Consider the following 144,179-nt stretch of genomic DNA (forward strand, 5'->3'; position numbering starts at 1 on the left):
GTGGGCCCTTGGAGAGGAGCTTTTTTCAACAAAATCACGTAACACTTAATAATAGAGACTGTCCACTTGAAGGAGAAGGTCAAGTAAGGAGTTCTTATTTTGGCAGCTCTCTTTTAGCTGAAGGTTACTTTGTTACATTGGTTCAGAGCCCGTTTTTTAGTTTTCGATGTCGTGATTTTAGTAGGTTGGTGTCTTTTGAAGAGTTGAAGGATATACCATAAGCTTTATTTTGATATACATTTTAAGCGATCTATTCTCCTAGCAGTGCAGTGTGAAAATCATTTTTTCTATAATTGCTCAAATCGGGTAGCTGTCTTCAGCAAAGTTGTAGATAATGATAAATGAAAGTTTTTCTGTTCAGACACCAACTTTGTACGAATGTTTGTTCACGAGTTACAGAGCATTTTGTATAAAATACCCCTTAAATCAGTTTTTTTAGTATAACTTTTTCTGAAATGATTTTAGCGAAAATGTTTATTCTAGAAAAGTTATCAGCAATCAAAAGTTCCTGGTTTTTCTCGAAGACACTAACTTTCTATCTCTTCTTCTTTTGAAGTTAATTAAGATTTTTGTTAAAAAACAGTCATTTTTTGTCTTAAAATATAATGGAAAGCGGCAAAAAGCGGCAAACCAAACAACTTCCATCTGAAAGACAATCTTTTAGCGATTACGCATAAATTCATTTTGTTCCGTCGTGTTCCAATGCTACTTAGAAACTATTTTATATGGGTAGATTTAAATCATTCATATAGAAAGTTTAGAAAAACCATTGGTTAGGTTCAATCATTTTCAGCTTTAATCAAAAATGATGTTTCAAACGAGCGTTTGTCTAATAATTTATTTTTATCAATCTTATTCGGGTTAATAATAGTACAAAACATAATTCATATTTGGGAAATCAACATAAAAAAATGAAATCATCCAATTGTTCGAGGTACCATAAATTCAATCATACCTGAAATTTTGAAAAGTGAAAAGTATTTGTTCGGGATTCGAATCAAAACGGTATCAAGTAAGAAAGCGTTTCATCGAGTCAATAGAAAATTTATTACGCTTTGGAGTTTCCATAGAAAATGTAGGATAATAGATTATCCAAATAAAAACGGTTCTGTCAATGATTGGTTGCCGTGATTTTGTTGCTAGGGACCTCAGACTATTTTGCTGCATTCCGAACTTATACAAAGTTTTCGCATTGTTTTTATGTTTTATTTCACATCAATAAACGTCATGTTGAACAACCCGCAGACCAGATTTATTTTATTTGGCCTATTTTTTCATTGTTGCCATCTGTATAAATTCATAATCTTAGATTATCAGACGGGTCAACAAAAGTGCTAGCTGCTATCACGGATTCATCCATTTCGAAATTCTAATGAAACATAGATTCATCCTTATCAAAACAGGTCTGGCAGCTTACCGAGTGCTTCATCGACTCCATTTCTCCACGCGATGCTATGCAAATGTGATTAACGAAGTTTCTCCCTTTAATTAACTTCTCAAACGCATCCAAAGCAATCGGTTAGCCTAGGCTGATTCTCTCTCGCGCAAGCACCGACCCGATCAGTCGATCTTTTTCCATGCCTTCGATCGGACGTGTGTCAAGTTTAACGGGTAGCTTAGTGCGGTTTTCGCTCAGTCGATGCGCAAACAACAAACAAGTGTCTCCAGCCGATGGATAAGTTTTTGTGACTCGCTTCGATCGTGCGGTTTCGTGTATGAGCGCAATATAATCACGACTACTTATAATTTACCGGGCTTACAAACTGGAAAGACGAGCAGCTCTATTAGCGAGCGTATATCCAGTTGGTGTGGTCATCCAGTCGTTTCCAGTGGTTTATACCTACTAATGGCAGAGTGAATTGTGAATACAGCAGCAACACATCGTCACAGTGATTAGTGCTTCGGTATTGGTGCTAAACAAAGTGCGCAGATCGAGGATCGAAATATGTAAAATGAATATTTGAAATAAATATTACGTAGTCAGGTGCCAGAATCGAAATGTAAAACGATACCTACCGTCTGACATATTAAGTGTTTTTCATCAAAGTGAAATTCTAGTCAATTAGAAAATCCGTCCAATCCTACGAAAGGATTATAAGTAAGAATCTTGTGAAAGGGTGGATAATAATAGTAAATAATCATGGCCCAAGGAGCTTCGTGCAGTATTTGGCTGTCATACGGACTGGTGCTTGTACTGCTGATTTTATGCACCATCACTGTTATGATAACGGTAAGTAAACGTGACTTTAAAATTTGAACCACCAAGTAAATTATCAATCTGGCATCCCCATTATACTTTGGTGCATAAAATACAATACAAACTTTAAAACATGATCATTCTTCAATGTTTCATACACGTAGGTTCTTGTTAGTTGCAATAAGTGATTACAGTCACAGTACAGGTTACCGAATCGGTTATACCACGCCAAAACAAAATTCAAAACGCCAACACGTGATCAAGAAACTTGTCTTGCTTTGGAAGGGGTATTTCCAGGAATTTCCAAACACTTGCCGTCCGGTAGATGCAGTGAGCAGCTGTGAGCGTGCTTCGTGGACATATTCATATTTAGCACATCAAGGTTGTATCACAATGTGTGCCGGATTTGTTTTGAATTGAAACGCAGAGCTATTCCAATTCGATTACTGAGTTATAAAACTGATAGAAAAATGCATCAAGCTTCTTTTGAACCCGGACTGAATCAGATTGGTCTGTAGCGTGACATTTTGATAAACATATAATGTTTGGAATGTTTTGAACCAGATTATATCGTTTCCTGGATGATGGCATGATTGAATCGAAGTTTTTCGAAATTGGTTGGCTCAAGGAATAATTGGTGACTCACAATTTGGAACATTAATGATTAATGCAGCTTGTTGAGCAACATCAAATAAAATGTGTGTTAGTGTAAGGATGCGAGTAACATGTTGTTACTTCATCGATCCTCTCTACTGTAAATTAATATGATAAAATGCAAATCTGTTGCTTTTCAAAGATGCGAACTTGCGTCCTGACTCCTGATGTGGAAATATGCTAACAAACTTTCATCGTGATTCTTGTATTCACAGAAAAGAGGTTCGGTAAAGAGAAATCTAGTATTTTATTTACGTATGGGTATTAACGTGGACATATAAATATCTCATCCACATTCAAAGCCGGTGGCAGAGACTTGGAGCGTCCGAAAAGTATGTTACTATTGTAATTTTGTGTATTAAATTCTCATCGGTACCGTGATTTATGAATTTTGGAACCGAATCGAAGTTTCTTTCAAGACACATTACGCATCATAAGGATGATAGACATTGAGTGTTCTAGAGTTCGTAGATGTCCGATGATGACTGTAATCTATTTTAATTTTTTTTTTCTGAAAGGTTCGATTTTAATGATATATTTACAGTTTTTTTAAGTGTAACCAACATGATTGATAACGTCATTTTTCAGAAATCTACTGATAGAATTAGGAAGTTATGTTAGCTTCAGTATGAATTCATTCAATCATTTTTGAAAACAAAGAGCAAAACGATTTTTGACGTCAGGACCTATCGTTGTGTTAAGTGGTAATGGTAAAATATCGCACAAAACTCACCGTCGTTAACAACGACGTCCGCACCGGTATTATCTTGAGCGACTGAAGCAAAGCAGCCAGATGTCGCCAGAGCATACACCCAGCATATCGAACAAACGTTGCCGGAAGAGAATTCGCTTGCCAAAACCTGTCTCAAGGACTGCAGGAGTACAATAAAAGCAGCCATCAACGTAGCAGGCGAGAAAATTGTTGGGTATGCTGAACAGAGTCGATGGAATGACTAGTTCGACGAGGAGAGTGAAATGTTTGTGGAGGAGAAGAACGCAGCTCTGGTAGTAATGCTGCAGCAAGGTATTCGACAGAACGTGGGACGTTATAGACAGAAGCGGAAGCAGCAGACCCTCTGTTCCAGGAGAAAAAGCGCCGTCTAGAACTGCAACCAAGAAACGTAAAAGTTCTATCAGAAACTCTACGTATCCTGCAGAGGCTTCGTGTCGCGAGCCGAAATGCGAGGGATAAAGATGGGAACATTTTGTCGGACGGACGCGAGGTGATCGAAAGGTGGAAGCAGCTCTACGGCGAACACTTGAATGGTGTTGAGAGGACAGGATCTGCGCCACAATGTTACGCCAGTTAACTCGATCCATGGCTGCTTATCTCCAGTTTCTCGATCACCCCACACTTCCAAGATCCTGCTCCACTTAGTTAAACCACCTAGCTCGTTGCGCTCCTCTTCGTCTTGTACCGGCCGGATTCGAGATGAATACCATTTTTGCGGAATTGTTATCCGGGATTCTACCCCATTACCCCGAATCCCATTACCCCGAATGCCATTAACCCGAACGCCATTACCCCGATTTCCAAAACCCCGAATGACATTACCGCGAATTCCAATATCATGGGGAAATGTCATCAATATCATCATGTGAAGATAATTGTAAATTCGGGGAAAAAGCATTCGGGGTGATGGAATTCGGGGTAATGGTACATTGGGGGTAATGGAATTCGGGGTGGTGGCATTCTGGGAAATGGCATTCGGGGTAATGGGGTAGAATCGTTATCCGGCATTCTCACAATGTGTCCTGCCCATCGTACCGTAATTTCGGGTGAAATTGATCATTTTTCACTTGGTATGCTTTCTAAAATTTTATCAATACCATACAATGAAATGCAGGAAAACAAGTACGATGGTGAACCTCATTGGCTCATGCACCGAAATTTTCTAACAAATGTGATATTAGTGCCAAAAATCAGATCTAAAGTTAAAAATCGTGGAATCCCATTTCGGAGTGAAATTGATCACTTGTCAAGGTGTTTATTGTTAGTTTTGAAATTAACATTACATACTTAATTTGGGCCTTCTGAATTCAAATATGCTTGACAATATTTATGAAAATAATCAATAATTAAATTTCAAGAATACTGCAAAAACGCCTAAACGTAGGCAATTTCCAAAGGATTTCTCTACTTTGTAGCAGAAAATCAAATTTGTCAACAAAACGAGCAAATGGATAACCTGCTTCGCTCATGTCCACAGTTGATCAGCAGAAGTTTTCTCGTTTCATTTTGTATAGGGAAAGGCATCTAACTTAAAATTTAGCGTGTATGAAAACTTTGATCGAAAAAATATTTGGTAGGCGTGATAGCCATCCTCTTTGCGTACAACCGGTAGCAAATATTTTTCCGAAAATAGTTTCCAAATTTGAGAAATAATTCGTTAGATGCTTTTCGCCATACAAATATTTTTCGCGTTACCTGTTAGCGATTTTTCGTGCATAGACACTAGCGCATGTGCGTTACTATATGGCGAGTAGCGAATCAGGGCATGCATGTAACCCATTGTTTAGAGTTTTGAGAGTAAAATCTGTTTTGGAGATATATTTTTAGCATCCTCACAAACTTTCAAGTTTACACCATGTTCAACTTGTTAAGAACTAGAAGTTTATGGATGGCTATCAATTTCACACCAAACTTGATTCTGGAATTTTACATAATTTTCATAAAAATGAACATTCCCTGGCACAAAAAATTTCACTATACAAAAATATACATAATTTATGACAAACACCGGTAATTTACTATAGGTTGCAATGAATTTGGTGCACTATTAGTAAGAAATAAAATCGCGTGACACGGTGATCAATTTCACCCTACTGATCAATTACACCCGAATTTACGGTACCCTTCCAGCTTTGGCGACTTTCTAGTTACTGGGTTCACCGTAGAGTGACGCAAGCTCGTGGTTCATTCTTCTCCTCCATACGCCTATCTCACATACTCCGCCAAAGATCGTTCTAAGCACACGTCGTTCAAAAACTCCTAGCGCTATCAGGTCCTATTCGAGCATTGTCCACGTCTCATTCCCGTAGAGGACTACCGATCTTATCAGCATCTTGTACATGATACACTTAGTACGGAAGTAAAGTTTACCAGACCGCAAGGTCTTGTGGAGTCCGAAGTAAGCACGACTTCCGGCAATGAAACATCTTCGAATTTCTCTGCTGCAGTTGTTATCCGACGTTATCAAAGATCCGAGGTAGACAAATTCGTCCACCACCTCGAACTCATCCCCGTCGATCATCACGCGTCTACTAATGCGAGCTCTATCGCGCTCGGTTCCTTCAGCCAGCGGATATTTCGTTTTCGACGTTTTTACCTTGAATCCAGCCCGATCTGCTTTACGTTTCAGCCTGGTATACTGTTTAGAAAACTGGAACGTTCTTCCGACAATGCCCACGTCGTCAGCAAAACAGATGAACTGGCTCGATTTATTGAAGATCGTGCCCCGCATGTTGAAGCCCGCCCGTTTCATAACACCTTGTAGCGCAATATTGAACAGGAGGCAGGAAAGACCATCGCCTTGACGAAGTCATTTGCGTGTTTCAAACGGGTCCGATAACGCACCCAATATCTTCACACAGCACTGTACACTAGCCATTGTTAACTTGATCAGTTCAGTCAGTTTCCCGGGAAAACCATTCTCGTCCATAATGTTCCATAGCTCTTCGCTGTCAATGGTATCATAGGCCGTTTTGAAATCGAGGAATAGGTGATGCGTAGGGACTTGATATTCGCGACACTTTTGGAGGATTTGCCGCAACATAAAGATTTGGTCTGTCGCCGATCGCTCGTTCACAAAACCGGCTTGATAACTTCCCACAAATCTGCTTGCCAGTGGCGATAGACGGCGGAAGATGATCTTGGAAAGCACTTTATAGGCTGTGTTAATAATGGTGATCGCTCGTTAGTTCCCACATTCTAACTTGTCACCCTTCTTGTATATTGGGTATATTAATCCTGTTCTGTATTGCAGATCCTGGCTATCAATCGGTGCAAACAAGTGGACAACCTGTCCGGGTCCATTTTAATAAGTTCCGCTTTAATACCATCCTTTCCAGCCGGTTTGTTGTTCTTGAGCTGTTTGATAGCATCCTTAACATCATCTTTTGTGGGAGTTGGCACGGCCCCTTCATCCGCCGTACTGATGAAGCCATTCTTCCTGCTGCCTTGGTCTTCCTTCTCTGCGCCATTTAGGTGTTAATTGTAGTGCTTCCACCTTTCAATCACCTGAGAGGAGAGGTACGAAGGTTCAAAACAGCGGGAAAAATTACTACGTTGGAATGTTGGACAATAGCAACCAACCAGCTCCCACTTTGAGGTAAGTTAAGTATGCCGTTCAACAGCTCAAGAATAACAAGGCACCTGGGAAGGATGGTATCAGAGGGGAGCTTATTAAGATGGGCCTGAAGAAACCCCGGAAGCAAGGGATTATATGCCCTATGTTCAAGAATTGCGACAAGCTATTTCTCAGTGAGAATTACAGTCTCAGTGAGGACGTAATACCAAGAAGAAGAGGATATGAACTGGCATAACCAGACAAAAATGCAAATCAATAATATGCCTAACATACTAGTTCTTTCAAGAAAAGCATAGTTTCTTGAGATTTTAAGAAGAATTTCATTCAAACAGACTCCAATAGACAAAATATGTTTGTTTCGAACACCCTTCTTTTCGATGATACCATTTTTCATTCCATGATTAAAACAAGCGAGTATAAACTCCAATTATGGTTCACCGAGCGTGTTGTTATGTACTCAGGGAATTCCCCTATTTCCGGTTTCACTGGAATGAACCTTCTCTTAAGTGAAAATTACACACACAACGTATCAACGTATGAAACCTGCAGGTTCATTCATTTCAGGTTCTCGCAGTTGCACATATACAGGTAATCATTAAAATTGGAATCAATTACATGAATCACGGTGCTATAAACAAAAGTGCCAATATGTTCAGTGTTTGATTCATTCCATATTACAGCTTTTACTTGTATGAAGACAAATGTCAGAACATGACAGTTTTCAAGAACTAAAAATGTTTCTATACTTACTAGTATATCAGGTACATAGTGTCTATAGATTCTCGTTTTACTCTCGATGGCATCATAACATCACTGCACTGTGTTTTAATTCCTCGTTTTCATGCGCTTTTTGAATAGCGCCCTAGCCGTTGATTTTAGCGATATAGTTTGTTCGGAGAAGTTTCTTGGTATATTAAGGCGCAACTTTTGACGAAAAAAATTTTGTGATCAATCCACCTAGCAGTGAGATAGAAAAACAATTTTTTCAAAACATTTAGATAGACATATGGTGTCTTCGGCAAAGTTGTAGAATTGGCAATTTGAAACAACTTTGTCGAAGACACAATTTTTCTATCTCTTATACTTTTTGAGATATATGCCGTTGTATGTGAATGACCCCTAAAAATCATATTTTTTATCATAACTTTTTTCCAAGATTTTTAACATTTTTTGTGTTTTCTACAAAGTTGTTTGTCATAGAAAAACCCGTGTTTTTGCTGAACATATCATCACCCTATCTTTTGAAGTAACAAAGTTATTCATGAATTACTCTTTTTTCAAGGGGTAGTTTAGGCCTCTATAACTGGCTTCGGCGCAAAATGGCGCAGACAACTCTTACAAATCATGAAAGTACCTTATCTCCCCTTTTGGCAGTTGATAAAAACTTTTGTCTATAAGCGTCTTTGCATGGGTTTTTACTATCAAACAAATAAGCCTTATTAAAACGAATTCGACTGATAATTCTTTTACTTTAAGAGATAGAGAGGTGCAATGTTCAGCAAAAACACGCGTTTTAAGATGTTTAACAACTTTGTAGAAGACATGAAAAATGTTAAAAATCTTGTAAAAGAGTTACGAATTTTTTAACTTATAGTACACAAATTTGTATGAAAATTTTTTTTTAAAATCATTTTCGATTATAACTTTTTACTGAAATTTTTAACATTTTTCATGTCTTCTACAAAGTTGTTAAACATCTTGAAACGCGTGTTTTTGCTGAACATTGCACCTCTCTATCTCTTAAAGTAAAAGAATTATCAGTCGAATTAGTTTTAATAAGGCTTATTTGTTTGATAGTAAAAACCCATGCAAAGACGCTTATAGACAAAAGTTTTTATCAACTGCCGAAAGGGAAGATATGGTACTTTCATGATTTGTAAGAGTTGTCTGCGCCATTTTGCGCCGAAGCCAGTTATAGAGGCCTAAACTACCCCTTGAAAAAAGAGTAATTCATGAATAACTTTGTTACTTCAAAAGATAGGGTGATGATATGTTCAGCAAAAACACGGGTTTTTCTATGACAACTTTGTAGAAAACACAAAAAATGTTAAAAATCTTGGAAAAAAGTTATGATAAAAAATATGATTTTTAGGGGTCATTCACATACAACGGCATATATCTCAAAAAGTATAAGAGATAGAAAAATTGTGTCTTCGACAAAGTTGTTTCAAATTGCCAATTCTACAACTTTGCCGAAGACACCATATGTCTATCTAAATGTTTTGAAAAAATAGTTTTTCTATCTCACTGCTAGGTGGATTGATCACAAAATTTTTTTCGTCAAAAGTTGCGCCTTAATATACCAAGAAACTTCTCCGAACAAACTATATCGCTAAAATCAACGGTTAGGGCGCTATTCAAAAAGCGCATGAAAACGAGGAATTAAAACACAGTGCACTGCAAGCTATAGAGCACCGAGACGAAATAAACTGATTGCCGGCTCGAGTGACGGCACGGCATCATAACATTGGTGCAAAAGTGTGAGTCTTACTGCTGGTCAGTGGGGGCCTGTTCATGAATAATTCAATGGTTGTGGCTTTGCTTACTAACTGATAGCAAGCTCACGGATGTTCTGAAGTCAGGCAAGTTCGTTTTGCTTACGTTTTCGGCTGGGAATCAGACCGATCAGTGGAAAACCAACGTTTGCGGAAAATTTCCCCGCTGGAAGCATTGCATTTCCCACGGGATTATGGACGATCATTGGAACCATTATGTAGTCAATCATAGTTGAAAGCTGGGGTTGGTGGGTATGGGCGTAGCCAGAGGAAGGGCTGGCGTTACGGGCCAAATGGAACAGAGTCACTTCCACAATTATTGAATGAGTGGTTCCTTTGCCAATTGACCAAATTTGCATGTTTATATCGTGTGGCAGGTACGAAGATACTCTATGCCCAGGGATGTCGAGAAAATTTCTTTTACGAAAAGATCCTCGACCGGTAGACCCACATTCATCAGCTTGGTCTTGCTGAATAACTGTGCGTTCAAAGCTACGGCTGTTATGGCGGTTCACTACAAAAAGTTTTTTTGTTTGAATTTTTTATATGCGTTCAGATTTATTTGAAATTGCGTATTGATAAATTTATGGGAGTCCAACCAATTATCAGGTTTCTGCCAAAGATCATTCAAAGAATTCATTAAAAATTAGCCACACATCTTGCAAAGAACGTGTTGGAAATTATAATTCAAATCAAAAATCCGCAAAGAATCTTATGAGCAGAAATTTTTCTTATAAATCCAGTCAATATGGCTGGATGATGGATTTGTCAAGTAAGCTCTCAAGAGTTTCCTTCAGATATTCTTCTTACCTTGAAATATTCCAGATGAGTTTTGCATTTGCTTCGAAAGTTCTTAAGGATTCCTCCTGCTCCTTGAAAGGATTTTTATATAAAAAAAATCCAGAAGATCTCGCCGATTTATGATTTTTTCCAGAGAGCTCAAATGAACTATCTAAATGATTTAAAACCAATCTAGGAAATCCAGGCACGAATGAATCATGGATCTTTCCAGTAAGTTCCATCAAATGACATCGAAGAATTCTCTTAAACATTCGTCTAGAAATTTTTTATAGGCAATCCTTTTATATTTTTTAGGGAATTTTTCAAGCATTCCCCATTGAACTTGCTCAGAAATTACCGTCCTATGTTCCTATCCTATGGCCTATGTTTTTGTTTGGGTTATAACATTTAAGAAAAGCGTGATATAATCGAAATGATAAGCCTTTCTTTGTAGAGTGAATAAAGTCTGCAGCTGCAAAGCAAAACTATGCTAAATGTGTCTGGGTTCGACTCTCGGTCGGTCCAAGATCTTTTCGTAACGGAAATTACCTCGAATTCCCTGGGCATCGATTGCCATCTCATCTGTCACACGATATAAGAATAACTGTGGAAGTGCTGAATACTAGGCTGAGAAGCAGGCTCTGTCCCAGTTAGGACGTAATGCTACAAAAAGAAGAACACCCGACTATTTCAACAGAGGTTTTTACTCTAAAATCTAAAATCTATTAAATATGAAAAAATGGGGCTTCGTTAGCCGAGTTGTTAGAGTCCGCGGCTACAAAGTAAAACCATGATGAATGTGTCTGGGTTCGATTTCCGGTCAGTCAAGGATCTTTTCCTAAAGAAAATTTCCTTGACTTCCCAGGGCATAGAGTATTATCGTACCTGCCACGCGAGATTTCATTTCATTTATTTAGTTAACATCAAAAAAGGTAATACTGAATCAATAATTTTAAGCCGCCACAATACTCGGTTCGTGACCGCATCTCTCCATCCTCGGTTTTGCCCCACACTCGCCAAATCGATGCGCACTTGATCCGCCCACCTAGCTCACTGCGCTCCACGTCTTCTTGTACCATCTGGATTCATCACCACGAACACCATCTTTGCAGGGTTGCTGTCCAGCATTCTTGCAGCATGCCCTGCCCATCGTATCCTTCCAGCTTTGGCCACCTTCTGGATACTGGGTTCGCCGTAGAGTTGGGCGAGCTTGCGGTTCATCCTTCACTACCACACAACGTTTTCCTACAGCCCACCGAAGATCGTCCTAAACACCCGACGTTCGAAGGCTCCAAGTGCTTACAAGTCCTCCTCGAGCATCGTCCACGTTTCATACACGTAGAGGACAACCGGCTATATGAGCGTTTTGTACATGGTACATTTAGTGCGGGTGTGAATATTTTTTGGCCGTAGCTCCTTGTGGAGGCCATAGTACGCCCAACTTCCACTGATGATGTGCCTCCGTATTTCACGGCTAACGTTATTGTCAGCCGTCAGCAAGGATCCAAGGTAGACGAACTCGTCGACCACCTCGAACGTATCCCCGTCTATCGTAACACTGCTACCTAGGCGAGCCCTGTCGCGCTCGGCCCCACCAGCTAGCATGTACTTGGTTTTGGTCATATTCACCACCAGTCCAACTTTTGCTGCCTCGCGTTTCAGGCAGGTGTACCTGCCTGAAACCATTTCAAATATTCGGCCGACAATGTCCATATCATCCGCGAAGCAAACAAATTGACTGGGTCTCGTAAAAATCGCACCCCGGCTGTTAAACCTGGCTTTCTGCATTACAGCTTTTTGCGCAATATTGTACAACAGGCACGAGAGTCCATCTTTTTGACGTACACAGATAAAAATATAGTAAAAGTAAACAAAATTCATCTATTTTTACAGCATCACGATAAATTTTCAATTAAAGATGCTTGAATGTTACATCGTCGTTTAAATTTAAAGTGTATTTGATTGAAAAATAAGCGATTTGTCGATGACATTTCAGTTTATTTTGATGCTTCAAATATGTGCATGAAAATAAAATGAAATTTATAACATATTTTCAGCTGTGTAGTTCCCGGCGGGATACAAACGAACTAGAAAGTTCGCCTGAAACCTTCACACAATTTTGCACACCTTTTATCGTCGCTCTTATCAGTCTCGTGAGCTTCCTGGGAAAACTGTTCTCGTCCATGATTTTCCATAGCTCTACGTGGTCGATACTATCGTATGCCGTTTTGAAATCGATGAAAAAGTGATGCGTTGGGACCGGTATTGACGACATTTTTGGAGGATTTGCCGTTTCAGAAAAATCTGGTGCATTGTCGATCGGCCGTGAACAAAGCCGGCTTGATAGCTTCCCACGAACTCGTTTACTACAGGTGACAGATGACGGAAGATGATTTGAGATAATACTTTGTAGGCCGCATTTAGAATGGTGAGCGCTCGGAAGTTCTCACAATCTAACTTGTCGCCTTTCTTGTAGATGAGGCATATTACCCCTTTCTTCCACTCCTCGGTTAGCTTTCTGTTTCCCAGATCGTGCTTATCAGCCAGTACAGACAAATGACTAGTCTCTCCGGGCTTATCTTTATGAGTTCAGCTCCGATACCATCCTTACTAGCAGCTTTATTGTTCTTAAGCTGGTGAATGACATCCTTAACCACCCTTAAAGTGGGGGCTGATTGGTTTCCATCGCCCTCCGTTGTCCCGTTCTTCATTGCCTGTGATCTCAGTGCCTTTCAGGTCGAAGTGCTGCTTCCACCTTTCGATCACCTCACGCTCGTCCGTCAAAAAGCTCCCATCCTTATTCCTGCACATCTCGGATCGCGGCACGAAGCTGTTGCGGGATGCGTTGTTTCTTGAGACCGGCATGGCTGTTCCATCTCCTCGCACTCCGTCTCCTCTCCCGAAAGATACGGGTATGCTGTTGCAGTTTCCATCTTTAACGATCCACGTTCTACCGGGTTCCTTTTTGCAGCCAGACCGCCGCGCTGCAATCTTCTCCTCCAGAATCTGGCTATAATCCTCGTGAAGCCAATCGTTCCATCGACTCCCACGGTCCCACGTAGCCGACGTTGTTCTCAGCTGCATCGTTGATGGCTGCTCTGACTGTTCTCCAGCAGTCCTCAAGAGTGGCTTCTTCTAGCTCACCCTCTTCCGGTAATGCAACCTAAAGGTGCTGCGCTTATGCAGTTGCGACATCCGGTTGCTTAAGTTGCACTAGGTCATACCGATGTGGCCGTCGATACCGTACGTTATTAACGACGGAGAGTTTTGTCGATACGCTCTGACGTCGATAATGTAGGAGAAGTGCCGTCTATCAATCAGAACATGGTCGATTCTGTCTGCTGTGGAGATCTCCAGGTATATCCAGGTGTATATTCTTGGAGACGAATCTATCAGAGAAATCTATCAGTCGTAAGCCGTTTTCATTTGCCAGCCGGTGGGCGCTGGGCTATCCAATAGTCAGTCTGAACTCCTCCTCCTGGCCGACCTGACCGTTTAGATCTCCTATGATGATTTTGACGTCGTGGCTTGGGCAGCTGTCGTACTCGCATTCGATCTGCGTGTAGAAAGTGTCTTTATCATCATCAGTGCTTCCGGAGTGAGGGCTGTGCACGTTTATTATGCTTAAGTTGAAGAACCGGCTCTTCTTGCACATTCTCTCATTGATCGGCCACCACCCTACACGCGCCTCTGCAGCGGAATTTGGGGCAAGTGTGCCACCTTAAGCAAATTGATCTCTAACTTTGCCCAAAGCTTATAAAATCCACTTATTTAGCCTCATGATGTTAGTTTCACATCTTTTCATAACCACTGTATCATTCAAATAGAAAATAACTTCAAAAAGTATTAGTTTTGGAGCTTCTCAAATACCATCCAAAATAACCTATTTTTCGACACTATGGGGCAAGTGTGCCACCCATATAGGGCAAGACGGCCACCGAATGAACATCGCATGTAATTCTACTTGTAATAAAATTTTCTTTATTTCCTAATAATATTACTTACAAAGCATACACCAATCGATAATTTAAAAAATAATTTAAGTTTACCGTAACAAGGGGATGATTTATAACAAGGTTCAAAACATGCCTAGCTCTCTATTACTCCATTCGAATAACTTAAATGGTTGTTTTTGTCTCCATTCAATAGAATATATGTATTACCCTTATATTAAAGTGAACATGTATAAAACTACACTAGATCAGCACTATATAACCGTAAAATATTGATGTAGATATGTAAAACGGTACTTAATAAGCCGAAATACAAGTTATTTTTGAATATTTAGAGAAAAAAATCACTTTAGGGGCAAAAATGTCAGTTATTCCCCCCACTATACTTCAGAAACCACTACTGGTGCCTCATTTTGGTTTATTATTATGATTTTAATGATGATGATTACATTTTTATAAATTTCACTCCAACAATTTTCGTTTACCAAATAGGTGGCACACTTGCCCCAATAAGTATGGATTTCAACCAAACTGGATTTCGTATGTAGAACTGAATCCTCTTTTCGTTCAAATGCCACAATAACTTACACATTTGAATAGTTTCACGATCTACAGTACATAAAAAAAATCTGTTAATAATTTACCTTTTACCATGCTATTTAGAAACAACGAAATCTTATAAAAATCCACTCAAATTTTATTGTCTTTGCAAAAGTCGATGTAAATACGTGAAAAATAAAGCAACTTTCATCATATTTTGATAATTGTATTGTGAACTATAAGGGAACATATTGCTAAGCTCAAATAGAAAATATATATTGTAGTTTTTATAAAAAGCAGGGGTGGCACACTTGCCCCTATGGCACACTTGCCCCAAAGTCCGCCATATCACCCATCACTAAAAAAATCAGTTTCCAGCTCGTGTGTGTTGCCGCATCTCTGGTAGATGGTATGGTTATCTCTAAACGTTCGCACTATTGATCCTTTCCAGCACACTTCTCACAACGCTACGATGTCGAATCCAAGGTTCTTCATCACATTGGCGAGTATGCGTGTGCTCCCGATGAAGTTGAGAGATTTACAGTTCCATGTACCGAGCTTCCAATCGCTAGTCCGTTTTCGTCTCTGTGGTCTTCGTCAATTGTCCTGCTTCGTATTCTCTCGTTGATTATTCGTTGCTTGATGAGCCTTAAAAATGGCTGGCTTGCAGGGCCTGGCATCAACCACCTAGATTTCTGGAGGACTATGCCCCTTAACGGGCCATAGGGCACAGTTTAGCCTATAGTCCTTCTCTAGCACTCGGAAGATGATCAGCCGCCCCTGACATGGGGAACAGACGCTGTTGTGAGCCACTCCTAACATGGAGTACATACGCTCAAGATTTGCAGAAGCAAACCCCACCATCCACTATGGGCCACATATTAAAATTTCGCGCAAAAGTCCAAAAACCATTTTTCAATCGAATTAATTATTGAGATGATTTTCTCATTATTGAGAGCATGTGTGATTGTAAACCAAAATTCTTATTTGATTTATTACATTATTTCTTTGCACATTATGGAGGTTAATATTGTTTAAACTGAAAAACTAAAATTTCAACCTATCATAAAAAAATTTGGATTGAGGGAAAAAATGACGAGAAAATATTTTGTATATACATTTTTGGAAAGCAAATTAGGTGCATTTTACATGTCTGACATAAGAATAAAGTTAATTTTAAATATTACCATTGATTTTACAATGTACCAGTAATATTTACTATATTTTTACTAGTTCGCCTTGAAAGTTAAGGTATTCCACCGTATTCGGCTAGCAACCAATTTCAGGTGGAAGCCTAGACTCTACTTTTTCATGGGCTACCAATTTTTTTTTTTGCATATACTTGCGGATGGCCGAGATACATCGGTTCAAGTACATGCGATAATTTAGTCGATTTTGACCCCTATATTTTCAATTACGCTGCTGTTCATACAATCAACCAATTAAATAAGTTTGATTGGTATAAAAACATCCAAAGCAGTCATAATCCACTACTTTTGAGCAGGATTCCGTTCATGAGCTAGGTGACATTCAGAAATCTATGTGAAAAAGGTTAAAAGTTCAAAAAAAAAAAACAAGTTTTCTTTGAGGGCATATTTTTTATGGTATGGTAATAGATCTGTTTCAGGCTTCCAACATCACGACTTATGCTTGGTTTTTGAACAACCTCAACTTAAAGATACCATACTTTTGAAGTAATATGAAACGGCTGAAATTGTTATATGTCTATGTTTTTTATACACATCATAATGGCTTCAATCTAATATAGACATTTAGTATTTTTATTAAAATGAATTATACAAACCATGTTGGTTATTTTCAACCAGAATTAAATCATTGGTATAACATTCTACAAAAGTTATAAAAATCAAGTAGAAACATTGAAAACCTGCCCGTTTTCAAATTTGATGGTTCACTAAGAGTGGATTTATACTCTTTACTAAATTGTAAAAATATTAAACAACCTACTACCTTCTTATACTACCTTTGAATATCAGAAAAATACAGCATAAGAGATAAAAAAAGTAAAAAGACACCATCAAATGGCCAGGTCAAAGGCTATCCACGAAGAAACCTGAAACAAACTTTGGATCCTTCTAGATTGCTGCCATAAATATAGGCAACTTAAGCGTCGGGACAATGTTAGTAGTTTAATCATATGAACTATTGAATTTTCATAAACGAGTCATCTAATTTCGTTGAAAGCAAATGAAGATTAGGAATTCTGCTTGATTTATTTCAATTTAAAATCAAAAATATATATAACTACAAATATGTAATTCATAATAACTTGTTCCATTTGAGACAATACCCATACTGCCCATTAAAGCCTAACTGTCCCATATGGATTTTAGAACCAACACCATCATTCGTCACAACATTCATGTTTTAATATATACTTTACCGTGCATATAAAAAAATCACACTTTGTTTGAAAATTTTGTGGAAAAACATGAAGCTAGTGCAGTCCCATAATGAAAATTAGAGGCATAACAGTCTCTATATGAACTATCAAACCGACTAACTACTGCAACATTTCAATTGTGTTCATGTTTATATATTTTGCTGATCAATAGAAGCAAAAAGATTTATCTGTGTGGTGATGCTAAAAGAATATAGCATGCAGAAATGTATTAGAAAATTATAAACATTTGTATGAGAAGACAAACTTGAAACTTTGAGTACTGTTTTCTCAATGGGGTAATTATGCTTTTATGGGCAGTATATGACTCTCAGATGATTTTATGGCTATGCCATAGTTTCTGTACAGTGGAAACGATGGGATATAAAATTTTAATGTGCAAATGATGAGCTAAATATAAATGTACCGTAAAATGGGGTGTTAAGGACACGTGGGGTTTTATGGGATTGAACTTCTCAATCAAGTTCGACAAATCACAGAAACGTTGAAAGTCGATATATAAGTCATCTGAAATGCTCGATTTGTTCGGCGGATTGTGAACTGCATTATGTAATAGGAGCTGTCTATTAATATGAAGTCTTGTGGTTTCTAGAAACTGAAAACGTTTCAAAACACTTTTGTTCGAATTTTATGAGCAAAATACATTCATCTACAAAACCATGGAATATATTTCGAAAAAAATTGCGAGTAACGTAGAAGATAAGTAAATTTAATTTAGATCATAGTACAGACAAAAACTTCTTAAAATTATAGCTGGGTTTCGATTTTTAAAAACTTTTATGAAAAAAGTATCGTTTTGAAAATAAGTGGGGTGTTAAGGGATTATCTATTATAACTTTTCTATGTAACTAAACTTATTCGATTTATGCCGTAATATATTTCAATATAATTTTGGGATGTTCCGTGAAGTTAACCTGCAATGTAAATGTCGAGGAGTAGCATACCTCATTATTAACAGATAGGAGAATTATTTTGGTCTGCACAGTTAACCCCCTTAGAGGCCCAGATAGCCGTAGCGGTTAACGCGCAATAATTCAGCAAGACCAAGCTGAGGGTCGTGGGTTCGAATCCCACCGGTCGAGGATCTTTTCGTAAAGGAAATTTTCTCGACTTCCTAGGGCATAGAGTATCTTTGTACCTGCCACACGATATACACATGCAAAAATGGTTATTGGCACAGTAAGCTCTCAGTTAATAACTGTGGAAGTGCTCATAAGAACACTAAGCTGAGAAGCAAGCTTTGTCCCAGTGGGGACGTAATGCCAGAAAGGAATAAAGTTAACCCCCTTGAGTGCGTAGTGAAATAATAAGGTTCTCAGATAACTTCGGTTTTATAAGGCACGAATGCTCCCTAGGGTATTTGTAAATTGTATTCACTAGGTTTCGAGCCATCATAAGTGTTGTATCGTGTAACTGTTAGTTTGTAATAAATTACTGTAAATATGTCTAGGTATTAATTATTGGTATACTTTAAATAAAGTGTTAATTGTTGACTACTGGGCGGAGTTTTAAATGAACCATTAAGGTGAAGATGAATCGAAGCCAAACCTCAAATTTTCGAGAGCACGGATCTGGAAAACCAAACATCCGTTTAAGCTGAAAACTTTATCGATTGGTCACTAGCTGGTGGTGACCAATCGATTAAGTTTTCTGCTGAAATGGGTGTCCGGATCTCCAGATTCGTGCTATTGAAAATTTCAAGTTTGGCTTCGATTCATCTTCACCTTAACGGAAGGAATAGAACTAGATGAGCTCATAGAACACAAGAATCTCGATGTTGGAAGTGACCCCCCTATTTCATACAGTCCACTAAACTTGGTTTGAGCCACATCCCAACAGTAAAGTTGAGGGATCTATATCGTAAGTCATTGAATATCACCAAAAATGACTTATCTCGAAATTTGGTAAAATTGGTAGGAAAATGTAGATAAGAACTGATTTATGTGAATATGGGGTTTTCATAATAACATTTTCAAAACTTGTTCCATCACATTGTTTAAAAATTTGGAAATAGGAATGATTATCTTATTTGAGATGGTTTTGAAGCTATTGATTCTTTTAAGCACTACCTAGGTCCTAGATAACTTATTGAAATATAAGATTATTTTCGAGGTATTTTTGGAAAACTTTTTAGGCTTCGTGCGCATGTGTTAAGTGTTGTTGAGTACTTTGTGATATAGTGTGTGCGATTTCCGCTATATTGAAAATTTTCGTTAGGATTTTTTCCGATATGATCGTGGGTGTTACATGCAAGTCCGTTTTTCGGTGTGGTGCTTTATTTAAAAGGCAAATTGGACACTTGCCCTATTCAAACTAAAAACTTGCTGAAATTGTCCTTCTTTTGACAAAGTTGCTCTGCACTGTTTTAGGCTACGAATACTACATATAAGTATTGTGCGATGCACTGATTGCTTGCTTGAAAATAGAATCAGCAGTTAAAATAAAACGGTTAACGTTTTAGGAGTTCCAACTTGAATTGTATTGAAGTAATATCATTTTTAAATTGTACAAGACCTTTAGAGTTGAAGGGACACATAAACAATATTTACCAATATATTTTATTTTGCTGTTGGCAAAATATAATTTTATTTACAAAGCTCAAATTCCTTAACACCCCATTTTGCATTTTCATCAAAAATCACACATTTTTATGACTATTTTACAAATCTGCTATAGGATCGTCTTCATTGTAATTGGCTTTTGATATACACGCCAGGAGAATGATAGGACTGTATTTTGTTCAATTATTGGCATACTAGTAGTTGTTCGAAATTTAATTAGAATTTTTTTTTTGATCCCTTAACACCCCATTTTATGGTACCGTGAAAAACCAGTAAATATAATAAATGAACAGTTGTCAATGCATTTCGAGCAACTATGACTTCATGAACACAGTTTTCAGGCTTTCAGAAACTTTATAATGTACATTCGAAATACTTTCAATTGTATGAATCATGTTTTTGAAAATGTACAATGTATTTTGTAATATGAAACATGAGAGAATTTGAAGTAAGAATGCCTTAATCAATATATATTTTCAAATAATCATAATCCTTACAAATATTCTCAATTCAATTCAAAATGGATCTTCGTCGTCCCAAACCCGATTTTTTTCATGTTTTCTTAAATTTGTATCACGTTCAGGTTGATTTTTGTTCATTTCAAAGCTGTTTGGAATTTTGTCGCGAAATTTTGATTTTTGGCCCATAGTGCCTTCTCTGTCAGCATACGACCAAAGTTCCCACTGGTTACACGATCTTCCTTAAGGTTGCTCGTATCCCGGCAAGTACCGAGAGGAGGTAGGGATAGGTGTTGCTGGGCAGGAAGCTAAGGACCACCCATAGGAGGTCTATTATTTTTCCTTCAGTTACGCAAGGTACCAATGGTACGCCATGCCCAGCATTTACCAGATTAGGTGTGTAAGTCAAAATTGCAAGGAAAAAAATATTTTTCTTATTTTTTTAATCAATTGTGAAAGGCCTGTCCAACTTTTTTGGCTCTTTTTTAAAAATAAATGGCTGGTGCGCTCGCAATAATGGTCCAATCTGAGAATTATGTTTGTTAAAAGAAAGCTTGGTATTATATCTGATAAATCCATGAACAAAAATTCGACTTTAGTGCAAACTCTTAGCAAGTCATGCAGCTCAGTGAAACCATTTATGTGACTTGTGGGCCGAACTTATCACTAGCAAAGATTTTGATACAAATATTATTACAGGTAAAAAAAATGCGATCGAAATATTATTGAGAACGCACTAACCATGTATCTCGAAAAAGGGACAAAAAGCTAAGGCAGGCCTGAAATAGGACTAGCAAACTAATATAGCTCTATCGTGTTAATGTAGTCTACTAAACATGATATTTTTCATGCAGATTTGCCTCGTAAAAAGGTTTGTAATCCACTATGGCTATAATTAGCGCTATTGCCAAAACCAGTGCTTCCACTATCATTCATTCAATTATTGTTTGCCTATTTATTTAATCATTACCAGACATTTCAAATTGAGAAAATTTGTTAAATAATGCTCCCATGGTTGTTCGCTTGCCTCCGATGGAAGTCCTGGCCACGTTCTTGTTGTTGATAAAGCTCTTAATTATACAATTAAAAAAATATTAGTTCCTGTCAACTGTGAAAATACTTTTTTTCGTAATGTGCACACTATCTTTAAATATGTGTTCATTTCTTAACCTCCCATTCATAGTCTTAGTTCGAAGATGTATTAAAAATGAAGAAATGAACTGTAAATTTCTAAACTGGCATGTTAATGTCCAAAAATGTCATCTAAATTGAAAAATATCGTTTGAAAATGTTCTCTCCCTATTAAGAAGCAGAATTGCACGTAGACATGAAGCAGAAAAAAATCCCTCAGCTAGCCGCTGGCGGAAACCGGAAATAAACCTGTTCTATGCAAAACAGAACAATCAGGTCATTATCATCTTTCTTTTGTTTGCAATGTTGTTCAATTATTTTACCCCGGGAGGAGAGAACGGTGAATCCCATCGGAGTAGTTGTGTCGCTTCTGACTTATACTAATCCTCCACGCAGGTGCCACTTCATTGTTCTATTTTGTGATCTTGATAGCCGGCCCCATCATTCAAAGCTAGTTAGAACGAGCACGTACCTAGCCAAATCTCTGATTCGTATGCGTAGCTACATTTCCCAGTTTGACGTGATTGACACCGTAATTGCTTGCCCGATCGGGAAACAATTTGCCCAATTTTAATAGCGTAACTTGGATTTCTATGAATTGCGTTATAAATAATTTGAATGAAAATTGCTGCAAGCTATTTACGGATTGTCACCACCTGTTAAATCATTTTTGGTAATTCAACCGCTTTCAATGAAAAAAAGATAATCTTCATAAAACATATTTTGCACAAAAAGGCTTGGAATTTTGTAACTGTCTTAATAGACTTTCAGTATTCATTATCTTGTAAAAAAATTAAAACTATGAATTTGGTCAAGAATGATTAGGCATACATCTAAAACGTCATGTTTCCAATATTGATTAGACGTCAGTTTTCATGATCAACAGATAATCATTCGGAGTTTTTAAAGTTTTTTCTTCGTTATGATTGAGAAAACGAGCAAAATATAAGCAAACAATCGTTTCATTTGCAAAAAAAGGCTGTTTTTTTATTTTCTTGATTTGTTGAATAAAACCGAGAATACTGCTTTTTCAGTTTTGGCAATTGCTCAAATTTTACTTGGGCCTTATAAAAATATCTAAATTTGAACACCAGGCGAATGCTCGAACGGGTTTTCTCTAATAAAGTCAGCAGTATCAGCTATCAGCTTCCATTGCTCATCGCGTACGGAAAGTTTCACTGGCACAAGGTGTAGTAGCTATCCTGCAGTTGCAATATGGCATACTCACATATGGGACCCGTAAATTTATTTCCACCTCAACGTGTGCCATTATACTTGCCGCTATTGCCGACTTCCAGCAGACTAGTCTAGCAAAAAACACCGCGATGCATTGTAGTATGTTCCTACAGTAGCAATATTTGCATGCAGTTCCGTGGACTCTTGGAAGAGAAATGCAACGAAAAAGATCGTAAATCTCATCTTCGCCTGCTTCTCTGGTTCCGTTTGCCAAGCGAGATAGAGGGAAAGAGGTGCATGTTTTAATGATCATTAATATGGATCCTGAATGTCGTCATCGGATACGAATGGCTTGTTAGAGCACTTTTGCAGCCTGGCCTAGCAATAAAAGGATGAGGTGGAGCGTCTGCAGTAATATTAAATTATCAGCTAACAGGTGAAAGAAAAAAGTGTATTCCTATAAGTCTTGTAATTCAAACTTGATATGCCTATAAAATTATGGATCTTATAGGAACTTAGGACGTATGGTATAATAGGGTAGATGTACCGGTATTCGCCACACCTCATTATTTACTGTTCTACGACACATATACACTCCCGTGCAAAAGTTTGGGTTCACCCCCCCAAAAAAATACAAAAGTGTTCTGTCCATAGCTCTGTGATTACACGTCCAATTGAAACTCTTTAAGCCGCATTCGAAAGGCAAAGAGTTATTCTTACTTCGTATGTATTTTTCCAAAATCATTTTTTAAATTTTGTCTACTAAATTTTTAATTAAAGTTGTGACATTTTTCAAAAAACACCTTAAAAATCATATCTAATTTTCTCAGCATTGGGTCGACCAAAATTTCAAATCAAAGTGTCATTAGAATCGTAATCTTATATTCCTTGAAGAGACCCCACGAAATTTTGGTGGACAAATCTGGAAAGTATTCAAAATCAATGAAACAGTCAGTCAAGTCATCGTGCAAAAGTTTGGGTTCACCTCTCAGTATGATGCAAATCGTGCAAAAGTTTGGGTTCACCTGATCCGCACGCACATAATTTTTGTCAATATCTCGGCCATTTTTCAACTGATTTTAATAGTATAAAGCTTTTTTGAGCGCAAATAATGGCGCGTACATGATTGGTCTGAGATTTCACAGATTTAAGTAAGTTCAAGTGAACCCAAACTTTTGCACGATACACCATACTGAGGGGTGAACCCAAACTTTTGCACGATGACTTGACTGACTGTTTTATTGATTTTGAATACTTTTCAGATTTTTCCGCCAAGATTTCATGAGTGCTCTTCAAAGTATATAAGATTACGATTCTAATGACACCTTATTTTAAAATTTTGGTCGATCCAATGCTGAGGAAATTAGATATGATTTTTCAGTGTGTTTTTTTGAAAAATGTCACAACTTTAAGTACAAATTTAGTATACAAAGTTCACAGAATGTTTTTGGAAAAATACATACAAAGTAAGAATAACTCTTTGCCTTTCGAATGCGGCTTAGAGAGTTTCAATTCAACACATTAAAAAACATTTCTACATCAACCTCAAAAATCAGAAAAAAAACATTTTCTTATTGATGTTCATCTTTGAGTTTTTGAAATAGATGCGTCTACCCAAAGTAATTAAGCAAATAATGCTTGACGAAATAAATAAAAGGCAGTTTTTCTAAAGTCAAAATTTATTTTACCTAAATAATTACGAAAAACCCTATTCCTGGACCCGTTTGCCTGTAACTCAAAATTCAAAGCGATGACATATAGTTTTTTCGACATGAAATTAATTGTGAAAGTCAATGATATGTAGTTTTTTCGGCATAAATCTATATGTAGAAGTCAAGTGAACATGTTTGAGCAGACATAGAAATTTTAGATTACACTCAAATTTTGCTATTACTTGAAATATCACGAAACCCCTTTCTTGGATCAGTTTACCTATAACTCAAAATTCAATACGATGACATATAGTTTTTCTGACATAAACTCCTTTTCTTTCACTTTCCAGCCCACAGAATCCTCATCGGCCATCCCGCTGATACGACAAAGAACGGATGCCAATACTACCAACGGTAATGAATCGTCTCTTTCTGATGCTGATGTGCAGAAGCGCATACAGGAAGTTTTTAACCGTAAGGGATACTCAAATCCAGATCCTAGTCCAAATGATTCCCTCGAAGCACAGCCTGAAGAAGTAGCAGTGAGAATTGTAGGTAGAACCATCGCCAATTGCCAATCTTCATTTTCACAGCTACTCCCTATCGGACGTCATTGTGACGTCACGAGTCAAGGATGGTAATGTTACAAAAGAGCATGTTTTCTCTAGGATAGTGCTGCACCGACAAGGCGACGTAAACGTCCACTTTGGAAGCTTGATGAAAAATTTGATCCAAGAAAATCGTACGTCATCAAACACCCCAACGGAACCATCACCTACGTACCGCCCAAGGATATAGATCTCAGTGGCACCGTTGACACGGGAACTACGGCCGCACCCGCAAACAGCAATGCCAACGAGCTCATTGACAAAATGAGCGAAGCAAGTACGAGCGATAGGGACAAGTTGCGAAGTAGGCGTGCTTTGAACAAAACCAACAATTGCCACTTATACATTGTTAGATCTGTTCAATGAATTTTATTTGCTGTAATATACATATAAATACACTAAAATTCTAATTCATGATAAGTAGCTACTAAAACTTGCATATATTTTGTCAATATTGAATAACCATTGAACAGATTTAATAATTACTAAAGTACAGTAGAGTAATAATTTTTATCAAACTTACTAAAAAAACACTATCCAACACTAATGCAAATTTTAACATTATAATGCATGAAAGCCACTGTTTGGCCACTACTCAATGTGTCAGTATATGGGGCACTACCTCTTCACTCAAAAAGAAGATTATGAAATATGGGGGAAATATCCAAGTTGGAATAAACACTTTCAACACATTGATCAAAAAGTCAAAAGTTCAGAAACAGAATTTAATAAACTTGTTCTTACTTACTTATTTGGCTTTACATCAATTATCTTGATAAAGCCTCGCCAACAATATTTCTCGAAGTCAATCCACCTAGCTCGCTGCGCCCCACGCCTTCTTGTTCCGACCGGATTCGTGGCGAACACCATCTTTACAGGGTTGTTGTCCGGCATTCTTGCAACATGCCCTGCCCAGCGTATCCTTCCAGCTTTAGCTACCTTCACGATACTGGGTTCGCCGTAGAGTTGAGCGAGCTCGTGGTTCATCCTTCGCCGCCACACGCCGTTCTCCTGCACGCCGCCGAAGATCGTCCTTAGCACTCGGCGTTCGAAAACCCCAAGAGCTTGCAAGTCCTCCTCGAGCATAGTCCACGCCTCATGCCCATAGAGGACTACCGGTCTTATGAGCGTTTTGTACATCGTGCATTTGGTGCGGGGGTGAATCTTTCTTGACCGCAGTTTCTTCTGGAGACCATAGTAGGCACGACTTCCGCTGATGATGCGCCTTCGTATTTCCCGACTAACATTGTTGTCAGCCGTCAACAAGAATCCGAGGTAGAAGAACTCGTCCACCACCTCGAACGTATCCCCGTCTATCATAACACTGCTTCCTAGGCGGGCCCTGTCGCGCTCAGTTCCGTCAACCAGCATGTACTTTGTTTTCGACGCATTCACCATTAGCCCGACTCTTGTTGCTTCGTGTTTCAGGCGGGTGAACAGGTCTGCCACCGTTTCAAATTTTCTCCCAATAATATCCATGTCGTCCGCGAAGCAAACAAATTGTCCGGATCTCGTGAAAATCGTGCCTCGACTGTTAAGTCCGGCTCTCCGCATGACACCTTCAAGCGCAATATTGAACAACAGGCACGAAAGTCCGTCGCCCTGTCGTAGTCCCCGCCGAGACTCAAACGAACTGGACTGTTCGCCCTAGATCTTCACGCAGTTTTGCACACCGTCCATCGTTGCTCTGATCAATCTTGTGAGCTTCCCGGGAAAGCTGTTCTCGTCTATGATTTTCCATAGCTCTATGCGGTCGATACTATCGTATGCCGCCTTGAAATCGATGAACAAATGGTGCGTAGGGACCTGGTACTCACGGCATTTCTGGAGGATTTGCCGCACGGAAAAGATCTGGTCCGTTGTCGAGCGGCCGTCGATGAAACCTGCTTGATAACTTCCCACGAACTCGTTTGCTATAGGTGATAGACGACGGAAGAGAATCTGGGATAGCACTTTATAGGCGGCGTTTAGGATGGTGATTGCACGATAATTTTCACACTCCAGTTTGTCGCCCTTTTTGTAGATAGGGCATATAACGCCTTGCTTCCACTCCTCCGGTAGCTGTTCCGTTTCCCAGATTCTGACTATCAGCCGATGCAGACAAGCGACCAACCTGTCCGGGCCCATCTTGATGAGTTCGGCTCCGATACCATCCTTGCCAGCGGCTTTGTTGTTCTTGAGCTGTTGAATGGCATCCTTAACTTCCCCCATCGTGGGAGCTGGTTGATTTCCGCTGTCCGCTGTGCTGACGTAGCCATCGCCTTTGCTGTCCTGACCTTCTGTGCCTGTGTTCTCTGCGCCATTCAGGTGTGCATCGTAGTGCTGCTTCCACCTTTCGATCACCTCGCGTCCGTCCGTCAAGATGCTCCCATCCTTATCCCGGCACATCTCAGCTCGCGGCACGAAGCCTTTGCGGGATGTGTTGAGCTTCTGATAGAACTTCCGCATTTCTTGAGAACGGTACAGCAACTCCATCTCTTGGCCTTCCACCTCTTCCAGGCGGCGCTTTTTGTCCCGGAATAGGCGGGTTTGCTGTTTCCGCTTCAGTCTGTATCGTTCCACGTTTTGCCGCGTACCATGCTGCAGCATTGCAGCCCGTGCTGCATTCTTCTCCTCTAAAACCTCCTGGCACTCCTCGTCGAACCATTTGTTTCTTGAGCTCCGTTCCACATATCCGACAACGCTTTCGGCAGCGTCGTTAATGGCTGCTTTGACTGTCCTCCAGCTGTCCTCAAGAGGGGCCCTATCGAGCTCGCCGTCATCCGGCAACGCTGCCTCAAGATGCTGCGCGTACGCATTGGCGACATCCGGTTGTTTCAGCCGCTCGAGATTGTACCGGGGCGGGCGTCGGTACCGTACATTGTTGATGACGGATAGTTTTGGGCGCAGGTTCACCATCACCAGGTAGTGGTCGGAGTCAATGTTGGCGCCACGATAGGTTCTGACGTCGGTTATGTCGGAGAAGTGCCGTCCATCGATCAAAACGTGGTCGATTTGCGATTCTGTCTGCTGAGGTGATCTTCAGGTGACCGATACGGGAGGCTGTGCTGGAAATAGGTGCTACGAATGGCCATGTTCTTGGAGGCGGCAAAATCTATCAGTCGTAGGCCGTTCTCGTTCGTCAGCCGGTGGGCGCTGAACTTTCCAATCGTCGGTATGAACTCCTCCTCCTGGCCAACCTGAGCGTTCAAATCTCCTATGATGATCTTGACGTCGTGGCTTGGGCAGCGGTCGTACTCGCGTTCGAGCTGCGCGTAAAATGCGTCCTTGTCATCATCAGTGCTTCCGGAGTGTAGGCTATGCAAGTTGATTATGCTGAAGTTAAAGAATCGGCCTTTGATTCTTAACTTGCACATTCGTTCATTGATCGGCCACCACCCGATCACGCGCCTTTGCATATCACCCATCACTATGAAAGCTGTTCCCAGCTCGCGTGTGTTGCCGCAGCTCTGGTAGATGGTATGATTACCTCTAAACGTTCGCACCAATGCTCCTGTCCAGCACACCTCCTGCAGCGCTACGATGTCGAAACCGCGGGTCTTCAGTACATCGGAGAGTATGCGAGTACTTCCAATGAAGTTGAGAGATTTGCAGTTCCACGTACCGAGTTTCCAATCGCTAGTCCATTTTTGTCGCTGTGGGCTTTGCCGATTGTTCCGGTCCGTATTCTCTCGTTGACGTTCCTGTGCTGATGTGTTTTTACGGTTGGCTTGCAGGGCCTGACACCAACCCCCTAGATTTCCGGAGGACCATTCCCCCTAGATGTTCGGAGGGCCATAGTGCGCAGTTTAGCTTAGAGTCGTTCTCTGGCACTCGGACGATGATCAGCCGCCCCTGAACATGGGGAACAGACGCTGTTCAGGGTGTCTACTACCTGGAAAAACCTGGAAAACCTGGAATTATCAGGGAATTTTATTCAACCTGGAAAAAAACCTGGAATTCTCAGGGAAATTCGATCACAATCAGGGAAATTATTTGAAGGCAGTAATTCATTTGCCGATTGTTCCGGTCCGTATTCTCTCGTTGACGTTCCTGTGCTGATGTGTTTTTACGGTTGGCTTGCAGGGCCTGACACCAACCCCCTAGATTTCCGGAGGACCATTCCCCCTAGATGTTCGGAGGGCCATAGTGCGCAGTTTAGCTTAGAGTCGTTCTCTGGCACTCGGACGATGATCAGCCGCCCCTGAACATGGGGAACAGACGCTGTTCAGGGTGTCTACTACCTGGAAAAACCTGGAAAACCTGGAATTATCAGGGAATTTTATTCAACCTGGAAAAAAACCTGGAATTCTCAGGGAAATTCGATCACAATCAGGGAAATTATTTGAAGGCAGTAATTCATCGTACAATATTTTCACGACAAAGGATTTTTGCGTCAAAACGCAGAGCAACCATTATTTGCTAGAAAATTCGATTGAATTGAAACAAATTTGGCTGCGCCGCTATCAAAACGCTATTTGACGATCATTTCGAGTTTGAAATTTTGTCAACTTACCAAAACATGATTGACGTTTTCAATATTTTTACATGTAATTAGTAAAGGATTAACTTATCTAGGGCCGGTGGCAGGTTTCTTTTTAGTTAATTGGTCTTTATTTCAATTCAAGTCTCTGAAAAGTTACTATTTTTTATTAAAGGTCACTAAAATCTCTATTTTCACCAAAATACCCTCTGAAGTCTTTTTTTATCTTATCTTGCTTGCAGATGCAGATAATTAATATGCTGAATTTCTTCTTATATTTCTTAAGTACAGTTTCAGGAATTATCCTAGTGGTTTTTCCAGGGACTTCATTTAAAATACTATCAAGAACTACTACAGGGTTCTTTCCAGAAATTTCTCTACCAACTCTCAACTCTTATCCAGAGTTTGCCTTAGGAAATCCTTGAACACTTCAACGTTATTACCTCTTGTAATTTTCTCAGGAATTACTTTGAACAATTTTCCAAAGACTATCCCAGGACTTTCTCCAGTTATTTTTTTCACTAACTTTTCAATCGAGTTCTTCAGTCGTTACTATAAGAGATCTTCAAAGATTTCTACGGAATTTGCCAAGAAAACCCGCAAAGGTAAATTCCAGAGATTTTGTTACATTTAGTTCTAGGTTTTGTTTTCAAGAAAACCTACTTTAAATTTCTACGCCATTTCATCTACGGATATTCCATGTTTCATGATTGAGTTTTCCTAGATTTTATTCAAGAAATTTTTCCAGCATTGCAACGAAGGATTACTAGAGTTCATGAATATTCATTTTAGGTTCCACACCAGTTAACGCTACTGCATTTTTTTTCAAGAAATCCTCCGATCATTCATACTTTTTTATGGATTTCGTCCTATGTTTTTCGAGGAGTTCCTTTACAAAATCCGGCGGAATATTATCCAGAGATTCATTTAATTTTTTTTTTTCAATTATCTTAGCAAAAATCTAAAGAATCTTGTGAATTTTCCTCAAGAAGAACTCACTTCTCGAAATCCTTGTTCATCAAGGGTGACTTAAGAACATACGCAAATTTATACAGAAGTTACCCTAAGATTTGCTTACAATTATTTGATAACTTCCCAAAGACATATTAGGAGCAATCTCTGGAATAATTCCACTAAATTTCTCTAATGGTTAAAATCTCAAAGAAATTTGTAGAAAATCCTGAGAAATCCTTGGAAACATCTGGTTGAATATTCCAACATGTTTTAAACAGGAGTCCTGGAGGATGTTCTAGAAAAGCCGGTGGTCCTCCATTTTCTTGAAAATGTATCAGAAATATTATATTAACGACATATCTGTTGGAATCCCTGATGAATTGTTTGCGGTATTTTTTGGAAAAATCCAAGTTTTATTTTGAGCTATTCAAAACATTTTTTTTAGAAATTCATTGAGAAAATTATTAGAGAGATTTCATGGAAAATAATCACTAAATGAACTTTTAAAGAAAAAAAATCGCTCATATAAAGTTATATATCCATTCTCTGATAAATGTCTGGTCGTATCAAACTCTTTTCTCCTGGTTACTGTTAGGTCTCGTTTTTTTTTTTATTACCGTTTGGTCTCTTTTCGAACTCTTTTTGATTCCTGCTTACTTTTTTCAAGAGAGACAGTTAGTCGCTACAAAAACTGCTTCATGCACAATTTTCAAAATTATTGGAAGATATTTGATTTCATTACTAAAAAATTCAAGAAGACGCATATTGATGCCCTTAACAGTTCCGGTCAGTTCACGATGATGAACAGAGTTTTTATATGCAATAAAAGATTATTGGCAAATAAAATTCATTTAAATAAAACTTGAACTTTGGTACTTGTTTTTAATTATGAATCGTGGTTACGTTTAACCATCCGAGTGGAAGTTTAACAACTACCGAAAAGCTAAACATTACATATACTTTGCAATTGGATTAAATGGACAAATTGATGTGAAGTTTTGCGAAAAAGTTACACGTCTTCTCAGTGAGAATCGAACTCACGACTCCCTGATCTCTAGTTAGAGCGCGTTACCCCTACGCCATGAGAGCACTCATGGACGCAGAAGTTGTGTGCTATTTCATTACCTAAAAAATAATGCGCTCTCGGGCTAGGCATTGGATATATATAGAAAGCATTGTGTTTGGATGGGCATTTAACTCATCCGAAAGAGGTGCACTTTGCGAAAAAGGACCACGTGATTATTGAGCTGAAATCGAATTCAGGTTAACTTCTGCATCTATGAGTCCTCTCATGGCGTAGCGGTAACGCGCCCTTACTAGAGATCAGGGAGTCGTGAGTTCGATTCTCACTGAGAAGACGTGTAACTTTTTCGCAAAACTTCACATCAATTTGTCCATTTAATCCAATTGCAAAGTATATGTAATGTTTAGCTTTTCGGTAGTTGTTAAACTTTGGTATTATTAGCACCTTCATTAGGGTGGTTCAAAAAATCGTTTTTGCTCCACACCGCTTATTCGATTCTAGAATAAATTCTGAGTGTTCTCCCAAAATTTGAGCTCATTTGGATCAAAATTGAGACTGCACAAGCCCTTCAAAGTTTGTATGGCATTTACTATGGGAAAAGCAAGCAATTCATTCAATCGGTTATAGTGTTTGTCCACGTGTTCTCAAAGGTTAGAGCAACGCTGATTGTGTTAGATACATTTGTCAGCTACAACTTTGCCGAAGACCGTTTTCTTATCGGTTGTCTCAGTAATTAGTTATTGATTTTTGTATGAGTTGAAAATCTTTTGCTATAATTAAAGAGCTGCTCTGAAGGCATCACTGGATATATGCAGTAAAACATAGTAGCCATGAATAATTGTGTGTGCTATGTTTCGCGCCAGATGCAGCAATGTTACCTGTTTTGAAGATAAATGAGCACTGCTCAAGAATTTTCGATTGGATATACCTAAATCAATAACTAATTTCTGAGACGTCCGATTGCGATGCGGTCTTCGGCAAAGTTGTAGCTGATAAATGTATCTAACAGTTTCAGCATTGCTCTAACTATTAAGAGCGCGTAGGCAAACACTATGGCCGGTTGAATGAATTGCTTGCTTTTCCAATAGTAATTCCCATACAAACTTTTGAAGGGCTTGTGCAATCTCAGTTTTCATCCAAATAAGCTCAAATTTTGGGAGGACACTCAGAATTTGATCTTGAATCGAATGAGCGGTGTGGAGCACTCTAACCTTCATATTGGAATATTGAATGTTTGAATAGATTAAGCACGCGTTAAAAATGTCTAGAAGTGTATAAATTGCTATTAAATCAAAAACACTTTAAAAGTTGTCATTATTTTGTTTTAGACATATAAAATTAGTGTATTACTTGAACCTAGAGTGCTAGAAATATTTTGTGAAATCTGGAAAAACCTGGAAATATCAGGGAATTTCATTTCGGTTAACGAGTAGACACCCTGCTGTTGTTAGCCGCTCCTAACGTGGAGTACTGACGCTCCAGGTTTGCAAAAGCAAACCCCCCCCTTCCCTGTCAGCATACGACCAAAGTTCCCACCGGGGGTTGGTTACCCCGGCCAGTACCACGAGGATGTAGGGATAGGAGTTGCTGGGCAAGAGGCTAAGGACCGCACAAAGGGGTTCTTTTTGATTCCTGCAGGTACGCGAGGTACCAATGGTACGCCATGCCCAACCATTTACCGCGCCAAACTTGTTCTTGATATGATAATATTGGACATATTAAAAACAAGCATCTTTTTCATAAAGATTCAAACTTTTCAGCACCTTTGGCAAACAAGTAAGATTTTTTTGCGATGTTTAAGTGTATTTTCCCAGTTTTCTCATCGATGTTCACTCCCCTACACTAAATCAGTAGCTGCAAGATTTGAATACATTTGAAATTCGGCTCATTATCTTCTTCTTCTTGAAATCACGTCTCAATGAGAACAGAGCCTGTTAATATGCTTAATGTTCTAAGATTGCTTCCACTCTAAAAACTCTCTTTGAGAATGTTACCATATTCGCATTTATTCATCGTGTTATTTATTCATTTATCGATTCATTATGCCAAGGGATGTCGGCGATATTTCCATTACTAAAAGATTCTGGATCGATGTACACTACCCATCATAAATATGGAATCACATACTGCAACACTCAAACAGAATATTGCAGCACCTTGAAAAGTTTAGCATAACCTAAAATGAATATTATTTTGGGATTGCAAAGAGAAATGTCAATTGGGATTTCGGGAATATCTTTTAATATGCGGCTTTTAGTCAATAATATTATGATTTTAGTTGAGAAAACTTTTTCACTAGGTTTTGGGTGTTTCTAAACTTAAAATTGCTGCAATACTCAGTATTGCAAAGATTTCATACTTCTGATGGGTAGTTTAGATGACGTCGATAAGAGGCGAAATCATCAGATGCTGCTTCTTTAGAAACGCCATATTCTTCATGAACCTCGAGGAAAAGTTATCGAAGTTCATTTGCTGACACTGGTAATGCTTCAGACGCCAAGTTGATTCTGATGCTGGTTGATGTCATTCCATCGTAGCAAAATGTTGACTACTTACCATGCATATATGCCAAGCAGAGACGAACGGTGTACATAATGTTTGGACCACGCAACCGCGCCCTCAGAAAACGCTGATCACCAGTAACAGCTGATTGTTGTGTTAAGGTGACGATGGGTGGTCTCAATAAGTTTGCTTCCATACAAAACATGTGGTTCAAAACCAACGACTTTTCACTTTAGAGTGTAGTGCTAAATACAATAGAGCTTATCCAGAGTTTTGATTGGTGAATTGAATTGAGGCCGCAGTTAAATCCATTCAATCGAAAGTGCTGATTTTTTACTATGTAGAGAGCATGATTGCTCGTTTTCGCTCTTCCTACAGTACACACTTAGAAAAATCAGCATTTACTCCATATATACCCGACATTAAAGCAAGTAAAATGAAGATAATTTTTAGTTACAAATGACTTAATTTTCCGTCACATTGAACTTAATATTTCATATTCACATGGAATTTACTGATTAACACGAAATTTACGTCACGTGTAATATTAGTTTTGAATGTAGCACTTTTCACCACCCTAAGGAAACCTTTTCTAATACCGTAATCCAGGGTAACATTGATCAGCGGGGTAACATTGATTCGAATGTCCCTCCTAGTAAGAAGTTCGAATCATCATTTGTCGACAGAATATTCTCAATGCATTCATTGTACTTCTCTTTTATATATTCATGAGCTATAAAAAATTAAACTTTTTGTAAAATTGAGTTATGTTTATAATTTTTCCAACTTTTTGAAGCAATGATTTCCATAATTATGGATGACAATGCCTATCATTCATGTCTCACATGAGTTTTGCAAATGATGTAAGTATGGAAAACATGTTTATTACTAATAATAGCATCGCCAAAAACGATTCCGTTGTCATAATTTTCAAAAGTATTTTTTGTTCAACAACATTTTTGAATTAATATTTTCATTTATTTAGTTAACATCTAAACAGTTAACATTGAATCAACAATTTCACGCCACAAAACTCGGTTCGTGGCTGCATCTCTCCATCCTCGGTTCTGCTCCACGCTCGCCAAATCGATACGCACTTGATCCGCCCACCTAGCTCGCTGCGCTCCACGCCTTCTTGTACCAACCGGATCCGAAGCGAACACCATCTGTTGCTGTCCGGCATTCTTGTCTGTTGTCACCGAGAAAAGCCAATATATAATATCAAATAGAAGTTCACGGTGATCAATTCAACCAATATTCTTGCTACATGCCCTGCCCATCGTATACTTCCAGCTTTGGCCACCATCTGGATTAGACTGGCCCTTAAACAAAAAAGTTTAAAAACTCGAAGGGGCACCCCCTAGATATGTGCCTTAGGGTAAGAAAAATGCTCTCTTAAAATTTCAACTCATTTGGTTGCTCCCCCAGTTGGCGCATTCAATTAGAAGTTTGTATGGAATATACGTTTCAAATATATTGAAAATTGACCCTATGTCACTGTTTCGTTCCGTATACTAGTTGTTCGCGTTCAATTGAGCCTAGAATGACAAATTCACTAGTTGATACCCTAATGAACATAGTTGCAGAAGGTTGTATCTGGATTTAAGCTCATTTTCATTAGCCTTTCAGTTGATGAAAGTAAGGCTAAAATCAGCACTCCCGTACAATAACTTATATGCATGTACCTTGTACCGCAGCTCGCCCAACGTCATAGGTGGCTATGATGCGCTTAGTGGCTACCACCCAGCAATGTTGCAGAAATACTAAGCAGTATTGCAAATCTACTTCAGATAGCTAAAACACCTTCTACAATATAGTTTACTATGGTATCAAGTAGTGTTTTTGACATTCTGAGTTCAATTGAACGCGATCATCAATTTTCCTGACCCGAACAGGAGATGATGTTCTATTTTCCATATTTTTGAGCTGAAATTCCCATATTAATCTCAATTCAATAGCGCCAGCTCATGGAACGACCAAATGAGCCGAAATTTTCATTAAGTTTTCCTCTAACCCTAAGGAATAATCCTGGGAGGTGCCCCGTGGAATTATACAACTTTATTTTTCTCCCATACTGAGCTGGGCCAGTCTAATCTGGATACTGGGTTCGCCGTAGAGTTGGGCGAACTCGTGGTTCATACTTCGCTGCCACACACCGTTTTCCAGCCCACCGCCAAAGATCGTCCTAAGTGCTTGCAAGTCCTCCTCGAGCATCGTCCACGTTTCATGCCCGTATAGGACTACCGGTCTTATGAGCGTTTTGTAGATGGTACATTTGGTGCGGGACCGCAGCTTCTTGTGGAGGCCATAGTTGGGCCGACTTCCACTGATGATGCGCTTCCGTATTTCACGGCTAACGTTATTGTCAGCCGTCAGCAAGGATCCAAGGTAGACGAACTCGTCGACCACCTCGAACGTATCCCCGTCCTACGTAACACTGCTACCTAGGCGAGCCCTGTCACGCTCGGCCCCACCAACTAGCATGTACTTTGTCTTGGACGCATTCACCACCAGTCCAACCTTTGCTGCCTCGCGTTTCAGGCGGGTGTACAGGTCTGCCACCTTTTCAAATGTTCGACCGACAATGTCCATATCGGCCGCGAAGCAAACAAATTGTCCGGATCTCGTAAAAATTGTACATCGGCTGTTGAGCCCGGCTCTCCGCATAACACCTTCAAACGCAATATTGAACAACAGGCACGAAAATCCATCACCACGTAAGTAGTCCGCGGCGGGATCCAAACGAACTGGAATGTTCGCCTGAAACTTTCACACAATTTTACACACCTTCCATCGTCGCTCTTATCAGTCTCGTGAGCTTTCCGGGGAAGTTTTTTTTGTCCATGATTTTCCATAGCTCTACGCGGTCGATACTATCGTATGCCACCTTGAAATCGATGAAAAGGTAATGCGTTGGGACCTGGTATTCACGACATTTTTTGAGGATTTGCCGTACAGTAAAGATCTGGTCCGTTGTCGATCGGCCTATGAAGCCGGCTTCCCACGAACTCGCTTATTATAGGTGACAGACGACGGAAGACGATCTGGGATAATATTGTGTAGGCCGCATTAAGAATGGTGATCGTTCGAAAGTTCTCACAATCTAACTTGTCGCCTTTCTTGTAGATGGGGCATATTACCCCTTCCTTCCACTCTTCCGGTAGCTGTTCTGTTTCTCAGATTATGCCTATCAGCCGGTACAGACAAATGGCCAGCCTCTTCGAGCCCATCTCTATGAGTTCAGCTCCGATACCATCCTTACCAGCAGCTTTACTATTCTTGAGCTGGTGAATGGCATCCTTAACCTCCCTCAGAGTGGGGGCTGGTTGCTTTCCATCGCCCGCAGTACCGACGAAGGCATTTCCTCCGTTGTCCCGACCTTCATTGCCTGTGCTCTCAGCGCCATACAGATGTTCGTCGAAGTGCTGCTTCCACTTTTCGATCACCTCACGTTCGTCCGTCAAAATGCTCCCATCCTTATCCCTGCACGTCTCGGCTCGCGGCACGAAGCCGTTGCGGGATGCGTTGAGCTTCTGATAGAACTTGCGTGTTCCATCTCCTCGCACTCCGTCTCCTCCAGGCGGCGTTTTTTTCTCCCGAAAGAGGCGAGTCTACTGTTGCCGTTTCCGTCTATAACGCTCCACGTTCTGCCGGGTCCCTTGCTGCAGCATGACCGCCCGCGCTGCGTTCTTCTCCTCCAAAATCTGCCTACATTCCTCGTCGAACCAATCGTTCCGTCGACTCCGTCCCACGTAACCGACGTTGCTCTCAGCTGCATCGTTGATGGCTGCTTTCACTGTTCTCCAGCAGTCCTCAAAAGGGGCTTCATTCAGCTCACCCTCTCCGATAATGCAGCCTCGAGGTGCTGCGCGTATGCAGCTGCGACATCCGGTTGCTTAAGCCGCTCTAGGTCATACCGGGGCGGTCGTCGGTACCGTGCGTTTTTAACGACGGATAATTTTGGGCGCAATTTGACCATCACCAGGTAGTAGTCGAAGTCGATGTTAGCGCCACGATAGGTCCTAACGTCGGTTATGTCGGAGAAGTGCCGTCCATCAATCAGAACGTGGCCGATTTGTGATTCTGTCTGCTGTGGTGATCTCCAGGTGTATCGGTATGGAAGTTGGTGCAACGGATGGTCATATTTTTGAGGCGGCGAAATCAATTAGTCGTAGGCCGTTTTCGTTCGTCAGCCGGTGGGCGCTGAACTTTCCAATCGTCGGTCTGAACTCCTCCTCGTGGCTATCTTGAGCGTTTAGATCTCCTATGATGGTTTTCACGTCATGGCCAATGGTACGCCATGCCCAGCCATTTACCAACCAACGAATTAATATGAAGAATGCAAAATTTTCTTAAGGAATTGCATTACTGTAGGCATATACAGCGATTCAAGGGGTTTTGATTTTTTAAATAACATAAAAAGTAAATGACTTGTAAAAGTTTGGCCTTCATATAAGGTTTCAGGAGCCATGACATTAGTTAGTAATATCATTTTCAATAATACCGATCCAGAGTTGCAATCCATCCACAGTACTGTCAAAAATATCGTTCTGATAAGTTGCCGTTTTATTAACTTAATGTAAGGCCCAACATAACCTTTCAGTGATATCCACATTCTGTCGCCATCAGTGCACTGGTGATGGAATAACCAGCATGATGTTGATGGTATACGGGATGATCTGAGTTGTATCGCAGTCGGCCAGTCGAAATCAGCAAATTTTAAGCCTTGATGGTGACAGCGAGCAACTCTGTACCGATCATGTTACCCCATATAAGCTAAATAAAAATTCTCCCAAAACATGTTTCTAAACATAAATAAATCTTTCATAAAACAAAATATAGTATATAGTCATGAGCGATGGGTGCCAGTACTGGTTTAAAAAATATAAAATTTGCAACATTTGGATTTTCAAAAGATTTTTTTATAAATACCCAAAAAACTGATTAATGTTACCCCGGATTACAGCAATGAGTTACAGAAAAGGTGGCGCAGTTCCGTATAATAGTGTGTGTGACAACTGTATAAAGTTGAAAATGACATCTAACACCAATACATCGCTGATCTTACCTACGTCACTATTTGTGTTTACAATTTAAAATCTCTTGACGCGAAAGCAAAAAGTGCGCGAGCTCGGAAGATTTTCCACTTTTTTTCGTATAGTTTTAACAATTTCTGGTCAATTTTGATAGAATTCCGCAGTGTACAGGCAGTGTGTGCAAGATAACGATACAGGAATCGAAGAACAGTGATATTTGCATAAGTTTTCACACTTTCCCCCAATAACCTAGCAAGCGATCGAAATGGGTGACATTTTGTGGGCTCATCAAAGATCCGGGTACAATTTTGTGTTCAATGCTTCGATCCGAAAGTCGTTGACAGGTGCAGATCGAAATAGTCTGGTCCGAGGCGGTAAGATTTCTTCGTGCAGTACTAAGAAACGTAATGCCAATTACAGCTTTTCCCACCATTCGTACTCCGGAATCGTCATGCGTTGAGAGTAGAGGTCGTTCCCAACGTTATCAACGGGCGGAAGGAACTTGTGGCTAACCTTTTGCAAAATCACTGTTCACTGGAGGCGGAGAAATCGAAAAACGGTAATAGTTGAAAATGGATCTTCTTGCGATGTTTCACCGTTCCAAAAGGAATAGAACATACGTGATTCCGACTCAAACATGGATGTTTTGTTAGAGGCGATTGAGCTGACCAATCCCTCTACCGCTACGAAGTTCAGATGTTGATAGCCCGAACGATTCCGATTGGTCAGAGTTCGTCAGTCATGATTGGCTCAATTCTACTCATTTCATGTTAGAGGATGTGGTAAGATTGATAATGCTGAGAACACTACGAACGCTGATCAAACGCAAGCAAGATATAAAATCCAGCCAATGACAACCAAGTATGTACCTTATTGCTTCTGAGCATTGTTTCACCACAGTGTTATTTAATAACCTGTTAATCTATTCATTTGCTCAGAAACAACAAGCTACACACTTGGTTACTAATAGTTTTTTACGGCGTCATCAAAAAGTATGCATTAGTTATTTATACAGATGGAATACCCTATTTCGTTCTAGGCAAACTTCAATTAAACATATGATTATTTTGAATATTTTTATGTCTATTGTGTTGAAATAGTTCAACGATAAATACAATAATCAAAAATCATCTAGTTCGAATTAAATTTCATGGTATGCACCACATTTTTTTATGTTACATTCAATTTGTTTCAAATATCCCATATCTACTCGTGCTTGCAACCAAATAGTGACGTCACCACTTTTTTGGTTACCAATACATATGCAAATCATGGTCTTCTTCACCTGTACTGTAGCTCATTGGGATTACAGTACCTAATCAAAATGCTTTTGAATCATTTATAGGTAACTAAACCTCATAGAGTCGATATTGAAGGGACCATGTTTTGAATACTCCCGGGATCCCATCTCCAATCTATCAAGGGGTTCCACCTGGAATCCTTCCAGGGATTCCAACTGGATTTATCTCAGGTCCATCTAGAATCCTCCCAATGCACACTGGGCAAGGATCAGAATTCAGTCAGACAAAACGCGCTCTAGCGCTTTAGAAATGCATTTTTTCGGATTAGTGTCAAGACTTATTTTGGGATTGTTTGTTCTCTAATTTGATGATAAAAGTTAGTGGGGAATTTCGTCGCATAGGTGGCGCTGCGGTACAAACTTTTTTTTTCGCGTCTTCAGCAAAGTTCTAGAACGTGTAGAAATACGACAAATTTTCGAAGACACCAAAGTTCTAGGACTTAAAATAACAAAGTTATTGTAAAAAAATGTGTAAATCAGTTGAATTTCACACTTTTATACTGTTAACGTCAAAATAGAAAAATGTTTCATTTTAAACACCATGAGTCACTTGAATTCGATACCATGCATGTACTGTACGAAAAAAAATCTTGTTTTTATTTATTAATTTTAATTTTTGAACAATTTATTGTAAAAATATAATAATTTTCAACGTAACTCAGAAAGTTGCAAGTTTTGTAAAAACTTACCAATCTTCCGGAATACGCCATAGTTTCATCTATGACATGTCAAAATTTGCTTGATGAATGTTTTGATACATTGCTGTATGCGTTTGAAATGCACATATCAAATGCAGGAACACCATATGCGGTAAGATTTTCAACAAGGAAGGCGAAGTCAAAATTTGATTTTCTTTGCTAGGCAGGCGGTGATGTGCATCATGGTTGCTAAGCATCCTTTGGTTACTTCGTGTTACCGCATTTGAAGCTCAGTTTTGCACGTCAAACGCAAACAGCAATATTTCAGATATTTAAATTCCAAATAACCATCTTTTTCCTATAAATCGAATAGACTAGACAAATAGAATATTTATATATGAAAAAAGGTGGTTATTTTGAATTCAAATATCTCAAATGTATCAACATACACATCCGACAAACTTTGGCGTTTGGTAGATGAAATATGGCTTATTTAGGAACATTGATAAGTTTTTGCAAAAACTTGCAATTTTTTGACTGAAGTTATATTAAACATTAGAATATTTTTACAATGAATTTTTAAAAAATTAAAATATTTTAATAAAAACAAGATCTTTTTGCATACAGTACATGCGTGTTATTAAATTTTAGCGATGCAAGGTGTAACGAGTATGAATAACGTAAAATTTAAGGGATTTACACATTTTTTACCATAACTTCGTTATTTGAAGTCCTAGAACTTTGGTGTCTTTGACAACCTGTCGTATTTTTACACGTTCTTAAACTTTGCCGAAGACGCGAGAGCTCTAGGACACGAAAAAAGAAGTTTGCATAGCAGCGCCACATATGCGACGAAATTTCCAACTAACTTTTATCATCAAATTAAATTACATTAATTCAAGATAAGGGAACTTACATATTCTCGGCAGCTTAAGCCGATGCCGTGCTTCTTTTGTAATTTTCTCGGACATCAGCAGATAAATTCCGTGTTTGTCTATTTACATTTATGCGTTACTCAATCCTCTATCGATTCACACCGACAGACTTGTCAAAATGCTTTTGGAATCGTTTTGACAACGCTGCGAACATCCCTTGTCAGTGTGACTATTGTCGGCAGCCTCATTCTCTTCGGCAACTTTCCCATAACAACTGCTGGTGAATCTCTTTGGCAGCTCCAAACTAGTCGCATTTTGAGGCGTGCTCATTTAAATTGATGGCATCTCCGGCGATATCGTTTGTTTAGTCTCGGAAATCTCGCCAGCGGGAAGCGGGCAGAACAAAGAATCATCTGAATGTTTCCACTGATGTGTTTTGATAAAAAAAATACTGTGTATTTGGCGTTTGAAATTTGGTTGCCGATAATAGTGGAATGGTGCCGAAGCCGTAAGTCTCCCTAAGTCTCCTTTGACACCAACCCGAAAAACGAACTCTTAGAGCGCTAGAGGTTTTTTCTGGCTAAATTCTGTTCCTGGTTCAGTGTGAAATGATTCCACCTGGAATCCTCCCAGGGATTCCACCCGTAGTCCTTCCAGGGATTCCACCCGGAGTCCTTCCAGGGATACCACCTGAAATCCTTCAAGGGATTCTATTTGGAATCCTCCCAGTGATTCTACCTGGAATCCTCCCAGGGATTTCACCTGGAATATTCCCAAGAATTCCACCTGTAATACTCTCAGGGAATCAACCTCCAAGTGATTCCACTTGGAATGCAACCCGGAATCATCCCAGGGATTCCATCTGCCAGGGACTCTATTTTGAATCCTGACAGGGATTATTTCAGAAATCCTCCTGTTTGAAATCTGTCCAGGGAAATCATGGAACAGATTGGAATCGTTCTAAAAATTCCACCTGGAATTTCACCCAGGGATTCTATTTGGAATCTTTCCAGAAAATCCATCTGGTATCCCCCAAGAAATTACATCAAGAAACCTTCCATAGATTCCATCTGAAATTCTTCCATGGATCCATCTGGAACCTTCCTAGAGATTCCACCTGGAATCTTCTAGGGATTTCTTCTGTAATCCTCCTAGTGATTCCAACTTATCTTTTTCTTAAGAAATGCCATCTGGAATCTTCTTTCATCCGTATCATCCTGAGAATTTTATCTGAAACTCTTTGAGTATCTATCTGGTACCCTCCCAGGGATTATATCTGGCATCTTCTCATAATTTCATTCTAGAATTCTTCAGAAAGAGCGTAAACCCTCCCAGAATTTCTGACTGGAATCATCCCAGGGACATAATCTGCAGTCCTCCCTGAATTTGCAACTTAAATTCTCCCAGGAATGCCATCTGGAAGCCTCCCATGGTTTCATCTGAAATCATTCCAGATATTTCATTTATAATCCTGTCATGGATTCTGTCAAAAATCCTTTCATTCTCAAAAATGAAATCGTAAATGTAAACCACTTAAATTTTAGAGAGATCCTGCAAATTCAAATTAAATTTATTGTAGTAGGTTTTACATATTAACACCGACAAACAGTATGCTCTTCTATTACTCGGGGATCATTTGGTTTTAAGATATAATAAGTATATTTAGCTTAATGCTGACTCACTTCACTCCAAGACAATTGCAGCAACCATCCCTTTTTTCTTCAACCATAGGCTCCCGTTTTGTTTTCCCGAGTGATTTAGAGCCGCGAATTGACAGGACCGAGTGCACACCGGATTATCCCGTTTGTACCAACGTTATCGATTATCCACACGACCTGATAAACGATATCGTGGGGCGACAGAAGGAACGTTTTGCCGAAGTGTTTGGGAATGATATCGTGCTGAATGATGGCGATAAACTCGTGCAGCGGTTCGACGTAGACGAAAACGGAAATTCCTTTGAGTTCATATGCGAAAGCCGAGAAAGGCTGATACATCCGAGGAGTGGGTTCAACACAGATAACAGAACAATCATGATTATCAACACTAAGGAGTACATGCAGGGTGTTCGAATAGAAACATGCAGGTAAGATGGTTGCAATTTAAATCAAATGGAAAATTTATTTGAACGTATTTGTGTTTCTAGCTCTCAAGGACAGCCATGCGTAAAACTGAATCCCCTGTTCGGAAAAACGGAATGTCGGCAACTTTACCACTACCGAACGCTACTAGCGATCGATCCCCAAACCAACCAACCTTACAAGGAAAAATTCAAGCTACCTTCGTGTTGCAAATGTGTGATAATTACCCTCGATGGGTCTTCATATCGCAAGAAGAGAGATACGAAGGAAGGATTGTGATAGTCAGATAGTCGAGAAAGGAGTAAAATATGGTGAACCTGATACAATGATTCACTCAGGAAGTGATTGGAAATCATAGAACTAGTTTTGCTTTGACGAGAATCGTTTTTGCATAATCATAATTTATAAACCCGCAAGCCATTAAATGTCGATGTTAGCTTTTGTTGAATTACATATAATTTGTATTAAATAGTTGAAGTTTTGCTTTTTATTTGTAAGAATGAGAAAAAAACGAAGATTTTCACCATATGTATACTGAAGGTTCTTTGATTTAAGGTGTTAAAAACAAAAAAAAAACACAAAGAAGTATTTCCTTACGTTCAAAAAATCGAAGGTAATGTAAGTGCAAATGCAAACCCGAAGTCAATCTTTGCTTTATTATCGAGTATTATCATTATCATTATCAGTCTCTTATACATCTAACTTGCCTGAGTTACCTCAGAGATGTCAAAAATCTTTGCTTGCGGTTGACACAGGCCTCTCCGCTAAGGGACGAAGCCTACGTGTCATTTATTTATTTATTTTCTTTATTTTTTCTTTGTTATGAGAGATTACTCCTAATGCTTCTGCTACAATCATATTCCCACAGAAACTAAAAGCTCTTTATTTGAAACCTTCAAGTAGACATGTTTTTACGATGAGAGGGGTTCCAATAAATTGGTCAGATGGAGTCATGTATCTAGGGCTTTAGTTAGATAGAAAAATAACTTTCAAAAATCACATTGAGTGCATAATGTAAAATGTCTTTATCCCCTTATCAATAGAAAATCAAAACTTTGTCTTAAGAACAAGTTTTTGATCCTCAAACAAATTTTTAAGCCAGCCATGTTGTATGCTGTACCAATATGGACAAGCTGTTGTTATACTAGGAATCAAGATCAGCAGATGATTCATGATCATATTTTGAAAATAATTCTGAGGCTTCCTCCCTTTTTTATAGAATTTTTGCACCTCTAGCAAAGCTTGAAACTTTCACCAACCCCGGCTATCTGGGGTTTAGGACCTGTGGTTCTCACTCAACGGTCTAAAGTAGGTACTTCAGAGTGCCAAATCAAGATGATTCGTTCTCGGGACGCCGAGAAGATTTACGGTTTGCGCTGTGTGAGTGCGAAAAGATATCCGTGTTCAATTGAGGATGGATTACCAACTGGTGAGCTCGTTTCATGCTTATAATGACAGATTTTTTCATGCCAACGTTAATTTAATGCATTATTCAAACAAACTGTGTATGGTTCGTCACTACAAGTGTCGGCATTATTCCTGTTTCATATTATTTAAAATATATACATATATTTTTCTCCTTTCGACAATACTTAAAACATCTTTTGAATGGTTCGACATAATGGATGTTGACATATATTTTGAATCTTGTACCGTGATGAATCAATACCCGGACGCTTAAATCGATACACATGTTCAAACTATTATGTAAGTATGTTTTGTTGGAATATTCTTGAAATATATTTGTACAACACATTCTTACACACCAATTCTTCATAAAAATTATGAAATATCCGGTATTAACTATAATTTTAACAAGAAAATTATTAAAATATTGATGCTTACCTTGTCTTTAAATCCGGACTCCGGACTCAAAACGTGTTTTCAAATCCGGACACTGTTGGATCGATATCCGGACATCTGTGTTTAAACTTAATATATTTGTATATTGCTTATATGATTCTCAAACTTAATGAAATATCACTCCTTCACATAATCGATGAAAATGTTTTCCTTATAATGTTGCACGTAAGTAATATTAATGTTTTGGTTACCAGAAGTGGAGCGCATGCAGCTTGAACTGAAGTACATGCGGCTTGAGTGTCAATCACTAACGATTTACACGGTTTATCTCACATTTGATCGTATTCTGTTCTCTCACACTTCTTTTCATATATATGTTTTACAATTCTTCTCAAATTTTCTCATAAAAATCACTTTTACTAGTAAAAACCAGGCTTTTTAAATGATGTCCGGATTTAAAACCACTGACTCGTAATCCCGGACATCTCTCGACACACCGTAAAATACATATTTGCACCATAATCTTCAACAATTGTGTTACCAAACATTAAAAAAAGCTTTTTATACACAATTGTATTTAAAAGACTGCATAAAAAAGTCTCACACACGTTTACTAGAACAAATCGTTGTTCGTGCTTTGGCGTGCGCGTCAATAGATTTTTGAACTTGAATTTACACGAACCGCGACGAAATGATATTCAACAGAAACTACTTTTCTGTTATTATTATCAATTATTTGGCTGTGGTAACTAGATTCAAAATGAAAGTACAATGATCTATAATGATAAAAGTAAGGAATTGGAATGAAATCCAAACATATTAGCATTTAAATCTAGCTTAAATTATTGAATATTACCATAGTGTCCGGGTATTGGAACCGTCCGGATTTTGATTCACCACGGTACCAAAAACTTCTCGAGACAAAATGCAAAGCTAGCTCCAGTCCACTTTTTGGATTGCATTTAGGTCCCATAACAACTGTGCAAAATTTAAGCTCGATCGGAGAAACTATTTTTTAGCGCCAGCCGTTCAAAGTTTTTAGATTATTGCAGGTTGATTGAAATGATGGTGTGGTTGCGCATAGAGTTACGTTAGTTGGATGGGACTTACCCCCGAAGGAGAAGTCTTCAGGGAGCCTACCGATCGTCTAATTCTAGGTATTCTCTGACGTGGATGGAGTTGGGTTCAGGTTGTAGAGTCGTCACGTGCGAGAGTAGAGTCTGGCTTCCTCAAGGAATTAAATTGGGACATTCGGTGTCCTGTACCAGCTAACAAGTCTGCAGCCACATTTCCTTGAATACCGCTATGCCTAGGAACCCTGGTAAAGGCGACTGTCTCTGGAGCATGGGCTTCGTATACCCTGTATCCACGAGTGGGACGGCCTTCTGACTGAAAGGCTGATAGAACGCTTGCGGAATCGGTGAGGATGAGGATTGGAGCACTCGCTGGTTCGGCAGAGAAAACCGAACACTAAGTTGGAAGGCTTTGACAGAATGTCAGATCGGCATCGGAGATGCCGATACCTACTCCAAGCTGGGCTCTATTTCCCCGTCTGTGTAACGGTGTATGTGTTCCGCGTATTTAGTCCGCAGAAGTTCCAGTACAGCAGTTTTAAGCACCGTAGAGTCATCACCACTACGGAAAGTCTTTTTCGTCTGCTCGTCTATGTTTGGAGAGGGAAGCTGCCAACTGCTCGCTCCATGCCAGTGTACTCTAGCCATATGGGGAAGACTGGAATTGGCAACCTCACGGAGGATACGATCTGCTTGATCAAAGAGAGCGACCCTATCGTTTCCAGCTGTTTTTGAAGCGTAAGTAACCGCTCTGTGGCAGATGGCTGCGTCGACGGGGGATGATGGAAGTAAACAGGAGATAGTGCGGACGTACCCGTTGAAAATCGGTGAGAGGATTTCTAGGAGATTTTGTTGACTCAGTAGCTTGTGCTAACCTAAAGCGCGTGAATCGATTATTGGATTTATGTGGCTTGGATATCGTTCTAATTACGATCAGACGGGAACGACAGTTTGTTTTGACAGCATTGAAATGCTCCTTAAATAGCAGGTTACGGTTAATCATAATTCCTAAAGTCCTGACAGTTTTCCTGTTTGGAATGGAAGAAGCCCATTTGTGTACTGCCGTTACTACTGCTTGCGCTTTGACTCTAGTGCGCCTAGGAGTATGACCAATGGCTACCAGCAAGATGTCGCCAGCATATACAAAAATGTAAATGTCTGGCGGCAAGTTTTCAAACACTCTGTTCATCGCTACCAGGAACAGCGTAACCGCGATGACCGAAACTTGTAGGACCCCTCGGCGAAGGCGCTAGAGCTGTGGTTCCCTATTGCAACCCAAAACGATCGATGTAGAAGAAAGTTTTTAAGAAAGCCGATCAGGTTCCCGGAGAAACCCCATTCCGTCAGTTGTGTTTAGTACCAAAGGCGTCCATGTTCTACTGAACGCCTTGGAAATGTCCAGCGAAACGAGGTCTGCATGCTGTCTTTTTGTCCGCGCATGATGAAATAGGTCTCCAAGGGAGGCGAAGTAAGAGGCAGTGCCGTATCCCGGCCTGAAGGCACCTTAGACAGGCAACACGTTAGAGATATGGGACGATGTGTTCCGAGAGGCCACGTTGGTTTTGAGAATAGAGATGACGAAACTTTTTTTTCCTTTCGTCCGGGATTGAGCGCTGGTGCCACATACTATTGATTAGCTCTAACAGTTTTTCTTTACCTTCGAGTGGGAGGTTTTTATGAGGGGGTAGCTAATGCCGTCAGGCCAATCATTCATTACTCCCAGGTGCTTAAACACGCGCTTCGATGCAATTACAGACCTTCCAACGTTGACCTCCATCTGCCGAACCGCCTTGCAGTTGCTGACTAGCATTAACTCTGCAGTTTGACTCCGCTCATCCAGCCCTCGATTGCGTCAAATGTTCCCATCACTGACACTTCTTCCAGTGTCTCGCCCATCACCAAAAATGACACATCATCCGCAAAACCAAAAGTCTTCACCTTTCTGAGAAGCCGCAATGTCAATATTCCGTCGTACATCCCATGCCAAAGAGGTAGACCTAGAATGGAACCTTGAGGAACGCCCTCTGTCACTTGCATTGACTTCTGTCCTTGATTTGTTTCGTACACCAGGATCAGCTCTTCAGGATCTTGCACAGATAGTCGGGACCCTGCATTCTGTGCAGCGCTGCAGCGATGGCATCTCGTCTGGCGCTGTTGAATGCGTTTTTCACATCTATCGTGACCACGACGTTTCTATTTCGACACCTATTCAACCCACTCGAGTACTGCTTGAATTGCGTCTACTGTCGATAAGCCTTTGCGGAATCCAAACAGTGTTTGCCTCTTAATGATGTTTCTTTCCAGGAGTTTGCCGAGTGGATCTCCCAGTGGCTTTCCTAGCTTTGGCAGCAGTACCAGCTTCTGGATCTTCCATATTCCTGGAAAGCTACCTTCGTCAAAGCACTTCTGCAACACTTTCCTGAACATGCCCGGATATGCCAGGATGGCAGCTTTCAGCGCTACGTTCGATATTCAATCTGGACCAGGGGCTTTCTTCGACTCTAGGCGCTTCGCCGCTTGTACAAGCTTGTCGTTAGACACTTCCCGTTCCTCAGTGATTGTTACTACGTCTTCACCGTACACCTTTGTTGGCAGGACGTTGGATCGTGCGTCGGGAAGAGACCCTCCAAAATCAACTTCAGCTTGTCTGGGCACATCTCAGCTGGTATCGAAGGGCCTTTGATCTTTACCATAACGACTCGATACGCATTACCCCACGGATTGGTGTCTGCATCTCGGCACAGCTCTTTGTAGCAATAAGACTTAGCTTGATCTCCCGTTTCAGTGCAGTCCTAGCTTCTCAAAAAACCATCCTTCGCTCCTTTCTCTCCATTTTCGTCCCTGCTCTCTGAGCCCGTCTCGTAGCATCTAGTTGGCTATCTATAAGAATTCAATTGAAACATGCTACAAACCTTAATGTATTTCCCGAAGACATTTCTGGAAAAGTTTCGCTGAGCTGTCTAGACTTAGTTCCGCATGCAAGAGGTACTGTTCTGCAAGGGGTCTTCTTAAGCATGGTGGTTACGTCCGTGGTTAAAAAGCAAAACCATGCTAAAGGTGCCTGGGCTCGCTTCTAGGTCGGTTCAGGATCTTTGCATAATGGAAATTTCCTTGATTTCCCCTCATCAAGGGTATCATCGTACTTGCTACACGGCATATCAATGCAAAATGGCAACTTCGGCAAAGAATCTCTCAGATAATAGCTCTAATAGTGCTCATTGAATACAAAGCTGAGAAGCAGGCTCTGTCCCAGTAGGGGCGTTGTATCATGAAGAAGAAAAATGTACTGTTCCAAACACATGCAAAATTTACCACATGTTTTCTTATTACCTACAAAGATCTTAATCAAACACTATTTTTCATTATAAACAGCAAATAGGAGTTATTTCAAAGGTAAGAATTGTCATTATTAACTTTTCATGCAGAATGCTTTTAATATAAATTAATTAATCAGTTTGTGAAGGAAGTAGTGTGATTAACTTGAAACTTGACGATTTTAACTCGATTGTACGGGTAAAAGTAGTTTGGGATTTGAGTCAAAATGGTATAGGGGAAAAAGGCGAAAACGTGCGGATATGATATGATTCAGGTGAAGATGAATCGAAGCCAAACTTCAAATTTCCAAGAGCACGGATCTGGAGAACCAAACATCCGTTTAAGCACAAAACTCAATCGATTGGTCTCCTCCAGCGACTGACCAATCGATTCAGTTTTCAGCTTAAACGGATGATTGGTTCTCCAGATCCGTGCCCTTGAAAATTTGAAGTTGGGCTTCGATTTATCTTCACCTTAAGGTGAGCCACGCTAATATTCATTCATACACATATGCATACACATATACGTCGAAAGACAAAACGTCAAATTGAATAAGGTTGAAGGCAAAAATATCGAAAATGCAAAGTTAGAAGAGAATCGAAGACAAAACTTCGACACATAACATACCGAATTTCAAGACGTTGCCAAAAATTGATAGTCTTTCAGGAGTATGAATCCTTAACTACATGTTATACATATAAAATTTGCCACATACTCAGTCACGAAAGCAGCTTTCAATGTTTTGTTCCTTCGTCGTTCGACATTTCTCGCGTTCAGTATCATACAGGCGTATCTGCATTGATCGATTTCTCTTCGTCGATTTTCTCTTTGGACTAGTACAGGAAATTCAATTGATTTTGTTAACATTTTTCGATGTAACATGACGAAGGGCGATGAGTACTTTCTACTGACATGAAAAAAGCGATCAAAAGCAGTCGCCCGGCCGAGCAATTAACTAAAGAGAAAATCGATGAAGAGAAATCGATCATTGCAGTTACGCCCTTATGATACTGAACGCGAGATTTTATCCCCTAAACCGCTTAACTGGCTAACCACCCCATATTATGAACCTTTGAAATGCATGATAATTTCCTTGCTGTGTAAATAAATACCGTATTTCTATTAAAATAAGATAAACTGGCTGTCGGGAATCATTGGATCAACGATCAGCTTAGGGTGACCAAAGCGTAACTGACCAGTATGGAACTCAGAGATTTCGATCAAATTTTCCGACTAATCACTTAGGGATTGGCAATTGAAGTACAAACGTGTCTCAGGGTGATGTAGTAAATAAACATTTCCTAAGCTGAAATCCATAAAGCAAGGCGCAGCCCAAAGTTAACTATCAAGGCACCCCAGCTCAAGACTTTGCTTGCAACTCTATTCAAAATGCAAGCAAGATAATGAACTGGTGCGCCTCGAAAGTCAAGTTTAGTGGGAAGCGTCAACCAGGTATGATAAATTGTTGAGCCTCTTATTTTCTAATCCATGGCTTTACAGCACCAAAGATTGACCGGATTGAGAGCACCTTAGAGTATCCCATTGGTAGCAACGTGAAAAACTATCCATACGAACTCATAGACCGATTAGTGGCCCAGCAAGGTTATGCCAATCTGTTCGACAGCTATCCTGAGGATGAAGAGGTGGATGACTTCACATTCCACAATAGAATGAGTTTCTCTGATGACGATTTTGAGGACATATGTGAAAGTCAAAAGCCGGATAAATATCCACAACATGGATTAACTATGGACAACAAGAATGTAACAATTGTCAACACCAAGAACTTCACACAGCGTGTAGAAATGGAAGTGTGCAGGCAAGTTTGGTTTCCTTTGTTCATTTATTTTTAATCATCACATCCATCTCGCATATCTAGAAGTTCTGTGTAAGGAAACAGAATCATTTATTTGTCAGTTTACGAAAAAATATTTTCTTCTTCCAATGCCGGAATGATACTGTTCTGAATTTTAACGAATTTATAAGTTATTTTCGTTGTTTACAAAAACTTTGCTCAATTCATCATTTTCGCATATACGGTAGTTTTATTTTTGTTCGCAACGTTGGAGACCAACTATGAAATCTAACTCAACTGATTACTTACTTTCAGGAAACAGGGTACACCCTGTGTGATGTGCGACAACCAATTCAAGAAAACAGAATGTCGGCAGATCTTCCTCGAGCTTACTTTACACGCCTTCGATAAATCGAAAAACCAAATTTACAAGGAAAAGGTCATGATTCCTGCGAGTTGCAAATGTATGGTGGTCCGATTCAAGGGATTCTAAAAATCTATTTCGAAGATGGCGAACGGGACCGTAATTGGGCATCATCGATATGAACAGACTTTGCGAAGGATTATTGACTAGAACAAAACACCAGTTGAAAAATAGCACTTCTTAGCTAGAACATTATACGTCTTTGTACTAAAATTACAATAAGTAAATAGAAGTAAATACTCTAAGGATTTCAATAAAAACTTTCCGCTCAAACAACCAAATTGGAAGAATAGTTGAGGTATTAGTCAAAACATTTGCTGTTATAGTATGTATGCCTAAAAGTTCCACTCAAACATAAACTTCACGATATTCAGATGATCCAATCAGAGCAACCACTTAAAAAAAAATGACAGTAATGTGTATGACCATCCAGCGTAAATTTAATTTTCAAAATAGTTCTATAAACTGTCTGTTAAACTAAGCAAACATATCGAAAATCCCGACTAAAAGATATTACTTGTGAGATAACAAAGGTCAGCAAAATAAACGTATATAACATGCAGATGTAATACGAAGAATAAGCAATAAACTTAAAGTCACTACAAACTGAATGTGATAAAAATAACAATAATATCGTTTTTTATAAATAACACAGCGTAACAAAAAATAATTTTTTGCGTGTCTCAAGGATCAAATTATGTGTCTCGACTAGATTTGAGGTTTCTGAATCTGATGCCGTTTTCAGAAATGTTCCAGCACGTCACAATTTTTAGCTACAGGTCGCCAAAGTTGTATAAAACACTGAATTTATTGATGTTTACATGAAATTTAGAGTATGATTTATCAATTTTTTTGTGATCTAATCCACCCAGCATGAAAAATTGGACTACAACTTTCATTTAAGTCATAATTTGGGGGACATTTCAGGATAGAATTTGGTTTGAATCGATTTTTTTAACATGCTCTCAGTTTTCATACAAAAATATTTGTTTCTCTCATATAGTAAAATACAATACTTTTCTAAACCATCAAAAATAGCCTTTGTGCATAGAAACTATTACAAATTTTGTTCATAAGTATTGTTATATTCATTAAGTTTGAATTCTGTGGCAAATAAAGCAATTAAAGTGCCATACAAGATGGCAAACTTGCATGCAAGTTGGCTGAAATAGTCAAATTTTGCAATTTCTACAGCCAATATCTCAAAAACTAGACGTGCTATGATGTTTCTGAAAACGGCAATGGATTCAGCAACCCTTAATTATGTAAATAGCGGTATTTTGGTGCTTGAGACAAAAACGTGTTCCGCAGTGTAATTTGTGTTATAGGGTGTCCCAGAATGTATGGGCACGACTTTGATAACGAATATCACAATATTTTTCCATACAAATATTTTTTTTTTTTTTGTATTTTTCCTTATGGTATTTCATATGATGTTTGTGAAAATTTAATTTGATAAAATAACCTTTCAGATTGAAATTTTTGACATGGGAAAATCTATTCTTATCTAGCCAGCACAAACCCTACTTTTGAGTTTTGTTGGAACTTAACTAATAATAAATGTTTTTATCGAAATCCTTCGATGTGGTGAGTCCAAGTACATTGTATCAGAGACGATCCACAAGATTTTTGTTTATTCTGCTTTGCTAGAAAGCACTTAAAAAATAATGAAATTCTAAAATATCGCTAATTTTTCTCTCCACATAAGACAAATTCACAAAATCATATGTATTCAGGTATTTTTAATATAAAAAAAATCATTTCATATCTACTTATGCTGAATATCTATACTTTTAGATAGGCAACACAAATTTTAGATTTTAACGTGTTTCAACGGATATACAAGGACTTGGTTTGACCCTTTTAAAAATCGTCCAAAGCTGAAATCGGATTTTAAGGTTTCTATTCAAATTTCATATGCTTAAGTTTATGATTTCCAATAAAATAGGCTATACTCTGATCATTTGTCGTATCAGCAATGATGAATATATTTTTCATATTCTAATTGTACGTACTTTACGTCCAAGCTCAATTTTTTTACAGCAAAGTCGCCCAGATATAACGCGATTTGTGCAGATCTGATAAGAGGAGGTTCCAGAAATGTTACACCATTTACAAACAGGCAGTGGAAAAATTACTCAAAATTCCAAATCTACTCTTAATAAGTGCGAGAACAATATGTGTGAAAATCAGATTTTTATTTGCACTAGTTTCGAAAAAGCAGTATGGCAAAGTCGTGCCCATACTTTTTGGGACACCCTATAGTGGCTATGAGTTAATCTACTACAATAGTTATGGTGAATACGAGAAATTTACTCAGAAGGAGGCTAATTATTTTGTTCTCGTATTCACCATAACTATTGCAGTAGATTAAGATCTTTATACTTACAAATTTGGAAATTTCTTCCAATGCTGCCAAAACTAAACTTTTAATGTGTCCGCATGAACCAAAACCTTCAGTTGAACAAGTTTTCATGATGAGCGGGATTCCAGTGGATTGTCCAGACGATGATTTGTATCTGAAACACATTCTATACCTTCTTCTTCTTCTTATTGGCATATATTAACTGATTATTAACTGAGAGTTTTGTATGCCAAAGTAGCCATTTTCGCATTCGTATATCGTGTGTCAGGTACGACGATACTCTATGCCCAGGGAAATCAAGGAAACTTCCATTTCGGAAAGATCCTGGACCGACCGAAAATCGAACCCAGACACCTTCAGCATGACTTTGCTCACGGAGCACACTGGGGAAGATCGCTGTTTTCGACGGATAAAACCTCTAGTACTCTGGATATGCATCCTAGAAGTTTGGTGTCTTCGACAAAGTATTTTGGAATAATTTGTACTACTTTTTGACTCATTCAGTTTTGATCTAGATAAGAGAAAACTGATCTAGATCAGTTTTATCTTTTGATATGAGCGTCCTAGCAAAAACCCTTCTTCTGCAAAATTGTTTATTGAGGCATTTTTACATTTCTTCCGAAGACACACTCTATCACTGACGTTGATGGCAATATACGACAATTTAGTAAAAACAGTCAAAAAATCGAATTTAATCATTTTTTGTACAAAAAAAGTGTTAAAGAATATATTGTCATTAAGTCCTAGAAGCCAGTTTTCACGTATCTAGATCAAACCTGAATAAGTCAAAATGTAGAACGAATTATTCCAAAATACTTTGTCGAAGACACCAAACATCTAGGATACATATCCAGAGTACTAGAAGTTTTGGCCGTCGAAAACAGCGATCTGCCACAGTAGGGTGATTCAAATTTTAAAAATGCTTGAAAATCCAATCTCCCATATGCTCCTTACCATCTTTACCATAAAAATAGTGTTCTGTGAAATTATCAGCTTTCTAGGTGGTGAATTAGGTTGGTAAATGGCTGGGCATGGCGTACCATTGCACAGTGGTCCAGGAATCAGTTTTACGCGGAAAGATGCATTTTGAGCTTTAGAATGAAACATTCGACAAAAACGGTCTTCTACAAAGTTGTTTGTATTAGTAAGGTACTTTGTTTGGTGTTGTTGAAAATTAGGGTGGACCACATTTTCATAGAAATTGTGTAACTAACTTTCTTATTTGTAGAAATTATACTATACATGCTTCAGCAAAGTTGTAGACCATTCAATTTTAAGCAACTTTGCCAAAAAAAGTTTTTTTATATCTCTTAAATTTAGAGCTATTTTCCTACGGTGACATAGGGTGGTCCGAACAAAATTGGTTTTCTGGCTCTAGAGTTTTCAATTCAAATTTCTCATCAAAGTAGTCTATGAAACACTTTTAGAGCTTTGAAAAATGCGTAGTTTGGTGAGTGAAGAAACTCGTTATCCCTTTCCGTTTGGGAGTTATTGTTGTTTTTCTCTCAAAAACATGCCTACTTTGATTGTGAATATTTTTGATTGGGGCAAACATAAAAAATATCTTTTGACGGCATTCAAAAGACAAAATAAAATTGTATATTATATCAAAAAATTACAAATGTGTTATTTTTGTAACTCTAATAAAATGCCCTTAAAAACAAATGATTTTAAGCAGAAAAACTAAAACAAATATCATCAATATTTTTGCATGAAAATTTGCGTTTTGTTAAGTTCTAAAAGTCGTTCATAGACCGCTTTGACCAGAAATCTGAAATAAGAAAGATAGGGCTTTAAAACTATTTTGAAGATTTTTATGGTATGTATTTCTTTATTATTTTGCATTTTGAGCATGAAAATAAAATTTTAGACAAAAATGATCTTCTACAAAATTGTTTATAAAAATGTAGGCTTTCATACTGAGTCATTCAAAACTAGGGTGGTCCACAATTTCACACAAATCATATAATCAACTTTTTTATTTGCAAAAATACTGGTATATACTCTTAGACAAAGCGGTAGAACTTGGAATTTTGACCAACTTTGCCAAAAAAAGTTTTTCTGTAGCTCAAAATTTGACCAATCTAGAGCATTTTTTCCTAATCATCAAAGGGTGGTCCAACAAAAATCAGTTCTTCAATTCTAGTGTTTTAAATTTTAGTTTCTCGTCAAAGTCGTCTATGAACGACTTTTAGAACTTAACAAAACGCAAATTTTCATGCAAAAATATTGCTGATATCTATTTTAGTTCAAAAGTTATTAAAGTTTTTGTGATAAAATTGTGATATTCGATTTTCAAGGTGTTTTATTAGAGTTACAAAAATAACACATCTGTAATTTTTTGATATAATTTACATTTTTTTTTTTTGTCTTTTAAATGCCTTCAAAAGATATTTTTTATGTTTGCCCCAATCAGAAATATTCACAATCGAAGTAGGCATGTTTTTGAGAGAAAAACAATAATAACTCCCAAACGGAAAGAGATAGCGAGCTTCTTCACTCACCAAACTACGCATTTTTCAAAGCTCTAAAAGTGTTTCATAGACTACTTTGATGAGAAATTTGAATTGAAAACTCTAGAGCCAGAAAACCAATTTTGTTCGGACCACCCTATGTCACCGTAGTAAAATAGCTCTAAATTTAAGAGATATAAAAAAACTTTTTTTGGCAAAGTTGCTTAAAATTGAATGGTCTACAACTTTGCTGAAGCATGTATAGTATAATTTCTACAAATAAGAAAGTTAGTAACACAATTTCTATGAAAATGTGGTCCACCCTAATTTTTAATAACACCAAACAAAGGACCTTACTAATACAAACAACTTTGTAGAAGACCGTTTTTGTCTAATGTTTCATTCTAAAGCTCAAAATGCATCTTTCCGCGTAAAACTGATTCCTGGACCATAGTGCATTGGTACCTCGCGTACCTGAAGGAATAAAAAAGACCCCTTTGTGCGGTCCTTAGCCTCTTTCCCAGCAACTCCTATCCCTACCTCCTCGCGGTACTGGCCGAGGTACGAGTAACCTTAGGGAAGATCGGGTAACCAACCCCCGGTGGGAACTTTTTGTCGTATGCTGACAGAGAAGGGGGGGGGGGGGGGATTTGCTTTTACTTTTGCTTTTGCTTCTGCAAACCTTGAGCGTCTGTACTTCATGTTAGGAGCGGCTCACAACAGCGTCTGTTCCCCATGTCAGGGGCGGCTGCGGCTGATCATCGTCCGAGTGCCAGAGAAGGACTCTAAGCTAAACTGCGCACTATGGCCCTCCGAACATTTAGGGGGAATGGTCCTCCGGAAATCTAGGGGGTTGGTGTCAGGCCCTGCAAGCCAGCCGTAAAAAAATCAAGCAACGAATAATCAACGAGAGAATACGAACCGGGACCGATCTATGATTATCAACTATCCTTATATTGACTTCTTTTAATTTTCTCAAACTGTGTATGCTACTCTAGATTTATTGTGAAATGCACAATTTTAATTATCGTAAATTCATGCACCACACATGAAATGAAAAAAAAAAAACAAATATAACAAAATATCCTAAAAATCTGTGTGCCTTCATTAAAAAAAAATCAGTATTCAATTCTCAATGTCAGACAATAAATGTTCGTATGTTTATCGTTTAAATATGTTTAACTTTCAATAAAGGAAAACTACGTTAATGTCAACCGAACTACCCTGAATACTGTATTTTTTATGTGTTTAGTGCGATTATGAAAAAAAAAATGCTTACAATCGTTTCATCAAATTTTGGATGAAGTGAAGTGAACATTCAGCGTTGTAGGTATGGATGATGGATAATTGAAATCATTTTTCTAAATTAAACTTTTTTGCATATTCTTCTGTAATATTTCCAGTTTGTAACATAAGAAGTACAGAATTTTCCACATTTTATTAACCCATTCACTCATGAGAACGTTATGTACATTGAATCTTATGCACATTCGGTCAAATTTTCATTAAATCTAACTGTACAATATGGTGTAGCATAGTTTCACACAACAAATCATTCAACATTGGTAATCCATTTCCTTCCTTGTAGATGCTAATTCTTACCCAGTCAATGTCAACGAGCAACAAGCTTTCTCTCGCAATCATTCCGGCTTTAATCAGTCGATTACGCTCTTTAGACTAGCTCGGACGTATAATCTTCGATGAGCATTTCTACAAACGTGAACCTCTGTGGTCCTCCTTATCGCGTAGAATTCGGTGTAATTGAAAGATCACGAACTAGGGTTATTATTAAGTTCACATGTGAGTGATACATTGTTATGATATTTGAAAATAACAAACTTTGATTCCGCGGACATTAGTGCTACTATTAGTTATCAACTAGTTTAACAAAAGGTATCACAATGCGTCGGACTGATAACGCCGAAACCAAGCGTCCAGAGAAACACGCAATTCTTCGACTGGTACTGTGGAGCGTTTGGCTGACTTCTGGATTGTTCGTGCTCATACTACTAGCTGCAATAGTTGCAACGCTGATGGAAAAGGTAAGCAAGAGTCAGAATGATAACTATATTAAACACAGGTTTGTGGTTGGAAGTAGAAAACACTTTTGGTACACCAATTTGCTTGAAGTACAGTTTTGATTCACATTACGGACACTTAAGGCCTCAGTATAGTATAACTCATCCAAAAGCATATAAAATAAATCATTCTGTAGGATTCTTTCGCGTTATCGAGTCTTCAAAACACTCAAGGTGAAGATGAATCAAAGCCAAAGTTCAAATTTTCAAGAGCACAAATTTGGAGAACCAAACATCCGTTTAGCTGAAAACCTAATTGATTGGTCAGCTAGTGACCAATTGATTAATTTTTCAGCTTAAACGGATTTTTGGTTCTCCAGATTTGTCCTCCTGAAAATTTGTGGTTTGGCTTCGATTAACTTTCACCTTAATTAGAAATGGTGGGTGAAGATTGACTTACACCCCTTTGCTGCTTACTCCCTGAAATGTGTGGGCTTTTTTCGATTCTTAATCTGGAAGCTTCCTTATTTTGCCTCATATTCCGGACACTTTGAATCGAATTCGGGACAGCTCATAAAAATCATAACATTAGTAGTCAAATCATCAATTGAAATCGTCAAACAACTAAATAGACGTCTAAGGCAGCTGGACATTATTAATTTTCATAGATATCCATGGAAAATGCTCAATAAAATGAGACTTGAAAGTGAAAACTTTTGATCGACATGAATTGAAACATTTCGTATAAAATGTTTCCCGTACAAAGTTGAGTGAACGGAATTCGAAGCTGTCCGTAAAATGAATCAAAACGGTACGTATAAAACTGAATTTCAACCACTATGGATGAATTTAAATTCCTTCACAAGGCTAGTAAAAATTTGTAATGTGATTCGAAATCATATAAAAAATATCTGAATATGTTTCTTGTTTCCTACGATGCACAGTAGCGTGGGACAAAATTTAGATTCTCGCTCCAGTCCACTTTTTGAATCGCATTTGGGTCCCATAACAACTGTGCAAAATTTCAGCTCGATCGGTGAAACTATATTTTAGCGCCAGCCGTTCAAAGTTTGTATGGGATTTACTATGGGAAAACATACTTTTGCAAAGAAAAATCGAGAGAGGTCGCCCATTGGCCTCTATAAAAATTCTGAACACAGGCCTCGATTGGTATTTTTACCATGAAGAATATTGCCGAAAACCGCGAAACAATCATTTGTGAAAAAAGTTATTCAATGAAAACCTATTGGCAAGGCAACGTTGATTAACACGTAAAGGAATAACAATAATAACAAAATCGGGCAAAATTTCCGAAAGGTCTATGCTTAATAATTTTTTCCACAAGCATCAGATTGTTTCGCGGTCTTCGGCAATATTCTTCATTGTTAAAATATCTATCTATATGTTCAGAATTTTATAGAGGTCAATGGGCGACCTCTGGTGATTTTTCTTTGCAAAAGTATGTTTTCCCATAGTAAATCCCATACAAAATTTGAACGCATGGCGCTAAAATATAGTTTCACCGATCGAGCTGAAATTTTGCACAGTTGTTATGGGACCCAAATGCAATCCAAAAAGTGGACTGGAGCGAGAATCTATTTTTTTTTTTCATATAATCGTGTCCCAGGCTAATGCACAGTTGTAAATCAACTACGAGTCATCTAAAAAACGACAGTGACGCTATTCAAATGATACCTTCTTTAGTCTTGTGTAAGGTCCGGGGCAATAGAGCAAAACTATGCTGAAGTTGTCTGGGTTGACTAGGCCTACCTTTATCTCTACTTGTAACCATGTACCGTGGTGCATCAATACCCGGACACTTAAGTCGAAACAAATGTTCAAATTGTAAAAAGAGTGCGTTGTTTTGGAAAATTCCTAATGTAATATTGCTTTAAAGATTGTTTCAAGCCAGATCTTTATGAAACACATAAAATTTCTGGTAAGAATCATGATTTTAGCATAAAAATCGTTAAAATAATGAAGCATGTCTTGTCTATAAATCCGGACACCTGATGCAAACGATGTTTTTAAATCCGGACACTTTTGGATCGAAATCCGGACAACTGTATTTTGGCATGTAATATTCGTTTGTTTCGAATGAAACCCATTTCACCACACAATTAACTATCAATCTTTATTGAACTTGTCCGCGTTTGAACAACAATGTCAAAAATAATAGCACATTTGTGTTTTTAGTGGCTTGATTACCTGAGCTGAAGGGGACGTGGCTTGAACTGCAGTCGATACGGCTCGAACAGTTATTCTGGAAGATATAAACTGTTTATTTAACACTCAATTGATTTATGTTAACTCACTAAGCTTCTCATAATTGTTCCTTCTATTTTTTCTTCTTTAAAATTCACTTACACTGGTTAAACGTGGGTCTTTTCAATGATGTCCGGATCTTGAAACACTAGCTCATAATGCCGGACAGTCTCTTCAAACACGGATAAATATATGTTTTCAACATATTTAACTGCAGTGGAGTCTTATACGTTCAAAACATCTCTTTTCAAGCACTAATGGGTAAAACTTACTATAAAAATACATTTCACTAACTATTATTTTAACCAAACATTGTTCACGCGTTCATCGACCGTTGAACTTTGATTGGAGTTGAATCGCGACGAAAGGACGTCCAACACGAACAAATTATTTGTTTTTATTTTTATTAATTATTCGTCAGTGGCTACTAGATTAAAAATAATGTAGAATAATTAGCAATGTTAACAATAAAAAATGTTGATAAATACCAAACACGGCGTGTCTGGTAGAACAATATTATCACAAAAAAATAGGCATCGCTAAATCTTTCAGCATTCGGAAATATAGGTTTTTAGCTTTCATTTGACGGGTTCCCCAAAAAAATCCACCGAGGGATCCCGAACATTTTTTTTTTTATTTTAAATTTTTGTTCCTTGAAGTACAATATTTTCAAATATAATCATGGTAAAAGACAGTTTTTTTTTTCTCGCAAGCTCGATGGTAGCCCAAATTTCAAAAGAAAGTTGCTATAACATAGATATATAAGATTACATATTGTAATAGACATAACTGTCCTATGTGATCTTGGAGATACGACAATTACTCGTACAGTGGAGGACACACTCAGTTGAGTTCAACTAATTTTCATTTTTTTACCAAGATCCGCACAGCTGAGCGGTAAGCAAATTAATTGTAACTGATATGTCAGCCTAACATCAAGTTTACTTAAAACAGCACCTTTGGGTGCCGTTACCAAACGTCACTTTTACTAAGATGTCATCAAACGAGCTTTTACCGAGATTTGCACAGCTGAGATCGGCATTCGGATTTAAGTGTGTATTTGATTCTAGTGTATAACTGTTTCTGTTCATATTTAGAAAAGATTAATTTTCTTTTCCTTCTTTCTGAAATTGCACCCCTATTGAGACAAAGCCAGAGTTCTTCGATTACTCATTAACTGAGAATTTGATTCGCCTATCATGATTGTTTTTTTTTTATATTGTGTGTATGAAAAACATACTCGACCGATGAGATCTAATCTAATCAAAATAGTCTTGCAGTTGTGTTAACTCAACTGTTATATCCTTGAAAATATCGTGCTCAACAGGCACAATCTGGCTTCATAAATAAGCAAACATGTCACATTTGAGGAACAGAAAATCTTTTCAAGATTGAAGAAACGCCATTTCATGGCCAAGTAAGTACTAACAGTTTGGACCAGACCAAAAGAATCATTGAGTCAATTATTTTTTCAAACAGTACGAAACAGTCGATAAACTCGATATCTTTGGAAGTTTGTTCATTATGTCTCTTCAACGGAAATTCCATGGACATCTGACATAAAAAGGAACACATGATTTTAATTTGGAGATCCTAATTTGACTCCTCCTGACTTAAGTTTATGGAGCTACTGTAAAAACAGAGGCAGAGCTCAAGGCAGACTCTTGGGTCGCTATCATCGCAAAACCCCCCAAAAAGCTCCAAAAGGTAATGTAAAATGCATGCTGTATGGAGCTCATTTTGCTGCGACCAATAAATGCAGCCACTTGATTGATGTTGCTTTCATGAAATAGCCCAAACAATTGCAAAAGTTGCACCCTGTATTCGCTGATGTCCGCACGAATGGAAAGGTATCTTTTCGAGATATTGAAACCCTTAGAATAAAGTCATAAAAATCTACTGTAAATTGCAGTTACTCAACTCTACGGGGCAAGTGGGCACATAAAATTTAACTTTTTATTCTTCCTCATAATACTTACCGTTGCCAATAATCACATAATTAACCATATTTCATGTTGAAAACATATATTGTATGAATATGATATCAATCTAAAAGGAGTATAAAATGGTAAAACTTCCTTGTTTGTAAGCTACTTACGTGCTTTAATTACTGCAGTAATTGTGAAAATTGTATTACAGTGAAACCTCCATGAGTCGATATTGAAGGGACCATCGACTCATGGAAATATCGAGTCATGGAACAGCAATTCTTTGGAAAGCTGCTTCTAGGGACCATCATAGTAACCATGAAATTATGTTTTTAGTATGGTTCCATGAGTCGATATCGAGTCATGGAACATCGACTCATGGAGGTATCACTGTATTGTTGTTCTGCTTGTCAAAAAACCACTTTCACGGTGGAATTATTTTTATGATTGGATTTAACAGGAAATATCTTCCACTATATTCTTATTAAATTTTGAAATTCCAAGCTAAAAACATCAAAATAACTTCAATACTATTAAAAAAGTCTGTGTAGTGTCACTTACTCCGGGTGCCTGGATAATATTCTTAATGAGGATTTTTTAAGCTTTTTGCAAAGGCTTGGGTAACAGGGCGTTTAAGCATATTCCATTTACTTTCGTAGGCCGTTGTAATATTGATCCATTCTACTTTTAATCTTTAACGGTTGATTGGCAAAGAAAATTCTCAATCAATAACTAAGTACTCAACGAACTCTAAGCTGGGAAGCAGGCTATGTCCCAGCAGAGGTGTAATGCCTGACAGAAGAACCATGAAAAGAAACAGTGCTCGGTTAGATATAATTCCACAGTATGAATAAGTGAACAGTCGAACTTACAACATATCTAATCGAATAAGTGTCCTATAGCTCAATAAATCCTCGAAATCACATAGGACAGTTTTGTTTTTTACAAAATGAAACTCAATAGATATGTATATATATTTATTTTATGAACTTTTATATGGAAATAAAACTTTTATCCAACGAAGCTGTCTTTTGCAATGATTACATTTAAAAATAGTGTACTCTAAAGAACAAAAATTTAAAATAAAAAAAAAATGTTCGGGATCCCTCGGTGGATTTTTTTGGGGAACACTTTAAATGAAAGCTAAAAACCTATATTTTCGAATGTTGAAAGTTTTAGCGATGCCTATTTTTTTGTGATAAACCTTTCCCATATACACGCCGTGCAAACATTTTAAACCTTGATTTCAACTCTAATTCAATTATATAATCAGAGTGTCCGGATATTGGTACCGTCCGGATTTTGATTCACCACGGTACTTCGTTTTGGTAGAATCAATTGTCACTCGAAACATCTTTCAAAGAGATGCTTTCCAAAAATGGTGCCGAAGATGTATCAATGGAATGATCTGTAACTTAGCTTGTTCTAGTTTGGTTGCATAATAACATAAATAGCTCATGATTTGCCGTTCTAATAAACTTGCATTTCACTTCGTGTAAAACGTTAAACATAATCGGAACGACACGACCTGTGGGCTCCCCTAAAGATTCCGATTTTGGGGGTAAGACCCATTCAACAACAAAATCATCATTCGCAACCACTCCAACGATCCTTTCTCTTTTTTCTCGGCTGCAGAAGTCGTCAGCCCAGCAAAGGCGCACGTACCCTTAGTTATGAGTAGTGTCTATCATCCTACGTTAAAAACTCACAATAGTGAGACCCCAAAGTTGGGCTCGAAGGCTGGGCGCGCTGAGCATCCTTCTTTATTCATTTCTCGTGGGATGCCCATCTGGCATTCCCAGTCATGTGAAGACTTAGCCACATGTCAATGTGCTAAAACTAACCTTAATAAAGAAACAACAATGAGGCGGATTTCGTCCGCAAAGCCAAGGAACATATGCAACCTTGTGATGATCTCCCAGATCATCCCAATTTAATCCTCGAGTGCAATGTTGAACAGTAAATTCGAAAGTGCGTCTTCTTGCTTCAATCCGTATAACGTCAAAAACGAGACACCTCATCTACAATCCGAACACTTGATTTTGAACCATCCAGCGTAATGCATACCAGCCTAATCAATTTCGCCGGGAAACTATGTTCTAACATTATCTGCCACAGCTCATTTCTTTTCACTGTATCGTACGCCACTTTGAAGTAAATAAACGGATGGTAAGTCTTAATAAATAAACTCCCGGAATTTATCTAAGATCAGCCCTGTCGTCCTGCTTAGTCGCGCTTAGTCGACGACTAAGAAGCTTTTCTCAGATTTTTTTTAAAAATTTTCACCCAAAGTCATAGAAAAAAAATGTGCAAAATCAACAACAATCTATCGCCCCATAAGATATCAATCGAAATTTCTAACCTGTACCTACCAACGCTCTGTTACCCTATTTCTTTCAGAACTTCATATAGAACATATTACCGCCCTGTAAAAATTCCATCGAAATTTTTGAGCTGTATCAACGCCCTAGAGTAATTTCACATTATTCCACGTAGATCAAAATTGAAAACTACAAGCTGTATCAACGTCCTGGAGTAATTTTACTTTGTCCCATATAGATCCGTAGCATCCTACCGCCCTGTATGACATCAATTAAAAATTCAAGCTTTATCAACGCCGAAGAGTAACTTACGCCCATCTTTACGCCCCACATCACTTGAATATTTTAAGCATTATCAACACCCTGGAGTAATTTGGACTCGTGCCATGTAAATCAGCTGCATCTTAACGCCCTGTGGGACAAATGTCAAGATGTACAAACGCCCTTGACTGATTTGACCTTGTCTCACGTAGATCAGGTGTACCTCAATGACCTGCATCGATTGAAAGCTACAATCTATTGACGCCCTAGAGTAATTTGAACTTGTCTCATATAGATCAGCAACATCTTAACGTACAGGGCTGTAGGACATTATTAAAAAAAATTCAAGCTGTTTAAATGCCCTAGACTAATTTAACCTCATTCCTAGTAAATCAAGTGCATCTTGACGCCCTGTGTAACCGCAATAGAAACTCCAAGCACTATCAACGCCCTGGAGTAATTTGACCTAATCCTATGTCGATCAAATACATCTCATCGTCCTGTAGGACATCAATGGATTACCTGCTTTGCTCTTGCCCACAGTTGATCAGCAGAAGTTTTCTCGATTTATTTTGTATGGGGAAAGGCATCTAACTTCAAATATCTCGTAAATGAAAGCATAAATCGAAAAAATATTTGGTAGGCGTGATAGCCATCAGCATCGCGCACAACCGGTACCAAATATTTTTTTGAAAATAGTTCCCAATGTTGAGAAATAATTCGTTAGATGCATTTCGCCATACTAATATTTTTCGCGTTACCTTTTAGCGATTTTTCGTGCATAGACACTAGCGCAAGTGCGTTACTATGTGGCGAGTAGCGAACCAAGGCATGCATGTAACCCATTGACAATTCAAGCTCTATCAACGTCCTGGAGTAATGTGACCTCATTTCACGTAGACAAAGTGCATCTTTACGCCCTGTAGGACATCAATTGAATATTCAACGCCCTGGAATGAATTGACCTTGTTACATGTAAATAAGCTGCATTTTAACGCCCTGTGGGACAAATGTTAAGATGTATGAACGCCCTTCACTTATTTGACCTAGTCTTACGACCCAGACAACCAGAAATCGCATGAAGGTTCACGTTATGATTCGTTTATTCGTACTAATTATATCGAACTCGCAAAACACCGTGGATAAACTCGTCAAATTGATGAGTTTCCTCGTATTAAACACTTTTTTTCTGAGTTCATTTGCACATTTTGTTTCGTCCCGTACACTCTTACAAATTAAGTCGAATCAATCCGTAGCAGCTGTCAAATCAACATTTGTTATCATAAGTGAGGTCGCATAAGATCACAGGTTAGTTCGGTGGAATATTTATACAATCGCATTGTATGCTATTATTCATCACATAATATATGCACGCATATCGCCTCCACTTTTGTACGTAGAAAGCCTTTTCGTGACATCTTATAAGTGAAATTTTGCACATACAAAACCTCCAGGTGATTTCGTTATGCGTACATTTTGGTTGTCTGGGGAATATCAGGTGCACCTCAATGCCCTGTATCGATTGAAAATTCCAATCTGTATTGACGCCCTGGAGTAATTCGACCTTGTCTCACGTAGAACTTTGATAAGGTGCACATTAACGCCCTGTAGGACATCAATTGAAAACTCCATGCAGTATCAACGTCCTGGAGTAATTTGGACTCGTGTCATGTAATCAATTCATATAAACTCCCTGTTCGATATCTATTTTCCTTGTCTTACGACCTTGTCCAATAACTTTGTCTTACGTAAATCAGGTGCAACCTAATGTCCTGTATCCATTGAAAATTCCAAGCTGTATCAATGCCCTGGAGTAATTTGAGCTTATTTAATATAGATCAGGTACATCGCAACGCCCTGTAGGACATCAATTAAAAATTCCAAGGTTTTGCAACGCCCTGGAGTAATTTGGCCTTATTTCACATAGTTCAGAAAAATCTTTACACTTTGTATAACATCAATCGACCAATGCTCTGAAGTAAGTCTGTTTTTTTTTCATATAGATCTTTGCAAGATCTGGAGGATATTTACCCTGTTTAAAATCAATAGAAATTTCTTAGTAGTATCTACGCCCTGGAGTAATTTGACTTTATCCTTTGAAGATCCGGTGCATCTTAACGCTCTGATTGATGTCATCGAAATTGTCAAAATATATCATGCCCTGGATTAATTTGTTCCTTTCTTACGTATATCTTAACTTCCCATATGCCTTCAATTGGAAATTCTAGCCAACGTCCTGGAATATTTCAAGCTTATCTTATGTAGTTCAGGTGCATCTTAACGCCCTTTAGAACATCAATTGAATATTCCAAACTGTATTACCGCCCTGGAGTAATTTGACCTTATTCTATGTAGATCAGGTAGATCTCAATGCTTCTTCGTTCTGGCGTTACGTCCCCACTGGGACAAAGCCTTCTTCTCAGATAAAAGTTCTTATGAGCACTTCCACAGTTATTAACTGAGAGCTTTCTTTGCCGATTGACCATTTTTGCATGTGTATATCGTGTGGCAGGTACGAAGATACTCTATGCCCTGGGAATCGAGAAAATTTCCATTACGAAGAGATCCTCGACCAGCGGGATTCGAACCCACGACCCTCAGCATGGTCATGCTGAATAGCTGCGCCTTTACCGCTACGGCTATCTGGGCCCCTCATAGATCTCAATGCTCTGTAGGTCATTACTTGAAAATTCCAAGCTCTATCAACATCCTGCAGTAATTTAACTTAAGTCCACATTAATGAATTGAACCGTAACGCCATGTAAAAATCAATCAAATTTTTCATTTTGTATCAACGCCCTGAAGTGATAATACTTTGTTTCACGTAGATCAGCTGCATCTTAACGCCCTGTAAAAAAAAAACAATTAAATTTTGTTTGCTCTATGACCTTAACTAACGTATATCAAGTGGAGAGCAGTATTTGGTACTTTAGTTGCGTCGTCTGCTCTTGCGAGAACGAGCGATGCAATCAAAATCAATGTTGATTGTGTATGCTGAGCAATTTATTTATTATATTGGTGAGTTCTTTCCGTTCTATAGGGCTCATTCATTTATTTCATAACGCCAAAATTGACCATTTTGGACACCCACTCACCCTTTTGTAACGCTTTTTGTATGAACACAATTCAATTTTTGTATGGGCGTAACATCCTTAGAACACCCACCCACCCCCTCAAGCGTTATGATATTTGTGAATGGGCCCATACGTTGTTTAAAATATCTATATTTTGTCTCATATTATATTTCCATACTGTTTGTCAAACGATTTTGGTACTTTTCCTCGAATGTCGCTTCTGCGAATGACAGTTCTCCGAATAATCCTTTTCCTCGAATCCCATTTTTCCGAATGACCTGTCACTTCGAGAAGTGATGCAGTTCATGAAGGTGCAAGAATAGTTCTCAGTGACAGAGTGCTACCAGATGACTGGTCCGTTCACTACTCTGAAATGTAGGAAGTTGTGAAACGGGATATTCGGAGAACAGACATTCAAGGGACTGACGTTCGAGGAAATGGCATTTGGGGAATCAATATGTAGGGCAAAGTAGCACAATCCCACTATGGGCGATCAGGTGGCCAATAATTGAAAAAAATATTTGTTCTGTTAAGTTTTTCTTGTACATCATTCCATAGTAAACACTTCTATTAAATATTCCTGGAATATAAGGGCAAGATCTTGTATAGTTTAATTGATAAAGTGTGTCAAAGTTAGAATTTTTAAGAAAAATAAAATAATCAGTGAAAACACAAGGTACACATTGAATAAAATATACTGCATAATCGCAATATTTTCTACAGATCTTCATACACTGTCCGAAAGCTCACTCGAAAAGCTATCTTAGAAAAATGAAATGAAATTAAAATTCGTACCTTAGGTCGGAAAAATGCGGGGAGTGCACTGAAAAAAATATATTTGATTTTTTATCGAAACTTCACACATCCCATACTTTTTTTGTCCCAAGTTGTCCCAGGCTAAAATTTATTCCCAAACAAAAGGTTCGTGAAGTATTTAGCTGCACAAATTTGCACTTTTTTGATATAGGGCTCTTTGAAATTTTCCAATATTTTTAACCATTTTCTATTAAAAACAGCTAAAAAATAATTCAAAGGATGACTGAATATAGTTAAATCATTCATATCATCATTTCTTTGTAAGTTATAATATTTATAATGGTTTGCACAACGTTAATCGCATAAATGGCTTATATACATCATTAGTAACAAAACATATCATTTCGCTATAGGCCCTTTTCAAAAGTTAGTCTCGAAAACTTGTTTTGAAAATAAAACACCAAATTTGTATCACAAAACTCAAAAATACGACATGAGGTGAAAACAATATTTTTGGCCGTCAGTCTGTATGAAAACCGGCCATAGTGAATCCCTTAATTAAATGGGCTGTATGCGCTTTATCTCAAATATTCGGTGTTATTAAAGTGATTGTTGGTTAAATTATCTTGAGAGATCCTTCGATAACAGCACGTGATTATTAAGAGGCCCAAGACCACTCTCGAAGTTTGATGAAATATGTTAATGTTTAAAGCTGAAAAAATTTTCAACTTATATGTTCTTAAGACAGTCAGTTCATATCCTTGTTTATTTTGGACCAATAATTTTCAAGTGAACTTTCATAATCAAGTATGCAAAAAGAGCAGCATTTTCGTGTTATTAAATATGATAAAATTCTGTAATGGATACTTGACAATTCCAAGATTCATAAATATATCCAACGTAAAACTTCAAAAGATAAAACCATAGCGAAATCCAGAGCAAGTGTTGACTTTTTTTTTCATTTCGATATCACTTCAAGAGCGATATTTTATTTTAATTTAAGCCAGCCGTAGCGGTAAACGCGCAGCTATTCAGCAAGACCAGGCTGAGGCTCGTGGGTTCGAATACCACCGGTCGAGGATCTTTTTGGGTTGGAAATTTTCTCGACTTCCCAGGGCATAGAATATCTTCGTACCTGCCACACGATATACGCATGCAAAAAATGGTCATTGGCATAGTAAGCTCTCAGTTAATTACTGTAGAAGTGCTCATAAGAACACTAAGCTGAGAAGCAGGTTCTGTCCCAGTGGGGACGTAATGCCAGAAAGAAGATTTGGCTGAAAATTGAACACCTCTTCTTAAAGTTAAAATAAGTTCGAACTTTCTAGATGTCCTGCTTTTAGAAAACTCAAAAAAGTCTTTGTTAACTTAGTTATTTGATTTATTTTTTAAAGAAAAAAATATAATATTTTTCTATATGTATGTATAATATATGAATACTTTACGTTCAAATATAATCAATCATTTGAAACATTGAATCTTAAGTATTAATTTATTTATGCTTAACTCTAAAACTTTTCTTTGCTTCCTAATCAAATTTTCTTATTCTGACAGAACTGAGAATACACATAATACTTCGTTGAAAAATATTTCGAACTATGGTTGAGTAACTATCGCTGAAATGTGATTACCATTGGCATACATAATAAGAATTACAGATTGTGTCGAATTTCGCTTCAATTTCATAAAACTAGAGGAGAAGCGTTTTGGTTAATGCAATTACGAGGCGAATGAACTGGCTAATGAAGTTTAAACCCTCATGAATAAAAAAAACGAAAAAATAACTCAAAATGCTGAACCCTAGGCTTGACAGTTTGCAAAAAGCTCAGTTTTCTGAAAAAAATCTATGTATTTCTTCACGTATCTTTCTTCTCATATATTCCTTGAAACACAAAGCAATCATAGGGGCATTTCGAATTCGACTCCATTTTGAATTTTATCAGAAAGACGTGTTTCACCGTTAGCGCTTCGTTTTGAATTCTGGGATAAGCATCAAAAAGCTTATAAAAAACTGAGTTTGAGCAGCTGCATAAACTGTCCAATAATATTAACCCTCTAATACCCAACCCCGCCTTTAGACGGGGTACACTTTGGAATTTTGTGTATTTTTTCGTAGCTCGGAAATCAAAATGATTTTATTTTTGGCTTATACCTTGACGCATAACACGCATATCAGAAAAGTTTTCTATGACTTTTGAAACTTTTTTGTATTTTTAGAAATTGTTTGAAAAATAGCATTCTTATATAACCTACAAATGCCTGGGCTTCATTTAACGTGTAATATAAAAAATCGTACCTTTTATATTTTTCTACGATTAACCTATCACAAACGAAGAGCCTGGTGGTATTAAAATCATTTCAAACCTGTTTTTCCGTTAGTTACACGGAAAATAAAATACGCTCCGAAAAAAAATTAAAAATTTAATATTTTTCAAAATACCGTAACAATTAAAATTTTTATTATTGCCAAAAATCAACAACTAGAGAAGGCTTCAAGAAAAAATTAAAAAAGCTAGGGATGTTCAAAAATAAAAATTATAAAAATCAAAAACCAAAATTTAAAAATTTGCGAATAAAAATAAATAAATGTCCAAAACGTGTTTAGAACGATTTTAGATAAAGAAAAATAATATTTAAATCAAAAATAAAAATTTGGGTATTAGAGGGTTAACCGAATGAACGAATTTCTGATTAAATCCAAACATCATATTTTGTACAAGGCCATTTCGTTCTTAGTCAATTTATCAAACAAAAAGAAATACAAGAAAGTCAAGTAATAAAAAATACATACTATTCAGTTGTATTGTCAAAATGACTTTTGACTTTTGACTATTGCATCAATTTGCTTAAATTTTTCACAATTTTGTTTAAAAAGCGAAATGCAATAACAATATGTTGATTTAAGAGCAAAATGCCGAACATAAGAAAAAAAAAATTAAATTTGAGGCGGACACAAAAACGTTTTCAAATAAACGGTTCGATGAGGTTTTTGGATTTGCACTCGATGATCCGTTTTACATTGAGTGATAGGTTTTAAAAGACTGAGTTTATTTCATGGATTGAGATTAATTTTAAAGTGCACATCGTAATAGTCTTAGTTGTTAAACTCACAGGCATTGTTATGGTAGTTTCAATTGGTACAAAGAGTAAATAATTTTCACTTTTTACATTAGCAAATTTATCAACTGAATCATTTTAAGCCCATGTACTTGATATCTTCGTTCCATATTTTAATAGAAATGGAATACAAACTAAATACGTGCAAAAGCATATTAGTTTTCGTTTGTTAGGAATGTATATTGAAGTATTTGTGATATTTGTAATTTTCATATATTAAATGTTGCCAAGGGTTTTTGGATTTCCGTTTATGATCTGCACAGACTCAAAGTCGAAAACCCATAGCAAATATAACCTCCGTCATAGTTGATCCCTATATACTAAAATATGTGTGATATTTCTTATAAGAACACATCATATCGCCTGGATACAGAAGCGCCCTCTGAGCTATAGTAACGCCCCCCTCAAAAAGGGACGACTAAGAAGCTCAAATTTTACGACGACAGGGCTGTCTAAGATCATTCGCAAGGTTTCATTCTGGTCCGTTGTCGAGTGGCCCTTACGAAAGGCCTGTGCTCGATGGCATACCGTATACACGGTGCTTCCCTTGACCGTTGTTATCAGAAAATCTTCATCTCCATCAAACCTGTGCTCACCAGTCGTTTTCTATAGTTAAACTGCATGTTTGGGCAAAATTTAAAAAAAATTCATGGGGCCCGTTTCGAAGTTATGCCCTTTTGATTATATAAATCCACAAATTCAAAGGAAATCTGAGATATTTAAACGCATTTTTATTGATCGTGATTATTAGAAGAAATATACCATCCATATTTGGTTAAAATTTGGCGTTTTGGTTATTCGCAAGGATGGAAAAAATCGTCTCTAGCGACAAAAAAACACAGTATTTGAACGGTCTAAGAGGGCCATCATTCTTACAGCAGCATGATTTCAACAGCTCACTACGCGCGCATCCGATACACTGTTTGTCGTGGGACAAAGAGTTTATTGGATGTTGTTACAAGTCGCGATCAACTTTTATCATGCCGCATTCGTGCTATTATTTTTCGCTCTATCATTGACCGAATGATTTTGAAATCACAAACAGCTTGTCCGCAGTTTAATCAATAAGTAAAAGTAAAGAAATCTTCCAAATAATATAACTTTGATTCGTGAACAATTAATCGCTAGCACACGTGCATTATTCCGGGAGCGTAGTTTGTTGTGATCACTTGATGACAAAAGGTTAATCTTTGTTGCTTTGATCGCAGGATAAAGAACAACCCCGATGCATCATTTATTTTGCAATGATCACTAGATTTCCATCCTTGGTTATTCGTAACTTCTTGGCGTTTTGAATAAGGAGATCAACAAAATATGGAGTTACGCCCTATTGGAGATGTAACCATTAAGACACTAATTTTTAATATATTAGTTAGGTATTATAATACCTTTAAGCATGTTCAAATGTTTTTAATGACACATTGATCTTACTTACTGCAAAAGTCTTTTATAATTAACTGATTTTCTATAGGCTCAAGTGCTATAAGGCATTACGGAGCCAATTTCATCATGTAACCAAATTAATGTTTATTCAACAATAGTCTGGATAGTTTAGTGAAGCAATGAACTCACGATTCAGATTATTGAACATGCAATTCATTTTGTATATCGAAGTGCAAGTTGACGCCAAAGAATACTTTCAGATTTGAATTTTCGGTTATGGATAGCAGGGTATGGAATAAAATCAAATTAACGATGTAGGAAGCAGCGCTACAAAATGGAAAAAAATAATGCAAAGTTTGGAACATCCGTAATCATTTTGTTTAATGGAATTTCAAATCGTAGCTCTTACAAAACTTAATTTTAAATGTTTGTCTTTGCCACCTATTGAAAGTTTGTTTAGCAAAGTATGATTTATTTTCGTTTGTCTTCATTAATAATAGCAGCGGGTAAGTCCGTACTTCAACGGCACAGTTTGCGATAAAAAAAAAATGAAAGTTTACAGATAAGGCGGCATCCACAAATTACGTACCGCTCAAGGGGGAGGAGGGGAGTAGGCTTAAGCGTTACGGCTCATACAAAAATTTAAAAAAATTCATACAAAAAGCGTTACGGATGGGGGGAGGTGGTCAAAAATTTCCAATCTTAGCGTTACGTAATAAATGGACGCCGCCTAAATCACCAGTTTGTGTAGGATTCAAAACCTGTTATGGTACAAAGATTAGCAGGTCCAACACGGCCACAGAACAATTTAAGATTTTCCGGTAACAAAAACTGGAAATTAAATATTTTTAAAATTATACCCCTCTGAATTCCATTACTCCATGGTATTGAACCTGAAGACCATAACGTCGTGTTCCAGTTAATTCGAATTCCATTATCACGCGGCAATGTTATTCAAGGTAATTATAAATTTGGGACAATATCATTCGGCATAATTATGCGCTCAGGGTGATGACTCTAGGGCTAATGCCATTCGGGGAAATGAAATTCGGAGTTATGGGGTATAATCTTTTCAAACAAGGTTTGATTTGAGATTTGATTTTTAAGGAAGACATGTAAAATTAAGCTCTGCAAGTCTAACGATTTTAAAATCAATGAATCTAAACAATATCAAATATTTATTACTTTTGCTTTAGCTTTTACTTCAGCAAACTTTGAGCATCTGTACTCCATGTTAGGAGAGGCTCACAACAGCGCTTGTTCCCCATGTCAGGGGCGGCTGATCATCGTCCGAGTGCCAGAGAAGGACTCTAAGCTAAACTGCGCACTATAGTCCTCCGAACATTTATGGGAAATGGTCCTCCGGAAGTCTAGCGGGCTGGTGTCAGGCCCTGCAAGCCAGCTGAAAAAAGACAAGCAACGAATAATCAACGAGAGAATATGTACCGGAACAATCGGCGAAGACCACAGCGACGCACAGGGACTAGCGATTGGATGCTCGGTACGTGGAACTGTAAATCTCTCAACTTCATCGGGAGCACACGCATACTCGCCGACATGCTGAAGGACCGCGGATTCGGCATCGTAGCGTTGCAGGAAGTGTGTTGGAAGGGATCAATGGTGCGAATATTTAAAGGTAACCATACCATCTACCAGAGCTGCGGAAAACACATAAGCTGGGAACAGCTTTTATAGTGATGGGTGATATGCAGAGGCGCGTGATCGGGAAGTAGCCGATCAATGAGAGAATATGCAACTTGAGGCCCAAAGGCCGGATCTTCAACTTCAGCATAATAAACGCGCACAACCGTCACTCCAGAAGCACTGTTGATAATAAAGACGCAATTTACGCGCAGCTCGAACGCGAGTACGAAAGCTGCCCAAGCCATGACACCAAAATCATCAAAGGAGATCTAATCGCTCAGGTTGTCCAGGAGGAGGAATTCAGACCGACTATTGGAAAGTTTAGCACCCACCGGCTGACGATCGAAAACGGCTTACAACTAATTGTTTTCGCCGCCAACAAGAATATGGCCATTCTTAGCACCTACTTCCAGCACAGCCTCCCTTATCGGTACACCTGTAGATCACCACAGCAGACAGAATAGCAAGTCGATCACGTTTTGATCGATGGACGGCACTTCTCCGACATAACCGACGTCATGTCCTATCGTGGCGCTAACATCGACTCTGACCACTACCTGGTGATGGTTAAACTGCTTCTGAATCGATGGTCACCCAAGTAGCACTCAAAACATCTTTTAAGGATGGTTCCGAAGATGTTTTAATGACATTATTTGTAATTTACCTAGTTCAATTGCATAATAACATCAAAAGCCCAATAAATTCAATTGTCGTTCTAATGAACTTGTATTTTACTCCAGAGGACTACCGGCCATATGAGCGTTTTGTACATGGTATACCCCTTCTAGCACTAAACCGAATAGCGCCTTCCGCTTTTCTACTAGCGCTGCCTTCTCTGTGCGTTAATCCTAATGTCGGAAGTAGTGTGCTGTATAGAGCATCAGATGATCTATACAGCGCACTACTTCTGACATTAGGTTTAACGTACAGGGAAGGCAGCGCTAATAAAAAAAAGCGGAAGGCGCTATTCGGTTTAGTGCTAGAAGGGGTATACATTTGGTGCGGTGATGAATCTTTTTTGACCGCAGCTTCTTATGGAGGTCATACGACTCGTAGACCACCTCGAACGTGTCTCCGTAACACTACTACCTAGGCGAGCCCTGTCGCGCTCGACCCCACCAATCTACTTTGTCTTGGTCATATTCACCACCAGTCCAACTTTCGCTGCCTCACGTTTCAGGCGATTCGACTGGAAATGTCCATATCATCCGCGAAGCAAACAAATTGACTGGATCTCGTAAGAATCTTACCCCGGCTGTTGATCCCCGCATAACACCTTGTAGCGCAATGTAGTCTCCGGTGAAATCCAAACGAACTGGAATGTTCGCCTGAAAACTTCACACAATTTTGCACACCTTCCATCGTTGCTCTTATCAGTCTCGTGAGCTTCTCGGGAAAGCTGTTCTCGTCCATGATTTTCCAGAGCTCTACGCGATCGATACTATCGTAGGCCATCTTGAAATCAATGCGTTGGGATCTGGTATTCACGACATTTGTGGAGGATTTGCAGTACAGTAAAGATCTGGTCCAGTTACGTCAATGAAGCCTGCTTGATAACTTCCCACGAACTCGTTTACTACAGCTCCGGTAGCTATTCTGTTTCCCAGATTGTGGCTATCAGCTGGTGCAGACAAATGACCAGCTTCTCCGGGCCCATCTTTATGAGTTCAGCTCTGATACCATCCTTAACAGCAGCTTTATTGTTTTTGAGCTGGTGAATGGCATCCTTAACCTTCCTCAAAGCGGGGGCTGGTTAATACCCGGAGTACTGACGAAGGCATTTCCTCCGTTGTCCTGACATTCATTGTCTGTACTCTCAGCGCCATTCCGGTGTTTGTCGAAGTGTTGCTTCCACCTTTCTATCACCTCCAGCTCGTACGTCAAAATAAGTTGAGCATCCGGTAGAACTTACGTGTTTCTTGAGCCCGGCTCAGCTGTTCCATCTCCTCACACTCCGTCTCCTTCAAGAGGGGTTTTTTCTCCCGAAAGTAGTGGGTCTGCTGTTGCCGTTTTCGTCTATAACGTTCCACGTTCGGCCGTGTCCCTTGCTGCAGCATGACCGCCCCCGTTGAATTAATATCCTCCAGAATCTGCCTACATTCCTCGTCGAACCAATCGTTCGTCCCCCCGTATTCGACGTTGCTCTCAGCTGCATTTTTGATAACTGCATTCACTGTTCTTCAGCAGTCCTAAAAATGAGTAGACGTTGTCCTACTAAAAAAATCTAACCCTAAAAAATCCTCGACCAGAGGGATCTGAACCCACCACCTTCAGAATGGTCTTATTGGAAAGTTATGCGTTCATCGCTAAGGCTTTTTGAGCTCTTGGCTGCTGGTTAGATCAACATTTTCATTAACCCACTAAAATTAGTTGCATTTAACTCACTTTATTTTCGCTTTTTTTCTGTAAAATCTCAACTAGCAAACTTTTTTTAACCTTAGTAAGGACCTTGGGTCCTTTTCGACCCATTTCAAAATTCAAATCAATGTAACTTTTGATTGAAATAACCTAGCAATTTGAAACTTTCTAAAAATTATTTTCTTGTGGGAAATTTTGTTTTTGCGGAAACAAAAGTTTTGAATGACTCCTAGGGGAGCTTCCATAAAAAAGTTACAAATTGTGACTTAGGGTCGTTTTCGACCCGAAAATTCAAACAGCTCGCAAAAATCAGTGTGTTGACCGAATTTAGTTCTGTTGGGCTTAAATGAAGGGCACACATGTCTAGTTTCAGAAACCCTCCCGGAGATCCGGATTTGGTCACTGTGGCCACCGGGAACCTGCTACATATGAAAAAAGTCCCATTAGAGACCCTTACTTTGACGACCTGTAGTTTCGTAACTAAACAAGTAATCTGAACCGTCATCATATTGTTGAACAGGTATTCACGTTGACTGTGAATAGAGATTCTCAAATCGCTTAGTTATTCATACCCGGTTCCGGAAACCAGGAACATCCGAAAAGTAAGCTTCTATCGTAGTTCTGTATATGTAATTCACATCGGTGCTATTCGGTTGTTGGATTTTTTGGCATAATTTTTTTCTGTAATAAGGAACCAATTGCCAGCGCACATTCCCTGAAAAATTCGGTCCAGTAGAGTCAATGCGGAACCGGTTCCTGAAGTCCCGGGAGGTGGCCAATCTGGACAATTCGATGAAATTACTCAGGTTTGAACCCCAAAACCAAATGAATTGTGTCCAATTCTGTACGGTTTTTTATATTTGGATGTATTTTGCTGAAAAAATGAATGAATGGTTATTCTGGTCCTTTTGGAGCACCGGAATGGCCACCGGAAAACCCGTAACATGGGACCACAAAATTTTAGCACCAAAAGTAGGCATGCGACTGCTCAATCTTCATTATTTTGCATCCCTGTGACTCTGCCAGTTCAATTATTGATGAATGACCACTTTGGTTCTTCTGGCCCAGCAAAATAACCCAGGAATGGCCACCGGAAGTCCCCATATTGTGGGACATTCCCGTTTTTGCACCAAAACTAGCCATGCGACGGCTCATTCGTCATGATTTTGAATACCTGTGACTTTGCTAGTTCAATTATTGATGAATGACCACTTTGATTCTTCTAGCCTACCGAAATAACCCAGGAATGACCACCGGAGATGCCCGTATTGTGGGAAATTTCAGTTTATGTACCAAAAGTAGGCATGCGACGGCTCAATCTTCATTATTTTGCATTTCTTTGACACTTCTAGTTCAATTATTGATGAATGACCACTTTGGTTCTTCTGGCCCAGCGAAATAACCCAGGAATGGTCACCGGAAGTCCCCATATTGTGGGTGACGGCTCAATCTTCATGATTTTGAATACCTGTGACTCTTCTTCTTCTTTCTGGCGTTACGTCCCAACTGGGACAAAGCCTGCTTCTCAGATTAGTGTTCTTATAAGCACTTCTACAGTTATTAACTGAGAGATCTCTTTGCCGATTGACCATTTTTGCTGATGTATATCGTGTGGCAGGTACGAAGATACTCTATGCCCTGGGAATCGAGAAAATTTCCTTTACGAAAAGATCCTCGACCAGCGGGTTTTGAACCCACGACCCTCAGCATGGTCATACTGAATAGCTGCGCGTTTACCGCTACGGCTATCAGGGCCCCAGAACCAAAGTGCTGGGCCAGAAGAACCAAAGTGGTCATTTATCAATGATTGAACTAGAAGTGACACAGGTATTCAAAATCACGAAGAATGAACCGTCACATGCCTGGTTTTGGTACATAAACTGGAATGTCCCACAATACGGGTATTTCCGGTGGCCATTCCTGGGTTATTTCGATGGGCCAAAACAACCAAAGTGGTCATTCATCAATAATTGAACAAGCAAAGTTACAGGTATTCAAAATCATGAAGAATGAGCCGTCGCATGGCTAGTTTCGGTGCAAAAACGGGAATGTCGCACAATATGGGTATTTCCGGTGGCCATCCCTGGGTTATTTCGCTGGGCCAGAAGATCCAAAGTGGTCATTCATCAATAATTGAACTAGAAGTGTCACAGGTATTCAAAATCACGAAGAATGAACCGTCACATGCTTTGTTTTGGTACATAAACTAAAATGTCCCACAATACGGGCATCTCCGGTGGTCATTCCTGGGCTATTTCGGTAGGCTAGAAGAATCAAAGTGGTCATTCATCAATAATTGAACTAGCAAAGTCACAGGTACCGTAATCCGGGGTATCATTGATCAGCAGGGTATCATTGATCGGAATGACTCATCTCGTAATAAGTTGGTATCATCATTTATTAATGAAACATTAATAAAGCATGAATGTTGCTTCTCTTTCTTATATTTATGAGCTATTGAAAATTAAGGTTTTTGCAAAAATTGCGTTAACTTTATGCGTTAATTTGTCAAGTTTTCGAATCAATGATTTCAATGGTTAAGGATGACACTACCGAAGATTCATGCCTCACATAGGTTCTGCAAGCGATATGAGCAAGGAAAATGCGGTTCTCACTAAAAATGGCATCGCCAAAAACGATTCCGCTGTCAAAACTTTTATAAATATGTTCAATTAGGCAGCATTAACGAATTACTGTTAAGAATGTAGAATTTCCTAAAGAAGTTGCCTACCTTTAGACGTATTCCGCTGTTCGAGATGTTTTTAATTTTAAAATAACTCAAAAAGTAAATGAGATGTAAGCGTTTGGATGATCAATGTTACCCCATATCAGCTAAATGCAAAAATCACATAACACATTTTTGTAAACATGCTAAAATCATTCAAAAAACAAAATACAGTATATAGTCACGAGCTATGGGTGGCAGTACTTGTTTTAAAAATATAAAACTCAGAACATTTGCATTTTTTAATTAAATATTTAAGAAATATTCCAAAAACTGATCAATGTTACCCCGGATTACGGTATTCAAAATCATGAAGAATGAGCCGTCGCATGGCTAGTTTCGGTGCAAAAACGGGAATGTCGCACAATATGGGGACTTCCGGTGGTCATTCCTGGGTTATTTCGCTGGGCCAGAAGAACCAAAGTGGTCATTCATCAATAATTGAACTAGAAGTGTCACAGGGATGCAAAATCATGAAGATTGAGCCGTCGCTTGCCTAGTTTTGGTGCAAAAACGGGAATGTCCCACAATATGGGGACTTCCGGTGGCCATTCCTGGGTTATTTTGCTGGGCCAGAAGAACCAAAGTGGTCATTCATCAATAATTGAACTGGCAGAGTCACAGGGATGTAAAATCATGAAGATTGAGCCGTCGCATGCCTACTTTTGGTGCTAAAACTTTGTGGTCCCATATTACGGGTTTCCCGGTGGCCATTCCGGTGCTCCAAAAGGACCAGAATAACCATTCATTCATTTTTTCGGCAAAATACATCCAAATATAAAAAACCGTAAAGAATTGGACACAATTCATTTGGTTTTGGGGTTCAAACCTGAGTAATTTCATCGAATTGTCCAAATTGGCCACCTCCCGGGACTCCAGGAACCGGTTCCGCATTGACCTTACTGGACCGAATTTTTCAGGAAATGTGCGTCGGCATTTGGTTCCTTATTACAGAAAAAAATTATGCCAAAAAATCCATCAACCGAATAGCACCGATGTGAATTACATATAGAGAACTGCGATAGAAGCTTACTTTTCGGATGTTCCGGGTTTCCGGAACCGGGTATGAATAACTAAGCGATTTGAGAATCTCTATTCACAGTTCACGTGAATACCTGTTCAACAATATGAGGACGGTTAAGATTACTTGTTTAGTTACGAAACTACAGGTCGTCAAAGTAAAAGTCTCTAAAGGGACTTTTTTCATATGTAGCAGGTTCCCGGTGGCTACAGTGATAAAATCCGGATCTCCGGGAGGGTTTCTGAAACTAGACATGTGTGCCCTTCATTTAAGCCCAACAGAACTAAATTCGGTCAACACACTGATTTTTGCGAGCTGTTTGAATTTTCGGGTCGAAAACGACCCTAAGTCACAATTTGTAACTTTTTGTTAGGGACTAAGGAAGGTTAAACGTACTTACGTGTTTTATGTACATAAATTACATATAAATATTTTCACTGTTGATCCATTCTTTTACAGCCTTCAGATTCTGTATCAGATATCCAACAAAGGACTGGATTTGACACTTCCACTCCTCATAGAGAAGTCTCGCAACGAGAAAAAGACATTATGAATGATGAAGTGAAAGACATTATAAAACAGATTCACAACCGAAAAGGATATTCAAATCCTACACGCACTTTAGCAGAGGAAGAGGATGATGAGCCCGAAAAAGTGGTAACTAAAACGTATTGCTATCATAATATGAAACAATCTCAAATAACGATCTCTTCAGGTCACAAGAAAACCACGGACTAGGCGTCCCTTGAAGCTGATCGGCAAGGATTTCGATCCTAACAAATCTTTTATAATCAAGCATCCTAATGGAACTCTTACTTATGTGTTTCCTAGAGATACTAGCTCAAATACCATCATGTCTACTACTCCATCAACCATTGAACCTCCTGTCGTCACTGGTGAGAAACCCTATGTAAACAGTACGCGTGAGAATAAATGTTTGTTTCTTATATTTCAGAACCTTTTGCTCAAGCTAGAAGCCTGTATCCAGATGACTTAATCAATGAGATAATGACCCTCAACAATGCAACCTTCCAAGGTGTGTTTGGAGACGATGTTGTAATTCCGGATGGAGATGCCCTCAATTCAAGATCTGATACCGCTAATGCACCGTTTCTTTGTGAAAGCGAGCAACTCTTGATCCACCCAAAAGAGGAGCTATCCCGGAACAATTCAATGGTGTGGATTGTTAACACGAAAGATTACAAACAAGGCGTTCGAATCGAAAAGTGTCTGAAAAGGTGACTCAAATTTTAAATAAAGTAATCATAAAATTTAAATGTTTTTTATGCATTTTCAGACAATTAGGCAAGCCGTGTAATTTCTGTGATGCCGATACTGAGTGTAAGCAATTATTCCACTATAGAACACTGGTAGCAGTGGACAAAGTAACGAAAAAACCATACAAGGAACAAGTTTTGTTGCCAAGCTGTTGTAAATGTGCTAAAATTTTATCGTAATTGAGGATTTTTTTCAATTTTACATATAGAAACAGATTGCCACCTCTCTTAGCTCCCAAAAGTACTTATTTACTGGCAACAATATAAATTTACGAAAAAATTCCAAGCTTTTGGTTACATTTTATGTAAAAACTCATCTGAAAATCAACAAAATCCTTGAGCTGCAAATCAATAAACTAAAAATCATCCATTCAGCAATACAACAATAAAAACAACAACTTACTTGGAAAGGCTGTTCAAATAGAATGGTCTAGTGTACATTTTAAATAAAACTTATTGTTTACAGTGAGAAAATATATGTTTCAAGACTGTATGAAAAGTTAAATAACAACTGAATTCAACTACCGGTGAAGCAAAACTTGTTAATACAGGTTAATAACTAGACAAATATTTATTTTTAATTCTAAATATAACAAACATCTAACATACAGGGTACGTTCAGAACCGATACTTTGTTTGTGAACATCATCTCCCACTCTTAAGTGACCTGTCAATTTCTGAAAATATACAAAACACCCCTTTCGACTCACTGGATAAACTGAAGACTTGGAACACTGAACTACGAACTCGTACAGCTCTACGGCGAGTCCACTCTCCCTAAAAGTGACAAAAGCTAGAAGGATACCCTGGGCCGGGCGTGTTGTAGGAATGCAAGAAATTAACCCTTTTAATACGAATCCGGGCCCAAATAGTCGTAGCGGTAAACGCGCAGCTATTCAGCAAGACCAAGCTGAGGGTCGTGGGTTCAAATTCCACCGGTTGAGGATCTTTTCGGGTTGGAAATTTTCTCGACTTCCCCGGGCATAGAGTATCTTCGTATCTGCCACACGATATACGCATGCAAAAATGGTCAATCGGCAAAGAAAGCTCTCAGTTAATAAATGTGGAAGTGCTCATAAGAACACTAAGCTGAGAAGCAGGCTCTGTCCCAGTGAGGACGTAATGCCAGAAAAAAGAAGAAAACGAACCCGACTAGATCAAGGAGGCATGACTAGGATGGAAAGAGGCGGCAATGAACCGAATGAATGAGCGATATATTGTTGACGAGGATATATCAAGACTAGACATGCTCATTAACGCCATCTTGTGGTAAAATTTCGAATCACATGGCGGAATTGATGATAGACCTTGACCTGCTGAACAACTTTGCCATAGACGTCATCTTTATAAGTGATCAAGATCTTGAGATATTCGTAAAACGAACGTTTCGTGCCCATTTGCGCCGCCTGTTCGCAAAATTTCAAATCTACTTGCCAGAATATTGACATGCTTTGATGAAATCTACTAAGTTACTTCCAGTATTTGATATTTTTGTCAGCGCATAATGAAAAAGATACACTACCCACATTTTTATGGGTTACCATGTCACAGTTATTAGTCACTGTATTCTACATACAATGTAAAATGGGATCACGGTGCTTCCCTGACCGTTATTATCAGAAAAAAATCTCCATCAAATCTGTGCTCACCAGTCGATTTCTATAGCTAAGCTGCATGTCTGGGCAAAATTTAAAAAAAATCGTAGGGCCCGTTTTGAAGTTACGCCCTTTTGAATGTGTAAGTCCACTAATTCAAAGGAAATCTGAGATATTTAAACGAGTTTTGATTTGCCGTGATTATCAGAATAGATATAATATTAATATTTGAATCGAAGTTGGTTTATATAGTTATTTGTAACTTCTGAGAGGAGTTTTGAATGAGAAGATAAACGAAATTTGGAGTTACGTCCTTTTGAAAGCGTAACCTTTGAAAACATTGATTTCTAATAGATTAATTAGGCATTCTTTTAAGCAGGCATTCCTTTAAGAATGATCAAATGTTTGCAATGACACACTGCACTTACATGTCGCCAAAGTCTTCCACAATTGATTATTTTTTCAAAGGCTCAATCGCTGTAAGGCATTACGGAGCAATTTTTGTGTCATTATTATTATTCATAAAATATTGTTATGGTCCAACTAGCTACCTTGGGCCTTCCTTAGCTGAGTGGTTAGAGCCCACGGCTACAAAGCAAAGCCATGCTGGAGGTGTTTGAGTTCAATTCCCGGTAGGTCCAAGATCTTTTCGTGATGGAAATTTGCTTGACTTCCCTGGGCATAGAGTATAATCGTACCTGCCACACGATATACGATGCGAAAATGGCAACTTTGGCAAAGAAAGCTCTCAGTTAATAATTGTTGAATTGCTCATCGAACACTAAGTAGAGAAGCTCTGTCCCAGTGCACAGTGGTCCAGGAATCAGTTTTACGCGGAAAGATGCATTTTGAGCTTTAGAATGAAACATTAGACAAAAATGGTCTTCTACAAAGTTGTTTGTATTAGTTAAGCCCTTTGTTTGGTGTTATTGAAAATTAGGGTGGACCACATTTTCATAGAAATTGTGTAACTAACTTTCTTATTTGTAGAAATTATATTATACATGCTTCAGCAAAGTTATAGACCATTCAATTTCAAGCAACTTTGCCAAAAAAAGTTTTTTTGAATCTCTTAAATTGACCAATTTAGAGCTTTTTTCCTGCAGTGACATAGGGTGGTCCGAACAAAACTGGTTTTCTGGCTCTAGAGCTTTCAATTCAAATTTCTCATCAAAGTAGTCTATGAAACACTTTTAGAGCTTTGAAAAATGCGTAATTTGGTGAGTGAAGAAACTCGCTATCTCCTTTCGTTTAGGAGTTATTGTTATTTTTCTCTCAAAAACATGCATACTTTGATTGTAAATATCTCTGATTGGGGCAAACATAAAAAATATCTTTTGACGGCACTCAAAAGACAAAATAAAATTGTATATTATATCAAAAAATTACAGATGTGTTATTTTTGTAACTCTAATAAAATGCCTTGAAAAACAAAGGTTTTTAAGCAGAAAAACTTTAATAACTTTTGAACTAAAATAGATATCATCAATATTTTTGCATGAAAATTTGCGTTTTGTTAAGTTCTAAGAGTCGTTCATAGACCGCTTTGACGAGAAATCTGAAATAAGAAAGATAGGGCTCTAAAACTATTTTGAAGATTTTCATGGTATGTATTTCTTTATTATTTTACATTTTGAGCATGAAAATGAAATTTTAGACAAAAATGATCTTCTACAAAATTGTTTCTAAAAATGTAAGCTTTCATACTGTGTCATTTGAAACTAGGGTGGACCACAATATTACACATATCATATAATCAACTATTTTATATGCAAAAATACTGGTATATGCTCTTGAGCAAAGCGGTAGATCTTGAAATTTTGATCAACTTTGCCAAAAAAAGTTTTTCTGTAGCTCAAAATTTGACCAATCTAGAGCATTTTTTCCTAGTCATCGCAGGGTGGTCCAACAAAAATAAGTTTTTTAACTCTAGTTTTTTTAATATTATTTTCTCGTCAAAGTCGTCTATGAACGACTTTTATAACTTAACAAAACGCAAATTTTCATGCAAAAATATTGTTAATATCTATTTTAGTTCAAAAGTTATTAAAGTTTTTGTGATAAAAAAATGTTTGACTTTCAAGACGTTTTATTAGAGTTACAAAAATAACACATCTGTAATTTTTTGATATAATATACAATTTTATTTTGTCTTTTGAACGCCGTCAAAAGATATTTTTTATGTTTGCCCCAATCAGAGAAATTCACAATCAAAGTAGGCATGTTTTTGGAAGAAAAACAACAATAACTCCTAAACGGAAGGAGATAGCGAGTATCTTCACTCACCAAATTACGCATTTTTCAAAGCTCTAGTGTTTCATAGACTACTTTGATGAGAAACTTGAATTGAAAACTCTAAAGCCAGAAAACCAGTTTTGTTTGGACCACTCTATGTCACCGTAGGAAAAAAGCTCTAAATCGGTCAATTTAAGAGATACAAAAAAACTTTTTTTGGCAAAGTTGCTTGAAATTAAATGGTCTACAACTTTGCTGAAGCATGTATAATATAATTTCTACAAATGAGAAAGTTAGGTTAATCATTTCTATGAAAATGTGGTCCACCCTAATTTTCAATAAAACCAAACAAAGGGCTCAACTAATACAAACAACTTTGTAGAAGACCTTTTTGGTCTAATGTTTCATTCTAAAGCTCAGAATGCATGTTTCCGCGTAAAACTGATTCCTGGACCATAGTGCAGTGTGGACGTAATGCCAATAAGAAGAAGCAGAAGCTACATGCTATTGGGGCTATTTTTTTACTGCCTCAGAACATAAACTTTAATTGCTTAGTAATGCACAATTGGTCAAACTATAGAACTCTAGACCACTGTCAATACTTTTGTGATCATTTGTAGCATATATTACTACATTTATATTTTTCAAAAAATCTTCAATTTTACCTTTGGGTTTCTCTTTCGTTTTGATTGCACAAACACGTAAGAGCTCTGTCTAAATACAATAGTGAAAGAATTGTATAAATCAATCAATCCATTCTCATGCTAACTCGTGAAGAGAAAGCCTCAGTGCTTGAAATATGCTTAAGAAAAGTAAGAAAAAAAACGTTCTTATTTGGTTTTATTTAATTTAAAATCATAACACTTTCAGAGCTTTTTGTTACATGTCTCCCTTGAAAATCAAACTCTCTTGAGAATATTCAATACCTTAACTCCGAATTTCATTAACCCGAGTGTCATCACCCTGAACACACTATTACACTGAATTCTGTTGTCCCGAATATATAATTACCTTGCATGACATTATTCCGTGATAATGGAATTCAAAGTAATGCCATTCTAGAAACTGGAATTTGCGAAGATTGTTTTCGGGTAGTCGGAGTAATGGAATTCAAAGTCAAGAGGTAAATTTTTGAAAAGATGTGGCAAATATGGTTAAAACAGAGTTGTTCATGGATTTTACGTAATTCAGTTATGATTACCGGAAAATCGTAAATTGTTCTGTGGCCCTGTTTATAACGTGCTGGTCTACCAACCAGAATATGGTTTCAATCCTACACAAACTGAAGATTTCCATGTAAACTTTTATTTGTTTTCGATCGCAGACTGTGCTTGTGAAGTAAAGACACACCAGCTGCTATGACTCATCACAAACGAAAAAAAATCATACTGTGGAAGCTTCACAAAGTTTTACAAGTTGTCAAATACAAACATTTAAAATTAATGCTACAATTTTGAACTCCATTAAACAAAATAACAACAGATGTTCTAAACTTTGCATTGTTTTCTTCCATTTTGTATCGCTGCTTTCTACGTTGTTTATTTTATTATATTCCATACACTGCTACTTATAACGGAAAACTCTTAAAATATTCCTTGACGTATACTTCGCTTCGATGTACAACAGGTAGCAATCAATTGCATGTCAAATAATCTGAATCGTGAGCACATGAGTTCACCAAACTAGCCAGAATATTGTGCTACAAGAACTAATTTTGTTACACGTTGAAATTAGCTCCGTAATGCCTTAAAACACTTGAGCCTATGTAAAATCAGTTGATTGTGAAATATTTTGGCGGCATTAAGTGCAATGTGCCATCGAAAACATTTGAATATGCTCAAAGGTATAAGAACGCCTAATTAATCTTTTGGAAATTAGTGTTTTTAATGATTACGCTTCCAAAAGGACGCAACTCCAAATTTCGTCCATATTCATTCAAAACTCGTCCCAGAAGTTACAAATAACTACATAAACCAACTTTGACTCCCATTTCAATATTATATCTATTCAGATAATCACGGCCAATGAAAACTCGTTTAAATATCTCAGATTTTCTTTGAATTAGTGGACTTACACATTCAAAATGGCGTAACTTCAAAACGGGCCCTACGATTTTTTTTTAATTTTGCCCAGACATGCAACTTAGCTATAGAAATCGTCTGGTGAGCACAGATTTGATGGAGATTTTTTTTCTGATAATAACGATCAGGGGAGCACCGTGGGGATTATTGTCCAATATTGCGTGATCCATGATTATGAGACCATGTACATTATGTAGATTTTTGTTTGCGATTGTAATCGATCATTGTCTTCAATTAATGAGAATACTGCATGTCAATCGTTTTTGAATAACTGTATATTTTTAAAGTTGAGCTAAAATTATTATTTTTATAGTTGAACTATTTTTTTATACGGAAAAACAATTCTTATTTAAAAATTATACACGAATTCGACATCAACATCGTAAATCTAGAGAAATGCAGCAGTGTACGTTGTTTTCCAGCCGGTGCCCCCGAAAGCAGTTGAAACACTGAAGTTTTGGCTCCAACACCTATTCTATGCTGTGAGTTTTCGTATTGGTGTATTGCGCATGGTCGGCATTTGAATTGCAAGAGTGGAATGCACGCAGTTTCTAGAATGAGTCCCACTCTGAGAAAGATGCAGGCAACTATCTTTTTTCAACTTATTGGACTCTATGGGAGGTATTGTGAACTCATTTGCGTGCGAAAGCAACCTGTTGTGTTGAACGTGCAGTTACACTGCCCGTCATAAATACGGACTCACTAAAATAAGTATTGCAACACTCAGCTGAATATTGAATCACCCTGAAAAGTTTAGCATCACCTCAAAACAGGTAAATTCACATTGTTATACTTCGAGATCTTTACGTCTTGCAAAGAAGCGATCATCAGCAAAGTTGTTCAGGGTATCAAGGACATCCGGAAGACCAATAGTTTAGTTCGCGATTTTGCCGCTAGGTGGCGCTAGTAAACATGTAAAATTGAGCATTTTAAACTAGTTCTAGCTAGTGATCCACAAAAGAGAAAGTTCGGGTCTTCGGCAAAGTTGTTCAGAGGATCTATGACAGCCGGAAGACAAATAGTTTAGTCCGCGATTTTGCCACTAGGTGGCGCTAGTGAGCATGTAGAATTGAGCATTTTAAACTAGTTTTAGCTTGTGATTCACAAGAGATAGAAAGTTCGGGTCTTCGGCAAAGTTGTTCAGAAAGTCAAGGATACCCGGAAGACAAACAGTTTGGTTCGTAAGTTTGCCACTAGGTGACGCTAGTGAGCATGTAAAATTAAGTTTTTTTAACTAGTTCTCTCTCTTAATCCACAAGAGAAAGAAAGTCGAGTCTTCCTGTTCAATCCAGATTAGATCAAAATTTTGAGTCTTCAGCAAAGTTGTTCAGAAAGTCAAGGGCATGAAGACCTGAAACACTTGAATATGAATTGAATTGGATATGAGTCACTTGGATATGGAGCTAATCAAATCTGAAACACTTAAATATAAAGTGATAAATCCCGAAGCATTTCCAGAACCACCGACTCCCATGACCACTCTATAGTAGGTTCCAGGTTCCCCAGAGGCAGGTGGAGGCCCCCTTCGTCAGCAATCCCAACTGGTGCTTTCTGATATGACCTGAGCTTTAAGCAGGTCAAATAGCGGAGCACGCAGTATCAGTTCTTGATACTTGCAGAACAGCTGGGCGCGAGCGTTGTGGTTGACCCTGCCCACCTTCAGAGGACAATGGGAGTGGTAAGGACCTGAGAGAGACTCGCGAAGAGGAAAAATATCAACGTCATATGCAGCCCAGATTCCCCTCTCACGAAACGTCAAATGCAGCCCACCGTTTTTATGGCTGAAAAAGTGAAAAGTATTGTGTTCAAAGTAAACTGTTATTAAAAACCTCAGTCGGAGGAGCAGTTTTTTCCAAAGTTGCTGATAAATCTAAGCAGAAGATTAATTATTTCTAATGTCTGCTACGTTTGCTGGCATGAAATTTCACTCAAATGGCTATTTATGATTCGATGTGATGCAAACTTAATCATTTTTTGCTGAGAGGTTCATGTGAGGATTTGAACAGCATGCGCATAATTGGTATGCGCATGCGCATAATTGGTACGCGCATGCGCATAATTGGTATGCACAAAGTGGAATAAGAAAAAAAACTCAGCAATCACAGAAAAAGAAGACCGTCTTCGCGAGTCTCGTCTCAGGTAAGGACCACCCGGGAAGCTGGCAAAGCGCCAGCATGCTACCTTGGTGGACTCCCCTAAGCGTGTCATCGATGTTCGTTGCTGCATGGCTGTGCAGCTAACCTTGAGGTTGCGATGTGCAATAGCCCCTCTCCGAAGCAATGCCTTCTTGGTGGTCCCGGAGAGACGAAGGGTTTGGCGGCAATGAGAATGGTTTAGTGGGTCAGAGATGTAGTCCTGTCTGCTGCTTTGCATGTAGTAAACGGTCCCCAACCCCACACTCCTGGACCTTCAAGGTCCGGGTGTCTGTTGAGCAGCTTATCCCCCCATTACTAAGACAAAAAAGGATGTGGTCAATTCAAAGCATGTCCAGAAATACATCACTATGGGTATCATATATCAAAATTGTGGAAGGATGCTTCCGAAAGAACTTCGAGAACCACCGCACAGTGCTTCCAAGGGCCTAAATTCGTGATCGAAAATGTTTGGCACCTGAAAAGTTGATTTAAGAGGTATGGTGTTTTCAGAGATGTTCTTCGAGACGGTGAAGCCCTTCTTATCAAAAAATTATTTTTGTGATGAATCCACTTGGCAGTGAGATAGATTTTCACTTTTTTACAAAAGTGGAGATACCGGAATGGTATCTTCGGTAAAGTTGTAGATAATTTCACTACATGAAAATTTGCTGAATACACTTTAGCTCTATCTATTGAATTTTAAGAGATATGGGTCATTTTTTGTGAATGGCCCCTTAAAACTAGTTTTTTTGTTATATTTTTTCTGGGTATTTTTGTGAAAAATCGACTGGTAAAATAATCGTTCCTCTAACATTTACAGGGGCAAATTGGGGCAACATTTTTAGCTTGCATATAAAAGACTAAATCAATAGCTATCAAATCCATGGTAACTAACACGTGGCACTGCTTTAATGGGCTACAACATATGTTCTGTAAAATGTTTAAAATTTAAAACTATTCAGCTTTTAATACCGTGTATTTTTTCAATGGGGATGGTACACAAATTATGTCACCCTAAATTTAGTTTTTTTTCGACCCCCTCCCCCCCTTTGTCACGTTTTTTGTATGAGTCCTACGAAAATTTTGTAAGGCTTGTCACGCTTGGCTTGACCACCTCCCCCCCCCCCCCTTGGAGCGTGACGTAATTTGTGCACGACCCCATACGCCATTTTTCAGGGCTGAGTGACAATTTTCAGGTCTTCTAGGCAATGATATATTCGGTTTGGCTAATGCTGATATTGCCTAAGATAGGATATCGTTATATCAAGCGTCGTACTTCTCATTTACAGTGAAAACTAGATGTATAAATTCTAAGAGCGAGCCTACATTACGTAACATCAGCTCTATTTTGAACGTAGTATAAAGCACATTGAATTGTGTTAGTAATATATTTGCCCTAAAAACGGAAGTCGTCCTATTTAAGCTTAAAATAATAATAATAATAATAATAATAATAAAGGAAGGAAGGAATGTTTTCTTCAGTTTTGGTATTTTGCTTTTTTTGGATTTACAAGAGAACATAATCTTTAAAAATTATTCCATCTTTCTCTATAAATAAAACTAAAGTGGTGTTCGTATGTCACGAAATGGCTTTCACACGGACTATCATCTGTTACCATGAACTAGCTATATATTTCGCTGTTGTGTGTTTTTTTATGATTTAAATACTACTTCTTGTGAACGTGAAGAAGAAAATTTTAAAATAGACCCTTTTTATATAACACACAGAAAGACTATCTTTTTACTATTATTATTACAAAAGTGATCAAAGTTATAAGCGAATTGATTACTTGCATTACCCAAAGTGAAACATATCGGAATCTAAAGGTGGTCATCTCAAAGGCCGACTTATGTCATATCACTGTCCGTATTCTAAAAGCACTTAACTGATCAAATATTGAATTAACAAGCTTAATATTTTTATTTTATACTTCATACTAGTGCACAAAGCTAAAATAAAAATCACTGTGGTTCGATGCCGCCTTCATTAGATTTGTGACCTTAAAGTTTTAGTGCAATATTTACTTTGGATTTCAAACTATTTCACGTTAAGTATTTAGTATTTAGTAAGTATTTAAGAGATCACGTTTTGTAACCAGTCTGAAAGTAACTGAAATATGTAATCTGAATATGTTATTTGGCGTTTTAATTGTTTCAGAAGGGATTATTCACATATTACGTAACTTTTTTAAAATAGTTTTTTTTTACTTTTTTTATTAGAAATGCAATTAAACTTGGCTAAAAACATAAATTTTGTTTGTATTTGACCGAGCTTGATCAAAATGTGTTTTTGAACAGTGAATAGATTTGTTTTAAATAAAATTTGTATGAAAAATATCATCAAAATATATGAAAAATATGGTATTATTCAAATATCTCTAACTTGAAAATCAGCAAATTTGTGCAAAAAATTTAAACGGTTTTTGTAAGATCTCAGGGTGCCTTTTGATGTGCAATAACCGAAATGGCGACATGACGTGGTTCGCAGTCCAGGATGGAGAGAAGCGGTCAAGAACTGAGTGAATAGGGCGATGTTTAAAACTGATAAGGTAATAGATGGCTCTTTTTCATTGGTAGTAAAAACGAAATCCCGAAGCAAAGAAGGCACCATGGCAGATGAACTAAAAACAAAAAGATTTCTATTCACATTACGCTTGATTTCTAATCACTACTTTTTCGATCCAGTTTCCTAATTGCTAGTAATTTACGTTTTGACGTTGGATAACGTCTTACGGCAACATACTGGGGTACAATTTCGAAAAACGAAAAATCGCTCGCGTCACGAAAAGTGGTTAGATTTTGACTGTTAATAACTTACTAACGCCTGGATAGATTTTCAAGATTCTTGCACCAATCGATTGGAAATCTTTCTACGAATTGACTCCAATAATGAAAACTATTGATTTTCATGACTGAACTATTGAAAAATTGGTAAATATCGAGGCATGTCTTATTTTTCATAGAAAAGCACATTTTTCTTGCTGTTATACGGTTTCGACGTTTTGAAGTTAACATGTATGTACCGTAATCCGGGGTAACATTGATCAGCGGGGTAAAATTGATCGCAATGACCCTCTTCGTAAAAAGCTCGAATCAACATTTGTTGATGAAATATTTTCAATGCATGAATGGCGATTCTCTTTCTTCTAATCATGAGCTAATAAACAATAAGATTTTTGCGAAAATAAAGTTGTGTTCATGCGTATATTTTTCAACTTTTGTAAACAATGATTTTCATGATTATGGATGACACCATAAAAGAATCATGTCTCACATGAGTTCTGTAAACGATATGAGCAAGAGAAATGCGGTTGTTACTAAAAATGACATCGCCGAAAACGACTCCGTTGTCAAAATTTTCATAAATATGTTCAATAAAACATAATTCACAAATTATTATAAAGCGTGAGGAATTTCCTTAGGAAATTGCATACATTTAGGCGTATTCCACAATTCAAGGTGTTTTTAATTTTAAAATAACTCAAAAAGTAAATGACTTATAAGAGTTTGACCTTCATATTCGGCTTCAGGGACCATGATTTTAGTAAGTAATGATATTTTCAATATTACCGAACGATGTTTTCATGGTGTGATCAATGTTACCCCATATCAGCTAAATCAAAAACTCACTTAAAACATTTTTTTAAACATGCTTTAAACTTTCAGAAAACAAAATACAGTACATTAACACAAACAATGGGTGGCAGTACTTGTTTTAAAAATATAAAATTTGCAACACATGCATTTTCAAATCAAATGTTAAAGAAATATTCAAAAAAAAAAAGATCAATGTTACCCCGGATTACGGTACCGTAATTTCGGGTGAAATTGATCATTTTTCACAGTTTTTCGGGTCTGCTTTCTTATATATTATCGATACCATACAACTAAATGCAGGAAAACAAGTACGACGAGGATCCTTATTGGCTTATGTACCTAAAACAAAATCATCTTTTAAATAACAAATCAGGGGATCCCATTTAGGGGTGAAATTGATCACTTGTGAATGTGATTATTATTAGTTTTGAAATCAACTCTACAAACTTAATTTGAGTCTCCTGAATCCGAATATGCTTACCAAATTTTTAACAAGATAATATATTTGGAAATAATCAATAATTAAATTTCAAGAATACAGCGGTTAACGCCTAAATGTAGGCAATCCCCAAAGGATTTCCCTAACTTTCAACTGAAATTAAATTATTTAACCGAGCAAATTGATGAGAATTTTGGTAGTAAAATCTGCTTTGGGGATATATTTGAAGCATCATTACAAACACCATGTTAAGCATCATTACAAACACCATATCCACATGCTTGTTTATAACTAGAAGTTTATGAATGCATTTTAACAACACACAAGACATGATTCTGGAATTTTGCATTATTACCATAGAAAGAACCATTCTTTAACACAAAAAACTTCACTACACACAATATTTAAGACAAACAACGTTCATTTACTACAGATTGCATCAATTTTGGTGCACATGAGTTAGGCCACTTGCTTCCCGGGTACCACGACGAAGCAGAAGCAGTTCTTCATGGTGCGGAACTTCTTCGAGTATCAAAACGAGATCATGCCAATCATCGTTACTGGCAACTTTAACATCGATTTGAGCACAAAGTGAAGAACATTGAGTTCGCGGACTTCATGGAGAAGTACTTCAACCTCAAACTGGCTTCGGAACCCATTAAAGCAACCAATCTAAAGCACTAACTGAAGCAACGATCATGCGTGGACCTAACGTTTGACCGGAACATTTGTTTGAGAAGCAAGAGTTACCGCTCATACTTCTTCTTCCATCGACCGATTCTATCTGTGTTGAAGTGTTAACCGAACCAACCAAATAATAACACACAATTTCCATAATAGGTCAGAATTGACATGCAACAAATAGTATGAAAATTGATTGGATTCTTATCAGTAGAAATCTTTCATGAGTTCGTGACGGTCTCAAGCCATGAAATAGAAGAAGCTAACGTTATCCAACGTCAACTTGGCGGTTGTATCTCGGAAACAACCTCTTACTTTTCCATTATGTTTCATACATTTTGACAGCTCTCGTGTACCATTCTTCCATGCGCTTGTGTTGGAAGTTTGAGAATCCAGCGTAGCGCGATCAGTGAGTGGAATACAAATATTAGTGTCGCCGCTCGGCGGCCAGTAAGAAAAACTGAAAGTTCAAAAGGTTGTTGTATGTACTTTTTGCCGCTGGCGCCAACTGAAATGTTCAGTTGAAATATAGATATATTAAGTACACATGAAATAAATAATTTTCTAATTTTTTATGCACAACATTCATCTGATTCAGTTTGTCTTGAGTTCGTCAATAATCATTTGTATTCTGGAGTTATTGTTTATTTAGAAGAAAGGGCCTAATTGTACAGAAATTCTGCCACAGTCTGAGTTTCAAATTTTTCTTGGTTTTTGAAATTTGAATTCGGTCAGGACTTTTTTCAAAACGATCCAGAAATTAGTTTACGGTTTTCGCTACAATTGTGTTTACAACCAAAAATTTTCCATCGATTTATTCCACAGATTTGTAGAGGAATTCTTCAAGTAATTCATTTTGCTTCAAAATCTTTATAGATGTTCCTCATGAACAAAAATTTTGCTAAATAGTTCGTCACGATTTTTTTACCGGAGTTGATGTATTTTTTTTTTGTTCAACTGAAATCAGAAATACAAAATAGTCATTAATATCAAGCTAATGTTCGTCTCATAAAAAAATCTCCAATGCGCCATCTTTTTGGACATATATGAGAATCAAGTCTTATACCGCACATATAACAGGATATAGATATTTGACATTACTGCAGTTCTCTAGATTCTGAATTCACCCAATATCTATTTATGGTAATGATTGATATACACAGCACGTTTTTGACGTAGGACTACGTCTTTGTTTTCTATATTGGGGTGCACTTTAAAAGTACGGAAAATGAGACATGTAACGAAATTAGGGGAGATTTTGAACGTTAATAACTCAGTTGTTTATGAACCAATTATTACGATTTTAGTATCATTCGATCAGAAATGTATCTACGCATCGTTAGTAATATATCCGATAAGTGAATTTTGTTGTTAAACTATTGAAAATTTGATAAATGTTGACCCCTTTCTTATCCAACCAATCACGTTCGAGCACTTTTCGACGGTGTCGCTTCCCACTATAAAAGCAAACGGGTCCCTGCTTCTTCCCTCAGTCTTCTTTTTGCGGTCGGACTGTGAACACGGTCGGGCGAGTCATTCTCGCTTTGCTTTTGCACCCGCGTCACAGTCCAATTTGTGTCGTCGGAAGAGGAAGACGCAAGATTGATTTGCGGCGGCGATGACGATGGCTTGGGCGCTTCTCCGAGCAGCAGTAGTTTGCCGCTGTCCAAGTCATCGTCGTCGCCGCCACAAATTTATCCGCGCTCCCAGATTTCGACCCGTGATAAATTCAGCATCGGTGGTCAAGAAGCAAGCCCGATAGGAACCAGATACCAGAAGCCCCCAGAGTTGCTGATCCGAGGAGCTGCTGCTAATCGAGCGTCGGAATCGCTCGAGATTTCAAGAGTGAGCATCGTTTCCAGATTTCGACACGTGCCCGTCGATCCACTACCCGTTGCTGTTTGCGTTGAGGATTTCCCGTTTGACCATGGCAATCAAGTGATAACTTCCCGCAGTGCTATTTGTCTGCCATCGGACCTTATCAGGACCATCAAATTTGTGGAAAAGAGTTGAAGGAATAATATTTCCGATTTTATTAGATCTTATATTTCTCAATCAATCTCGCAGCTTCATACAATATTTAATTTGTTATGAATAATTGACTATTCGTGGATGATGCTGCTGTGCCGTCGGGGTGAGTGCTCAACATTTCACTCTAAAAGTACGGAAAATGAGACATGTAACGAAATTAGGGGAGATTTTGAACGTTAATTACTCAGTTGTTTATGAACCAATTATTACGATTTTAGTATCATTCGATCAGAAATGTATCTACGCATCGTTAGTAATATATCCGATAAGTGAATTTTGTTGTTAAACTATTGATAACTTGATAAATGTTGACCCCTTTCTTATCCAACCAATCACGTTCGAGCAATTTTCGACGGTATCGCTTCCCACTATAAAAGCAAACGGGTCCCTGCTTCTTCCCTCAGTCTTCTTTTTGCGGTCGGACTGTGAACACGATCGGGCGAGTCATTCTCGCTTTGCTTTTGCACCCGCGTCTCAGTCCAATTTGTGTCGTCGGAGGAGGAAGACGCAAGATTGATTTGCGGTGGCGATGACGATGGCTTGGGCGCTTCTCCGAGCGGCGAAACTCCAAGCCATCGTCATCGCCGCCGCAAATTTATCCGCGCTCCCAGATTTCGACTCGTGATCGGTGGTCCAGAAGCAAGCCCGTTAGGAACAAGAAGCCCCCAGAGTTGCTGATCCGAGGAGATGCTGCTAATCAAGCGTCGGACTGGTGAAATCGCTCAAAATTTCAAGAGTGAGCATCGTTTCCCGTAGTGCTATTTATCTGTGACCGTATCGAGACTAAGAAAGCCATCGGCCCTTGTCAGGGCCATCAAATTTGTGGAAAAGAGTTGAAGAAATAATATTTCCAACCTTATTACATCTTATATTCCTCAATCAATCTCGCGGCTTCGTACAAAATTTAATTTGTTATGAATAATTGATGGCACGTCAATTTGAAACTATTCGTGGACGCTGCTGCAGTGCCGTCGGGATGAGTGCTCAACATTTCACAACGATTGTAAACTAGAGTGGAATTTCCGACAGTGTCTTTGATTTGCCATATTTTATAAGAACACTTCGATTACGAAAATGATCACATGTAACAAAATTGCGACATGTTTAGAATGCTTTTGAAAAGAAATTCCCATTGAACAATTTTCATAATTTTGGCACCATGGATCAGAAATTTACCTTCATATTAAAGAAAACATCATTTTGACACCCATTAATTAGAAATTCACCTTCATACTAAAGAAATCTATTGATTATCAATAGCTAACAAGAGAATATTTAGTAAATGTCAACCCTTCCAACTATTCATGTTCGATGAATTTCTCACGCGTTATCATTTTCGGCAATTTTCAAGTAATTCTTAGCCCAACACATTATTGGCACATACCCATTTTCCAGATTGGTCGACTAGAAAGAGAAGAGCACGAATGGGAGGAGCATAATCTGCTAATCTAAGGGTATATAGCATGCTTCCTTCGTTGGATTCGGTTTCATTCCGTTTCGACTTCCGAGCTGACGAGAGCTCCTCCGATCCTGTGCAGTGACGTCCGCACCTGCTCTGACGTTCAAGCTGGCGATCCAGTGTCTGGTGATCGGCGGTCAAGAAGCAAGCCCGTTAGGAGCCAAATACTAGAAGCCGCCAGAATTGCTGATCCGCAGAGCTGTTGCGAATCAAGCTTCGGACTTATGAAATCGTTCAAGATTTCAAGAGTGAGCATCGTTTCCAGATTTCGCCTTGTGCCCGGTGATCCACTACCCGTTGCTGTTGTGCGCCATCCACGGACCATGGCAATCAACTGATCAATTCCGCAGTGCTATTTATCTGTGACTGCATCGAAGCTAAGAAAGCCATCGGCCCTTGTCAGGGCCATCAAATTTGTGGAAAAGAGTTGAAAGAATAATATTTCCGACCTTATTACATCTTATATTCCTCAATCAATCTCACAGCTTCGTACAAAATTTAATTTGTCATGAATAATTGATGGCACGACAATTTGAGACTATTCTTGGACGCTGCTGCTGTGCCACCCCGACGGTGGAAGCTCTACATTTCACAACGATTGTAAACTAGAGTGGCATTTCCAACAGTGTCTTTGATTTTTCATATTTTATGGGAGCATTTCGATTATGAAAATTATCACATGTTTCAAAATTGCGTCATATTTGAAGAGAAATTCTGATAGAACAATTTTCATCATTTTGGCACGCATTAATCAGAAATTCACCTTCATACTAAGGAAAACTATTGATTATCAATAGCTATCTATAGAATATTTAGTAAATGTCAACCCTTCCAACTATTCATGTTCGATCAATTTCTCACGCGTTATCATTTTCCGCAATTTTCAAGTAATTCTTAGCCCAACACATTATTGGCAATACCCATTTTCCAGATTGGTCGACTAGAAAGAGAAGAGCACGAATGGGAGGAGCATAATCTGCTAATCTAAGGGTATATAGCATGCTTCCTTCGTTGGATTCGGTTTCATTCCATTTCGACTTCCGAGCTGGCAAGAGCTTCTCCGATCCTGTGCAGCGACGTCCGCACCTGCTGACCTCCAAGCTAGCGTTCCAGCGTCTGGTGATCGGTGGTCAAGATGCAAGCCCGTTAGGAGCTAAATTCCAGAAGCTGATCCGAAGAGAAAGGGGACAGCGAATCAAGCGTCGGACTTATGAAATCGCTAAAGATTTCAAGAGTGAGCACCGTTTCCAGATTTCGCCTTGTCAGGGCCATCAAATTTGTGGAAAAGAGTTGAAAGAATAATATTTCCGACCTTATTACATCTTTTATTCCTCAATCAATCTCACAGTTTCGTACAATATTCAATTTGTCATGAATAATTGATGGCACGACAATTTGAGACTATTCTTGGACGCTGCTGCTGTGCCGTCAACATTTCACAACGATTGTAAACTAAAGTGGCATTTCCAACAGTGTCTTTGATTTGCCATATTTTATGGGAGCATATCGATTATGAAGATTATCACATGTAACAAAATTGCGACATACTTAGAATGGTTTTCAAGATAAATTCTGATAGAACAATTTTCATAATTTTGGCACCCATTAATCAGTAATTCACCTTCATACTAAAGAAATTTATTGATTATCAATAGCTAACTAGAGAATATTTAGTTAATGTCAAGCATTCCTTCTATTCATATTTGATCAATTTCTCATGCATTACCATTTTTCGCGATTTTAAAGTAATTCTAAGCTCAACATATAATTGGCACATACCCATTCTCCAGATTGGTCGACTAGAAGAGAAGAGCACGAATGGGAGGAGCATCATCTGCTAATCTAAGGGTTTAGCATGCTTCCTTCGCCGTATTCGGTTTCATTCCATTTTCGCTTTCGAGCTAATAAGAGCTCCCCGAACCTGCTTAGCGAGGAGCACCTCGAAGCCAGAAGCCTGCTGAGCTGTTGATCAGCATCTGGTTTATGAGATTTCGGCTCGTGATAAACTCATCTGTGGTGCAGTCAAGAATCAAGCCCGTTAGGCATCATTACTACTTTCATTAGACAAATCGAGCGTCCGGCTTGTGGTATCGCTCAAGATTTCAAACTTAGGCTACGTTTTCAGATTTCGACTTCAGCCGTGTGATCTAATAGCTGTTGCCGATGTGTGCCATCCACACCACGAAACATTCAACTAGTTGGGGATTCTTTGTTTAACCATGGCAATCAACTGATAACATTCTGTAGTGCGATTCATCTATGACAGCATCCAAGATAACAAAGCCTTTGGCTTTTTTCAGGGCCACCAAATGTGTGTAAGAGAGTTAACAGAGTAATATTTCCGACTTTATTTATCACATTGCCAAGCAATGAATAATATTTCTCTCAAACCATAAGATCAACAAAGCGATGACTGAAGCTTTCATTATAATCCTCGAATAACTATAGATACATTGTTGTTAAATATTCTTTAATTAGAATTACTTAGATTTTGCTTCAGCATGCTGAACAAGCCACAATCACTACTGTTCTTTCCAATGCTACCATATATTTCATAGGAGGTTACTAATATAATTTCAAAATGATCATACAACCTGAAGTGAAATTTTCTCATTTTCATAGATAAATATGACGAATTCATCGAATAAAGATAAAGTATATTTGGGACATGATTAAACGTACACTTGGTTGAAAATCGTTATATGCATAAATATTTACGAAAGTTTCGAGCACTGCAAACAGTGTGAAGTCAAAACGAGCAACAAGAACGACATCAAATTCAGTTAAATTAACCATCGTGGTCCTACGTCACCAGTTCGTACAACCCCATAGGGATGTACCCTTATAGTTTTTCATAATCATTTTTATGACTAATACTTGCAGTTTTGAAGTCACTTTTAGGTCACTTTTTGGTCACTATTTTGACCACAGCTAGTCAATATTATTTTGTTGTATGACCGCTACCAGCCCTGGGAAAGGCATCTCACTTCAAATTTCTCGTAAATGAAAACATTAATGGAAAAAAAAATATTTGGAAGACGTTATAGTCATTATCATTACGTACAACCGGTACTAAATATTTTTTCGAAAATAGTTCCCAATTTTGAAAAATAATTCGTTATTTCTCAAAATAGGTTACATGCACGCCCTGATTCGCTACTCACCACATAGTAACGCACATGCGCTAGTGTCTATGCACGAAAAATCGCTAACAGGTAACACAAAAAATATTGGTATGGCTAAATGTATCTAAAGAATTATTTCTCAAATTTAGGAACTATTTTCAAAATAATATTTGGTACCGGTTGTGCGCAAGGAGGATGATACCTTTCCCCATACAAAATAAAATGAAAAAACTTCTGCTGATCAACTGTGGACATGAGCGAAGCAGGTAATCCATTTCTGTGAAACATAACGAAAAATTAAATAATTAACATTTGCTTGGTTTTGACAGTGAAATAGATTATCAATGGGTTACATGCATGCCCTGATTTGCTACTCGCCACACCATAAAGCACTTGCGCTAGTGTCTATGTACGAAAAATCGCTAAAAGGTAACCCGAAAAATATTTGTATGGCGAAATGCATCAAACGAATTATTTCTCAAAATTGGGAACTATTTTCGAAAAAATATTTGGTACCGGTTGTGCGTGATGATGATGGCTATCACGCCTACCAAATATTTTTTTCGATTAAAGCTTTCATTCACAAGATATTCGAAATTAGATGCCTTTCCTCATACAAAATAAAATGAGAAAACTCCTGCTGATCAACTGTGAACAAGTGCAAAGCAGGTAATCCATTGGAAACTATTTTCGAAAACATATTTGGTACCAGTTGTGCGTGATGATGAATGATGGCCATCACGCCTACCAAATTTTTTTTCGATTAAAGCTTTCATTCACAAGATATTTGAAGTTAGATGCCTTTCCCCATACAAAATAAAATGAGAAAACTCCTGCTGATCAACTGTGGGCAAGAGCAAAGCAGGTAATCCATTGGAAATTGTCATTTCAAACAATTTTTATAATGTTGTACCATTATGTCTAAACTATGTTCAACAATAAAAACAATGAAATTTCTCATAATATAGCCTAATACTAATGACTACCACGCATATGCGTGTAACCCATTCACTTCATACTTGAAAGGTCACAGTTTTCAAGTTCGATAGGTAGATTTGTGTACACTCCTTATTCGCGTCTACGAAGGTAATTACCACAGTTGACCCTATGCGTGAAGCTCCGATTATTTTACATGGCAAATTATAGGAAGTCAATTTTCAAATGCTTCTTAAAAATTCATAACACATTTCAATTTAATTTTGTTAAGTATACGGGGTAAGACTATTGATCAACTAGAATCAGCAGCAAATTGAGAAAAAATATAACACGGTGTGCCAGAAACCGTTATTAACGCAAACAAATGTCCAAGAATTTGACACCTACCATTCGAAAGATATAGTATTCAAGCATCTTCTTCGTGAATTTGAAAATATTCTAACGAGGGAATCAAAAGTTATCGTGATTTGAAAGTTTTGAGCTGCTCTGGAAGGTATATTCGCATGCTTCAAAATATTCCCCAGCGGTGCATCATTTTTAACTTGTAAACCAGCCAAGTGACCATCAGCTTTACATTAAGCATTCAAAACATGTGATATCCAAGTATCTTCTCTGTAAATTTGAAATCATTTTTTCGAAGAAATCAGAAGTTACAGTGATTTGTATATTTGCCATTATTTCTGTGAAGTTCAAATAAGACCTTATTTATATGGCTTTATTATATTAATTATATTAAAATATAATTTAAAAATAAAAATGCTCATAGGACTGACACTCGGCATTCAAAAGATATATTTGTCAAGCATCTTCGTAGTAAGTTTGAGGAAACTTTATCGAAAGATGACATAACTGGAGTGCTTAGAAGTTTTGTACCTGTCTTTAAGATTTATTTTTAATCGTTTAATATAGTGTCCGCAACACGCATTTTATCATTACGACACAAATTAACTAAACAGATTTGTATTAAACTTGTATCTTTCATAGAAGGAAGGCAGTGGAGCAAAATTTCCCAATAAGGTTCCTTAAGAAATACCAGCAAGAATTATTCCATAAATATTCCCCAGAGATTTCTCCTGGAATTTCACCAAGGGTTCTTCCAGGAATTTTATTATGGATTCCTCGAAGAATTCTATCAGAGATGGAGGTCATGAAAGAACTCCTCAGATTCTTCCCGAATTTCTAATTTCTAATGCACCAGGAATTCCACAAATTCATCCATGGATTACATCAGAAATTTCTTCAGGGACTTAATGATCCTTAAAAAACATTTATCCTCGTTTTTTTTTCAGGAATTCTACCAGAGATGCCTCCTGGTATTTCTTTTAAATTTTCTTTTAAGGCTCCTAGCTCACTGGGAAGGATTTGGAAAGAATTTCATCCATTTGATTCCTGCAAGGGTTTTTTTAAAACATGCTTTTAAGGGTTTTTTTTCTGGTATTCATACATGGGAAGATTCCAATACATTTCTCAAAGGAACTTCTTTCAGGTATTCCTTTAGCAATTGCTCTAGGGTATCATCTGGGAGTTTTATAGGATTTCCAAGGATTTTTTTTACACATTGCTTCAAGAATTTATTCACCGGTGTCTTCCAGAAAATTCACCAGGGATTTCTCTAAAAATGTATCCTGGGATACATTCAATAAATACTCAAAGGATCTCTTCATCAAGTTTCCATATATTCCTCTAAACCTCTCCAGAATTTTCGCTATGTATTTTTTTTTTTCAGGTATTCACTCAAGAATCTTCCAAAATTTTTCAAGTATGTATCTATATAAGAATTCATTGAGGATTTTGTCTAAAATTTCTTTAGGGATTAGTTAAGTAATTTCTCTTAATATTCCTGGGATTTTTTCAGAAAGCCATATCAAAAGCAAATAAATGAACCCTCTGAATCTGAAGATCGCAGAAAAAAACATGGATAACAATTTCGTGGAATTCTTAGACGAACTCGTGGAAAAATTCCTGGAAAAAATGAATCTGAACAAAACACTTTAAAGTCCATGGTTACATTATTGAATTCACTGGAAAAAATCTACAGGATTCTATTGAGGAAATTAGCTGTATAGGTTTTTGTGGCATATACTCAAGATACACATGAAGAAGAAGAATTCATATAGGTATATTTGAACAATTTCCTATTCTTCAGAAATCATTGGAGAGCTTTTCGAAGCAATAAATAAAAAGCTTAGAAAAAATCGTGACGAGAACCAAGAAAGATTTGTTTAAAGGATTCCTGTGATAAACACGGTAGGAGTTCATGGAACTATTTTGAGAAATTTCATAAAGCTATCAGAATATGTACTATTGGAGAAAAAGCGAGAAGAAACGAGAGGAATCCCTGAAGAATTTCCTGGTAGAACGTGTGACATGATTGATTGGAGGAATGTCTAGAAACTTCCTGGAGAAATTCAAAGAACTTCTTCATCTTCTTGGCATTAACATCCCCACTGGGACAAACTCTGCTTCTGAGCGTAGTGTTCTTATGAGCTTTTCCATATTTATTAACTGAGAGCTTTCTTTGCTTTGACAAAGTTGACATTTTCGTATTCGTATATCGTGTGTCAGGTACAATGATACTCTATGCCAAGGGAAGTCAAGAAAAAGATCCTAGACCGACCGGGATTCGAACCCAGATACCTTCAGCATGGCTTTGCTTTGTAGCTGCGGACTCTAACAACTCGGCTAAGGAAGGCCCCAAAGAACTATTTGTGGATTAATATTTGAATAAATTCCTTATGAAATCTATGCAGGTACTAAAGAATAGAAGAATCACAAGAGGAATCTGTCGAATCAAGCATTGTAAAAGCCTCTGGAAAAATTCCAATTTTGATAAATGGTTTTAGGTCATTATACTTCTGAATAAAAAGTTAATAATGTCGATTTGTCGAACGGGGCAGAGCCTGTTTCTCAGCATAGTGCTTTTCTGGTTAATTCCACTGAGTCCTGTAGGTATTTATCAATTTTCAAATTTGTAAATCGTCTATGTCCTGGGAAGTCGAATAAATTGTCTTTACGAAAAACATCCTTATCCGTTAGGATTCTAACCATCAATCCTCATCAAACTGGTATCAGGTATCAGAAGGCCGGCTCCAGAGGCACGTTCCCCGCCATTTGGGAGATTTGTGCCATCGCCATATTTGAGCCTATTTCATCATCTACCCGATGGGAGAGGAAAGGGAAGGGAAAGATGGGAGGAAATAGGAGTGGGGTCCCTTGAAGAGGGAAAATCGCATAAGCGAATTGAGAGCATGTAGCTCCATACCACAATGGGTTCGAACAGCGCCTTAAATAGGACACTGCAAAACGCATAAGCGTAAAGAGAGCCTATAGCTCATTACCACAGCGGGTTAAGAATAACAGAATGTCCTGAAGATTCAGGTTTCTGAAATCAGTTTCACTTAATAAGTGTTAACCAAGTAATTGGAATCGCAATTACGCGAAGATTGGATAGTTACATATCAGGTGATAAGTAGTTCCATAATCGGAATCACAACTATCACACACAAATGTATCAACACACTGAATATTTGCCATGTGATAGTTGAGTCGGCAATGACCAGTCAAGGTTGTTACCAAGAGACTGCAATTCTGCTTTGACAGATTTGTTAAATACTTAGCCACCTTTAGGATGGCTCAGTAATGTACAATTTTGTTTGACGACATGACTCAAAATTGTTCCAATATTGCTGGTGCTGAGTTGCCGCCCAAGAATTTCTGAAGCTTCACCCAGCACTTCGAAATTGGAATAACTGCCTGAGGGCCAATGAAGTCATGCGAGCTAATTCATAAGCCAATTCATTCCCAGTAATGGAAGAATAGCAAGGACCCATATAAGTTTTACAGAGTTCACTAAATTCAGTTCCTCAAATTGAGTTCGACGTGCGATAACAAGCTTAGATCTTGAGTTGGCCTAAGCAAGAGCTTTAAAAGCAGCCTGACTATCTGACATATTCCTTTACACATAGCCAGACGTCAACTCGTCCCGCGAAGGGAGTTGTGAGGAACAACGTGACAAGCAATTGTGGAATTCACTCGAAGCAAGGACAATTGTGTCCTAATTCACCGGAAGTGGAAACATTCAAATCACTAGGATTTCCAATGGACGGAGAGAATTCATAGAATTTGATCACAACCAATTCCCAGTTTGTGGAGTATATGTTCATATAGAGATGTAGCGATGATCAGATAATGATTCATCATCTGATACATGCCAATTTGTCAACTCGTGACTGATTCTGTTCAAGCAGAGCATTATGTCTAACACTTCTTCTCTAGCAGATACCATGAAGGTTGGGCAATTCCCTAAAATAAGTAATCCAAGATTTGAACTACTTAAGCATTCCATCAGACTGGAGCCTCTCAAATTGATATCTGAGCTGCTCCAGATGATGTGATGAGTATCAGCATCACTACCCACAAATCAGCAGAAGGCCTTTTCATAGGCAGTGAACGACAACTCGTTTGAAATCATCCATTGGCAGGGTGTCGACTACCTGGAAAAACCTGGAAAGTCAGGGAATGTCAGGGAATTTATTTTTGACCTGGAAAGTCAGGGAATATCAGGGAATTTCACTTGAGGTCAGGGAAAAAATATCAATACCACAACATGAGCTTTGGCAGATAATGTCTGAAAATGGTTTTCCGGCGAAACTAATCAGGCTGATACGTGCTACGCTGGATGGTTCGAAATCAAGTGTTCGGATCGCAGACGAGGTGTCAACCTCGTTCGTGACATTAGACGGATTGAAGCAGGGAGACGCACTTTCGAATTTACTGTTCAACATTGCACTTGAGGGTGCTATCAGGAGATCTGGCGTGCAAAGAAATGGCACTATTATCACAAGGTCGCACATGCTCCTTGGCTTTGCGGACGATATAGACCTGATTGGAATCGATCGCAGGTCAGTGGAAGAGGCCTTCGTGCCTCTGAAGAGGGAGACAGCGAGGATAGGCCTGACCATCAATTCTACCAAGACGAAGTACATGGTTGCAGGTAGAGATATAGTCAGGCATGGTGGTGTAAGTGCTGAGGTAGTGTTTGATGGGGATGTGTTTGAAGTTGTTGAAGAATTTGTTTACCTTGGAACACTTGTGACTTGCATGGCTTTGCTTTGCAGTCGTGGGCTCTAACCACTCGACTAAGGAACCAGGACCCAGAAAATTCTCCAGAAATTCTGAGGATGATTCTCAAAGTTCCTCGATTATTTTTAGAAATCCAGAAAATCATTCAAACGCAGAAATTTCAAGAATATCATTTGAAATAATCTTGATAATCTATGGACCGATGCACGAGTTCACTACCTGACGTTTGAGCGGTGCCGTGCTATTTACGTGACCATGACAACAAGTGAATTCAGCACCGCTCAAACGTCAAATTCGTAAACTCTTGCATAGGTCCATTGACCAGTGCTGGGAATGGTAATAGTAGTAGGCTTGAATTTCGCGAAAATCACGTGGCTTTCCCAGTACAATAGTTCAAAAACGTGAATCTCATCAAGTAGCCTATGTTGGGTGCATGCATTTTCTAAAACGTTAGTGTCATTGAAAGCTCTTAATGCGGGAAATGCAGCGGAAATAGAACATTTTTCTACTGTAATTTTGGGTTGCCCTTAGCAACGGGTGTTTTGCAATTTTCAAGGCTTTTAGCCTTCATCAGCAATGGACGTGAGTTTCACTGGCTTCGCTGACTGTGATTGGCTTTGTTTGGCTACTGTTGAGTGAATTTCAGATTTTTGCCCAGCTCTGCTATTGACAATCTGTGATATTACTTAGAGATACTCGTAGATGAATTCTTAGAAGAGTTCCTCGGAGCATTGCTGAAGGTACGACAAGTACAAGAGAAACATTGGAAACCTTCTAATCAGCGCATTGTTCAAGCCCTGAATGCATTCTGTTAAGAATATTTAGATATTTTTTTCGGGGAGAAAAACTAGGGGTAATTCATATCGAAATCCTAAAATATTAACTGTAACGAATCATTGTGAAGAATTATCATATATATTCTAAAAAAAATATCATAGATATTCTAAGAGAAAAAAATGAAAACAATTTGGAAAAAAAATATGTTATCCTGAAAAATATTTTTATAAGCATTCCTGAAATAGTTATAGGAAATCCAAATGCTATTTTTAGAAATATTTAAGACTGAAAGAAATTCTCTAACAATTTTTAGAGAATCTTGGAGATGAGGAGCTTCTGGAGGAAATCTTTCAAGAATTCATTGAGAAGTATTGAAGGAATATCTGAAAAAATATCTTAAGAATTTCAAGAAGAATTTCTGAGCAATCTATGTGGAATTTCTTGAAGCAATTCTCCAAGAAAGTTCTATGGCATTGGCTCGAATTTAGCCTGGAAAAAGAAATAGCCAAATTTGAGAATAGCTTTCTTCCAACAAAAAAAGTATGGTGGATGATCGAAATAGTGTTGCCTCTTGTATAAAAAAGTTATAATCAGGAAGGAGTCCAAAATTTTCGTTCATGCCTAAAATTTTAAATTTGGTCTAAGGTAGTTCACTAGCCGAGAACATCTTTGTTCATACGGATCTTCAAGTTTGAAAAGTAAATAGATTCTCAGTTGTTCAGTTTTATGATATCAACTTGAATAAACGTTCAAGAATGTCATCTGGCAGGTACATATATCTCAATAAAGTAAAAGCTTTTGATCAGTTTATTCATACGACCTATAACATAACGAATATGTATCTTCTTGTAAAAATCTTACTTATTTCGGTTCAAATTAACCAACTCAGTGGTCTGGAACTTTTCTGGAAAATGACTGGAAAGTCAGGGAATTTTATTTTCAAAATTTAGTCGACACCCTGATTGGGGATGGTTCATCATGTGGTAAATACACCACAAACGAAAGACGTATTTCCTATTAAGGTCATCAACAGAAACATCAATTGTGACATCACATACATCTCTGGTTGTTAACTCAGAAATGAGTGTAGCAACGTCAGCAGCGCTATTTACGAGCACGCATGCACGAGGTATAGCACGCGAGTTTGCCATTTCATGTTTATGAAAGTAACCAAAACTGGGTCCACAAGGTTACCTAGATAAAAGTTCACAAAAGTAAGGTTTTTGCGCCATTTGAACTGTACCATTTACATGAGTCTACAAAGATTGATCGTTGCTGATATTTTATGCTGAAGATTGGTCTAACTAAGCTATCCTAACCGTAGCCACTACCCAAACTAGGCAGGATTAAGCTTTTCGCAATCTCAGAACGAAAAAGACCAGCAGCGAAAAAAACAGATCGGTATCTGTTAAAAGTTGCCAAAGGCGAAAAGCACAGACCTACACTGTGTAATACGCATAATGCGAATCCATAGAGGTGAAAATTTAAACTAAATTACAACGTATTAATAATCCCACCCTTATTTAGCCTCAGGCTTGAGGCTGAAGAAGGGCAGCCGACTATCTCGGAGAAACACAAGGTCACCTGCACCATTGCTCCGGGTAGCACAGGAAGGGCATAATACTGTAGAGGGCGCCCTGGTACTCCACAGGCTTCGTTTGCGGTTAGGTTTTATTTAGACCCCCTAACCATTAATTGTTAGGCACGGTAAGCTTAAAGCCGCATGAATTAGGGGTCACCTGTTAGGTGGATTTTTACCACCGGAACAGGCAGTCCGTTGTGTTAATTCTTAGCCAATTGAAACAACCGCTACCGACACTACACGGCTATCTAGGCTGATCGGGAAAAGGAAGCTAACATTGATGATTAACTCCTGACGTGCCCAAACAGCCCTTAATATTGTGTAAAATTTTCCGCACATGCCAAAATACAATGAGTGTCCATACTGCCCCTAACCCTTACACAATTTTGATAAAAATTTAGGTACACTTCTATATTCAGAATTCTATTTTTACTGCATTCGTCGTACTTACCAAACTTGACATGCCTTTACCTAATGTTCTTCCAAAATGAATACGACTCGTGCTGTAAAAATTCATTATTCTGTGCCTTGTTGCGTACACTGTTACTTCATTAGCTTAAATATTTATAAAGATGAAAATGAAAAATATGTATGACGCCCAGCCGATACCCTTGTCTGGTGCGTTCGGCGGCGGCGCACATGTTTAACCATTGGAAACAATACTCGCGGTTCGATCCTAATGTCCACGGTATCCATGGTCCCGGATTGGCGAATTTCCTCCAGCTGAAGGCGGTCAATTACAGGGAAACATTGCTGGGCATTTCTGACCGTCCACTGTTTGTACTCACGGATCGAACGGTGTTGTGATTCAGTCCGATGTTACACTAGCTGTGTCGTCTGTGTGATGCGGCTTTTGTCCAGGATTTCGGAAATTTCCCCACAACATGCTATCCTCGAACTCGACCGCACAGATGTTTCTGGGTTTCTCCTCTCTATTCTGATTCCTACGCCGACAAGCAAAAACAATAACACGAATGTTTTGATTTTTCTCTTTTGACGTTTTCTATACGAATGCAGTAGTGTGCGTGTAGGCAAATTAATGCACGCAACCATTATGGTCTTATCCATTGGTGTACTAAACTAACTCGGTCGAAGAATTTTGACACTAGAGCGGGTCCAGATCACGTGGGGATCATACGGGAGCGTGCCCCGCTCAAGTGTCACAATTCTCAGTCCGAGTGAATTTAGTACACCGGTGGATTAGACCATTTGGAAAATCTCGTATTATTGCGGCGCTCATTTTAAATCCACATCCAGCGGCGGCGGTAACGCGCAGAAGATATGCGCGCAATTCAAACGCAACGTCAAAACTCAAGTAGGCTTGGATTTTTTCGTTCTTCAAAGACGCAAATGTTTCAAATTTGATAAATTTGAAACATTTGATGAGTTTTATTATCACTGCGACGGTATATCGACATTTTCAAATAATCGCATTTCGTGGATTTATCTTGCAGAGCACAATAACTGTAGTGCGCCAAAATCGCCGCACTAAAGTTAAAACCGGGATTAAAATCGAAGATAATACCGTTCGATGCTTAGCAAAATCGAGGATAATACACGATTGCGGTATTAACTTCGATGGAGCTTACCACCATATATGTGCTAATTAAATATTCAAGATTTGCTTTATAATAACTTCAACACTTCTAAGTAGGTACTCCAGTTGCGTTGTCTTTTGATAAAGTTCTCTCAAACTAACTTCGAAGATGCTATACAACTATATCATTTGAATGCCGAGTGTCAGTCTTATGGATAATTTTATTAGTAAATTATGCACATTAATGTAACTGAGCCATAAAAATAAGGACTAATATGAACTTCATATGGCGTATAAACAAATCACTGTAACTTCTGATTTTAATGAAAAAATGATTTCAAATTTACAGAGAAGATGCTTGGATATCACATGTTTTGAATGCTTAAGGTGAAGCGGCGTGTAAGTCAAAGAATCATTAGAATCATCATTGATGTAATAGTAGTAGTGTCGCCTTTCCATGTATATTTTCAAAACAAACAAACAAAAAATATAACATTTGTGTTAAGCATATTTTTATGTAAACACATGGGAAATTTAGTAGATTGACGAGTATTGGAAATCAAAACCAACTCTTCAATCGTACATATCGAAAGAAAACATTACAATTTAATGAAGGGTAACGAAATTCCTCAGTTTTTAATTGGATTTATCTCATATTTTTGTTATGCATCGGTACGGTTTATGTTTGCAAGGGATGACGGTGTTGCCAGGTGATTGGTGACAGATTTTTCTAGCAATTTTTATATGCTTGTTTTCGGAACATTTGCTGCATATCATAAAAACTTATCATTTTGCAAATAGTTTTCCATCACAAGATCACTGATTTAAAAAAATTTTAGTGATTTTTGTGATAAATTCACATTAAATGCTATGATTTTACGGATAGCAACTCTGACATCACTGTGCTCAACGATCGCGATGATTGTGCACACACGATAGACGCGTTCCGACGCATCCCGACGCATCGCACTGTGGAGCTTTTCAATTATTTTGGGTGGTCCAAATTGATAAACTATTGGTATGATTTTATGCTTCGTAGAGATGGTTTTTGTAATTTGAGAGAATCGAAAAACAAACAACGTATGAATTTCAAGTTTCTATGCTTTGCCCAACCTATCCGCACTGAAAATTAATACAACAGAAAAAAAGTTGGATATTTTAGACTATAAACACAGGCATGTCTCAGTGTGCGGTTGCGGCGTCGATTCGCAGCAAGTGAAAACCACCGCCATAATAGTTTTGAGTGTTGCGGTTGATAAAACTTTATAAATATTTGATTCCCGTTTGAAATGTGTTCCTTTAAGGGAAGTAAATGAAAGATTTGTTTAGTGGAAGTGTAGTGAACGCAATATGAAATCCAAAACACAAATGTTTGCTGCAGAATTACAATGGAAAAGGTAAGCACCTTCTATTTACAAGTGTAGTTGTGTGAGGCAATGAAATGCGGCATAAAATCGGAGATTTTTTTGAGAATATAAATCTCATGTATATTGTCGCTAAATTGATAATGCTGTACCTGAAAGTGTTGATTAAATATTGAAATACCACCTGAAGCATTTTTCTTCGCATAAATTATCCATTAAATCAGGTGATAAGCAGTTATATTTCATCGATGTTGCAAATACCAATACTATCATAACAATATGTTAATGATTTTGGAAGAAGCCATTTTGTGATGACGCACCAAAAGGCCTTAATGAAAAGCTTATGGTTACATGTCTGGTTTACAAATTAGTAATGATGCACTGATGGGGCATAAATTGAAGCATGTGAATATCCCTTCCAAAGCAGCTCAAAACCTTCAAATCACGATAACTTTTGATTCCCTCGTTAGAATATTTTCAAATTCACGGAAAGATGCTTGAATACTATATCTTTCGAATGGTTGGTGCCAAATTCTTGGACATTTTTTTTTGCGTTAATAACGGTTTCTGGCACACTGTGATAAAAGTCAAAATTATATGCCTATACTGTAGCCCATCAAAAGAATATCAACATATACTGAAAAGATTTCAAATAACTATTGTAGTTAATTTTATATGAGCATTTGAAATTTCGCATCCTATATTGAGGATTTTGCCCGCTAAATAATTTTGTCACACCAAAATATTCTCCCATCATGTTTGCCATATATTGGATTGCGTCGTAGCTAACAAAACCCACAAGTAACGCACATGTAACGCATTCTGTTGGATTGTATATTGAGTGCAAGCTGCGTGCTTCTATTGAAGTGCCACTGACGTGTGAGTATTTATTTTTCAACGTTGAAAATGTGAACGAGAATCTTTTCGTCAACAAAACGAACAATACTTTGCCGGGTAAAATTTTCGACGCTTCACGCATCGAGCAAACTTTTCCCAGTTGGCAGAACCGTCCCTTCGTACACTCAAATCACGACATCGTCGTGAATGTTTTGAAATTTATTTTCTTGAGAATGAGCGTTTCATAAATTTGAGCAATTATTTTTCAACGTGTAACTCTATTTCGCCAAAAGATGGCCTGTAGAAGAAGCTTTATACCGCCACCTATATGTAATTAAAATGCAAGCTCAAAACTTCAATATGTAGCGAACATTTTCTCCCAACAGATGGATAATTTTGTGGGTGTGAGAATCGCCACCAGATAGCAACATATTTGACACGTCAATAAATTTCTTCCCATGGTTTGCGTTATATGTAAAAGATTGTACTCAGAAACGGTGTGTCTTATCTGCCGTTAACGGTAAAACGAAATTACACACGATTCGCACAAATCGAGCAGTTCTCGATCAAAACATGTCAAGCTGGGATGATTTTTTAGGTTGTGCATCGACAAGTTTGAGGAAATAACCACAAAATCGATTTTCAGTACCCATAGTGGAGGATTCTACCCCATTACCCCGAATGCCATTAACCCGAACGATATACCCCGAAATCCAAAACCCCGAACGACCCTGCTGGGATCCCCGATCATCATGGGAAAATCATATCCATGTCAAGATAATGGGTTACATGCATGCCCTGATCAGTGTTGCTCGATGTCACTATCAATGCTTAAAATTTGCTGATTTGTACAGGCCGACTGCGATACAAATCGGATCATTCCATATCACATCAACATCATGCTGTCTACTCCATCACTGGTGCATTGATGGCGATAGACTATGGATATCACTGATAGGTTAAGTTTAGCTTTAAATTAAGCAGATAAAATGGCAATTCATCGGTACGATATTTTCGACAGTGTTACAGTGTAACACTGTCGAAAATATCGTACCGATGAATTGCCATTTTATCTGCTTAATTTAAAGCTAAACTTAACCTATCAGTGATATCCATAGTCTATCGCCATCAATGCACCAGTGATGGAGTAGACAGCATGATGTTGATGTGATATGGAATGATCCGATTTGTATCGCAGTCGGCCTGTACAAATCAGCAAATTTTAAGCATTGATAGTGACATCGAGCAACACTGATCAGGGCATGCATGTAACCCATTATCTTGACATGGATATGATTTTCCCATGATGATCGGGGATCAGTGTTGTTCAGACTCATTTCCCCGAAAATAAAATTTTCCGAACTACGAAGCCACGAACTACTACAACCATGCTCTATCCTCCTAAGATAGAAAAGCAGATGGTTAAGCTTGAGTACTGCACACAAAATCGATCAATTTTGATCCCAGAGAGCCACAATTCAAGTTTCGGTGAAATGAAATGAGTGAGTGAGTGAGTGCGAATCATTTCACCGAAACTTGAATTGCGGCCCACCGAGATCGAAACTGTCGGATCCCATGTGCAACACTCAAGCCCAACCACCTCCCCCTCCATCTCAGGAATACAACGCACAGTTATAACAGTTCATGGCTTCACAATTAGAATTTCGGGGAAATGAGTCTGGTCAACACTGTGTTACAGATAGATTAAAACTATATGTTGGTCACTGAAAAACATCTATAGCATGGATAATGACCACGTGATCACTTATTCTGCAGTGATTTTGATCTAGAGTGCGATGTCGCATCACTGCTGTTGGTTGTCAAATCAAAGTGATATTGATAGCTCGCAAGTGATATTGATAGTTTTAGACCATCAGCCATCAGCTGATATGATTGATATTAAGCAACTCTGGCCCTGATTCGCTACTCGCCACATAGTAACGCACTTGTGCTAGTGTCTATGCACGAAAAATTGCTAAGAGGTAACGCGATAAATATTTGTATGGCGAAAAGAATCTAAAGAATCTAACAAAATTGGGAACTATTTTCTAAAAAATATTTGGTACCGGTTGTACGTAATGATAATGACTATCACGCCTATCAAATATTTTTTTCGATTAAGGTGAAGATGAATCGAAGCCAAACCTCAAATTTTCAAGAGCACAAATCTGGAGAAACAAGCATCCATTCAAGCTGAAAACTTAATCGATTGGTCCCCAGCTGGTGGTGATCAATCGATTAAGTTTTCAGATCAAACGCGTGTTCGGTTCTCCAGATTTGTGCTTTGAAAATTTGAGGTTTGGCTTCGATTCACCTTCACCTTAATGCTTTCATTTACAAGATATTTGAAGTTAGATGCCTTTCCCCATACAAAATGAAACGAGAAAACTTTTGCTGATCAACTGTGAACAAGCGAAAACCAGGGAATCCATTTAAATTTTAGTTCAATTTCAATCAAGGATAATACTAATATAATACATGATGTAAGGGAACTGGGTGTAAAATGCGCCGTTGGGTTAAAACGCGCCACATATGTTTTAAACGAACGACATGCCTTGGGACGCTGTTTTTCACCCGAGATAATAGAAAATGTATTAAAATATTTCTCTACTAATATTTTTAAGTGTTTTCCTGGCAAAAATCGTGATAAACTCAAAAAAAAGTTTTTCTCTGTTTTTGTTCTAATTTTGTGTTATTTTCTAGGTCATTTTTCAGGTCGATAGAGAACAAAACTTTTGAAACTATCACCGAGAATCGACTTGTGCACTCCCATAGCACAGACAAACAGACGTAACACTTAGAACAAATGTCGATCAAAATCATAGTCACGAGGACATGTACGCCCAATGCTAAAATCGGTGTGTTTGGCCGATAGGCCAACAGATGGCGGTAGTGTGCAAACGTCAAACACGAACAAAAACTATGCGAGCGCTGCGGGTGGTGAATCGGCCCCCTACCATATTTTTGAAATGACCGTTAAAAAGGTGGTCAATGGCCAATGATGAGAGTGTGACGTCTGTTTGTCTGTGCCCATAGTTTGTATTTCATGCGAAAAAAAATTGAATTTATCCTTCAAAGGCGTATTGAAGGACTTGAACTTTAAACAACTCGTGGGGCAAAACGGCCACTCCTATTTCATAACACCAAAACAGCCGTTTGAATTCAAATTCCAGCAAACGTAATGCCAAGCTGTAGTTAAGTGCCAATTTGAACCTTACAAATGAACATTTTTCGATTCAGCATGTATACTATAACTGAACAATACCATTTGATCAAACGCCCTTATGTATGCAGCGTATTTGGAAGCATGATTGCGCATGCGCACGCGCGTACGTCTAATGCCGAGCGCAGGTGGCGCGTTTTACCCCGCAAAAAATAAAAATGCAGATAAGCATGCATTTTATAAAAAATGATTTTTTAACTCCAGAAAAAAGAAAATGGATGGCTGTTTCTACTATTTGATAGAAAACAAGTTTGTCTATTAGATAAATGAATAAAAAAGAGCTTACAATAATATTCTTGGTAGCTAAAAATGCTTCCTTCCTAAGAGGGCGCGTTTTACCCTTAGTTACCCTATATTTTAAAATGAACCATAATAATCTCAAAATAGTTTTTGGTAGTTTCTACCGCCTCTTTATATGGAGCCCGACCATTATTTCTCTTATAAAGGAGCTGCTAGCACTGGGTTCCATGTCGTCAGTGTAATCGGGTGCGAAAGCAACGGGGCAGCCGCAGTTATGCTGTCACGTCCTGTTTTAGGTCTTCTATAACTCCATTTCGCCCTAACTCGATGGTCCCTTCAATACAAAGCATTGTTTTCAGGTAAAATCTATAGTTTACATACTGCTTTAAATCACTGTAAATGCATGTTAATCTGAAATATTTTTTTTTTCATCCGTGACTACAATTTCGATAACTCCAAAAGCAGCAACTTTCACTGGTTTATTCAAAAGAAATCTGTATTTCACATATATTTCTCCGCTTATCAATCATCAACAACCGACAGCGAAAATCGCACTTAACGATGCTGCTCATTAAATGGCTCTTGATGGTGTTCCTATCAGTCAAAATACATACAGACGGCAATCTGATGCCTCTTCATTCAAGCCCATCAAATGAGCTAACCGTGCAAGGGGCCAGAGCATTCACTCCAGTAGGAGACAACGGAATGAAGTCGTTCGTTACCCATAATTAGCTTTGATCAAATACAACTCTTCTCATTAAAACGACTACCGTTCAGATTGACTCCCGTTCAGTTTACACAGCCCTATCATATCTATTCAACTTTGAAGAACCAGGATTGTCTCAGTCAGATCGAGTGCCGCACGATACTAGCACCAAACCAGTAAATAACGCACATCGATGTGCTTATTAAATTTGCGCTTCCATTCAATCTGATAAATTTAAAAAGTTTGCTGCACGACTACCGGACAAAAGAACGAGGGAGTTTAGGATCGTTATCTGTCGTTTGGTATTTAATCGGCGACCAGCAGAACTTTTGAATGAAAATGGTGGAAAGAGAATAAGGTACAGTGGGGTAAGTGGATCATTTGTCCATATAAAGCATAAATAATTGAATACAGTGAGAGGCAAAATAAAGTGCCCACCTTACCAGTTTTCGAATTTCTCTCATTGATTTGGTTCAAATTAAAGTTAACACACCTAAATCTTTTGTGATATTTTATTTTTGATGTTCTTTTAAAGTTGCACTTACGAAATTTTGATTAAAAAAAGAATTTTACTTAAAGAAAAAGAAAATCAATTTGTATTGAAAAAAAAGTAGTGACAAAAATAAGTGCCCACTTCCTTCTTGGCCCCAGAAAAGATGATTTAAGAAAAATAAAAAGCAATTTAATAGTTAATGTGTCCTCCTTTGGCCTTAAGGACTTGCTGGAGGCTCTTCGGCATGCTTTTCACCAGGTTTTGTAGGTGTTGTGGATCTAGTTCTTCCCAGGCGCGCTCCAAGGCTTCAAAATAATTATTTTTGTTGGTAACACCAGTTTTTTCAACCCTAGCATCGAGAATCGCCCACAAATTCTCGATGGGGTTGAGGTCTGGGCTTTGTGGAGGCCATTCCAGCGGTTTAATCCGACAAGACCGGAAGAAAGACTTGGTCTTCTTTCCAGTATGCTTCGGGTCGTTGTTCTAGAGAAATATGAATTTCTCTTCAAGGCCCGTCTGGATCAGCGAAACCTCCAGATTTTCCAGCAAGATGTTAATGTAGGAATCTGCCGTCATTATTCCGTCGATTTTCACGACGCTTCCTACTCCACTCCATGAAAAACACCCCCAGACCATCACATTTCATCACATCACACTTCCATGCGTCACCGTTCCTTGGATGTGGCGCTCCTGAAGCTCGAGCTGTCTAACCGAGAGCGGCGGGCTCGTGTGTGATGCAGAGCACCACATCCAAGGAACGGTGAAGCATGGAGGAGGAAATGTGATGGTCTGGGGGTGTTTTTCATGGAGTGGAGTAGAAAACCTCGTGAAAATCGACGGAATAATGATGGCAGATTCCTACATTAACATCTTGCTGGAAAATCTGGAGGTTTCGCTGATCCAGACGGGCCTTGAAGAGAAATTCATATTTCTCTAGAACAACGACCCGAAGCATACTGGAAAGAAGACCAAGTCTTTTTTCCGGTCTTGTCGGATTAAACCGCTGGAATGGCCTCCACAAAGCCCAGACCTCAACCCCATCGAGAATTTGTGGGCGATTCTCGATGCCAGGGTTGAAAAAACTGGTGTTACCAACAAAAATAATTATTTTGAAGCCTTGGAGCGCGCCTGGGAAGAACTAGATCCACAACACCTACAAAACCTGGTGAAAAGCATGCCGAAGAGCCTCCAGCAAGTCCTTAAGGCCAAAGGAGGACACATTAACTATTAAATTGCTTTTTATTTTTCTTAAATCATCTTTTCTGGGGCCAAGAAGGAAGTGGGCACTTATTTTTGTCACTACTTTTTTTTCAATACAAATTGATTTTCTTTTTCTTTAAGTAAAATTCTTTTTTTTATCAAAATTTCGTAAGTGCAACTTTAAAAGAACATCAAAAATAAAATATCACAAAAGATTTAGGTGTGTTAACTTTAATTTGAACCAAATCAATGAGAGAAATTCGAAAACTGGTAAGGTGGGCACTTTATTTTGCCTCTCACTGTATGTTGAATGTTTTTGCACCATTGCTTCGTTTTAGGTTATGTTCTTACGTCCACACTGATACTAATGCAAAACTGGTACTACACGTACACTAATAGAAGCAAACTTGTTGGCTGCAAAAATAAATTAATTTGAAAATTGTTTTCCGTCAACCAAAAATCCATTGTATCTCTGCCTTAAATCAGATTCTACTAGTTTTTTCAACGCATGATGAACATTTCAGTTCTAATTGAATGAACCACAATGAAAAGTATGTGACTCTTATAAATAAATACTTATATATTGGACATGGTACACTTACCTCTACTTTTCGATGTAGTGGGGTAAGTGAATCAAGTATTATTATCATATATTGGCAGACTGCTTATGATAATTTGAATAAGTTTGAATACTCTCAAATGTTGTTTTGTTTCTACTTTTTCTCATTACTAGCTTAAATTTGTTTAATAGACTATATACAATTTGAATTATACCACCTAAAAGTTATTTTAATCTTTCAGGTATAGGAAAATTTTAAGGAATGAATATTGCAAAACTCAAACAAAACTTCTCGTGGTTTATTAAAGCTGAGTTGCAAAAGAGCAATACATACAAATTTTCCAATTGAAAGCATATTATCTTATATTATTTGACCATATAAATTGTTCTAGACATATGATACATATTATATTTATTGCAAGCTCTTGGGGTTTTCGAACGCCGAGTGCTAAGGACGATCTTCGGCGGCGTGCAGGAAAACGGCGTGTGGCGGCGAAGGATGAACCACGAGCTCGCTCAACTCTACGGCGAACCCAGTATCGTGAAGATCAAGATAATTGATGTAAAGCCAAATAAGTAAGTAAGTAACATATGATACAAATACATTCATAAATAGAATAAAAAGCTTCTAGTTTGTTAAACAAAAATAAATGTAACTATTATTTATAAACTACGAGTGTTTTTCGAAAACATCGTTAGGAATAAGCCTACAATACTTCAGTATAACTTATGTGTTATATTGATGTATTTTCTCCTATTTTTTTCTGTTAGAAATAGTGTGAACTAATGTATAAATACTTTTAATGATATTTTGATAAAATAAAGATATTTTTTAATTTTTAAAGTATGAAAACATAAAATAACTAACACTAATAACAAGAACGAGGGCAGTAGCATTCTTAGTATAAGGTACCGTGGGGTAAGTGGATACAGAAAAATTAATAGTCAACTTCATTTTTACGTACAGCTTACGTGAATAATGCAATTCAATTTTTTTTCTGTGGATAACAAATGAGGGACTAATATTCTTCAAATCGTCATTTATTTCGATTTTTCTGATTGTTATGTATTGAGTATGAGGGACTTGAAAATTTGCGTCAAATGATCCACTTGCCCCACCATGGTGGGGTAAGTGGATCACCAATAACAAACATCTGTTTTCAAAACAAATGTGATTTTATTTTTATAGTACGAATGAAAATACTCTTGTTCTTGATATTAGTGCTAGTAATGTTACATTTTAAAACTTTGAAATTAAAAAATATCTTTATTTAATCAAAATATATGTATTTACATATTTTATACATAAGTTCACACTAATTCGAACAAAACAAATATTGTAGCTAAAATAATTTGAAGAAAATTCATCCATTTGTACACATAAATTATAAAGAAGTATTTTAGGATTATTCCTAACAATGTTTTATAAAACCACTCGTAGTTTAAAAATATTAGCTACATTTACTTTTGAATAACAAACTAAAATCCTTTTATTCTATTTATGAATATATTTGTATCATCTGTCTAGAACAATTTATATGGTCAAATAAGGTACGATTATATGCTTTCAATTGGAAAATTTGTATATTTTGCTTTTCTACAACATAGCTTAGATAAACCACGAAAAGTTTCGTGTAAATTTTAAAATTATTACTTTTTTATACCAGAGAGGTTAAAAAACTTTTAAGTGGATTATTACAATTTTTTTTTTGATCAATTTGACAAATTTTAGCTGGGAATGAATTAAATTAAGAGAAAACAACATTTGTGGATACTAAAACATATTAAAATTATCGTAAGCAGTCTGCCAATCAATAATAATAATACTTGATCCACTTACCCCATCCCATTAAAAAGTAGGGGTAAGTGTACCATGTCCAATATATCTGTATTTATTTATAAAAATCACATATTTTTCATTGTGTTTCATTCAATTAGAACTGAAATGCTCACCACGTGTCGAAAAAACTTATAGTATTCGACTTTAGACAGAGATACAGTGGATTTTTGATTGATGGAAAACAATTTTAAAATTAATTATTTTTTGCAGCTAACAAGTTTGCTTGCATTGGTGTACGTGTAGTACCAGTTTTGCAATAGTATCAGTGTGGGCGTAAGAATATAACTTGAAACGAAGCAATGGTGCGAAAACATTCAACATATGCAAGTATTTATGCTCAATATTGACGAGTGATCCACTTACCCCACTGATACACTTCCCCCACTGTACCTTACATAAATTTACCATATTATTTTTATGAATAGATTTTTTTTTTATTGGTGATCCACTTACCCCACCATGGTGAGGCAAGTGGGTCATTTGGCGCATATTTTCAAGTCCCTCATACTCAATACATAAAAATCAGAAAAATCGAAATAAATGACGATTTGAAGTATATTAGTCCCTCAATTGTTATCCATAGTTTGAATTACATTATTCACGTTAGCTGTACATAACAATTAAGTTGACTATTATTCTGTATACACTTACCCCACGGTACCCTACCACTATATTTTAAAGAATTATCCGCACATGCTTTAAAATCTTCTACTTTATCATGTTTGATGGTATAAACACAGACAAACAGACTTAATACTGCTGAATTTTCTGTGGACCACTCTTAACCCGAGTACGGTTTTTCCCAGCAAATGAGAAAAAAAATCAAGTTGTTGCCATTTCGGAAGTGCTTGACGGATTGCCTTCATTTTTGGAAGTGTGCATCGGTTCGTAGCTATTACGGTGAATCCGTGAATCACTGGGTCAATTCGGGTAAAAATGACCACAACTTCTTTTTCAATCAACTTTTACCCAACTAATTGATATAAATCTGACTCATTTCAATTTGCTTTTATAGTTTCGACTACGGACGTCATGTTAGAACTAGACCTGTGCGCCGAAATATTTTTGATCGACTGCGGAGTGAGAGCTTTTTTGTGCCGGCGGCGTACATCGGCGTGAATAGAATTAAAGATCAAAATTCTTGTAATTTTTTTTGGCTTCTCCTCAGTTTAGTGTTCTAATGAGAATTTCTACAGTTGATAGCTCAGAGCTTTCTTAGCCAGTCGACCATTTTGGTGTTTCGTCTGGGAAGCACGAAGATATTCTATACCTTGGTCAAGAAAATTATGAAAAAAACCTCGAGTAACAGGATTTGAACTCACCATGCTCAGCGTGATCAAGCTTAACTTTTGTGCGTTTAAAGCTACAGCAGTATGAACTCCAAATTATTGTATCATATTGGCTGTAGAACTTTTTGTTTCCATAAGTGCTCATGGAAGGAACTAATGGAGATATTCTCGGAGGCAAGAATGATGGATGTCTGATGAAATATTTGCAGAATACATGCTGAACGAGAACTAAATCCAAAGAAGTAACCATAATAGGAATTTACATTGTGCATACGCGAACATTGATTTCAATATATATTTCACGGCAACAATCTTATAACTACCCAGAACAATGCAATGCGGATCTTGTGAGAGCATAAAACTTCAGACTGATAACAGAGTTTTCCAGCTTCAACTTTCAAAAATGTCATTCAACGGTTTTTAATAAGGATTTTTCCTTGATGGTTTTTAGTAAAAAATATTGAAGAACCTGAAAAACATTCCCAGAAATATTTAGCAATATGAGGATGTTCCATTGAAGAAATTATATGAAGAATATTTGGAGAAGCTTTTGCAGAAGGGTTGGAGGAATTATTGGAAGTATCCTTGTATGAATATTCGAGGAGTCCTTTAAAAAAATCAAGTGCCTTCTAATGAATATAGTAGTAGTATATGCAAAAATTCTCATAAGACTTCCTTGGAAGAACTTCTGGAGAAATCTTTGACGAAATCGCTGGAGAAACACAAGAAAAAAAAATGCAAAAACACACTTGAGAGCATTATCTATCTTCTATACAAATAAAAACAGAGTGGTGTTTGTATGTAACGAAATGGCTTACGAACGGGTCAACGGATTTGAATGATTCTTTCTCCGTTTTGTTCGTCAAGAGTTCCGACGTGTATGTGTGTATAAAAAACCGAGGATATTCACCGGGAAAGTCGGAAAAACGAGAGTGAACGGAACTGTCCTTTTGTATGGGACATTGCGTTTTTAAACAGCCAACTTGATGGCAAGGCGAAGTTTGCCGGGACAACTAGTTGTAAATATTACTGAAGTTTTGAGATGAATCCCAAGAGCATTTAGAGGATTCCCGGGTGTTTTTTTAAAGAGTCTCTAAAGGAACGCTTAACGATAAACTTGCGACGATCGACGCGCCACCATATTTCATATAACGGAGGTTATTAGAACTAACTTGGAGGTGATGTTTTGGAGGTTATTTGGCAATTTGGAGGCTAAAATCACCTCCAAACACTATTGACTGTTTAACGATAAACTTGCGACGATCGACGCGCCACCGTATTTCATATAACGGAGGGTATTAGAACTAACTTGGAGGTGATGATTTGGAGGTTATTTGGCAATTTAGAGGTTAAAATCCCCTCCAAACACTAGCGATTTTGCGGTGGGATGTTGACGTTTGATGACGAATAGCGATTTTGCGGTGGGATGTTGACGTTTGATCACGAATAGAACTCGCATTGGCAGACGCGTGATAATCGACGGGGATGAGTTCGAGGTGGTGGACGAATTTGTCTACCTCGGATCAGTGATAACGTCGGATAACAACTGCAGCAGAGAAATTCGAAGACGTATCATTGCCGAAAGTCGTGCTTACCATGGACTCCACAAGACTTTGCGGTCTGGTAAACTTCACCTCCGTCTTATCAGCGTCTTGTATATGCTGCACTTAGTAGTACCATGTACAAGACGCTAATAAGACCAGTAGTTCTCTACGGTCATAAGACGTGGACCAGGCTTGGGAACTGTGATCACAATTTGTCACAGTTCATCGATTCTTCCAGTCAACCAAAACACAAAGCAGCAGCAGCATCAATACCATCAGGTGTTGCGCTGCCAACGGTTCACACACTGCTTGACTGTTTTTGTCTCTCCACTATGGCCGTTTTCGAGCAGCCATCTCGAGGTGAATGATTGAAAAAAATGTTAAATAATTCAATCGCTAATATTTCGCTTGTGTTTTCAACTAATTGAAATATATTAGCGCTAACAGCAAGAGCACAATCATTTCGTTGCGATATACATAAACAAGTTCAATTTAATGCTGCCTTTATCGAGCAAAAATGCAAAAGCCTGAAAACCGGAAATATTGTGTCACTACTGTGCTCGAGTCATTTCGCATTCGGGTTTGAAAAAAACGTTGCGATGAAGAAGATTACAGTTTTGAAGGGCCGTGACATTTTTTTGTTTTGAACGGTTATGGTTTGCTTCGGATTTTGATGGTCGTGTAGAATAATGTGAATGTTGAGGTGGTAAATGTTTGCAACAGTACATTTCCCATCCCTGCGACAATGCTCAAAAAGGACTTGCAAGCGCTACGAGTTTTTGAACGACGTGTGCTTAAGACGATCTTTGGCGGGGTATATGAGATTGGCGTATGGAGGAGAAGAATGAACTACGAGCTTGCGCAACTCTACGGTGAACCCAGTATCTAGAAAGTCGCCAAAGCTGGAAGAGTAAGATGGATGGGACACGTTGTCAGAAAGCCGGACAACAATCCCGCAAAAATGATGTTCACCTCGAATCCGGCCGATACAAGACGAAGAGGAGCGCAACGAGCTAGGTGGTTTGACCAAGTGGAGCAGGATTTTGGAAGTGTGGGGCGATCGACAAAACTGGAGGTTAGCAGCCATGGATCGAGTTAGTTGGCGTAATATTGTGGCGCAGGTCATGTCTTGAAGGAGGTAGCGCTACCGTCGTTGGGGGTGAGAATGGGTCAAAAAAGGATATGTACGAATTATTTATTGAATAACTATCGCAATTTAACTCCAATAAACTTTTAATTTGGTGTGTATGTACATTAATGGATCATTAACAACTGTACAAAAAAATAAAGAAAAATATTTATTCACTACGGCACTACAAGTGAATGAAAAATGACCCAATCTCACCCCATAGAGGGGGTGACATTGGGTCACTGTTAATGAAATAACTTGTTTTTGAGAATGTGACAAAACCATTCACAGCTTCTTCTTCTTTCTGGCGTTAAGTCCCAACTGGGACAAAGCCTGCTTCTCAGATTAGTGTTCTTTTGAGCACTTCCACAGTTATTAACTGAGAGCTTACTATGCCAATGACCATTTTTGCATGTGTATATCGTGTGGCAGGTACGAAGATACTCTATGCCCTGGGAATCGAGAAAATTTCCTTTACAAAAAGATCCTCGACCAGCGGGATTCGAACCCATGACCCTCAGCATGGTCATGCTGAATAGCTGCGCGTTTACCGCTACGGCTATCTGCCCCCCCATTCACAGCTGAAATGTATGAAATACCTACTTAAAAGTACGATTATACCGAAAAAATGAAGAGCTATGAGAAAAAAATATGTAAACCCAGCATTTATCGTTAAGTTTACATTTTTTTTTTTTCCTTCAAATTGACTTCAAAGCTTCTTTCCTATTGCCATAAAGCTTTTCTGTTTCCCCAAAGGTGCACTGACACAGTTATTATTTTAAACCTTCGCAAATAGTTAAATATCGGTGCGACATTCCACGATCAATACATTTCATACAGTTGTTGACGCCATAATCCTGGTATTTTAGCGATCCAATTCATTTGTACTTCCGTGAGATGCTTCTACAATATGAAAACACTAATAATTAATTATATTTAAAAACAAAAAAAAAACATTCGATTTATTTTTTTTTTATAAAATTTTACGTTGTTGCTGCGCACGAAAAACAGTTGCTGGTTGTCAAAATGCGTTGCATTGTTATTCAATGCACGGAATCCTCAAGTAGACTTGTTTGATGTTTCAGAATGTTGTATTTAGAAATAATAAACACATCCTAATGATGAAAGAGTACACACGGCACCGTAAAACGACAAAAACGTAGACTTGTGATTTCAGTCACAATCGTTCGTGTATGACCCAATCTCACTCCCATTTTTAATGTTTTACGGTACGGTGTCTTACCGAAAAATATTAAATTTTTGTGGAAAAATAAAACAGATTCCAGAAAACACGATTGAAATGTTTTGAAAAGGCGTTCGACCTTCGACCTAATATAACCATCGAGGTTAAAGTACATGCGTTATACTTTGCACAGGAGAAATTTAATGTTGTAAATTTTCAATAGTTTTAGCATTCAAGTTTTTTGATAAATCAAACAAAAACTACTATTTTCAAAAATGTATATTGTGATTGATTATGTGTAATAATATGTTCCCAAACATATGAATTATAAATTTTAGTAATATCAGCGTTATAAGTTGAAATATTTCATAAATCATATTTTTCCGTTTTGACCCAATCTCACCCCCTAGACCCATTGTCACCCCCATCGACGGTATCAAAAGTAAGTAAGTAAAGGAACGAATTGAGCAACTACTGGAAAAATTGGATTAGTATGGTGTTGTGTGTGTAAAGATGGTGTAGTACGTAAGAAATATATTGAAGTATCCCTGGGAAAATCTTTGACAAATTCCTGGAGTGACACTTGAATGAGTTTAAAGCAGTGGTCACCAAACTGCGGCCCGCGGACCGCATGCGGCCCTCGAGAGCGTTTTGTGCGGCCCGCGAACAAATTTTGGATAGCAATGTGAAGTGGCCCGCAAGTAATGAATTATTGATGACAACGGTTGAATTCTTATGTTCTTGCAACCGGCTACTAAAATTAAGGCCCTTTCGTCTGCTTTTTTATTTGGCCAACAATCGATTAACGAGCAGGAAATAATGAGGTATGGACTGTGTTTGTTTGCTCAGGAATAGCTTGAATTTTGTCTAACATCCAAAGATTCCTCAAATCTTACAGTCATTTCGAGTTCAAAAAATTTATCGGCAGACTAAAGGCTTCAAAATTGCCTCAAACTTCCAAAAATTTCTTCACTTCCCAGTAGCGTTCAGCGTTTATGGCATCACAATGTATCCTAGTCTTCAAAAAAGATCGGATACTTAAGAAATTTCTCATAAATGTATTAGGTAGGTTTTGAATTTTGCCTTGTTTGAAAATATTTAAAGATTTACAAAATTGAAGGAATCATTGAAATTTATGTGAATTAAGATATTTAATGTCATCAACTTTTCCTGAAATTCCATAAATCTTCCTGTTCATAAAAACAGAAATCTTTATTGTCACATAAAAAGTCGTTCAAATGAATCCTCACCAGTGTTGACAATCGTGATGAACTTCAATCCAAAATAGTTCATAACGATGTTAGTTCCTTCTGATCCCCTTTCTTAACACTTCAGTCGTCGCGCTGTTGTATTTTGTACAACACTGCTGGAAAAAAACTCGCTTTTCGTTCACAACAGCAGCGCGGTGGTTCTGACGGTGGCAAACCGCGCAACGACTGGAAGATTAAAGCAGGAGGCGTTTGTTGTATATTCGCTAGCTACGCACCAAATAACGAATTCCATCACATAATTGCTTGTATTGGCAATTGAACCCGCTTTCTTCATTGTTCTACAATAGCCCTAATAGTAAGCGCGTGGACTTGACGATTGAGAGATCGCTCGTCGATTCCGTATGCGTTTTTCTTTGTTTGTGCTTTTTTTTCAACAAAGCTTATAATCTGTCGACGACAAGATTGAATTTTTTCTCAGCACAGAGCTTCCGAACGAAGATTCTTCCATTGCGAAGGAAGCTTTATTGTTCGTAATGAAGCAAAGCCTATGTGACGGATCACTGTAGCTAATAGTCATCCAACGCTTGAATGACTAAGACGATTCTTTCTTCAGTTTCGTCGCCGACCTTTTCCCATTTGACGGCAAAGATTGTCTACCCTGATCCTCAAATAATTTGCGGCCCGTGTCATGTTCTGAAACCATTGAAGTGGCCCGTCCAAGCAGTTAGGCTGAGGACCACTGGTTTAAAGAGACACCCCTAGCAACACACATGTTATAATAGTGTTATATCAACAGATATATGACCAAAATTAGTCATATATTAGTTGATAATACACAATTATAACATGTGTGTTGCTCGGGACGGATACCGGCTTCAGCTATTCAGTTGTAATGATTGTAACTTAAGGCGAAGTAGGCTGTCATTGAAATTTGTACGTGTCGTTGATGATTGTTGCTAAATCATGTCACAATTTCGGATTAAAGAAAATCAGTTGATATTGCACTGATACATCTGAAAAAATATCAGCATACTTTCTGCATGTCAGCGCATATAGTGATACTTTTCCGGATCAATATTATCTACGAGGATTGAGATTTTTCACTTTGAAATTGGGAGCTGCTATGTCAACATGACTACCAAAACGAATGACATGCTACTAAGCCTTAACATTAAGGCGAAGTAGGCCGTCATTGAAATGTGTACTGGACAACGATGACTGTGGATAATTTGTCCTACGATTGCAAATTAAAGAAAATCACTAGGTTTTGCACTGACATGGCTAAAAAAGAATCAGCATACTTTCTGCATGTAAGCGCAAGTATCAAGACTTATGATGACTTAGTTTTATCACTTTGAAATTGGAAGCCGCAAAATCAACATGGTCACCAAAACCAATGACGGGCTACTTGGCCTTAAACAATGGACAAACATGCTCCAATGGCACAGCCGAGCAACATTCCTGACGAAAAGATTCATTGGCTGAAATTAGAATTGAACCTACACCCAACGACACGATGGGCATATTGCATTTTCTAACTATTAATGTCAGATAAACTATTTATGTACTAATAAAGAAAACAAAACATCCAGAATAACGGGATTGCTCCATAAAAAATAGTTCACCAAATTTTAAAGCTATTTTGCCCTAATAAAAACACACCATACACACTTAAATTATTTTACGGATTCCTGTGAAATCTCCACAGCTGAACAGTTCGGTGAAATAAATTAACGGAGTACGGTAAATTTTTACAGTATTCGGTTAAAATTCACCGGAATCCGTTAAATTCCGACGAAATACAGTGTTTTTTTTTCACCGAACTGTTCAGCTGTTGAGATTACGGTGAAATTCACCGATTTCCGGTTAAATAAGCTTAGTGTGTTAGCATCATCGAGCTGCATCATGGATAATCATTGGATTACATAAAAAATCTCAGTCAAATTCTGCTAAAAACAAGCATGAAATGAGCTGAGAGAGCTGAGATTATTGTATTATTCTATGGTGCATTTCATATTGTATTATTGGTAGGGGAAGTGGTGGTAAAATGAACAGGGGTGGTAAAATGAAAACCTTGCCTTTTATCGAAAAAAAAAACAAATTTCGATGATTTTTTATCACGCACGGATGATTTATAGCATAAATCAGAGTGTTCGAGTTGATACGTTGGTCAATTGAAGTGAAAATATCAACGAGAACTAAGATTTTAGAAAACCGCGTTTGAAAATTAGAACTGACGTAACTTTTAGCTCGGAAGACGTAAGGTTTTTCAGTGAGGTGATTATCGTTATGATATGAGGTCAAATCTGATACCTTTAGAATTCTTATTGAATGGGTTACAATCATTAATGGATATAGTTTTGGTAGGGCAATAAAAATTTTCAGAAATATTTGTTTTGCTCACGTTTGTTGCATGATGTTCATTTTACAACCAATAGCTGTTAATTTTACCCACATAGTGCAGGTAAAATGAACATTTACATCGTTTTTTGCTTGCGACTAAAATATATAAAAGTTCAGCAATTTTAGTCTGAATTTGTGTCGCTGCTATAGATAACATCCCTGTTTTTGATGTTGTGGGATAGAACTATACAAATTTCTCATTTTTCTATCAGAAACAAGATGATTTCCTTAAGGTGTTCATTTTACCACCCCTTCCCCTACAATTTGATATAAATAGTCAGGAAGTTTTATGATTTACTTAGCATTGAGTACCTACCATCGTTTTTGCCAAAAGATATACGAATGCGAAAGTTATGAGCTCTAAATTAATAACTGTGGAAGTGCTCATATGAACACTTAGCTGTGAAGCAGGCTCTGTCCCAGTGAGGACGTAATGCCAAGAAGAAGATCCCATCGTGGGTATCAGGAAATAAAAAAAAAAATGATCACGTGATATAATCCCTATTAGAGGATCTATCTTTTCAGAACCAACGAAAATGCAAATAAAAGCTATTCTTTTGTAATGATAGTTAATTAGACCAGTTCCGTCCATCCGCCTCCCTCACTAGCAATGAAGAGTCATGTGCAAAACCACCTGCAATCAATATTAGCCCACTTTGAGACTCCCGGTGGCGCGTGGCTCAATTTACCACAAAAATCATCGTAAAACGTGAAACTTAATACCACTCATCAGGCACAATTCCTCGTGGGAGCCAGATCCCCTATGAGCGTCAGCGAAGACCAAGACACAAAAACTCATAAATCCATCGAGAATGAGAACACAGCTCAGGAGAAAATGAAGAAATTTCATCTCAACCGCATATGGCCGCATAAGTTTTATTTGCTCATTTGCGATTCATTTATTCGTGGACGCATATTTTCCCCATCTGAAGTATGTACGTTCTTTCTGAAAGCGTAGACCCCTCGGAAAGTACATGCGTAAACAGCGAATATTGCCCTAATCAAACATTTGTTCAGTTTCGTCGTCCGTGATAGCGAACTAAGGGTATCCGATATTTGGAAGGACTGAAATTTGTCTGTTTATTTTTTGTGTTTTCTCAACCAAAATTCCTAAAGTTTTCATTTATATAATGTTTTTGTTTTCCAGAAGTAAAACAAAAATGGTTCCGGATTTCCATGTATCCTGAGATTTGAAAAAATAAATAAAATTTGTATAAAATTTGGCGTTTTAAATCGTTCTAATTCTAAATTTCTTTAAATTTCAAACACTCTAGTTTGCATGGGAAACATATCAGACGAAATGCTTTAATGTTTATCAGCCATATTTTCTCACTTTTCAGACTTGTTTTAATAATCTATTTGTTTTTTAAATCAGCGAAATTTTCTTCGCGAACTTAGGGGCCATCCACAAATCACGTGAGGGGAGGGGATTTGACATTCTTCTATACTCCATACAAACAAAATCCAGATTTTCATGGAAAACATCTTACATAGGGGGACAGGGGTTGAAAACCTTGAAAATCGTCTTATGTAGGACAACCATTGGAAGAACGGTTACTTCACAGTCATCACTGGCTTACGCATGATGATCATCATATTTGTCAGGTATATAATGTTGATTTTTCCAGCGCCAATAAATCTCGAATTTCAATGTGTTTACAAAAAAAGGTCATAACGTCTACAATTTTCAACCGATTTCAAACATCAACGGACCAATTTATTTCATTTTTTACCATATTTTCGTGAAGTTAAAAGTAAATTTACTAAATAAATAAATAATAGTGAATAATAGTTTGTTTCTTACATAAAATCTTTTTGAAAATTGTTTCCTCAAGCAAAGTATTAAAAAACTACGAAATTTGTAAAGGGGCAGCTCTAACCAAAGACCATGGTCTCTACAAATTTTGAAATTTTATTATGGACAAAAGACTACAAGGGGCTAGGGGCGTTCTGAAAACTCAGAAAACAAAATTAATGCGAGGTTTATGGTCAATTCCTAAGGCTGATACAAATATTTACTTTCTTTTATGTCCGTGACCACTTGGATGGTACGTGTGGGGGGGGGGGGGGGGGGGGGTAATAAAAATAAATAAGGAACAAAAAATAAAAATGAAAAAAAGTTATTTTTTCGAATTTTCATTTCTAACGAAAGTTGTTAAACTTTTTTCAATCGTCCTCTAAATCAATATTTTATCGGTTTTTTACATTAAAAATTAAAAAACCAAACCGAGAGTTCTATTTGATCTTTCGACCTTGACGCTTGCTCCTACGGGGGCGAGCGACGAAGGCAGGATCAAACATGTCGCGCGTCGGTCTAGTAGCTTAGCTTAACTTAGCTTAGCTTAGACTGACTACACATATCAATGGTTGCTATTCCGTGATTGACCGAAGTCAGTGAAAATGCACAAAGAATCAACTAGAAGTTCGGCTGGGATTGGCCATAATCTTCTTCAATGTGCATAATTCAGTGACTCTATTTATACAGGGTCAATAACGGCGCCAGCCACGTCCTTGCAGTCAGGTGGGATTGGGGGAGGGAATGTTAGTGTGTAACCTTTGCTATTTGGAGACCGTGTTTGCCTCTGCATCTCCACAAAGGTTACTGGGAGGGATGTTTGTTAATGGGAAGGATCGTTGGGTCACAGGATTCACTTTGATAAGCGATTAGACCATGATAAATAATTATTTGTGAGATATAAACATGCTTATATGTAAATATAATATTTTCATTTGATATGAACAATTTCTATGTAGAGAAAAATTATGCCGACACTTGAGGTGACGAACCTTTCAAAGTTTGTTGAATAAAGTGAACCTTTAGGAAGTCTACACTTGAAGTGTCGAACCATTCAAAGTTTTTTTTTTAATTACAAAAATAAAGGTAAAAAGAAGAAGGTGTATTGAATAAAAAAAAATAGACATAAATAATTTATGAATCAGAGTTTATGTCGACACTCACAGTGACGAACCATTCATATTTTTGAAACATCATATTTACATCGCACCGTTGTAACGATTAACGGTACAGTCATACATATTTTATAGATTAGGAACAATAGCATGAAACGAGCTCACCAATTGATCCGTCATCATTGAGCAGCAACAATCCTCTTTCAGCTTCAGTCGTTTGCTCGGCTATATAAAAGCACTCAGAGAAAATAGGCGCGCGACCCGTGAGGGAAAACAACTGACGACTACTCAGGCTTCCTTGAAGTACTGCCCAGGAGCAAGCGTCAATGTCGGAAGATCATAAAGAACTAATCGAAAGCGGCACTTTTTCACTTTACTTGACCGACGCGCGACATGTTTGATCCTGCCCTCTTCGCCGGCCTCCGCAGGAGCAAGCGTCAAGGTCGGAAGATCAAACACAACTCCGCCTTTCGCCCCCTCGACTTTCGCACATTTATCCAAACATGTCGCGCGTCGGTGTAGTAAGTGAAAAAGTGGCGTGATCGGTTAGTGCTTTTTGATCCTTTGACCTTGACGCTTGCTGCTGGGCAGTGCGTCAAGAAAGCCAAGTTTTTTTTTCCTTTTCGGGTCGCGCGCCTATTTTTTTCTGAGTGCTTTTATATAGCCGAGCAAACGAGTGAGGCTGAGAGTGGATTGTGGCTGCACAGTGAAGGATAAAGGATCAATTGGTGAGCTCGTTTCAGAACAGAACTTTGAATGGTTCGACACTACAAGTGTAGACTTGCGAAAGGTTCACTTTATTCAACAAACTTTGGATGGTTCGCCACTGTAAGTGTCGGCATAAGAATAAGAGTGCTCTATGATGTTCCAACCAATCGAGTTTTTTGTTTCTTTTTAAATAAGTAAAATATAATAACACATGCCTCCGTCCTGACAGCTGTAGGAATGTTACATTTAGGTATTTGTTCAACAAACTTTGAATGGTTCGTCACATCAAGTGTCGGCATAATTTTCCACTACATAGAAATTGTTCATATCAAATGAAAATATTATATTTACAAATAAGCATGTATATATCTCACAAATCATTATTTATCATGGTCTAATCGCTTATCAAAGTGAATCCTGTGACCCAACGATCCTTCCCATTAACAAACATCCCTCCCAGTAACCTTTGTGGAGATGCAGAGGCAAACACGGTCTCCAAATAGCAAAGGTTACACACTAACATTCCTTCCCCCAATCCCACCTGACTGCAAGGACGTGGCCGGCGCCGTTATTGACCCTGTATAAATAGAGGCACTGAATTATGCACATTGAAGAAGATTATGGCCAATCCCAGCCGAACTTCTAGTTGATTCTTTGTGCATTTTCACTGACTTCGGTCAATCACGGAATAGCAACCATTCATATGCGAAGTTAGTCTAAGCTAAGCTAAGCTAAGCTAAAAATTAAAAAACCAAACCGATGTAAAAAAAATTCTCCTTCAAAATTTTCGGATTTTTGAAGGGGGTGAAATATAAGAAAATTAATATTTGTATCAGCTTAAGTATATTTGAATAAATCAAACCATGAAATACATATTACGAAATGATTTAATAGTGTTTCAATTTTGTTATGTCTTTCCTGTCGATCCCGATTGAGTTTCGTATCGATATGAACAAACCAATGTATATCGCTTACCCTTATGGCCTCGACTGTGAACGATTTCATGGGGGCGCCAAACAAAAATTTCAATAAACGACGAAAAGTTGAAGGACTCCGCAAGGATATATTGCAACACCCGATAAGGCATTCTGTGTTGCCTAATGTCGATTGACTCCTGCTGTGAATGGATTCAAAGTACGCGACAAGTGCCACTAGGCTTGCAGCAGCTAACCTGTGTGCTAACGCGAGCTATCATCGACTTGGAACACAATGGGCCAGTTTGAGCCACTCACTCGTCGCTAAGAGGATATCACGCGGTGAAAAATATTGCTCACTCGAAGAGAACTAGGTAAGCAAACATCTGAAGCAGAATGGGTACTTTAAGAGGAAACAAGTGCAGAAGCAGAATGTGCTGAACAGATGAGGTTGAGTTTGCTGCTTTGGTTGCTTTTGCGGTTTATTGATTGTTTTTAAGTTTTGGATATGCTTACAGTGGTTTGGTGGTTGGTTGTTTAAATTTTGCTCGGGATTGTGTAACATGGCAAACAGCCCCGTATTCTGAACGTTCTAGTTTTGGTTAGATGTTTTCATGCATTGTTATGGATAAAATGAGACATGATTTTGAAAATTGCAAGCAAAATTCATGCGAAACTACTGTGACTTGTGTTATTTTCAACAGCTTTGGTCACTTTGCCATTGAATTGGTTCGTAAATTGAAACAGTGCGTAAAACGACAGAGTTTAGTTCGTGAAACGAGGTTTTGCCTGTTGGAGTCTACTTGTAAGAATTTAATTTTTATAATTTCGAGTAATTATTTTAGTATCATAAACATAATATTGACTTGTTTGGTTGTCAGTTAGGTTAAAATATGTGCAAATTATGGCTTTCCAATAACTCCTTGGAATTTCGGCATATGATTCTACATGAGTAAATGGGGATCAATTTACCATTTCTAAGTTGAAGAATAAAAATACTGGAGCCAAGAAGATTGTTATATTTTGAAGAACCGTTTGCATCGTCAAGATTCCAGTTTTGGTAACTAAGTGAGTACATTGTAAACTCAATTTACAAACTATACCGAGGCTTCATAAATTGAATTGGTTAGTAAATTAAATAAGTTCGTAAAACAAGATTTTTCCTTTTGGCGTCTGTTCTGAAATTCATCGTAAATATTTCCAGAAATTTGGTCCTCGTTTTGATAGCTTTATGAGAACAACAGGTGTTCTAGTTCATCCAAAAACTTTTTGAAATATATACCTATAATGTATTGGCGTATTTAGCGATCCTCTGATGTTGTTTTTGACATAGTACAGGCCCTATTCAGAGCAGAAAACTAAAAATTGTTATAATTTGTACCGATGCCTTAGGTTCTCCAAGGACTTCATCGAATATAGGCCCTAGGGTCTACAAGCGCGATTAATGATCTAATGATCGTTTTTAATATGGCACAGTCTCTCAACCGTGAGCCTCGGTCTGAATTTCCCCATAATGAAGAGTCAATCAATGAATCTTGACCACTCATTTAAGTAATCGGAATATTGTATTGGTTAGTAAGGATATCTTCGGTAGGCTAGACAATCGTCGCCGTCAAATGGGAAAAGTCGGCGACGAAAGTACAAGAAGAATCGTCATCGTCACTCAACCAGCGTCGGATGACGATCTTCCGCAGAGATCCAGTCGCATAGGCTTGGCGTCATGACGAACAAATAAGATGCCTTTCTTATAAGACTAAAAATATGAATTGTGTCTTCGACATAGGGAAAATGTACCAGTTATGGTTATAGTGGTTCCCTATTTGGCCATATGTGTTTTCTCGAAAAAATTTCACATTTTGAATATTTGTGAATATTTTAACATCAAGATTCATTTGATACCAAACTACTACAGCACAGAGAATGAATAAAAATTTGAAAATAATCAAATTATCACGTATGGCGAAATAGGGAACTATTATGTCCATAATTGGTACACCTACTCTATTATGAGTATTTAAAAAAAAGCAAAAAAACAAACCATGTCTGGAATCGAACAAACGATCTCTGAATCGTCAATTCCACACGCTTACCAACAGAACTATTGTGGATTTCTTCTTGTGAGTAAGGGTAGCAAACGGAATGAAGAAAAAATATTCGTTGACGATTTTAGATTGAAGTTAGTCGTGCATTCTTTCGTCGATGACGAGACGACAACCTGCCAGAGTTATTATAACCTAATATCACAGAGAACAGACATGGAGCCTCGAACAAAATTTCATCTGAACCATGTGTAAAGGTTCTAATACCTTGGACAGACATCTGATACATGTACCATGGTACAAGTTGTCAAGAAAATTATTCCAAGGCTATCTTGAATGAAGACAATTATCAGTATGGAACCCATTTCAAGATAATTGTACCATGGTACGTATACCACAAGTGTGTCATAGGTATAATCAACCATGAGCGCCGCCAACGCAGACAGCCCGACATACAAACTCGTTTCGACAACACGATGTCACTAGTGAACGTCAAAATGTATTAGCACACAAAGCAACGCTAGCGACAAGTGGCAATTTTTGATATCGACACTAGCGCCAAAGTGTAAAAAGCGGCAAATTTGTAGCGTTCTCAATCTGACGACAGCGCCACATAACAGGGACATAACGACATACTTTGAAATGACCAGTACAAGCTTTACACACGCTGACGAGAAAAGATGAACGTCTGTTCTCTGTGCTAATACGCCCTTATCCCAAGTAAGCTATTAAAACAAATGGGGCTAGCAGCACTTATGCAATAGGCTTGATGTGTGAGTCAATCGGCCTTTTCACGAGACGTTTCAAATCAGTTGATCTGGGTATCAGGTATCAGAAGGCCGGCTCCAGAGGCATGTTCCCCGCCATTAAAATACCGCCGAAAAATACCAGCAGCGAAAAAAACAGATCGGTATCTCGTAAAAGTCGCCAAAGGCGAAAAGCACAGACTACACTGTGTAATACGCATAATGCGAAACCATAGAGGTGGAAATTTTTAAACTAACTTACAACGTATTAATAATCCCACCCTTATTTAGCCTCAGGCTTGAGACTGAAGAAGGGCAGCCGATTATCTCGGAGAAACACAAGGTCACCTGCACCATTGCTCCGGGTAGCATAGCAAGGGCATAATACTGTAGAGGGCGCCCTGGTACTCCACAGGCTCCGTTTGCGGTTAGGTTTTATTTAGACCCCCCTAACCATTCATTCTTAGGCACGGTAAGCTTAAAGCCGCATGAATTAGAGGTCACCTGTGAGGTGGACTTTTACCACCGGAACAGGCAGTCCGTAGTGTTAATTCTTAGCCAATTGAAACAACCGCTACCGACACTACACGGCTATCTAGGCTGATCGGGAAAAGAAGGTTAACATTGATGATTAGCTCCTGACGTGCCCAAACAGCCCTTGATGTGTGAGTCAATCGGCCTTTTCACGAGACGTTTCAAATCAGTTGATCCGGAAGCTCATTGACAGTTCTTCTTTGAACATGACAGGCCCGTGTTAGCACCGGTCCTACACCGATGTAAACAAATGCATAGACGGACCTGTCACATGAAAAGGCCTATGGTATCTCCACTCTCACGGCCATCTGTCATGCTTGAATGACTGCACGAAATTGAATAGTGTGAACCAACCTTTAGATTTGAATGACAATTCCAACCCACAGGTGGAGCGCCGGTAGCGTCAATGCAGACATGTATCGTTTTTATCATGCAAAAACCACAATAGCTATGCTAGCTGATCATAGCTTTCCTATAAATACGTCAACATCCCTAGATTCAGATCTCTTTTGGCTAGTGATTCTTGAACGGTTTAGTAGTGCGCGCGTGTGTAGTCTTTTATTCATTTTGGAGGGTCCCCAGACAACCAGAAGTCGCATCAAATTTCACTTAATAACTCGTTTGTTCGTACACTTTACATCAAACCCGCTAAACACGGTAGATGAAATCGTCAGATTGATGAGTTTCCTCGCATAAAACGCTTTTTTCTGAGTACATTTGTACATTTTGTTTCGTCCCGTACAGTGTACAAGGCTGGTAGCGAGTCACTTTTTAGTGACTTGGTCACTTTTTTGAGGTCAGTCACTTTAAAGTCTCTTTTTTGAAGCCATTTCAACTAAAGTCACTTTTTTCGTCAAAAAGTCACTTTTTTCAACTATTTTGAGCTAAATTTTCTGGAGAAAATAATGAATCGGCCTTTTTTAATTAAGGCTAAGTTTCAAGTTAGGTCAGAACAACTTCATGTCATTATCAAAATATTGGTTCATGGTTTTCATGTGAAAAAAGCTTGGAAAAAAAAGATTAATCTCTCTCACGCCGAGGACCTGGGATCGAATCCTACCCCCGAGAAAGTCACTAAATATTTCATGGTCCCGAGATGAACTAGCCCAGGGCTGAAAATCTCGTTAATAAAGATAGAAAAAAAGGGGTTAATCTTTCATAGAGTTCCACATAATTTGTAATAGTATCTAAGCTATTATTAGTATGGTGTAACTTCATTGTTATTAAACTAAAGGTTCAAATGTTTAGTATTCCCTATTTTGAATAGGGTGCAGAGCTACTTGGGCACTTTCATGATTTACTTTGCCATGGGGGGTTTTCTCGGTCGAATTGTCTGAGACTTTGCAATAAGAAGCACGTCAAATCGACGCATAATGTTGCCAAATATAAGCTTAGTAGCATTCAAAAAATTACACTGCCTAAACTTGCGACACATAAAACTCCAGGTTATTTATACGAAAAACTAAAGCCTTTGAGAAATTCCCGTGCAAAAAAATATGCTATTCCGCGACACAACACATCCTCTTATGGCAATTCCTTTTTCGTGAGAGGCATCTCCTATTGGAATTCATTACCCAATGATATAACCCTTGAGAGTTCTTTATTTGCGTTTAAGAGGAAATGTACGGAGTACTTTAATAGTTAGCTTGAAGTTATTTTTAAGATTGTATAAATTATTGAAATGTTTGAATTTTTATTTTGAATAAGTAATGGTAAACGACACACCTTTCTACGCATTCCTAACATTATGTAACAATTCAAAAAGACGCTTGTCTTATGTTACGAATTATTAGTGAAATAAATAAATAAATAAAAATAAATAAAGGCCGATTTCTTCACCCCCGCTTAGGCTTTAAACCTAGTTTAATCACACCCTATTACAGCCTGATGAAGTGGTGTAAGCGTGGCTATAACATCTTTTTTGCAATTTCTCATCGTAATAGGCTGTTTTTCATCACGCCAATCTGTCATGAAACGGCCTACTTTCCTGCACTGAAGTATGCAGTGCGGGAATAGTCATTACCTAACTGAAATCAGTGCTGTAATGATTCATTACGCAACTGTTTTGAGTTGCGTAATGAATCATAACACAACAATTTCTCAGAAATTGTAAAATGTTAGTGTATTCCTATATAATTTATGATACCATCGTAAGGTCTTCTACGAAATTGCAAAAAATGTTGCACGTAACTCGTTGCAGAACTCGATTTTTACAGCACTCGTTGTAATTATCCTGCTCGGCAAGCCTCGTAGGATAAATTTACGACTCGTGCTGTAAAAATCATCGATCTGCAACTTGTTCCGTAAACTACTATTGGTAGGCGTGATGGCCATCATCATTACGCACAACCGGTACCAAATATTTTTTCGAAAATAGTTTCCAATATTGAGAAATAATTCGTTAGATTCATTTCGCCATATGAATATTTTTCGCGTTACCTGTAAGCGATTTTCCGTGCATAAACACTAGCGAATGTGCGTTACGGTGTGGTAAGTAGCGAATCAGGTCATGCATGTAACCTATTGCGGGGCCCAGATAGTCGTAGCGGTAAACGCGCAGCTATTCAGCAAGACGAAGCTGGGTTCGAATCCCACCGGTCGAGGATCTTTTCGGGTTGGAAATTTTCTTGACTCCCAGGGCATAGAGTATCTTCGTACCTGCCACACGATATACAAATGCAAAAATGGTTAATTGGCAAAGAAAGCTCTCAGTCTATGACTGTGGAAGTGCTCATAAGAACACTAAGCTGAGAAAGCAGGCTTTGTTCTAGTTGGGACATAACGCCAAAAAGAAGAAGAATGTAACCCATTGCAGCCAAAAGTGCCAGTGTTTATGAGTTTTGAGGAGTGGTCCAGTACCAAATCCGTAGTATTGAGACTTCCGAAATAGGATGGATTTTCCTGGGAGTAGCATCTCCACAAGTAGGTGTTGGAATGGCAAACCTAGATCCCCCCCCATAACTTCTGGATCAACGTTACGAGGATTTGCTTTCATGTGGCCAAACACTATATTCGACGGCATTCGAATCCATTTCATCACTTCGGCATGTGTTGCCGAAAATCAGCAATCGATCAGGGTATCATCATGGCCGCCATCTTCCTGTCTGTGTCATTGACGATCGGGCTTCACAGCCGGATTTACCCATCAACCAGTGTGAATCAGAGGTTCCCAAACCACAAGCTACACTTCACACTTGCGAAAAGAATGATCAAAGTTTGAAGTTTTCCCACAGAGAACAGACATGGAGGCTCGAACAAAATTTCATCTGAACCATGTGTAAAGCTTCGAATCAACCATCAACGCCGCCAACGCAGACCGCCCGACATACAAACTCGTTTCGACAACACGATGTCACTAGTGAACGTCAAAATGCATTAGCACACAAAGCAACGCTAGCGACAAGTGGCAATTTTTGATATCGACACTAGCGCCAAAGAGTAAAAAACGACAAATTTGTAGCGTTCTCAATCTGACTACAGCGCCGCGTAACAGGAGCATAACGACATACTTTGAAATGACCAGTACAATGCTTTACACACGCTGACGAGAAAAGATGAACGTCTGTTCTCTGTTGTTTTCCTTCACTCTTTATATAAGTAAATGAAGCAATGTACAGATATGTTATGATGCTCTTGGTTGTTCAAGAACTCCATGTCTTAGGATCTACAAGTGTAACCAGTGCTCTAGCAATAGTTTTCAGTTATGGCATATAATCTTGATCCTTCATATTTCTGAACATAGTATTGTAATGATCAAAACGCATTTTGTTGGTCCTCCAAGGACTTTATGAAATATGAGCTTTAAGATCTACAAGCGTAAGATGTTGTATATTGATGGTATTTAAGAAAAATAAGCTATTGATGATATTTATTTCGATGACAGGAGAAGCCGTAGAGAAGCAGTGACAGCTTACTGAAATGCTAAAACGAGGACGATTTACCATCCAAAAGCGAGCATCGAATGAACCAGAAGTTTTGACAGGATTTCCACCAGTAGATCGAGCTGTCAATACGACCCAAGCAGTCGATAGACAAAACACCATTAGGACACTCTGTATACAGTGGCAGCATAAAGAAGATCTTATCACATTCAAGGAAACATGCGATCCCATCAAGGAATATTTTACCACACGAGAAGAATAATAGTTGAACAGAACATAGAACAAAAAACGAAAACTATATTTATTCCCTGAGGAAGACACAATACCCGTGTAGAAACGTCGGGCAAATAAGCACCTCGTTTTATCTCAATAAAGCCACAATTGTCGGAAAATTAAGGTTATCACTACACATCCCAGTGACTTATAGTTTAGATCATTCTTGTTGTTGAAAACTTAAAAACATATTTGAGACTTCAGTAATCACATTGTTGTACATTGCTTTTCGTACTCAGCACCAGCGTGATGAATCTGACGATGCACCACCGCACGACAGTCGGAAAGTAAAGGAACAACACAGATTAAAAGCGGTTGAAAGGTATCACGCTGGCTAATGTATTAGAATCTTGTAACAATCACTTAAATTTCACTTAAATTCTAAAAACTCGATTTTTCTTTCAATTCAAATGAAATTCAAAAAAATCAACGAAAAACTAATCAAAGATATCCCGGATTACTGTACTATTTTTTTA

General features: G+C 38.0%; 2 protein-coding genes across 10 annotated transcripts; both read left to right on the forward strand.

The window, feature by feature from the left end:
* Positions 1-1,550: 1,550 nt before the first annotated feature.
* LOC5577953 (protein spaetzle) lies at positions 1,551-52,825 on the forward strand. Of its 8 annotated transcripts, none has more exons than XM_021847917.1 (5): positions 1,551-2,230; positions 24,680-24,880; positions 24,998-25,241; positions 51,501-51,819; positions 52,111-52,825. In XM_021847917.1, the coding sequence occupies exons 1-5, from the start codon at positions 2,141-2,143 to the stop codon at positions 52,286-52,288; spliced, it is 1,032 nt and encodes a 343-aa protein (XP_021703609.1). In that variant the 5' UTR covers positions 1,551-2,140; the 3' UTR covers positions 52,289-52,825. The 8 variants fall into 8 exon arrangements, with proteins under 8 accessions (XP_021703609.1, XP_021703622.1, XP_021703617.1 ...); XM_021847930.1 differs by having other exon boundaries at positions 52,118-52,825; XM_021847925.1 differs by having other exon boundaries at positions 24,998-25,214.
* A 5,727-nt stretch (positions 52,826-58,552) lies between these two features.
* Positions 58,553-83,793, forward strand: LOC5577955. 2 transcript variants are annotated; one of them, XM_021847964.1, is made up of 5 exons: positions 58,553-59,079; positions 82,368-82,562; positions 82,624-82,804; positions 82,864-83,146; positions 83,206-83,793. In XM_021847964.1, the coding sequence occupies exons 1-5, from the start codon at positions 58,939-58,941 to the stop codon at positions 83,363-83,365; spliced, it is 960 nt and encodes a 319-aa protein (XP_021703656.1). In that variant the 5' UTR covers positions 58,553-58,938; the 3' UTR covers positions 83,366-83,793. The 2 variants fall into 2 exon arrangements, with proteins under 2 accessions (XP_021703656.1, XP_021703650.1); XM_021847958.1 differs by having other exon boundaries at positions 58,569-59,079; positions 82,368-82,565.
* The last annotated feature ends 60,386 nt before the right edge of the window (positions 83,794-144,179 follow it).

Source organism: Aedes aegypti, chromosome 1 (assembly GCF_002204515.2).
Source record: "Aedes aegypti strain LVP_AGWG chromosome 1, AaegL5.0 Primary Assembly, whole genome shotgun sequence".
In the NCBI taxonomy this organism is placed as follows: Eukaryota; Metazoa; Arthropoda; class Insecta; order Diptera; family Culicidae; genus Aedes; species Aedes aegypti.

What these genes read in the sequence shown, in the direction of transcription:
- LOC5577953 (XM_021847908.1), top strand. Translation starts at nt 2,141, where the DNA reads ATGGCCCAAGGAGCTTCGTGCAGTATTTGGCTGTCATACGGACTGGTG. An exon ending in CGATAGGGACAAGTTGCGAA is followed by an intron (nt 25,242 to 43,459) that starts GTAGGCGTGCTT and finishes CTTCAACCATAG; the next exon opens with GCTCCCGTTTTGTTTTCCCG. An exon ending in GTTCGAATAGAAACATGCAG is followed by an intron (nt 43,815 to 43,874) that starts GTAAGATGGTTG and finishes TTGTGTTTCTAG; the next exon opens with CTCTCAAGGACAGCCATGCG.
- LOC5577955 (XM_021847958.1), top strand. Translation starts at nt 58,939, where the DNA reads ATGCGTCGGACTGATAACGCCGAAACCAAGCGTCCAGAGAAACACGCA. An exon ending in ATGATGAGCCCGAAAAAGTG is followed by an intron (nt 82,566 to 82,623) that starts GTAACTAAAACG and finishes CGATCTCTTCAG; the next exon opens with GTCACAAGAAAACCACGGAC. An exon ending in TGAACCTCCTGTCGTCACTG is followed by an intron (nt 82,805 to 82,863) that starts GTGAGAAACCCT and finishes CTTATATTTCAG; the next exon opens with AACCTTTTGCTCAAGCTAGA.